Here is a 143,044-nt window from a genome sequence, read left to right as displayed (position 1 = left end):
CATTTCCTTGTCAAGGAGACTTCCAAATTTGGCAGTTCCAAAAACAAACCTTTGATTTACCCCAAACCAGCGCCGTCCACGCTCTGCCCATCTTGGTCACTGGCAACTTCATTCTTCCATGAGCTCAGGTCAAAAACTTTGGAGACAGCCTTAACTCCTCTCATTTTCTCATAGCATGTGTTTGATTCATCAGCAAATTAAGAAATAGGTCCATTTTTAAGCCAAAACAATTTTCAAAGTAGACCCACTTCTCATCACTTCCAAAACCAGATCTCTGGTCCAGGTGCCCTCAGAAGTTGCCTGCATTACCACGGCAGCCCCATGGCTGTTCTCCCCATTTCTGCGCTGCTCCTGTCTGCCACCAGAGGCTGAAGCTATCCTCCTAGGGTTGCCTGTTCACAGGACACGTCTTCAATGAGAAACTCAGTTTTTGCTTCCCTACACATTTTAAAAAATTTACTTTCGTTATTGAAAAATGTTTTCATGGGGCAAAGAACTCTAATTTCAGTCTTATTTCTTTAACCATTTTGAAGTCATATTCCATCTTTTGAATTTTGTTGTCTTTTGGGAAGTCAGCTTATTAACTTAGTGTTGTCCCTCTGAGGGTAACTGGTCTTTTTTTCTCTAGTTGCTTCAGATTTCTCTCTCTCTCTCTCTCTCTCTCTCTGTTTACAAGCAGTTTTTGTTACAATGTCTCTGTAGTTTTCTTCCTATTTACCTTGCTTATGATTTGTAGTTTTTTTCAAATCTGTGGCTTGTTGTCTTTCATTAGCCTTGGATGGTTGTGTTATCCTCCACTTTGATACTTTCACATGCAAAACATAGCTATTTTAACATCTGTGGCTAATACCTATATGGATTCTCTTGTGTTGCCTATTGTTTCTTTTGTATTTGTAAAATCGTGTTTTATTCCAGCATATGCCTGGTTATTTTTGATTGTCAGGCTCTGTGTATGAAAAATTTTAGAGATTATTTAAGTCAGTGTTACTTTCTTTTCAAGAGTGTTTACTTTGTTGTAGGTGGCTTGGAGGCCTAGGAATCTGAGAATACCTTAACCCAACCAGAGAGAGATGGCTTGAGAGGACCTGAAACTGGGCTTTAGACCCTGTGAGGACTGAAGTCTTCTTCTAAAGCTGTATTCTTTAGTAGTTTCAGGGCTTCCCTGCTGGCTCAAACAGTAAAGAATTGGCTTGCAATGCAGGAGACCCAGGTTCAATCCCTGGGTCAGGAAGATCCCCTGGAGGAGGGCATGGCAACCCACTCCAATGTTCTTGCCTGGAGAATTCCATGGACCGTGGAGCCTGGTGGGCTACAGACCATGGGGTTGAAAAGAGTCAGACATGACTGAGTGATTAACAGTTTCTTAGTAGTTTCAACTAAAAGTTTGGGGAAGTTCCAAGCCCCCTGAGCCCATATTACTTTTTGGGGTAATATACAAGAAAGCCTAGGAGTATACCAGATTCCTTCCTGGTATGCCCTCAACTTTAATATTTGTCCCATTATACCCATGAGTCTTTTAAAATCTCTGCTCACATTGTTAGCCTTTCAGCCTTCCATTTCAGAATCGGCAGGTAACCCTTTGGGGAAAAGAGGCACCCAAACCGTATTCTCATCCCTCAGGGTTTGCCTGTTGATCCCACAATTCCTTACTACCCTTTTAGTGCTTGAATGTCTTCAATCTGAAAAACTTAAAAATATTTTATCCAACTTTCCTAGTCCTCAGCAGTAGAGTGGTTCTGAATGATGTGGTCTGTCATACTGGAAAGGAGTTAGACTTTTAAAACCCTTCCATGGCACCCATCTCCTTCATAATAAAAGGCCAAGTCTTTACAAAGGCTACAAGACTTGACGTGACTTGTCTGGCTGATACATCTCTGACCACATCTTCTGCTCCTCTTCCCTTTCAATTATCTCTTCAAGACAAGGTGGCCTCATTGATCTTCCTCGCATACAGGAAGTTCACTCTTGCTTCAGGGACCCATTCTCTTCCTTCCACCAAACAGACCTCCCTTGAGATCCCTGCAAGGCTGGCTCCCTCTTTTCCTTCAGCTCACCTCTTTAATGGGCCATTTCCTGACCTCTGCTCCTTTTAAACTAGCAACCACCCTGCCCCACGGCCACCCCATGTACCTTTTTCTGTTTTGTTTCTCCATGCAGCACTTATTACCACCTAACACTGACTTCTTTGTGTATGTTCTATCTCCCTGCTAGAATGGAAAGCCTCGAGGGCAAGGATCTTGTCTGTCTTGTTCACTGTGGGGTCTTCTGCCATTACAACAGAGCCTGGCATGTAGTGGGCACTCAGTCAATACATGTGATGAATAAATGAAAGAACTTGGATGGCTCCAGACAACCCCTCTCCTTTCTGGGTGGGTCTTGGGCTCAAGCTAGGGGGAAGTGGTTCTTTTCTGCTCAACCGACTTCTTTCCCTTCCACATGAGGCAATTTCCCTTGGAGAATTTCCAGTAACACAACAGTGGTGTGCAACTGAAAAGCCTTATAAAAGCACTTGGTAATCAGGAAATAACATGAGGGTCCTGGCTCACCCCGGGGCTTCGTTCTCAGGATCGGGGCTGAGACTCTGGCAGGACAGCAGTGGGGAGAGCTGCTCAGGGATTCCATCCTGAGCCCCAGCCTCCCACACTTTCCCCACATTTCCTCCCTCCCATCCAAAGGAGAATTCCCCACGGTGGGTGCCTCTAATGCGGAGATGGGGCAGTGGGTGATTCATGGGGAAGTCTGTAGCACGGCCTGGGGGTTATGACTCACAGCTTCTCATCTAATAAGAGGATTAGATCTCCATACTGAGTCTTCTGGAAATGTCCCTTGTCAAGGTCTCAAGTGACTATTGGGGGTTCTCCCCCACAGAGCTCTCAGCAGCACCTTCCCGGCACACCTCCGTCTGTCCAGCTGTCTGTCTGTTGCTCAATAAGTGCATATGGAAGGAGCGAAGGCAGGGAGGCCGGCAGGGAGCGGAGGGGAGGAGGGGAGGCGGGGGAGAGGACATCCGACTCTCACCAGATCTCACGGAGGGCAGGATCGCGCCTTTCTCATTTCTCCGTCCCAACATGAGGCTGGGCTTATAATCGGGGAAAGCGGTGGTTGGGGAAATGAAGGCATGTTGGGGGATCTTGAGGGACCTCACTCTAGGATATTGCCGGCCTGATAAGAGTCCCATGCAGTGGCAGGTGGGGCATGTCAGTACCACTCAGACTTGGGTTTGGTATTTATGGCGGTGACACTGGAAAGTCTAAGGCAGATGGTCCTGGTTGAGACAGGTGCCTTAGCCCACAATCCAGGCATAAAGGCTAGAGTTCTGGCTGGTGCCACGCACAGGAATGCAGAGGACACGGTCCCTGACCTTGGCTTCTCCCAGCAAGTGGCAGAGACTGATGGGCTGACCCAGGATTTTAGTGTAATGGTCTGAGAGCTGGTGGTGAGGTGTGGAAAGGACAAGAAGGTGGGGAGGTGCAGGGAGGAGAGGGTGGAGGGCAGAAGAAGAAAAAAAGGCTTTCTGCAGGGGATGACCCTCGAGCCCTAGAAGTCTGGGGACATGGCACAGAAAGGATGCCTGTCCTCAGGGGTATAAGGTGTGGTTTGAAGCCAATTTATTGTTGTTTAATAGATTTTATAGAAGGAAGAAGGACCTAGGACTTGTCGCAGGCCGAAACTGCTCGTTCCAGAAGTGAATTCCCAGGAGCTGTCACAAGAGTCCCCGCACCTGTCCTGTTCTTGCACAAAACGGACCAGAGCCCTGTGCCCCACACAGTGGGCATCTCAAATTGTGGGCACTGCGGGGCCCTGAGTGAGGCCAAGGGCATGGCCCTCAGGGAAGGAAGACTGAAAGTCTCTAGCTGGGACCCCAGCCCCAGCTTCCTCTCCGTATTCTCATTGAATTCGTTAGGCTCTTCTCATTATGGACCTAAAAACTGTGGAGAGTACAGTATTTCATGAAGATGAGATAATAGGATTATGACTCCCTTGCCCTCATGGCCCAGAGTCAGCCCTTTGGGTTCCCATTCACATTGACTTTGAATGTGACAGGACACAGCATTCAACCCCAGTTATTGTACTATGAGCTGCTTCTCTGGTGTGAAGGGCCCTGCAGCCTTGAAGAGTCAAGACCTGGGTTCCACTCAGGCCATTGCTCATCCTGGGGACAACTTTATCTCTGATATCTCTGGCCAGAGCTAGTGTCCAGTATAGCCATGACAGCTCAGGGTCAGAGAAGAAAGATCAGGGAACTCTCATTTATTGAGCATCTCCTATGACTATTGCTTTCCATATATGATTTATTTAATGCTCCCATCTAGCCTCGTCATCAGGGTTTATGATTATTGCCATGTCACAAAGGGTAGTAAAAAGTAGAGGGGCCTGAAAAAGTAGAGGATTCGCTTAGAGTCACAAGTTGGGCTGAATTCAGTGTCTGGTCCAAGGCCTGAGTTTAGCAGGGTCTTTCCACTGCACCAAGCAAGACAAGGGTGAGGCCTGCCCTCACTCTGGGACCTGCCATCGCTCTTTAAGATTGGGGAAGGTGGGAAGTACTGATGAGGCTTCCCACACTCCCAGGGCTCCTGGGAAGTGGGTTGATGTATCCTTGTATCCTCAGCGTTTTCAGTAAATTCACAGACCATGATTAAACTGATGAGGGCAGAGATGGCTAATGGCCACTAGTATCTGTTGTTCCTTTTTTCTCTAGTGATAGATTTTTAGCCAGGCATACGTCTTACATTTGCCAGTCTCTCCTTAGCCAGGTGCAGCTGTTTGAATAAGTCAGGCCTAATGTGTGTGCAGCTTCCAGAGAGTATCCTTAGATTGTCCTCAAAGACTGCGTTTCTTCCCCTTTTACTTCTTCTTGTCTGGAATACTGATCTTAACAGCCAGTTAAAACCATGAAGCATACTGGGAATGAGCATGAATATCTTGCAGAGCAGCAAGATAGGAGTCTGGGTCCCTGAGGACTGTCAGGAGATAATTCTCCATGGCATTTTTATACCCTCTGTGACACCTTTTATACAGAGTCACATCCAATTGAGAATTTTTAAATGGCCAATAGCCTGAGGGAACTAAGATAGTGTCTTCTTCTGGAACAGAGAACAGATTTGTTCCCTGAACAGGATAATAGAGATGTTATTCTCCAGAACAAATGCTGGCTAGAGTTTTTAGCAGCCTCTTAGAAGATAATGATTTGCCTAAAGTCAGTGTGTCTCAGCTCTGATACAAACCCACAGCATCCATCTGGGCTTACTGCACTGGTCTTATGGAACTTGGGTGGTAAGAGGACCCAACACAAACAAGAACCTCATGCTGCCCACTGTGCTGTGAGAAATAAACTCCCTTGTCTCTGACCCAGGAGTCCTGTGTCTTCTGTAAGCATCTGTAAAACTTTGGTTGGCTCACTTGTTTGCAAGTAAGAAAGGATCTCACTGAGCAGAGCAAAATCATTAACCCTAGTGGGCTTTTTTTTTTCTTTTTTCTAATTTCATTGAGATAAATTTTACCTCAATAAACCTATTTTAATCTTACAGTATAGTGATTTTTTACAAATCTGTATAATTTTATGTATCTTTGAATTTTAACAAATGTATACAGAATACCCACGAACACATCCAAGATCTAAAGCATATCCATCATCAAAAATTCCCTCATGCCTCTGCCCAATCAATCCCTACTCCAGCCATCTGAGGATATATATTTTGTCACCATAGATTAAAATTGTAATCTTAGGGTTTCCTCTAAGTGGAATCACATAGTATTCTTTCTGTAGTGTCTGCATTTTTTCAATCAGCATGCTTTTTTTTTTCTTTTAGCATAGTCCATTTTGTCTGTATCAGTAGTTAAAAATTTTTTTAGAAGATTTTATTTTTTAGAGCAGTTTTAAATTCAGAGAAAATTGAGTGGGAAGCACAGAGAGTTCCCATGTACCTTCTTCCGCATACAGGCCCCAGGCTTCCTGCCTGTCAACATACAGCCCCAGAGTAGGACGTTGTTACAATGATGATACATCATTACCCAATGTCCACAGTTCACATTAGGGATCACTCTTGGCATTGTACATTCTACAGGTTTGGATAAATATATAATGACATGTGTCCACCATCATAGTATCTTACAGAGTAGTTTCAGTCCCTTAAAAATCCTGTGATCAGGACTTCCCTGGCAGTCCAGTGGTTAAGGCTCCAAGCTTCCACTGCAGGGGGCACTAGTTTGACCCCTGGTCAGGGAACTAAGACCCCCTCATGCCACATGCAACAGCAAAGAAAAAATCCTGCGCTCCACCTATGCAGTCCTTCCCCTACCTGGAACCCTTGGAAACCACCAATCCTTTTACTGTCTCTGTGTCTCTTCCAGAATGTCACTCCCCCTTCATGGATTACAACCTTGCTGTGGCAAAGGGGCTTGCATAACTCAATGAGCCATGCCCTGCAGGGCCACCCAAGACGGACGGATCATAGTGAAGGGTTCTGATGAAACGGGGTCCACTGAAGAAGAAAATGGCAACCCACTCCAGTATTCTTGCCTGGAGAATCCCATGGACTGAATGAAGGCAAAAGAAGAAGGGGACGGCAGAGGATGAGATGGATAGATAGCATCACCTACTCAGTGGACATGAATCTGAGCAAACTTCGGGAGATAGTATGGTGCTAGTGGTAAAGAACCCTCCTGCCAGTACAAGAGACGTCAGAGACACAGGTTTGATCCCTGGGTTGGGACGATTTCCTGGAGGAGGAAATGGCAGCCCACTCCAGTATTCTTGCCTAGAGAATCCCTTGAACAGAGGAACCTGGCAGGCTATGGGCCATAGGGCTGCAAAGAGTCGGACACAACTGAAGCAACCTACACACAGCACCAGGAGACAGTGGAGGACAGAGGAGCATGGTGTGTCACAATCCACGGATCTCAAAGAGTCAGACACAACTTAGCGACCGAACTGTAACAACAACGTCATTTATGATTATACAGTATGTAGCTCTTTCAAACTGACTTCTTTCACTTACCAACACACATTTAAATTTTCTGCATGTCTTTTCATGGTTTCATAGCTGAATCATATTCCATTGTCTGATGTATGACCATTTACTTATCCTTTCGTCTACTCAAGGACATTTTGGTTGCTTCCAAAGTTTGGGCATTATAAATACATACTTATAACTCATAAATAAATATTATAAATAATTATGAATAAAGCTGCTCTGGGTTCATGGATATAAGCATTCAGCTTCTTTAGGTAAGTAACAAGGAGAATGACTGCCGGACTGTGTCGTAAGAGCATGTTTAGTTTTGTAACAAACTGACAAACTGTCTTCCAAGCTGGCTGCACCCATTGCCGTCCCACCAGCAGTGAATGAGAGTTCCTGTTGCTTCACATCCTTGCCAGCATTTGGTATTGTTAGTGTTTTGGATTTTGGCCATTTTAATGGGTGTGTAGTGGTATTTTTGTTTTTGTTTTTAATTAAGTATGGTTCACATACAGTATTACATAAGTTACAGGTGTACAATACAGTGAATCACAATTTTCAAAGGTTATACTCCATTTATGGTTATTTTAAAATATTGACTATATTCCCTGTGTTGTACAATATATCCTTGTATCTTATTTTGATATCTTGTTTTAACTCGTGATTCCCTAGTGACATATGTTGGGTATCTTTCCATATGCTTATTTGCCATACTTATATCTTCTTTGGTAAGCTGTCTGTTCATATCTTTTGCCCATTAAAAAAAAAAAATGAGGTTGTGGGAGTTCCCTGGTGGTTCAGTGGTTAGGATTCTGCATCTCCACTGTGAGGGGGCCCAGGTTCTAACCCTGGTCAGGGAACTAAGATCCCACATGCCAGGCAGCATGATCAAAAAAGAAAAGAAAAGAAAAGAAAAAATCAGGTTGTTTCCTTACTGTTGAGTTTTAAGATGTTTGTATGTATATTTTGGATAACAGTCCTTTATCTCCCAGCCTGTGGTTTGTCTTCTCTTTCTCTGGAATCTGGTGGGGGGTTTTTGTGTGAGAAAACTCTATTCTATATTCCTGTTGTTTAAGCCACTATTATGCTGGACTTTTCTTGCACCTGAACCTAATTCTGACTAACGCCTGAAGTCATACTTCTGCTTAGAAACTTGCAGTGACTTCCAATCACACCCAGAATAAAAGCCCAGCTCTTTCCCTGGCTTCCATGGACTCAATTAGCCTGGTGCCTGGCAGAGCCGTTAAAAGAGAGCTCCCTAAAGCCAGGGTTCAAACTCTGTTATTTAACTTCTTGGTGCCTCAGTTTCTTCATCTGTATAATGGATTAATAACAGGAATAATCCTCAAGTTGTGGGGCTAAACGAGTCCCTGTGTAGCACGCTGTCTGGCCGGTGACAAGCGCCCCCTACAAATATGGTACTGGCATAGCACCTCTCCCCACACCACCTCATTTTTCTTACTGAATCTCCTCTACTTTCTCTCATTTACTTCAACAAACAGATGGTGTTCTCCCACTGCAGAACATTTGTACCCTCCCCTCCACCTGGAACTCGAGCCCCCACACCCAACACACACTCACACCCACACTCACACCCCCCCCACACTCACCTGCAGTCACACACCCACACAGACTCAAACACGCACCTATATTTGCACTCAGATACATATGCTCTCACACACAAACTCACACTCACATGCATTCACAAACACTCATACATTCACACGCACCACCACGCACTCTCCTTTGTGAGGCTGGCTTCTCCCTTTCTCAGAGAGGTCCTGCCTGAATACCTTCACTCCAGAGGCGCCCCCCTCCACTCCCACACCCCCGCACCTCGCTACCTGACTACAGACCACTCCTGGCAAGGGCTGTGCCCACTCAGCCAGCGAGAAGCCCCGGGCAGCCCTGGGCCTGGCTTCTGGTCTAGAGTCAGTGTTTATTTCTGCTCCCCCATCTGCACTGTAAGCCCCCGTCATTCGCTGGGCAGGGCCCTTCTCAATCTCTTTCACAGTTGCAGTCCCAGCCCTAGACCAGGTCTGGAATATAGCAGGTGCTCAAGAAACACTTGGGGAAGTGAAGGAATGCACGAATGGGAAGGACCACAGGTTGTCTGAAACCACGTGTCAATGGGAGCTGAGGTGGAGTGAGGGGCAAGGACCTGGCCCGGGCCAGCGCAGGAATGGGGTGGGGATGCCTGCATGGAATTCCACTTCCTTCCTCGGCCTTCACTTGGGGCTTGTCACACCCTAGCAGGCAGCTCTCTTTCCTCTGCTTTTCCACAGGACGAGGATGTGGCCTGCACTCCATGGAGGGCTGCTTCCGCTTTCTTCCCAGAAAGAAGGCAGACAGGCCAGGGTGGGGGCTGGGCAACAGCACAGACAGCGCCCAGAATAAAGCCCAACTCCTCCCGTGCCTTCCATGGACTCAGTCTGGTCTGAGGAGGTGCTGTGGAGGCCCGGCGTGCTGCTGTCCATGGGGTCAGGAAGGGTCGGACACGACTGGGCAACTGAACAGCAACAAACAGCAGGGAGCACAGAGACATCACTTTGCCGACAAAGGTCCGTCTCGTCAAAGTCATGGTTCTTCCAATGCTCATGTACGGACGTGAGAGTTGGACCGTAAAGAAGGCTGAGTGCTGAAGAACTGATGCTTTTGAACTGTGGTGTTGGAAAAGACTCTTGAGAGTCCCTTGGACTGCAAGGAGATCCAACCAGTCCATCCTAAAGGAAATCAATCCTGAATGTTCATTGGAAGGACTGTTGCTGAAGCTGAAGCTCCAATACTTTGGCCACCTGATGCGAAGAACTCACTAACTGGGAAGGACCCTGATGCCATGAAAGACTGAAGGCAGGAGGAGAAGGGGACGACAGAGGACGAGATGGTTGGATGGCATCACGGACCCAATGGACATGAGTTTGAGCAAACCCAGGGAGATAATGAAGGACAAGGAAGCCTGGTGTGCTGCAGTCCATGAGGTCGCAAAGAGTCGGACACGACACAGAGACTGAACAACACAGGCAGTGTGTCTGCTCCAGCAGGCGGCGATGCCCCAGGAGTACCGGCCTCCTGGCCTGGCCCCTCTCCTGGCAGAGCGCCTTTCTGCCCCCCACCCACCTCAGACCAGGACTGTGAGCCTCAGGCTGGGAGACTTGGCGGGAAACTGGAGCCCCCACAAGTGCCCCCAGCCATCCTCTCTGTCGGTCTTGGACTTCACTGATGTGAAGGGAGGGAGGGAGGGGGCAGATATGAAATCTTGGGAACCATAGGTATTGACTAGCTTGAAAATGCATAGTCATCCTTTTATTTATTTTTCTTTTTTTAACCCTGGGTACCAATAGCAAAAAGTGAATATCTTCTTAGCATTTGCAAGGTGGAGGGGTTGCAGAGAAATCGAGGCAAAGGTATTAAAGATTTGGAAACACTGCTGTAATTAAGAAGGTAGAGACAAAAAAAAAAAAAAAAAAGAAGGTAGAGATAACTGAGTAGGTGAAAACAGATACTAGAAAATAGAAAATAGATACTTGGTGTGTGCGTGCGTGTCACTGTTTTGCAGGTGCTGAACTATGCATGGGATAGGTGGTCAGGCAGGGGGCCTGTGTCCTTGCTGTGTCCTTGCTTGTGTGAGCATCGCGGAGGCCCTCGTGTGACGGTCTGGGTGTGAACTCGGGCAATGTGCTGTCTTGTCTGGACGGAGGGGAAGGACACGCCATGGGGTAGAGGAGGGACCATCTCTGGGTGGCAGGCCAGAGTGGTCCTGACCTGACAGCTGGCCTGAGGAAGCTGAGGGGGAGCCAGGCTTTTCTGGGTCTGCTGCCCTTGGTCGGCAGGACTAGCAGAGCTCATGGTCATTTAAGGTGCTGGCTGGGTCAGACAGCTGGCTGGGTGGCAGGCCACCCGGGGCCAAGATGGGGCAAGCCTTCCAGGGGGCCATGGGAGCTATTTTTAGTGGCCTGGGCTGATTCCCAAATCCTGCTGACTATTTCTGGCACCAGAAGATTGCCCTGAAGGATGTGGAAAATTTTTCTGTTGAGAATGTCTGGTTTCCCTTTGGCTATGCAAGGGCAGAGGATGGAGACCAGGACAAAGGGCTTGAGGCCTGAGGGCTTCTGGGAAAATTCACCAGCAGTGAGAGCATGGAAGGGCGGTTCTCCCACCTTCTGGAGACCAGCACGGACTGTTAAAAGATGCCAGCATCATGATGGGTGACCAGCCCTGCTAGCTTGCCTAGGGTATCCTGGTTTTAGCACTGGCAACTGGGACAGTCAGTCACCTGAGTTCCATTTCAGCCCCATTTAGCTCCAGAAATGAATTAATAAGAATAAGAAAGAACCACCTGCATCATCTTCCAGAATGTTCACCATCATCCTACATAGTAGGTACTGCTATTGTCTCCATTTTACATGGAGAAGGAAATGGCAACCCACTCCAGTATTCTTGCCTGGAAAATCCCATGGACAGAAGAGCCTGGAGGGCTACAGCTCATTGGGTGGCGAAGAGTGGGCCGCACCTGAGGGACGGAGAGCACCATTCTACAGAAGGAAGCTGAGGCTCTGAGGGGTGAAGCCAACTTGCCCACTGCAGAACAGCAGCTGAGTTCATGGCGCCAGGATCTGAAATCTGTTGTTCTGGGGCCAGGGTACCCCGGTTATGCCAGGAAAAAGGATGATTTTGGACTTAAGAAAACCCAGGTTCAGTCACTTCCTAGCCAAACACTCAACCTGGGGAAAGCAGTACCTATTTGGTAAGGTTGTCATGAGGCTCGAGGAGTGTCATCGCAGGAAGCCTGACCTTAGGTGGTGCTCAGGAAGTGACGGCTCCTTTCCCACTGCTCGTCCCTTATGAGGTGGCAAGACCTGGTCACATAAATCCGCTGTGCCAGTGGGCCCACGGACACCCCGCTGGCTGCACAGTGGGGCACCTGGGTACCGAAGCCTCTTGCCCGGCCGTCCTCTCTCCTGCTCCCTCCCCGGCAGTGAAGTGGGGAAAACACGCGGTGTAGGTTAAAAAAACACTGCCGCCAGCCGTGAGCCCCGGTTCTGCCCTTTTGCCCTGGGCATCCTAAGCTGCCTCTGGCCTCCACTTTGCTCAGCTGTTGAATGGGCGACTGAGCCCACCCCCGCGGGGGCGGGAAGTTTCAGAGAGATCGCGGGCATCTGGTCCCCGACCCCCAGACTCCCCAGAAGCCCCCTCCCGGGGCGGGTGGGGAGCAGGATCGCTGCCGAAGGGCGCTGGGACCGGCGCTGGGACGCCGCTGGAGGTGCGGACGTGCGTGCGGGGCCCGAAAGGAATGCAGGGGCCTGAGACGCGCTGTTCCTTCCGCAGGCCTCACGTCAGCGCCGGCAGGAAGGGCCCCCGCAGGCCACCCCCTCCGGGCTGGGGAAGTGGTTGAACAATAGGGCCTCCCGAAGGGATAGTGCTGGGAGTGTGTGTGTGTACACATTGGGGTGTATGTGTACACTGGGGTGTGTGTGTATGCGTGTGTATCCTGAAGGGGGAATGCTGGGAGAACAGGGCAGGGCCGTGTGTGTGTTTGTGTGTGTGTGTGTGTGTGTGTACACACTGGGCTGTGTGTGTACACTGGGGTGTGTACCTGTGTGTATCCTGAAGGGGGAATGCTGGGAGAAAGACCAGGGACCCATACTGGGTTTCTCTGGAGGTCAGGCCCCTGCTGTATTATCTCAGGGAATTCCCACGGCAGGCATGCAGAGGGTCATCCACCGCAAACCCGGTTTGTGCATCGCTAAAGGAAGGCCATGCACAAATTCCTTGCACATGCACATGGGCTTATCTGGTGGCTCAGACAGTAAAGAATCTGCCTGCAATGTGGGAGACCTGGGTTCGATCCCTGGGTTGGGAACATCCCCTGGAGAAGGAAATGGCAACCCACTCCAGTATTCTTGCCTGGAGAATTCCAAGGACACTACAGTCCATCAGGTCGCAAAGAGTTGGACAGGACTGAGTGACTAACATTTTCACTTTCAAGGGAAGGCCTGTTGGCTTCTGCCATCTTCCAGCAGTGGGGTTTGGGATGGAGGCTGGGTGAGAGGTTGGGAGGAGACTGAAAAACCCTGCTGCATGCCTGATTCTGCAGTTCAGAAAGTTCAGAAAGTCTGCCTGCACACAGCCTTAACGAGAGAACTGAGCGCACATACCAGAACAGGTCTGTAAGTAGACCAGCATCCCCATTTTACAGGTGGGCCATCAGAGGTTCGGAGAGATGTGTCTGCCAGCACACATTTATTGTACCGAAAGGGATTTAAGCTGCTGAAGAAAGAGAAAGCATCATGAGTAAGTCTACCTTTCTGTTTAGAGAAATAGAAACTTGCTTTAAGCTTTAAACTTGCTATGCCTGCTTTAAAATGTAGCAAAATGATCAAATTAGACACTCATCCTTGTGTCGCCCCAATGGATGAACTGGCAGTTACGGCTGCTCACAGCACAAAAAGACAGTGACCTCCTGATGCAAGAACACGCGGCACCCAAGAAGTAGTGTTGCCCTGAACCCAAACCTGAATTTGATCAAATCCCTAGATCTGAACAATTTACAGGAACTACAGGGGACAGAGAAACATGTTAAGTGGCACCTTGAAGATGCAGTCAGCCAACTTCAGATGTGGGCAGCTCTATAGATACACAGGTGCTTTCTTCTGTAGATAAATTGCAAGGAGAGAGACGTAGGGAGGGAGAGGAATAATAAGGATGAAAGTAGTAATAAATGGAGAGGAAATCAGTAGAGTACAGGAGATTTGGAACCACAGCAAGCAATTGCCAGGTGCACATATCATTTGGGATTCTGATCTGAACAAATTATGAAACAAACAAACAAAAACCCCAAACAAATGAAAGCCATTTGAGAAATAAGAAGTCCTAATAGATCACCTGACTGGAGGCTAGTGATCTGTTTTGAACAGATGGCCTCAGATGGGATCATTGAGATCAAGCAGCTTTGAGACTCAGGGTGAAATGGGGGCTGCCCTGGGTCACTGCTTCCCCACTGGGCACCCCTGGCAGATAGGCACTCACTGGAGTTTGCAAAGGAGAGAGAAGAAGGAGTAGGAAGGGATCATCTCCTCTCTCCTGTCCTCTGCATTCAGGGTCATCTTTTTAAAGGGCGTGCATCTTGGAGGTAGTCAGAATCTGACCTTTCTGTTCTGTCTGCCCAGAACCCAGGGTTTAAAATTAGACCCTTTGAGCCAGAGGCTACTGTGATCCTGCTCCCTGGGAACTGGTGTAAGCAACAAGCTCCAATTGCTAGGACCTAGAACTCGTGCCCAAATTAGGGGTGGCCCTCAATGGTGACATCCCACACCTCTGAGGACAGCCCTGCTGAAATCTGGCAGTGGGCCTCAGGCCTGGATCACAGCGGTGGGCCCTGGGACGTGAGAACAGCAATCCGGTCTCTTCTCCTGATCTTCCTTCAACTTTAAAGATGGGGAAATGGGGTCACTATGAGCCTTGCACAAGGTCGAAGAACATTACTATTATTATTAATTCACACATATGAGCCTCAAAATCTTATTTAAAATGGTTTGCTTTCTTTTCTTGGTTTGCTTTCATTTTAAAAGATCGTGTCCGTGGCAAAATATTATAAGTATCCACTGATCTGATTAGTAATAAGTGACTTTATACACCTACCCGTAGTCTCCTGATTCCCCATTTCAGGAATTGCATTATCAGTTTCTCAGAGACCATCTGGTTGGCCTTTCTCAGTGGGGTTTCCTTAATGGCTCACAGGATCATTGTGTGTAAGGAATTAGCTTCTTTCCTCTGCATCCTGAGTGGTACTAGTGATGAACAATCCTAGGGTGAACTGAGGATGTTTCCTTGTGTCATTTTCCATGTTCTGTGTCAGATCCTGACCCCCAGCTGAGTCATTAAACATACTGTTCCATACCTTTCTTTTTCCCCTACTTTATCTTGGAAATGGCATATTGTTACTATGCAGAGAGCTGCCTCTTCGCTATGGCTATGTGGTACCCATGGTACAGATGCATGTAACTCACTAATCTATCTCTTCTGATGGGCATGTAGTTCATTTCCAGCCTTTTGCTCCTATACATGGAGCTTTGGTATATATTCTCATGCACACATATGAGGGAATCTGCAAGGGAAATTCCCAGAGGAACAAGGCCTTACTGATTTGTATCAAACTGGTCCTAGTGACCAGGCTTCTGGAACAAAAAGGTTTTATATTCAGTCTGGGAGGAACTCAGCCTGGACGTGCAAACAGTCTGGAAGTTTGAGGAGCAGGGCAGGAATTCCAGATGTCCAAGGAAGGGAAGGGGTGGCAGTCCTGTGAAGTGGGTATTTCTGTTTCACTGCTGAAGCTCAGAGAGGTTGAATCATTTGCCCAAGGGCACACAGTGAATAAGTGGCAAAACTGGGATTTGAACTCAAGTGAGTCTGAATCCACAGCCTGTGTCCTTTCTGTCCCACTGTCTGATGGGCTGCTCCTGTTTCCTGGATGGCCAGGAGTCCGGCTGGCATGTTGCCCCCCTTGAAGGGTATCACTCATGTCACGTCTGTTTGCTTGACACCCCTGGCCTTGTGCAGTGCACAGTCTGTGAGACTGCCCATGGCAGCCCTCTGGGGTGTCCACGGTCTCTCTACTTTCAACAACATCACTAAACACGATTGCTGCCTTCAAGAACATGCAATGGCAAGCCAGCTGATTCATAAATTCTGTCATGTGTTCATTGAGTTATTGGTAGATACTAATGACATCAGAGTTGAGAGAGAGAGGCGGTTTTCTACCTTCCAGGAGCTCTCAGTCATTGTGATTTAGAAGCACCTCGTGATGAAAGAGGAGGATTGGACTGATTCTGTTGGGCTGAGGGTCAGGGAGGCTTTCTTGGAGGAGAAGGAGGCAGTTGGCTGGGCCCTGAAGTATGTGTAGAAGTTTGCTAGGTGGGAAAGGGGTGAAGGAGGCGTCAAGGGTAGAGGAAGGGGTTTCAGCAGAGGGAACAGCCAGCAGAAGACCCAGGCCAGTCAGGAACTGCACGTTCTTGGGTACAGACAGTGTCAGGGGAAGTGGGGAGCAGGCGGGGGGCCCTTGAAGGGGATTAAAACCCACAGACAAAAATTCACATGTTTGTGTAGTGGGCAAAGAAGGGACCCTGGAGTCCCTGACTTGGCTTTAAGTCCTGATCCTCACTGTATGACCTTAGGCAAAGCCCTCCCCAACTCTGGGCCCCTGGTCTGCTTGTTGAGGGAGTGGAAGGGTTGAGGGAAGGTTCATCAAGGGGGTCCTTGGTTAGGGCTGTGTGCTGAGTCCCGAGCACACGGGTCACTAAGCCATTCCTTTGCAATGTGTATGCATTTCATTTACCATGACCTTCCCTCCTGGGGTTAGTCCCGGCCAGTCAACCTGGGAACTCCTGGGGTGTGGATTGGGGCATGGTGGGGCAAGAGAAGGTTAGGCTGGCTCAGCTGGTCTGGGTACTGGCTGGGCTGGGCATGCAGACAGCTGGGAAACTCCTTCTGACCATCCTTGGGATGGTTCAGCTAGATACTGCTTGTTGAGCCTGTGCTGTGTGAAACAGTATTCTAAGTACCTCTTACATATGTAGTTCTTATAACAACCTCATGAGGTTGGGTTGTTATCCCTACTTCACTGAAGAGGAAGGTGAGGCTCAGAGAGGGTAAGTAACCAGCTCAAGACCACACACCCAATAAGTAAAATAGACAGGGCCTGTTGAATGCTTGAGTCTCCAGTCCTAACTTACATAACACTGTTTCTCAAACCAGCATGAGATGATTTGAGCTAGTACTTGGATTAGCTTTTTAATTCAATAGCCAAGTATTTATTTTAGAGTGTATTAGAAAAGAAATAACTAGTGTATCAAATTCATATGTTTCTGGTGAACTATTAGTCTTGTAATTTCAGTAATCATGTTTAGTCTTAAGACTATATTCACTTGTTCATTTAAAACCATTTAATGGCTGTGTATCTATGTTAATTATGTTAATGGGTATTAGAAAGAAAAATGGAAGTCATGTATTAAACTCGTGATTTTTGGCAGTGATATAATTTCCTTTTAAAAAACAAGTAAAAAATAGCAATAAATTTAAAGGAAAATTTTAAGTAAACACAGGAAAGGTATAGAAAAAAAACTACTGCAGTTGTACTAGAATAAGATGGGGATGGGCCCCTGGTGGCCTCCTGGAGATAGTGGAAGAAGTGGAGGGCAGAGGGAGCCTGACCCCTAAGGGACTGAAGCCTGGCCCCAGGTTTCCCCTCACCCACCACCTGTCTGGTCCTTTTTTCCCTTCTGCAGCCAGACCCACCTTTGAAAAATGTAAGACACATTCTGTTCCTCTCTTGTTTATCCCTCCAATGGCTTCCTGTTGCATTTAAAGACAACAGCCTCTTCCCCAAGGTGCAGAAGGCCCTATATAACCCAGCCTGCACCAGCCTACTTTCTGCCCTTCCCCACCGGCTGAGCGCTGTGATCGTGGCAGGCTCGTTGCCATCACTGCCTCAGGGCCTTTGCACCCGCTGTTTCCGCTGCTTGTTGTTGTCTTTGGTCACTCAGTCGTGCTCAACTCTTTGCAACCCCATGGACTGCAGGCCTCCCTGTCCTTGCTCAAAGTCATGTCATTGAGTCAGTGATACTATCTAACCATCTCATCCTCTGCTGCCCTCTGTCTTTGCCAGCATCAGGGTCTTTGCCAATGAGTTGACTCTTCGTAATACGTGGCCAGAGTATTGGAGCTTCAGGATCAGTCCTTCCAATTAATATTCTGGGTTGATTTCCTTTAGGATTGACTGGTTTGATCTCTGAGCAATCCAAGGGACTCTCAAGACTCTTCTCCAGCACCACAATTTGAAGGCATCAATTCTTCAGTGCTCAGCCTTCTTTATGGTCCAACTCTCACATCTGTACATGACTACTGGAAAACCATAGCTTTGACTACATAGATCTTTGTTGGCAAAGTGATGTTTCTGCTTTTTAATGTGCTGTCTAGGTCTGTCATGGCTTTTCTTCCAAGGAGCAAATGTCTTCTAATTTCATGGCTGCTTTCCTCTGCTTAGACCAGTCTTTTTCTGGATCTTCACATACACACTTCTTTCTCACGCTTCTTCTCCCCAGAGAAGCTGCTTGCTACCACTACCCCAGCTAGACGTAGTGACTTCTAAGTTCCACCATCACCTCATGCTGGCTCATTTATCTGAACAGCACTTCTAACACCATCTAGATTTTTTTTTTCTTTTAAAAAAACACTGTATTTTGTGTTGTTCCATTAGAGCGAGAATTCTGTCTTGTCCTTGACGTGTCCGCAGATTAGTATCTGGCACACAGTAGGTGCTCAGTAAATACTTGTTAGGCACATACATGTGTGAGTGGTAGCCGAGGGGGTTGGAGAATGGGTTTAATTAAGCTCATGCTGCCTCATCTGGGAGGCAAGCTTCTCCAGAAACAGCTGAGAGGTTTGAGGTCCTCCAGATGAGCAGTCCAGGCAGCTGAAACCAAAAATACAGATGGGATTAGTCACCCTCAGAGCCTGGTAACGCTGGCCCCAAACTCACTCCCCGTCCAAACACACCACAACACTGCGGGCCCCTGCGTCGTCAGGGCTCCAGGTGGCAGCTCTGGCATTTGAGAGCTGGTGGCAGCTGAGCGGTGTGGGCACGGGGGAGGGGAGGCTGGGGAGGGGCGCGGAGCAAACCAGGTCAAGGGCCACGGACAGGCTTGCCTGGCCTGGGGACAGAGTGGTGGTGGAAGGCGGAGAGCTTCTGAGCACAAACCTTGAGCAAAGACGCCTTGAAGAATGAACTCAAAGCTGTTGAAAAAGAAAAATTCCACTCCTAAACTGAAGCAGACCACTCGGCTGTGAAATCCATCCCCATGACACTTTGCCTGCTTGAAAGAGGAAATTCTCAGCTTTCTTTCATTTTTTGCTTTTATAACAGCTTTATTGAAATATAATTCACATGTATAGTTCGCCCACTTAAAATATACAATTCAGAGGATTTGGGTATATTCAGAATTTTTCCAGCATCACCACAATCTCTTTCAGAACATTTTCATCACTCCCAAAAAGAACCCCTTTTCATGGCCAGTACTAGGAACCGTGAATCTGCTTCACTAGGCAACCACAATTCTACTTCTGTTTCTATAGTTTTATCTCTCTGGACACTTAACATACATGGAATTATATGGGATCTTCTGTGACTGGCTTCTTTCGCGTAGCACAAGGCTCCCCAGTTTCCTCCATGTTATAGGATGTATTAGTCCTTCATTGCTTTTTATGGCCAAGTAGTGTTCCATGGGATGGATAAGCCACATTTACTTCATTTGCTCATTGGTTTATGGATGTCGGGCTGTTTCCATTTGGGAAGTATAATGAATGATGCTGTTCTGCACATTCAACAAGTTTTATGTAGACACATGTTTTTCATTTCCCTTGGGTATCTATCTAGGAGTGGAATCTACTTTTTTCTAAAAGGAAAAGATATCCCCCAAGCCAGCATTTGTATAGGAAGAGTGGATTTAAAATATCATTTGTAGCTGTGACAGAGCAAGTGAGCTTCATGAGTGTGGAGGACACAAGTGTGCCCGGCATGTACTAGAAGCTAGTGAATACTTTCGAATGCATGTTCGAAGACTTACTCATTCTGGCATCCTCAGGGAAATGGCCCAGGGGAGGAAATGCAGCAAATGTGGATCTCTATCCGTTCATTTATTCATTTGTTCTTTCAATAAATACAGTGGCGCAGAGCAGTTCGTTCAGTGTCATTTGAGTTTAATCAACGGTTGAGAGTCTCTTGCACAACGCTGGAGAAGTCCTTGCCCCTGTGTGTGAGGAACTCAGCCGCGGTGGGAAATGGACAAGTCACCCACACTGTGACGCAGGAAGGGGAACAGGACACTTTCTGGCCCCTCTCATTTTTTACGTTTCCTTTTTGAGCCAGCAGTGCTTCCCCTGAGTTCTTGGGTCAGGGTTCCTCTTGTCCCCAGGGCAGAAGCAGCAGTGAGGAAAGAAGCTGCATCTTGAGGGGGAACTGGGTCCGCCCTTAAGGACCCATCCTTGGTGCCCTTATACCTTTTTGTCTGAAATCAAGGACATACTGTAACTCGTTTACAGAGTCAACATCGTCTTGTCTGTTGCCTTTTTCTGACTGTTGACCTGTTTCCTCTTCCTGAGAGGAGCCTGAGCTGCGTGGGCGCCCTGGCTTCAGAGCTGTGCAGACAGTCCCCGTCTACCTGGATCTCCAAGGCTGATGGGCAAGGCACAGGGGCCACATGCAGCCCGGCAGGATGAGGGCACTCAGATGGGGGCACGGGTGTTGGAGCTGCCGCTGGGGGGCCTGTCTGTTTTTTATTGACTTGTCAGACACATTCTTACATCAGTTCCTGGTACGCTTAGGGCTTCCATGTGTATCTTTTTTTTAAAAGGAGATATTGATTTGTTCATTCGTGAACATTTATTGAGTACCTACTATATACCAAGTCCTCAGAGGGACAGAAAGATAAGTAAAACTCTACCTTGGATCTTGAATGCCTCATAGTCCAGCGACAGAAAAAGACAAGGAGACCACAGGGAGCCCTGAGAGTGTGCTGTACTGGGAGATGCAGAGGAGATACAGTATTTTTATTCTATCTCGCAGACAATCTTCTCATTTAGAATATCTTATTGCTACCACATGGGCTTCCCTGATGGCTTAAAGGGTAAAGCGTCTGCCCGCAATGCGGGAGACCCGGGTTCAATCCCTGGGTTGGGAAGATCCCCTAGAGAAGGACATGGCAACCCCACTCCAGTATTCCTGCCTGGAGAATCCCATGGGCAGAGGAGCCTGGTGGGCTATATATATAGTCCATGGGGTCGCAGAGTCGGACACGACTGAGTGACTTTGCTCACTCACTATTGCTACCACATATATCATATATTGTTTTAGTCACATATCTTAAATATATTCTGTTCTCATCTGGTTTATATGTAATTATTTATATTATTTTTGCTTTAAATGTTATATTTTTGCACCTCTTCTCAAAATATATTTTATAGCTTTTTACTGTATCTTTGGGTTTCACCTTTTTAACAATTTGATCTTTTTAAAAAGATGCTTTCTCCTTGTGATTTTAATAATGTATTTTCAATGGAAAAATTTTAGAAAATATAGAAGAAATAAATACATAAATAAAAATAGCTCAAAAAAAAAAATAGCTCAGAAAGGAGGGGATCTTGTATATGTATAGCTGATCAACTTTGCTGTGTGGCAGAAATTAACACAAATTTGTAAAGCCACTATACTCCAATAAAAATTAATTAAAAGAATAGCTCCTGATCTCTTACCATCCAAAGACAGAATTGTCTCCCTCTTCTGTCTTTCCTTCTAGTCTTCCTTCTAGGCGATATGCAATGTTACATATATTCTTATTAAGACTCATGGTACTTAATTTTAATGATACTGGTAGGGGTGCAGATGTCTCAGAGGATGAAGCATCTTTACTTCCATTCCCAAAGAAGGTCTCCCTTTTCTTCCTCTCTGGGTCACCAGTTACCCCATCCTGGCTACTAGATTGAGGCACCCCAGGCATAACCAGCCAACATCAGCAGTGAGGGTTTCTGGAAAGCCTGGGGCTAGAGTTCTGAGGCTGTGCTCACAGTTGGGGCGTCAGCCTGGCTCCAGAGCCCAAGCCCTTGTTTACCCTGGGGTGGGGGTGGAGGTGAGGGGAGAGCGGTGGGGGGAGTGTGTCAGCTCCCCCCACCAACAGCAAAGGTTCTAAATCAGGCCCTGGAATCTGCTGTGTCAGGAGACAGCTGGGAATCCGTGTGGCCCTATGTCCTCTGCACCAGCCCCAGCGGGACATGTGTGGGGCCGGGGCACTGGACAGCCAAGAGCCACCACCCAACATTCGGCCATAGTCTAGCCTCCCTGAGAAAGGAACTTCTCAGAGAACAGTGCATGACAGACATGGAATAGTAAACGCAGCCTGGGAAGTGGAAGTTCTGGTTCTCTTTGTCGAGTGTTGGTAGCCAGTTTGCACAGAGCTAGAAAAAGAACACCAGTGGCGGTTTGGGGCTGTGGACGGTCTCACGGGACCCTCATGATGGTGCTAGGAGGTGGAAACAGGCTGGGAGAGGGAGGGGGAGCTGTCTGAGGTCATCCTAAAACAGGCAGTGTCAACGCCTGTGCTCCCCTGCCCCTAACCCGGGCCATCTGGGGCCATGTCTGGGCTCTCTCCTCTCCAGGTGGTGAGCCCTCCGCAGGGCGGATTTCCCAGCCTGGGCCCCACCTCGCTCCCCTCCTCCCTCCATCCCCGTGCGGGCAGGAAATACAGGCTCCATGTCTCTGCTTCTCAGCAGCCCCCAGCCTTGGCCTTCGCATATAAATATTTATCTAGTGAGTTAAACACAGAGAGAGAAGCGTGCAGATAAACCAGAGGAGAATAATCCTCCACTCAGGTTCTCCCGGAGGTCTCTGCATGCAGAGCTGCACGGTGACATGTGTGTGTGGTGGGGAGTGGGGTGGGGAAGTGGTGAGAGAGGAGGCAGATAACGGAGGGCAGTGGGTTCACACCCAGACTGGAGCCCCGCTGCCCGAGTCTGAATCCCAGCGATGTGATCTCGGACGAGTGGCCAGCCTCTCGTTGCCTATTCCCTCCTCTGAGAAACCGTGCCGTGGTCAATGGTCTGCGCCTCCTAACTCATGCTATGGTGCTGGCGCTGGAGTCAGCACAGTGCCTAACACACAGTAAAAGCTTTTGTTTTAGTCTTTAAAATATTTATTTACGTATTTGGTTGCACCGAGGCTTAGCTGCGGTGTGTGAACTCTTAGTTTCAGCATGTGGGATCTAGTTCCCTGACCAGGGATGGAACTCGGGCCCCCTGCATTGGAACCGAGGAGTCTCAGCCACTGGACCACCAGGGAAGTCCCAGTAAAAGCTTTTAGAGTGAAGCAAAATACTAGAGAAACTGAGTCAAGATTCTGAAATGAAATAACAAGAGAGAGGCCACTTGTGCCAGGAAGCTCCCCAGAGGAGATAACATCTGGAATGTTCTGGAATTCTGCCTGAAACCCACCAGTGGCTCCTTTGCTGTCCTCAGGACCAACGCAGAGCGGGTTTGTTTACTGTTTCCATGGCTCCCAAGGCTCCACGCTGTCTGGAACCCAAACTAAACTCCTGATTTTGCCCCCACGAATACACTGCGCTTGCATCTTCCCCATCCCATTCCCCTCCCCTGAGCAGTGGCTCTGCCCACAGTCTCAGAGCTGTTTTTGATCTGGCTTCCCCTGTCTCATACCCTGTCCCTCCGACAGGTATTCCGAAGCTGTTGCAGGAAGGAGGACCCCTTCCAGGGCCTGAGAGTGGGCATTGTCCGAGGAGACACACACGCTGAAAAAGCAAGAGACTTTGTTGGGAAGGGGACCCTCTGGGAGGGGATAAGAAGGGTGAAAGGACCCAGGAGGACTGCCCGGCCACGTGGCTCTCTGTCTCGGGCTCTATGTGACGGGCTTAGTTTCTGAGTTGTCTCTGGCTGATCACTCTGACTTGGGGTCCTTCCAGTGGCATGAGCATCATTAAGCCAAGATGGGTCCCAGCGAGGTGGATTCTGGGAGGTTGGTAGAACACACGAGCTGGTGTCTCCTTCTGACCTTTGCTGATTTCTTCCGGTTGGTGGTAGCTTGTTAGTTCTGCCTTCCTTACCAAGACCTCCTGTCATTAAGATAGCTCATGCAAGTGGCTGCTATCTAGCCTGGCCAGGGCAGTTACAGTCAGTGATGCCCCTGAGAAAACCAACCACCTCTCCCGAGGGCCACCAGCACTAGCCCCTCAGGCCTGACCCATGTCCTGCCCAGATGCAGCAGGAGCCTGCTTCTGCCTGACATCTGCTTCCGCCCTTGACCCATGGGCAGCCAGAGAGCCTTGTAAAGCCTAGCCCCGATGCTGCTGCGTCTCTGTGCTCTACTCCCAGGAGCTTCTCGGCATGTGGAAGAAAACCCCAGATCCTCCTGCAGCTCAGCAACCCCGGACCCCACGGCCCAGCTCCCCACCTCTGCTTTCTCACCGCTGGTGTCTCCCCGCTGGAACCACACGGCCTCCTCGCTGTCTCCCTCACAGCCTGTGTGCTGCCCTTCCCTCCCCTGAGGTGTGTTTTCCTCACAGTCTCCTGTGTTCCCCTCCAGGTCTCCGCCCGAATACTACTTCCTTGGGGCCTCCCCCGACCCCCAGCTTCAGTACCCCCAACTCTCTCCCACACGTACACCCTGATCTCCTCTTCACCTCTTTCCTGCCTGCATTTTTCTTCAAAGTGCTCATCATCTCTACCTGAAGTTATATTACAGGGTAATTTTATTTATAAAATGTATAAATCAATTTTACAACTGTCTCTTGAACACCTAAAGCCCTGGGAGAGTATGAATGTTTCCTGAAGGAAAGAGGGCAGAGAGAAGGGATGCAGGCAGGCAGGAGAAAGGGAGGAATTGAGGGCTTGTCTGATCTGATCCCATCCAGCTGGGAGTACACAGGAAGGAAGGGAGAAGTGAAGCCCGGGTACAAAGATATTTGGGGGGCGGCCAGTCTGCCTCGCAAGGCACTGTGGAATATGAGGCTGGGGGAAGACTTTAGGACAGAATTTATGGAGTCTGAAATACCTGAAAAGGGAACCAAGAAGCAGAATTCAGTACTGACCCTAAATGTCTTCCTTTTCACTGGAAGGCAAGTTAGCATCTGGAAAGGACAGTGAGGATCGAATCGTGTAAACCATAGTCCAGCCTTGGTTTGAGCTGCTCTCCTGACGGTCCCTCCGCTCAGCAGTTGGGGAGGGTGTGGACACGGGGTCTGGGGCCAAGGAGGAACTCGGGGCAGCGTCACACCCTCTGGAATGCTGTGGCGGCTGTGAACTCGCTCCAGATTTGCACAGTTCCCGTCAGAACATGAAACCAGAGGAAAAAACCCCACGAAGTCCAGAGTGATCAGCACAGATCTTAGCAACAGCACAACAAGCTGGAGTCAGCCCACTTGTACAGCCGAGGTGCTTTCCGCCAGGCCCAGGCCTTGGGGACTCGCTGCCTCTGTGGGCCGGGGGGCCCAAGGCTGACTCCATGGCCATGGGAGGTGGGGGGGGGGTGTGTGTGGAGCTGGGCTAGAGCCGGAACCACGAGGGCTCCAGGAAAGGCTTCAAATCCCGGCATTCCCCGTGCGCTCTGGAGTCTGAGGATGGAATGCTGATGGGTGACCCCTCCGGCACCCTGGTTCATGCTGCTATTTGAGGGGCTCACCCCGTGCACACCCTTGCCAGAAGTTGGCAAGGGGAGAGGGGACTTCAGAGTTTCAGAAACATCCAGAATATCCCAGCATTTCTCAGTGAGTCACACCCTCCTTTCTCCACCATCACAGCTGGATGATGAGGAGTGTGGCCAGCTCCTGACCCAGTTCCTCAGACCTCCTCCTGCCTTCCAGGCTAGTGTGATTGTATCAGAAAATAGCTCAAGCAGACGGCAAAGTTCAGAAAACCATATTACAGTCAAGCACCCCCTCACTCCTATTTAACCCTTAACCATCTGCCTTATTTGCTTCATTTTCTCTCCTAAAAAATAAGGTACATAAGGGCTGTGTGAGCGTGGCCATGGTAGGCTAGGTGGTGGTGAGGTGCCCCCAGGTCTGTCTACATCCTGCTGATGAGAAGGTGCCAAGCTGATGCCTGGCGATAGGACTGGCACATAGTCCTCAGGGAATAGTGGTTTTCCTGGTAATATGGCATCTCACCCACCCACGGCCTCTGAGGTGGGCAGTCTGCAAATAGGGCTCAGGGTCACCCAGCCAGGAAGGGAGCAGGACTGTGGGCCTTGTTGGGAGCTGCGAGAGAACAGCCACTAGTCTCCCGGTGCCATCCCTTCCTGAGGGTGCAGGGTGGAGTCCCTCCGAGAGGTGCTGACGGCAAGAACCTGCCAGAGAACAGGGACATGAGGGAAGCAGTCATTTGGGGACTTCAAGGCAGGGTCAAGGGTTTCTCCAGGAAAGGGGGTCTCATCAGGAGATGCCCTCTGCAGCAGCTGCAACCCAGCCTGGTTGAACCTGCTCATGGCCTTGCTGCTGGGGCAGACTCATTGCAGCTGGGGGTCCACAGGTGGAGTGGGTGAGAGGGTCCAGAGCCCAGGGACGCAGCAACACCCACATCTGTTGGCTTGACTCATGGACTTGGTGACTGTGACGCTCGCTGGGGACGCTCGCTGCCCTCCAAGAGCCCCATCTTTGGCCCCGTCTCAGAGCCGAGAAGCAGGGGAGGTCACTCGGAAGCCCTAAGCCCCCAGGGTGGAGTTCCTGCCCCAGCACGGAATCGCTGTGTGGACCGTGCAGGCCGTCTCTGCCACTGAGTCTCAGGGCTTCGTCATCTGTGAGCTGGGAGGATCAAGAGACCGGCATGGCAGCCCTCCTTCCAGCAAATACTCAGGCACTCCACGCTGCTGCGCTGTTCTAAAGCAGCAGCTCTCAGCACGGGATCTCGGACCGCCAGCAGCACCTGGGAACCAGTTGGAAATGAAAATTCCCAGGCCCCGCCCCAGACCCAGGGAATCAGGAGCTCCCAGTTGTCTGGGGCCCAGTTGTCTAAGAAGCCCTCTGCTGCCCACGCATGCTCGGGTACCACTCTTTCAGGGCATCAGCCTGATTGCGTCACTCTCACGCTCCAGATCTTTCCATGGCCCCCCATGGCCTTCTGGATAAGGTTCAAGGGCTCTAACCAGCGTTTGAAGCCCTTCCCTGGTGGCCCTGACTGATGTGAGGTGCCAGACCTGTTTCCCTGGTCAGATGAGAGGCCCTGGCAGGGCCGTGCCCGTGACTCAGGCCTCCATCCGGCGTGCCCTGCCCCTGCTGGGCTGGCTGGCCTCGCAGAGGGCAGGGGAGGACAGTGGCCTGTGTGGACTGTGTGCGCGGCTCTGAGTGGCGGTCTGACGTTCGGAGGTGGGCTGCCACATGGGAACCTGGCCAGCTGCTGCAAATTTGGAGCCTCAGTGACCTCTTCTATCAAATGAACTTAATAATAAAGTGGCTGCTTAGGTTACTGTCAGGATCAAATATGGGCAGAGCGCTCAGTCTAGTGCCTGGAAAAATAGCAAGAGCCTTAGGGTATCAGGGATTCACAATCCCTTATCCCAAATTGCTGGGGTTAGAGGTGTCAGAAATCCGAGCTTTTTGGATTTTAAAAAGGGAAATATACCTTGTACACAACACACAACACAACACAACACATCCAGTGGGAGGGGTCTTCTAGAAACAAACACACTGATGTTTCTACACCAAAGTGTGTGGATACACAAAATGCGAATAGTGAAGACTATCTGTAAACAGCCTCCTATCAGTTCAGATCACTCCAAAGACGCTGGGCTTTCCCAGAAGACGATGGAGAGCCATGGAAGGATTTAGAGCCGGAGGTGGTACAGGTTGATGCCCTGAAACAGCAGCGCCCACACAGGAGCGAGCCTCAGAATCCCCTAGGCGGCTCGGTGAACGCGGATCCCTGGCTCCCCGCACACGGTCCCTCTGGCTTCGTGGCAGCCGGTGAGGAAGGCTCGGTTACTCGCCCACTGTTACAGAACACTGAGGCCAGGGAGAGGAAACCACGCGCCCCCGGCCTCACACGGCAGGCGCAGTGGGAGGCCTGTGACTGGGAGAAGACGCAGGCTTTGGGTTTCAGACTAGCTCTGCCGTTTCTTGGTTGTTTCACCTGGGCTCGCTGAGCCCAAGTTTTCCATCTGCAAATCAGGATGGGCAGTCAGTCCTTCTTTGTGGGGTTGAGGGAGGGCACGCTGAGATAAAGGGTTACCAGACTCCTGGTGGGTACTCAGGAGGAGCAGATCTGCTCTCTGCTGGGGTGTCGGGCTGAGCCCTAGAATCCCCCAGGCCCCAACCGTGGCCCATGCCCCAGCGCGCCTGGGCCTGAGCTCCACAACGAGGAGGAGCCCTTCCAGCCCGTGTTACCCAAACATTGCAGAGACCTGGTGGGGTGTCTCCATGGTGACGGCACCCTGAGTGGGATGGAGGTGAGGAAGCCGCCTATGTGCCTGGCATCCCCAGGTGCTACCCCTGTGCTTAGGGCACTGCAGGAAGCAGGCTGGTTCACACAGGCTGGCACGGCCAATGCCATCCCAGTGAAACTACAAGGGCAGCTATGCCTGGGCGATGAGCCTTCTGGGAAATTCAGCAATTTGGGAAGGCCACATCTGGTGCTCCAATGCTAGGAAGTGTTAGTCACTCAGTTGTGTCTGACTCTTTACAACCCTATAGACTATTGGCTCCTCTGTCCAACGAATTCTCCAGGCAAGAATACTGGAGTGGGTTGTTATTCCCATCTCCAGGGCCAATCCTAGAAGCAATCACATTTCCAACCCAGTCACTGACTATTGATCTCTTTCTTTCGAAAACACTTTCATCATAAAGTTCAATGTTTGCTGAACACCCCAGAGGGTTAGGGAGCGCAAAGTCTCCAAAGCCAGAGCCCAGGATTCAAATTCCAGCCCAGGCCAGGAGCTCAGGAAGATTACCTGCCTCACTGTACCTTCCTTTCCTCATTTTTAAAGGAATTGGCACTTCCATCCTTCCAGAGGCTCCAATCAGAGCTTCAGAGACAGACTTGACTCTTCTCTTCCCCTCATCCCCACATCTGACCGTCGGGGAGTCCAGTGGGCTCTACCTTCAGATTATTTGGAATCCAATTACGTCTTCCTCCCCACCCCCACTCTGCTCAGAGGCAACACTGTCCGTCACTTCCCTGCTCTTTCTGCTTCCACACGGGCTCCAGACAGCTTATTCTCAGTGCCCTTCGTGTGCCTCCCCGTCCCAATCAGTGGGAAAACTCAAGGCCTTGGTGGCCCACGGCCCTGCCATATGGCCTCCCCTCACCTCGAAGGCTCATCTCCTGTCACCCTCCCTTCTCTCAGTCTGTGGATACCAAGGAAAGACCTGCCCTGATGCATTCCCCCCCGCTGTTCTCTCCAGCTAGAATGTTCTTTCCCAGATACGAGCCTGCCTCGATTTCTGACCTTCCTCCGGTCTCTGCTTAAAGTCATCTTATCTGGCTCCAACATTTAAAGGACAGTCCCCATCCACCCAAGCCTTCTCTTTCCCCTTGCTTGCTTTATTTTCCCATGTGGCTTTAATCACTGTTCAATAATCCTGAGTTTTACTTTAATATATGTGTGTGTGTGCTCAGTCACTTCAGTTGTGTCTGATTCCGTGCGACCCTATGGACTGCAGCCTGCCGGGCTCCTCTGTCCATGCGGATTCTCCAGGCAAGAATACTGGAGTGGGTTTTCGTGCCTTCCTCCAGTATTTAATTAAATACTTATATATTTAATCATCTATTATATATAAAAGTGTACATTATGTTATATATAAAAATATTTATTTATTTGGCTGCACCAAGTCTCAGTTGTAGCCTGAGGCCTCTGATCTTCATCGTGGCACACAGGATCTTTAGTTGCAGTATGCGAACTCTCAGTTTTAGCATGTGGGATCTAGTTCCTTGACCAAGGATTGAATCTGGGCCCCCCGCATTGGGAGCATGGAGCTTTAGCCACTGGACCATCAGGGAAGTCCCATAATCCTATATTTTATTTTAGTTGCCCAGAATGTAACCTGCAGAGGGCAGGGAATTTTGTGAGATCTGTTCTTTGCTGTGTCCCCAGAACCTAGAACAGCATGGTCCACGGTGAACACATAACCATTTCACTTGATGCAGAGAGCTGACTCATTGGAAAAGATCCTGATCCTGGGAAAGATTGAAGGCAGGAGGAGAAGGGGATGACATAGGATGAGATGGTTGGATGGCATCACCGACTCAGTGGACATGAATTTGAGTAAACTCTGGGAGTTGGTGATGGACAGGGAGGCCTGGCGTGCTGCAGTCCACGGGGTCACAAAGAGTCGGACACGACTGAGCGACTGAGCAACAACGAATTCTCTGAATGAATGAATGAGTGACTAGGGCCTACTGTGAGCTTGTTGTGAGGATTAAACGAGTTAGTGTGAAGCACTCAGAACACGCAGAGCTCTTGGGAAGCGCAACGTAAGTTTGCTATTGCCGTCGGGCTTGGGTGTAAGAGGTGTGTGGAGCACAGAGACGACAGAGGCCGGTTCCGCCCCTGCCAGGAGGACGTCCTGGACGAGACTCAGCTCAGGCAGACTCCTGGGGCTGAGAAAGGCCGGGTACCCTGGGCTGCTGAGCAGCCAGGTGAGCAGGGCTGGGGTGGAGGATCAGGAAGCACCTGGAATGCCAGGGGAGGTGCTGCGCTCACTCTGGGGGCAGTGGGGGCCCCAGGATGGCTCTGCGTGGGTGTGAGGGTGGGGGCGGGGATTGGGGAAAAGGGTTGGTAACTCCGAGAATCAGGGCCTGTGCCTTCTGAGGTCTCAACAGGGAGGGTTATGACCTTGAACTGGAAGCTTTGTTGCAGCAGCAGGGGACTGAGGACCTGTCCTAAAGTGACAGTTTCCATTCCAGCCCTGCCATGGCTGAGAGGAGCCCATCTAGTGAGCAGGAGGGCCCCCTAGAGACCCCCCATCCTGTGCCATGCCCAGGGTTGGGGAAGGGAGCTGCCCATCTCTGGCAGTGTCCCAGCAGAATTCCCGGGACAGTGGGAAGAAAGAAAGGGGCAGCTGGACTGTGTGCCCCCTGATGGGTAACAGCGGCTCAGGTGGATCCTCGGTGAGGGGCAGGGAGGTGGGCTCTGCAGGCTGGAGGCTTCCGGGGAGGGTCTCTTCATTAACCCTCCAGCACGTGCTCAGTGAGCACCCACCGTGGGCCAGGACCGAGCCGGGTGCTGGCTTTGCAGTGGGACACAGCACAGACAGGGTCCCTGCCCTCCTGGGGCCGACAGTCCAGGGCGGGAGGCAGGACACCCACCGAGGGGCAGGCAAACAATTACAAACATGAGAAGTTCTGTGAACCAAATATGCCTTCTGTGGCAGAGACCATTGCGTCGTGGAGGGGCGGGGGAAGGCCTCTCACAGAGGATGACATTTGAGCCAATATCTGAAGGCTTAGCTGGGGGTCTTCATGCAAACAGTGAGGGGAAGAGCGTGACTGGCAGAGGGCACAGTGGGAGCCTGGCTCAGAGCCCGCTCCCCGTCTCGTGCTCTTCGGCATGATGCTGGGTTTGCCAGGGCTGGTCACAATCAGCATTCGGGAGACCCACTTTAAAAAAATACATTTGTTTTACTTTAAAATTTATTTATTTATTTGGCTATGCCGGGTTTTGTTGCAGCACATGGAATCTTAACTGTGGCATGTGGAGTCTAGTTCCCTGACCAGAGAGCGAACCTGAGCCCCCCGTGTTGGAATCACAGAGTCTTAACTGCTGGGCCACCAGGGAGATCCTGGGAATCCACCATTAAGAGCAAAATATTCTGGGAATTCCCTGGGGCTCCCGTGCTTAGGAATTGCCGTTTTCACTGCTGAGCACCTGGGTTTGAGAAGGTAAGGGAATTTCAGAAAAACGTGTATCTCTGTTTCATCGACTACGCTAAAGCCTTTGACTGTGTGGATCATGACAAACTGTGGAAAGCTCTTAGAGGGGAATACCAGACCATCTTACCTGTCGGCTGAGAAACCTATATGTGGGCCAAGAAGCAAGAGTTAGAACCGTGTATGAAACAACTGACTGGTTCAAGATCAAGAAAGGAGTACAACAGGACTGTCTGATGTCACCCTGTTTGTTTAATCTATACGCTGAGCACATCATGAGGAATGCCGGGCTGGATGAGTTACAAGCTGGAATCAAGACAGGCAGGAGATATATCAACAACCTCAGATACATGGATAAAACCACTCTAACGGCAGAAAGTGAAGAGGAACTATAGAACCTCTTGATGAGGGTAAAGGAGCAGAGTGAAAGAGCTGGTTTAAGACTAAGTATCAGAAAAACTAAGAACATGGCATCCGGTCCCACTACTCCATGGCAAATAGAAGAGGAAAAGGTGGAAGGAGTGGCAGATTTCCTCTTCTTGGGCTCCAAAATCACTGCGGACAGTGACTGCAGCCATGAAATCAGAAAACAATTGCTTCTTGGCAGGAAAGCGATGACAAACCTAGACAGTGTATTGAAAAGGAGACATTACTCTGCCGACAAAGGTCTGTACTGTCAAGGCTGTGGTCTTCCCAGTGGTCGCGTACGGTTGTGAGAGCTGGACCATAAAGAAGATAGAACGGCAAAGAGTTGATGCCTTCCAACTGGGGTGCTGGAGAAGACTCCTGAGAGTCCCTTGGACAGCAAAGAGATCAAACCAGTCAATCTTAAGGGAGATCAACCCTGACTATTCACTGGAAGAACTGATGCTGAAGCTGAAACTCCAGTATTTTGGTAATCTGATGCGAACAGATGACTCATTGGAAAAGTCCCTGATGCTGGGAAAGATTGAGGGCAGAAGGAGAAGAGGGCGTCAGAGGATGATATGGCTGGCCGGGATCATGGATTCAGTGAACATGAACTTGGGCAGACTCCGGGAGATGGTGAGGGACAGGGAGGCCTGGTGTGCTGCAGTCCATGGGGTTGCAGAGTCACGACCGGGTGACTGAACAGCAATAGCAGGGAACTGAAAAGTGAAAGCGAAAGTGTAAGTCGCTCAGTGGTATCCGACTCTATGCAACCCCATGGACTGTGGCCTGTCACGCTTCTCTGTCCATGGCATTTTCCAGGCAAGAATACTGGAGTAGGTCGCCATTTCCTCCTCCAGGGAGTCTTCCCGACCCAGGGATTGGACCCGAGTCTCCCGAATTGTAGGCAGGTTCTTTACCTTCTGAGCCACCAGGGTCAGGGAACTAAGATCTCACAAACCATGAAGCGTAGCCAAGAAAAAAAAAAAAGCAAAGCTATCCTAAGGGAAGTCAATATCAGGCTTACTATGATCTCCCCTGCTTTTCAAAAATAATTTTTTTAAACTCATCTTTCCCACTCTAGCATAAGAAAAAAGAGTTTGGTAAAGTTTGAAAGGAAGAGAAGTGGGGTCAGGACTTTTCCTTTTGGAGGCGGGAACAACCTTAACATGGAACAAAGGGTGATGAATTAAAGTATTTCATTCTCTCAAGTATTTATTGAGTACTTACTATGTGCCAGGCCTTGTTCTAGAGAGTGTATAGCTGTGAACAGGATGAAGTCCCCACCTTCACGAAGTTTTCTGTCTAGCAAGAGAAACAGTGAACAAGCAAGCAAGTAAAAGTCTCATTTCAGAAGTGAAACGATAACTGCTGTGAAGGAAATAAGGTCAGGGTAGAACAGTTTAGGGGCTTCCCTGGTGGCTCAGATGGCAAACAATCTGCCTGCAATGCAAGAGACCTGGGTTCGATCCCTGGGGGTGGGGAAGATCCCCTGAAGAAGGGAATGGCTTCCCACTCCCGTATTCTTGCCTGTAGAATTCCATGGACAGAGGAGCCTGGTAGGCTACAGTCCATGGACTTGCAAAGACTCAGACACAACTGAGTGACTAACACTTTCACTTTTGCTTTTTAGAATGGTTTAGGACTAGGGTTGGGGTTCAGGAAGGGCCTCCCTCAGAGGGTGCAATTGGAGCTGAATCAAGTGAGGAAGGAAGACTGAGAGGATATGAGGTAAAACATTCCAGACAGACAGATCAGCAAGTGCAAAGGTCCTGGGGCTGGGGGACTGTTTTAATTGGTTTGAGGAGCAGCAAGGAGGCCAGTGTGGCTGCAGTGATGTGAGGGAGCAGAGTGGTGAGGGGAGGGGGAAGGTAGAGAAGTGCTGAGAACTGGTGCGGGCAGGGCTGTCAGAGGCCTCGGAATTTGATAACCCTGTCTTCAGGTCTCCGGGACTGCCACAGATGGTCCGGAAAGGCTGGATTCAAGTCAACTGTCTCATGGACCACGTGAGATACCAGTTCTGTGCAGAGGCTGTGGTCCCACACCCCACCATCCCTTCCTTCTCTTTCTTGTCCAAGCCTCTCCTTCTGGAATGTTCCATTAGTCCAGTTTGAGGAGGCGATGGGAGCTGCAGGCGTGAAGGGCTGTAGCCAGGGAGCTTGCTGTCTTTAGCGGGTTGCAGCTGGAGGCCCGAGGTCCTCCCATCTCGGGCACGGCTCTTCTGGTCCCGATCAATGTACTGGCTGCATCAGCTTCCTTTCCCTGCTGCCCGCTCCAGATCCCTCCTCACCTGGCTCCATCAGAAGTCCCGACACTCCACGCTGGGCCCGCTGGGAACTCCAGGCCACGTGCTGGTCCCTGCCCAGCCTTGGCTCAGACACCTTCCTGCCTCTCTGTCAGCACCCCGCCTGCTGCCCAGCAGGGTCTGGGCGTCCATGCCCGGCTTCACCTCCGCTGCCTCTTGGCTCTGGCCTCCTTAGCTGGTGGCACGCACGCCCAATCTGATGGCCCATCAGTGGATTCCCAGACGCAGAAGATGGTGTGAATTTGCCCAGGTTGACACATAGTCCACTGTGGGGCAATGAAGATGAAAAAGATGCCTGCCATCAAGGAGCTCACAAGCAACAGGCACCACGGAGCTCTAACAACTCGGCCAGAGGAATAAATGCCCCTCCCTCTACATGCCCCACCCCGGCCCCCCGTGGCTCACCTGGTAAAAGAATCTGCCTGCCAGTGCAGGAGACACAGGAACGTGGGTTTGATCCCTGGGCCAGGAAGACAGCCAGGAGGAGGGAATGGCAACCCACTCCAGTATTCTTGCCTGGAGAATCCCATGGACAGAGGAGCCAGGCGGGTACAGTCCATGGGGTCACAAAGAGTCGGACACGACAGGGATTAAGCATCCACACGCACACTACACCGGCCCCAGCCCCCACGGCCACTTTCTTTCACCAGAGTGTTGTATGAGGCTCTACAAGAATTTAGTCATTCGTTCTTCACTTTCACCATGCCCTGAAAGGAGTTCTGGGCAGAGATCAGGAATGAGGCTCTCTGTACTCCAGAGAAGCTAGCAGAAGAGGCCTTTACCTAGTTAGATATTTTCAGGGGAAAATTTTATAAACCCAGTTTCTTGCATCTCTCCATACTTAGGAAAGCACTAAAATCATTAGCTGAGATATCTATTCCCTGAGGCTAGCAGCAGCCCTACTGAGAGATTTGCATGATGACAGGTACCCCTTCTCCAAAACCGCATATCTGCTCGCCTGCCTGCCTCCCCCACCCTGGAGCAGTTCCTCAGGACTGGCTGAAAGTTGGTCTCCTGGACTATGGTCCTCAGTGAGTCCCCAGATAAAACTGGAACTCACAGCTCTCACGTTGTTCATTTTTATTTCAGCCAACACTTTGATGTGTGGTCTGTTGGTTTAAAATTTTTTATTTGGGAAATGTTCAAATCCACAGAGTTGTAAGAAAGGCTCAATAAACGCCTCTTGGTCCCCAACCTGGAGCAGCGGTTCTCAGTCAGGGGTGGTTTTGCCTTTCAGGGGACAGGTCTAGAGGCAGTGTCTGGGGATATTTTTGGTTTTTGGTTTTTACTGGCACCCAGTGGGTAGAGGCCAAGGATGCTGCTCAACACTGCTACAATGCTACTACATACGTAGTATGTCGTCACCACCCCTCTCAACAAGGTTTTATCACAAGGAAAAAAAAATTTTAACTATGTGAGGTGACGGAGGGTAAGATGGTTGTCGGCTTCTCTAGTGTCCGTATACGTGGTCAAGAATCTGCATGCAATGCGGGAGACCCAGTTTTGTTCCCTGGGTCTGGAAGATCCCTTGGAGAAGGGAATGGCTATCCACTCCACTATTCTTACCTGGAAAATCCCATGGACTGAGGATTCTGGCAGGCTACAGTCCATGGGGTTGCAAGAGTCAGACAACTGAGCGAATGTTTCAGTTACACACACACACACCAGCAAGACTGAGGGGGTTCCCTCTAGGACTAAACACTAAATCTCATGGCATTTGGGTGGTTGACCTCTAATCAACTTAGAGATTACATCGCTAATGTCCAGCCCAACTCTTACAACCAAGTGATGAAATTGCCTTGAGCAACTCTTAAAAAAAAAAAAAGGAATTTTCTGGTTGATAGTGTCGATAAGGACAAGGTTAGGGGCTTCCGTGGTGGTCTGGCTGTTAAGAGTCCACCGGCCAGTGATCCCACACGCCACAGCTACTGATGCGTGCAGACCCTAGAGCTCACGCTCCACAAGAGGAACCCCCGCAGTGAGAAGCCAGCACACAGCAACCAAGACCCAGCACAGCCAGAAGTAAACATGTCCTTAAACAAGCGGTTAGGATGAGGGACTCCCCGTCCACAAAATAAGGTCAAGGTTGAGAAATCCTGCTCTACACTGACCAGTCCACGTGCTTTCATCTCTTTTGCTCTATGTATCTATATATCTTCTTCCCCTACCCCTCCTTCTTCTGCTTAACCCTTTCAAAGTATGTTGTAGCCATCATGACTTTTTGCCCCTACACGCTTCCTTACCCCCTGCATAATCACAACATTCATTTGATACACACAATTATCTTATATACAGTTTATATTCAGATGTTGCCGATTGTCCCAGGAATACCCTTGATAGCATTTCTTTTTCCCATCTGCAGTCCAGCCCAGGATGAGGTCTGTATTCAGTTGTCCTGTCTCTTTCCTCTCCTTCAATCTGAAACATTTAGTCCCTCCATCCTCTGTGCCTTTCATGATCTTGACATTTCTGCAAAATCCAGGGCCATTATTGTGTAGAATGTCCTTGTCCTTCGGTGTCGGTTGTCAGCTTGTTTGCTCAGGATCAGACCCGGGTCCCGCGTTTTGGCAGGGCTTCCCCAGCATCGCCACCCAGTCCTCTGCGCAGCACATCAGGAGGCACCTGAGGTCCAGTGGTCCCAAATGAGCTCTTGGTTGAGCTGGGCTCTGCCAGATTTCTCTGCAACAAAGGTCCACTTTTCTCTTGTAGGATTAGCAAGTAATACGGAGGCTGAGCTTTGAGACTGTGTATATACGCTGCCTACCCCGCACAGAGCTCCCCCACTGATGACTCTTACTGAAATCAATTTTTGGATCCAAATGGTTTCCTAATTCCATCATTCCTTGATGATTCTGCCCTGATGACTCTCCAGTATCCACTGATGACAAAGGAATTAGTTTTTTACTACAAATGGTTGTCAAATGATGTTATAAACCCATCATTTCCTCTTCATTCATTAGTTGGCATTCTTCTCCAAGGACGAGCTTCCCTCAACCCCCTCCCTCTGCCCCCATTTCCTTCCTCCCTCTTTCCTTTCCCCTTTCCTTCCTTTCTTTCTTCTTTATTTTATATTTATCAGGGGGAATTTGTGGGTTCTTTTTTTTTTATTCAGCATGGTACAATCCATTGCCATCATTATTCAATGCTCGATTGTCCCCTCCAAGTCAATACTTAAATTGTTCCAGAGTTGGCAACAGCGGTCTCCTGGAGCTGGCTCCTGTGTCCTTTTGATGTATCATTCTTTGGTCACTTCCTTATTTTCTGCCAAAACCTGCTGCTCCAGGCTCACCTTGTATTTTTCTTGTTCCTAAACTTGGGATTGTCCATTTTCCCAGATGGCCCTGGTTCCTTGTATTGGGAATGATAATAAAAACCAAGATCTGCTGGGCTCATTGTTTTTAGAGTGTCATTGATCCCAGTCCTTTGAGCAGACTGGAAATCAACATTCATTTGTGTTTAAATACATTTACAGGGGATCAAAGCAGTCAATCCTAAAGGAAATCAACCCTGAATATTCATTGGAAAGACTGATGCTGAAGCTGAAGCTCCAATACTTTGGTCACCTGATGCAAAGGGCCGACTCATGGGAAAAGACCCTGATGCTGGGAAAGACTGAAGGCAGGAGCAGAAGAGGGAGACAGAGGATGAGGTGGTTGGATGGCATCACCGACTCGATGGACTTGAGTTTGAGCAAACACTGGGAGACAGTTGAGGACAGGGAAGCCTGGCGTGCTGCGGTGCATGGGTTGCACAGATTTGGACACGACTGAGAGACAGAACGACAATGACAGCATTTACAGCAGGAATCATCCTTTCCCCTCAAAGTCTAGTTCAACACCGCAGGAATTTTCTCCCTCCCATCTTTGTGTGTCCCTTGCTGAAAACCCCGACTTCCAAAAACATCAATGTGTTTGCTCATTGGCTCGGTGCTGCAACAACTACAATGCAGCTTCAGCCCTGGTGAGCCACAGCCAACCTATTGTAGAAAGCCCGGACTTTCTTTCCACTTCTGTTGCCTTTAGCTCAAGGGCGGGACAGTGTTTTGGCTGTGTTAAGAGGTGTCTTGGATTTGTTCTTTTTTCCTTCTCTGTGGTCTCCTGATACCACAATGATAGATCAATTTGCTGTACAGTTGGATTAATTGATTTTATTTATTTAGTTTTAGAATTTCGCCCATTCTTCCGCTTCCTCTCTGGCGCTGCCTCCTACAGTTCCAGACAGTCTTCTGAGCTAAAAATGCCAGGGTGGTGCTGGTGATGCTGCTGGAGCTCCTTCTGCTCCAGGCTCCCAAAGTACGGGCTGCACCCCACCGGCTCAAGCAGAGACAGTTTTCCAGACTTGGCATGAAATAACAGTGGAGCATACCACGAGAAATCCGTTCTTTTTCCTATTTCCCTTCCGTCAGTGCATTATTTCAGAAAGCTTCAGGTTGGTGCTGCTGTGGCTTTAAATACGCTTTAGTGACTGCTGATCTCTGTTTGTAAGAAAGAAAGAGGCTTCTGGCACAGAACCTGAAGAAGGCGATACTGTCTAGACAGAAGACAAGATATTGCTTTATCTGTTTGTTTCTTACAGCCAGGCTGCCTGGCTTCCGGTGGTAACCTTGCTGCTTCCCCGCTGTGACACTGGGTGGGGTTCTGTGCCTCAGTTTCCCCATCTCTACACTTGAGACGTAATGGGACCTCCTCCTAAGGTTGCTCTGGGGCTGAATGAGTTAACGTGAGTTCACAGTGTTAGCGATGTGCCTGGCAGGGCACCTGGCACATGGTAAGCACCAGTTCTATTCATTTTTACGAAAACTTTTTGTTGATGGGAAGTGATTCTAGCTTCCGTTCAGGATAGTGATGCAGCATTTCCTTTTAAGATTCATTTGGTTCAGTGAGCTAATGAAAAACAAAGATTAAGGTTAAAAACAATGGTCTGCGGATTTAGCAAAAATCATCAAAGCCCTATGGTATGAGGTGTGGCCCCTTCTCTGAGTGTTTCCTCACTACCCAAACTTTTCAGTAAAATAAAGTAGAGGAAAGAACGCTTAACACTTCTTCCTCTTACCCTTCCTCGCCCTCCTTTCTCATTCTCCATCTTACCCTCCTCCCACCTCTCTCATCCTCCCTCCTACCCTTCCTCTCTCCTTCCCTCCCTCCTTCCGCAAATAATAAACATTCCGGCTAGGTGTTGTGCGAGGTACCGTAGCTCCAGAGATAAGTCGTGATGCCCATCCTCTTGGAATTCACAGTCTGGTTGGAGAGGCAGACTAGTCAGAGCTGATTGCTGCTCTGTGATAACCGCACTGGCCGTAGAGCTCAGCAGAGTGTGTGGTTGGAGCAGAGAGCAGTGGGCTTGCCTCACCCAGCCTAGGTGGGTGGGAGGGTCAGAGATGGGGGCTGCAGGCAGAGCTACACCTTAGAGACCACGTAGGAACTACTGGAGTGAAGAAGACCGGGAAGTTGACCCTGACACCGAGCTTTGCCTGTGGAAAGGTGTTCGGCCTTTGAGAGCATGCACCGTGTGTTTGTTTGGGAAAATATAAGCACTCAGGGTGACGGAGTGCAGGGAGCCGAAGCAGGAAGCTGGAGGGGTCACTGGGGTCAGCGAATGAAGGAGCGAGAAGGTCGAGTCCAGAGCTGGGGCTTCATCCTGCACCACTGGAGAGCTGAAGGTGTTCAGAGAAGAGCAGGACACGGGCACGCTGCATTTGGGAAGATTATTTGGGTGCTGGGCCAGCTTGGGGGACAGGCCTGGAGACTGCACGCGGGAACGGTCTTAAGCTTGGCCCCACGTCTGAGCTACCTGTGCGTCTGGCTCCCAAGAAGGAGATGCCAGATGCAATCTCAGCAAGGACCAGACCACCTTCATCTGGCATCCTAACCCAGCTCTGCCATCCTCTGACTGGGCGGTCTTGAACAAGTCACTTCCCCACCAGGAGCCTCAGTTTCTTCATCTGCATGATGGGCAGAATCTCACCTTCTCAGGGACCACAGTGAGGCTCAGTCACAGCACCACAAGCGAGAGTCCTTCATGCCTGTACAAGACTGTGTCCGTGCGTGGGGTGGGTGTTTGTACTCAGTTTTCAGACTCCCACAGCACCCGACTGAGTCAAAGCCTTGACATGCTGCGCTGCTGCCAGCTCCGGTACTCCACCCCCTCCTGTCCTTTCCAGGAGACGCGCCAGGTCACATCTTGGGGTTCACACGTCACTGCTCTGTGCACATAAGAGGTTGCCCGCACCTGGTGACGGCCTGCCCGAGCGTTGACACCTGCTCCTGAACTCAGATGGTCCCACCTGGGGGCCCACCCACTCAGCTCCCTGCTGCTTGCTGTCTGTGCTCGACCTCCTTCCTGGGAGTCAGGGGCACAGCACACGCTCAGATAGTTTTCCATCCATCCATCCATCCATGTGTCCTCCCATCCATCCATCCATCTGTTTATCCACCTTCATTCAGCCTCCATCCATCCATCCATTTGTCTACCTTCAGGCAGCCTCCATCCATCCATCCATTTGTCCACCCATCCATCCATCCATCCATTTATCCACCTTCATGCAGCCTCCATCCATCCATCCATTCACCTTCATGGAGCCTGTTCTCTGCGCCAGGTGCGTGCTAAGCTTTGAGGAAGGAGGGATGAATGAGCTGGACTCGTGTCTGCTTTCATGCACAGTGCGTTTGTTCAGGAAAATATGTGCGTCAGGGTGGTGGAGTCCAGAGCACAGGGTTTAGGGGGTTGAGAAATGAGGCTGGAGACGTCTGCAGGGTTTAGGGTATAGTCAGGGCATTTTAGACTCTCACAGTACTAGAGTATAGTCAGATGGGGGAGATGACCTACACAAGTGAACTAGGGCATTCTAGACTCTCACATACTAGAGTATAGTCAGATGGAGCAGATGATCATATACACGTGAACTAGGGCATTTCAGACTCTCACATACTAGAGTATAGTCAGATGGGTGAGATGACCATATACACGTGAACTAGGGCATTTCAGGCTCTCACATACTAGAGTATAGTCAGATGGGTGAGATGACCATATACACGTGAACTAGGGCATTTCAGGCTCTCACATACTAGAGTATAGTCAGATGGGGAAGATGACCTACATGTGAACTAGGTCATTCTAGACTCTCACATACTGGAGTATAGTCAGATGGAGCAGACGATCATATACACGTGAACTAGGGAATTCTAGACTCTAACAGTACTAGACTATAGTCAGATGGGGATGATGACCTACACAAGTGAACTAGGGCATCCTAGACTCTCACATACTAGAGCATAGTCAGATGGGGGAGATGACCTACACTAGTGAACTAGGGCATCCTCGACTCTCACATACTAGGAAGGAAGGAGACAGGGCCCAGCCACCCAGGGAGAGATGATGGGGTTGCTGGAGTACTGGCAGTGGGGGAGGGAGGGGACCTTGTGGTTACATGGACTGGACAACTGATGGGCAGGATCAAAGGATCCTGAGGGGCGGCAGCCAGGGTACTTGTAGAGTCTGAGGAAGGATGGCCTCCAGGGGGCTCTGAGACTTCAGAGACACAGGGAACCACCTGCCTCAATGAGGAAGACCTAGGTTCAAGTCTTGGGTCTGCTACTCCCTGACTATGGCCTCGAGGAAATTACCTCTCCTCTTGGATGCTCAGTTTCACGATCTCTAGGATGGGACTCACAATGGTACTGTCCTCTGGAGTAAGGATGACGATGGACTCAATATCAAACAGCCCAGCAGGGTGCCTGGTACCCAGAGGTGCTAAATGTGTGTTATATTTGCCCTCCTTTCCGTCTTCCTTCTCACCAGTGGCCCCTGAGGTTTCCAGGACCCCTGAAGACCCTGCCTTGGCTGTGGCTCCTCCTGCAGTTTCCCCATCTGTAAAGTTGGGTGTCTGGCACCTGGAGAGTGCTCAGTCAGTGTTAGAGGCAACTGTGGCTGCTGCAGCCTTGCAGACCCCCTTGCATGCCTGGCCAAGCCTGGCATTTTCGGGCCCTTGTCTGTTGCTGACCTCACAGTTACCTCTTGCCTCTTCCCCAGTACGTGATGGACTTGAGTGCTTCAGAGCCTTCCCACAAGCTGCTTGCTCTGTCGGGCTCACCCTTCCCCCAGCTGCCCACCGCCCTCCTTACCTCTCTGCTTGGGCACTGAATCCCATCACTCGGTTTTATTCTTTTGCTGGTGCTTGCCAGGATCTGGAAGACTCCTTGTTTCTTCAGTTTACCTGTTTATTTTGTGTCTCACTGTTAGTTTGCAGGTTCCAGAAGGCCCAGGCTTGGTCTGGCTCCCTGCTGCGTTCTCAGCTCATAGTCCAGAGCACATAGTAGGTACATGGTGCATATCTGTTGAGAGAAGGAAGAAAGGAAGGGAAGGGGGAAGGAATAGAAGAGATGAAGGAGAGGAGAAGAGGGCAGTGGAGGCTGGTGAGCCGCAAACCTCCTCTGCTTCTTCCCACCATCCTTCAGATTTCAGTGATGGCTTTCATTTCTTCTTTGTTTTTTTTTTTTTTTCTTCAAAGTATTTTCTTGTGGTATGAACACTTAAGATGACTCTTAAGTCAGACCAAGAAAGACAAATAACATATGATACCACTTATATGTGGAATCTAAAAAAGGATACAAATGAACATATTTACAAAACATAGACTTACAGATTTAGAAAGGGGAAGGGGTGGGGGATAAATTGGGAGTGTGGGACTAACACACACAAACTACACGTAAAGCAGAGAATCAGCAGGACGTCCTTTGTGGACAGGGAGCTCTGTCCAATAGCCTGTAATGACCCGGATGGGAAACAGCCTGAGGGGGTGGGATGGCATCACCAACTCAACGGACGTGAGTTTGAGCAAACCCCAGGAGAGAGTGGAGGGCAGTGGAGCTGCAGTCCATGGGGTCCCAAAGAGTCAAACGTCAATGAGCAACTGAACAATGATATGGGAAAAGAATCTGAAAAAGAATAGATATATGCATAAATAATCCATTTTGCCGTACACCTGAGAAGAATACGACATTGTAAATCAACTATACTCCAGTATAGAAAAAAATGTGAAAACAAACCACTTGAGATCTTCTGTCCTGACAGATTTTGAAGTGCACATGCAGTAAGTAGTGTCAGCTCCACACACAGGCTGCACAACAGATCCCGAGAACTCACTCATCTTGACACTTGGCATAAACATCTTGATTAGCAACTCTTCTCGCCCCAACCCTTGGACCCTGGCACCCACCATTCTACTCTCTGTTTCTATGAATCCGACTACTCTAAGGACCTCACATAAGTGGACTCCTGCAACATTTTTCCTTCTGTGGTTGGCTTATTTCACTTGGCACAGCGTCCTCCAGGTTCATCCATGTTGTTGCAAATTGCGAGATCTCCTTCTTTCCCAAGGCTGAGTGATCCCTCATTGTGTGTATGCACCACATTCTCTTTATCCTTTCTGTCCGAGGACATTTAGCTTGTCTCCACACCTCGGCTGTTGTGAGCAGTGCTACAGTGATCATCAGACTAAACATTTCTGCAAAGCAAAGGACACAACGAACTGACTGAGAAGGCATCCTGCAGAATGGGAGAGAATATTTACAAACCACTTATCTGATAAAGGATATATATCTGAAAGACATAAGAAACTTCTAGAACTCAAACTAGTAATCCAGTTTAAAAATGGGCTAAGGAATTGAATGCACATTTCTCCAAAGAAGACTTACAAATGGCCAACTCATATATGAAAAGATGCTCAATATCACTAAATCATCAAAACCTCACACCTGTCAGGATGGCTATTATTAACTCAACATTCAGAAAACTAAGATTATGGCATCCGGTCCCATCACTTCATGGCAAATAGATGGGGAAACAGTGGAAACAGTGACAGACTTTATTTTTGGGGGCTCCAAAATCACTGCAGATGGTGACTACAGCCATGAAATTAAAAGACGCTTGCTCCTTGGAAGAAAAGCTATGACCAAGCTAGACAGCATATTAAAAAGCAGAGACATTACTCTGTCAACAAAGGTCGGTCTGATCAACGTTATGGTTTTTCCAGTAGTCAGGTATGGATGTGAGAGTTGGACCATAAAGAAAGCTGAGCGTGAAAGAATTGGTACTTTTGAACTGGAGAAGACTCTTGAGAGCCCCTTGGACAGTAAGGAGATCCAACCAGTCCATCCTAAAGGAAATCAGCCCTGAATATTCATTTGAAGGACTGATGCTGAAGCTGAAACTCCACTATTTTGGTCACCTGATGTGAAGAGCTGACTCACTTGAAAAGACCCTGATGCTGGCAAAGATTGGAGGCGGGAGGAGAAGGGGACAACAGAGGATGAGATGGTTGGATGGCATCACTGACTCAATGGACATGAGTTTGAATAAACTCTGGGAGTTGGTGATGGACAGCGAGGCCTGGCGTGCTGCAGTCCTTGGGGTTGCAAAGAGTTGGACACGACTGAGTGACTGAACTGAATTGATCTGTTGAAAACAGTGTGGAGGGGCCTCAGGAAATTAAAAATAGGGACTTGTTTGGCAGTCCAGACTCCTTGCTTCCGCTGCAGGGGACATGGCTTCAATTTCTCGCCCAGGAACCAAGATCACACATGCCACAGGCATGGCAAAAAAATAGAGAGAGAGAAGAAATTAAAAATAGAATTACCATATGATCCTACCATCCCACTTTTGGGTATATGTGGAGAATCGAAACCAAACTTCCTTTCAAAGTGGTCAGCACTCTCCTCCTGACCTATCCATTGGCCAGAAGTCCCTGCCCTTCGCCTCTATTCCCACTGCCCCTGGGCCTGGGTGCTTGGCTGGGATGCTCAGGAATCAACTGCTGATGGTAACAGTCCGGAACGGTCAGGGAGCTGTCGTTCAGCAGGGATTTCAGTTAACAAGGCGTCTCTGCCTCCACCTACTGGGCTTCTGGGGAAAGGGCTTCACAGTCACCCAGGGAGCTCTCCTGCTGTCTGGACTCTTTAATGAAAAAATACCAAGAGCAGTATCAACAGCTATGATTTTATCAAATGACTACTCTATGTCAGACATTGTACCAGGTACTTTCAAAACATCATGTCTTAATATCCAACAATCTTGAAATGAGGCTGGTATTATGTTGATGTATTTATACGGAGAAAGAAAGAGACTCTTTCTTTCAGGAAAAATGGTCAGCTAGTGACAGCCAAGTCTGGATTCTCGCCCAGGTTCTCTGGCCCTAGAGTGGGGCTGAGCAGTGTCCTGGAGAAAGGCAGAGAGGCCGTGGGAGGGTGGGCAGGCAAGGCAGAAGAATAGCGTGGATGGTGGTAGACGGTTCTGGAAGCTGCTCCTGGTGCCCTTCCCAGGGACGTTAACTCCTGGTTTCTCCCTCCTGGGACTCCCATGCTGTCCCAAGACCTTGCTCTGAGCCCTCCTCAGACATCCTCCCGGTGCTCCTGGGCGTGCACTCTTTCACTCCCACCACACGGGGTGGAGAGCCTGAGCCCCTGTGCTCCTGGGAGTGTGGGGCGGGGGTGAGCCTGCTGCTCAGGGAGACACGGGGCATCACCCTGGAGAAGGGTGGGCAGACCTGCACACGGGTTTGGATGGTCTGGGCCACCTCCCCACATTCCGGGGGCCTGCAGCTCAGGCTGTCTGAGTGGGTGGGAGACCCTCTGTGGGGCAGATTGCCCAGCGTGCTCTGAGATGACGGCCGCGCCATGGTCAAGGGGGCATGCTGCTGATGTCGGGGATACACGGTGCTCTTTTTCTGGCTCTGCCACTTTCCAACGCTGCGAGCTTGGGCAGCTTCCTTCACCTCTCTGAGCCTCTCTTTGCTGTTGCTGTTGTTTAGTCACTAAGTCGTGTCTGACTCTTTGCAACCCCAGGGACTACAAGTGGCCCACCAGGCTCCTCTGTCCACGGGACTTCCCAGGCAAGAATACTGCAGTGGGCTGACATTTCCTTCTCCAGGAGATCTTCCTGACCTGGGATTGAACCCACATCTCCTGCATTGCAGGCAGGAGAAGGAATAGGCTACCCACTCCAGCATTCTTGGGCTTCTCTCGTGGCTCAGATAGTCTCCCACAGTGTGGGAGACCTGGGTTTGATCCCTGGTTTGGGGAGATCCCCTGGAGGAAGGCATGGCAGCCCACTCTAGTATTCTTGCCTGGAGAATCCCCATGGACAGAGAAGCCTGGTCATCTACAGTCCATGGAGTCGTAAAGAGTCGGACACGACTGAGCAACTAAGCACAGCTCAGCTCCTGCATTGGCAGGCAGGTTCTTTACCACTGAGCCACCAGGGAAGCCTCAGTTTACCCTTCTATAAAATGGAACCAATCCCAGTCTGTCTCTTAGGACTAAATTTGGAATCGATTGAAAACACATAAATCTCTGAGGGTATGGCAAGTGCTTGATAGATGGTATTATGAAGGACCCCCACAGATGGACACACATCAGCCAGGCCTCACTGCCTCTGCATGGCTGAGAAGAGGTGTATGATGCCTCTGCAGAGCTGGGGAAACTGAGTCACTGGGCCAGGAAGTGCCTGGGTCAGGCTTCAGCCTGAGTCACAGGCCTGATGCTGGGAAAACTCCTTGCAGCCACCTCCAGAAATGCTTTGGGCCACCGTCTGCTGGCTTCAGGGCCTCCTCTCCTGCCCCGCACCATCGACCAGGTCAGGCTGTTGTTCAGTCACCAAGCCATGTCCCACTCTTTGCGACCCCATGGACTGCAGCACGCCAGTCTTCCCTGGCCTTCACCATCTCCCGGAGCTTGCTCAAAATCATGTCCAGTGAGCCAACAATGCCCTTCAACCATCTCATCCTCTATCACCCCCTTCTTCTCCTGCCCTTAATATTTCCCAGCGTCACGGTCTTTTCCAATGAGTTGGTTCTTCCCATCAGGTGGCCAAAGTACTGGAGCTTCAACTTCAGCATCAGTCCTTCCAGGTCAGGCTGGGTCCCCCAATATGTGTCTGAGGAGTGAAGGAGGCTCTGGAATGGACACTTATAGACCCTTACAGCTAGGGAAGCTGAGCCCGGGAAGGGGGAGGTGATTTCCTTGGACCACGCAGCCGTGTTGGGGTAGGACCCTGGCTTCGCGTCCATCAGAAAAAAACCTGCTCCTGTGGCTGGACTCCCTCTGGGCTGGCTCACATCTCCAGCGCAGCCATGGGATCAAAGGCGAAGCTGCAGGAAGCCCTTCCCATCCCGACTTCCCTAGAACTAGGACACGCTTTGACGTCAGCACATCCACATTCCTGCCCTCCAGCCCCAGGGTGGGGGCACTGATTTCCTCCCACCAGCCTTGGCATCACAAACAGGAAGTTGGGTCATGTGGGTGGATCCGGCCAGGGCACAGGGAGAGGGGCGGGAGTCCAACCCAGGCATCAGCTCCCAGCCTGGCACCCACGGAGGGCCAGGGAGCCCTGTTACGCTGCATCCTCCGGGCCACACTGCTCCTCAGGCACTCACAAGGGGCCTTCAGTGACTCATCCTTTTTGGTCTTCACAAACTACTGCATTCGTTGATGACGACTCTTTGTTGCTGTTCAGATGCTAAGTCGTGTTGGATTCACGGCGACCCCATGACCTGCAGCACACCAGGCTTCCCTGTTCTTCACAATCTCCTGGAGCTTGCTCAAATTCATGTCCATTGAGTTGGTGATGTCACCCAACTATCCCATCCTCTGTCTTCCCATCCCTTCTCCTCCCACCTTCAGTCTTTCCAATGAGTCAGGTCTTTGCATCAGGTGGCCAAAGTATTTGAGCTTCAGTTTCAGCACCAATCTTTCCAGTGAATATCCAGGGTTGACTTCCTTTCGGGTGGACTGGGTGGGTCTTGCAGTCTAAGGGCCCAGTGGAGCCACTGACATAGGTGAGGGAGGGCTGTGGGGAGCACCTTTCAGCTTTGCATCCATCAGAAAAGTGGCCTTTCTGAACGAAAACATAAAAAGTCTTCTCTAGCACCACAATGTAAAAAAAGCATAAAATTTCCAGCACTGAGCCTTCTTTATGGTCCAACTCTCACGTCCATACATGACTACTGGAAAAACCATAGCTTTGATTAGATGGACATTTGCTGGTAAAGTGATGTCTGGTTTTTAATTTGCTGTCTAGGTTTGTGATAGTTTCTCTTGCAAGGAGCCAGTGTCTTTTAATTTCATGGCTGCAGTGATTTTGGAGCCCAAGAAAATAAAATCTATCACTGTTTCCATTTTCCCCCCATCTATTTGCCATGAAGTGATGGTATCAGATGCCATGATCTTAGTTTTTTGAATGTTGAGTTTTAAACAGCTTTTTCACTCTCCTCTTTCACCATTATCAAGAGGCTCTTTAGTTTTTCTTCACTTTCTGCCATTAGAGTGGTATCATCAGCATATCTGAGATTGTTGATATTTCTCCCAACAATCTTGATTCCAGCGTATGCTTCATCCAACCCGGAGTCTCACATGATGTGCTCTGCATAAAAAGACTGTTTTTACTGATGAACAGTAATGGCTACTCTGGGTTCAGCATTTTCTCTGGCCTCGTGCTTTATGTCTCTCACTTAATTCTCATAGTCCTCTTATTTTCATTTAACAGATGAGGAAACTAAAGCATTGGCAGGGTAAGTTAAGTAGGTCTGCAGCAGTGGGGAGTGGGCAGGGCAGGGATGTGGACTCTGGATGTCTGGTCTGGAGCTGGTACCAGGAGCCCCAGTGGATGTAGCCTCGTCCCCATCTCAGCCTCTGCCAGCACAACGTTGGAAAATGCAAATCTGATTGTGTGTCTCCTGGGCTAATCCCTTTCATGGCTCCCCTTTACCCCAGGGGCAAAAATCCATGCTGTGAGGATGACTGCTACACCCCCTTCTTCCTGCTGCCCCACCTCCCCAGCCGGCTTTCCTGCTTCAGATGTGTCGAGCCCCTCTTGGTACACGGAAACTGCTCTCACGTTTCCACCACGACTGCATTTTATACAGGCGGAATCCGCAGACGGAAGAGGGGACAGTGTGGATCATATCACAGCGCCAAAAAAGGGCAGAGGTCTGGCGGGTCTGAAACCCTGCACGGCCAGAGGTGTCCAAGGCCACAGGGCAGAGAAATGACCGGGGGCCTCTTCCCAAGGCAGCTTCCTGGGCCCAGGCTGGGAATGCAGGGGAGCGGCATGGCGGGCGCTGCTAGTGATTTCCCTGGGGCGTCTGAGCACCTCCTTCCCAGCCCTCCACAGCCCCCAGGGCTGTCCCGGTGGTCACAGAAGCTGCAAGACCTGCTGGGGGTTTTTCCAGCGGGTGGGTCCTGCCCCCCCAGGGCTCCTGGCAGCCAGGCATCGCTTGGACTTCCTGCTCCTCTCTCTTGGGGTCCCAAAGCCGCCCCTCCGCGCTTCCTTCCTCAGGGTCCTTCCCTCCCTTCCCAGTAGGTTTGTTGCCCATGCCTGAGGACAGGCTGCTGCAGCCTGGAGTTCTCACACTTGACTGTGCTGCAGAATGCCCCAGAGGGCATTCAGACCCTGATCCCCAGGCCCAGCCCCAGTCTCTGGTCTGGAGGGCCGTGTGAGACCTCAAAACATGCATTTTTGCTTGTTTGTTTTTGGCCTTTCTGTGTGTGTGTGAAGCCATCTCATGTCTCAATAATTCCTTCAACTCAAAGTACAAATTCTCCAGATTCCTAAAAGGGGGACTTTAGACTTATTGTGTACCTTTAGTGACACCTGGTCACTGATTTTATGGAGGATTTATTTCTGGGTCTTTTTTCTAGACTTTTCAGCATAGCTACTTCTTTCTTCAAGTTTAGATGCTTCACACACAGTCAACCCTTTTTAGAGCAATGTGTGCGGAGTCACGCTGCCCTGACAAAGGAAGAATATTATCCTTATGGCAAAAAGGGAAGTCATTGTGGGTCATTCAAGGTTAACCTTAATATAGGACTCTTTAGGCTAGTTTAAAAATCTCATTTGGGAAAGGGGACAGAGGATCTGAATAGAAATTTTTTTCCCAATAAAGACATACAGATGGCCAATAGGCACATGAAAAGATGTTCAACATTACTAATTAGTAGGAAAACGGTAATAAAAAGTACAATGAAGTACCATCTCATGACTATTAGAATGGTTGTCATCAAAAAGGCAAGCAACAGTAAGTGCTGGAGAGAATGCGAAGAAAAGGAAACCCTCCTATAAGTTGGTGGGAATGTAAACTGGTGCAGCCGCTATGGAAAACAGTGTGGAGATTCCTCATTAAGCTAAAAATAAAACTACCATATGATCTAGCAATTCCACTTCTGGGTACCCATCTGAATAGGAAAACACTACTTCAAAAAGATGCATGCATCTTCATGTTCTCAGTAGCAGTATTTCCAATAACCAAATATGGAAATAACCTAAATGCCCATTGATAGATGAATAGTTCAAGAAGTCTATATGTACACAACATAATATTATTTCATCATAAAAAGAGGAAATCTTGCTATTTGGTGTAACGTGGACGGACCATGTGGGTATGACGCTAAGTGATACGTCAGATGGAGAAACACAAACACAAATACAAATCAAAAGAGACAAAACAAGCCAAGCCAAACAAAGAGTGCCTTGGATGGCAAGGAGACCAAACCAGTCCACCCTAAAGGAAATCAATCCTAAAGGAAATCTAGACTCATTGGAAGGACTGATGCTGCAGCTGAAACTCCAATATTTTGGCCACCTGATGTGAAGAACTGACTCATTGGAAGAGACCCTGATGCTGGGAAAGGTTGAAGGCAGGAGGAGAAGGGGACGACAGACGATGAGATGGTTCGATGGCATCACCAACTCGATGGACATGGGTTTGGGTGGACTCTGGGAGTTGGTGATGGACAGGGAGCCCTGGTGTGCTACAGTCCATGGGGTCGCAAAGAGTTGGACAACTGAACTGAGCAACTGAACTGAAACCAAACAAAAACAAATACCTACAGAAAACAGAGCCGTAGTTACCAGAGGGGAGGTGGGTAGGGGCTGAGGGCAAAATGAGTGAATGCATTGGCACTTACCAAGAGCATCACCAATGACTGAACAACAAAGGTATTTATTATCTGCCTCTATGGAGATTGAACCCTTGCAGCTATAGCTGTTGACCTTCAACAGCCCCCGAGGGCGTTCAGGGTGGAGTGAGGCCCTCTGTGCTCCAGGGAATCTGGTGGGGCAGGTCTTTAGATGGTTGGACGTTTTTAGGAACAGATTTTATGATCTCCATCCAAAGATCATGGCATCTGGTTCCATCACTTCATGGCAAATAGATGGAGAAACCGTGGAAACAGTGGCAGACTTTATTTTTTTGGGCTCCAAAATCACTGCAGATGGTGACTGCAGCCATGAAATAAAAAGATGCTTACTTCTTGGAAGAAAAGTTATGACCAACCTAGACAGCATATCAAAAAGCAGAGACATTACTTTGCCAACAAAGGTCTGTCTAGTCAAGGCTATGGTTTTTCCAGTGGTCATGTATGATGTGATAGTTGGACTATAAAGAAAGCTGAGAGCTGAAGAATTGATGCTTTTGAACTGAGGTGTTGGAGAAGACTCTTGAGAGTCCCTTGGACTGCAAGGAGATCCAACCAGTCCATCCTAATGGAAATCAGTCCTGAATGTTCATCGGAAGGACTGATGTTGAAGCTGAAACTCCAATCCTTTGGCCACCTGATTCGAAGAGCTGACTCATTGGAAAAGACCCTGATGCTGGGAAAGATTGAAGGCAGGAGAAGGGGATGACAGAGGATGAGAGGGTTGGATGGCATCACCCAGTGACATGAGTTTGAGTAAACTCTGGGAGTTGGTGATGGACAGGGAGGCCTGGCATGCTGCAGTCCATGGGGTTGCAAAGAGTTGGCCATGACTGAGCGGCTGAACTGAACTGAACTGATCCTTGCATCTCATCATATCTAGAGAAGCACTAAATCCCTTCACAGTGACATCAGATTCTAACAAAAAAACCTTTTGTAAAATGTGTACTTCATGGTATTGAACTCCCTCTTCACCAAAACCTTATGTATTGACCTTCCCCCACTGCCACTTTGGAGCAGTCTCTCAGAGCTGAAATGGTGCCTCCCAGGCTGCAGTCCTCATTTTGTCCCAAATAAAACTTAACTTGCAACTCTTAAGTTATGCATCTTTTTTAGCTGGCAAATGTTATAAACCAATGTTATCTCAAAAAAAAAAAATTCACTTGGTATCATGCTGTATCTCAGAAGACCTGCATGATCACTGTTGACTTAAAAAAATATTCACAATCTACAAGTTGAGAGTTATGTTTTATCCAGTGTGAATTTCGAGGACTTCCAGTCCGGAGACAGCACCTCAAGCCACCCTGAGAGAACTGCTCTGGAGGAGGCGCGGGGAGGAGCCAAGTTATATAGAAGTTTTTTGCAACAAAGGGCAGGTAGTCTGAACATCAAAAGATTATTGTTAAAGAAAACCAGATATTCCAAGTTGAGTTTAGAGCTTTTCTCTGCATGGGAAAATGCAAGCATCTGGGCTCACTGAAATCATTCTTTCACCGCATCTCAGCTCCCCTGGGCCAGTATCCTGTTGTTCACTCCTGAGTGTCCCCGGGGAGTGGCTTGCAGGCCTGACGACTGTCAGACATTCTACACCCTCCTGGGTGTCCTTAGGGTTCAGGAGCTCATGTTGAGGCAAGTGCTCAGCCTTTGTGACCTCAGGGGCTGTAGCCTGCCGTCCCTCTGTCCGCGGAATTTTCCAGGCAAGAACAGGAGCTCGCATTGGAGGGCTGATGACTGTGACATCCTTACTTACCAATTTAGCAGGAAAACACTCCACTTTTCACTAGCAATCACTGAGCGTATCATGAAGACAGTTTGGGGAGATGGATGGTCCCGGGGCTGCTGCATGCCTGTGGTCGGAGGGCGTGGATTCCTAACGTGGGCCTGGGCCATGCTGCTGTCAGGGACCACGCTGAGAAGAGCTCTGTACAAGAGGCCCGCTGGAGGGGTGGTGGGCTGGCAGGCAGGGGGTGAGCAGGGATTCACCACGCCTCACCAGGTACAGCTGTGCCTGCTTCCTTTTCCATCAAGTTCAGGCAAGGACAACAGGTACGTCTTCCAGTCTGAATGACACATGAGAGGAAGGGACCAGAATTGTTCCCCAGGTGGTGAAGTGGTAAAGAATCCGCCTGCCACTCCAGGAGTCCCTGGAGATGAGAGTTCTGTCCCTGGGTCAGGAAGATCCCCTTGGAGTAGGAAATGGCTACCCACTCCACTATCCTTGCTTGGAAAACTTCTTGCCCAGAGGAGCCTGCTGGGCTACAGTCCATGCGGCTGCGAAGAAAGAGCTGGACACGACTGAGTGCGCACACATTTTTTTTCTCGTCCACTCAGGAGTCCTTTTTTGGGGCAAATACATCTGTCTCCCCCTTTGAGGCTCTCAGGCGCTGGTTTCCACAACGGCTCGAGGACTTTTGCCATCACCTTGAGGTCTGTGAGAGGGCAGTACCAGCTCCGTGGGGTAGGCGCGGCTGATTCTCCAACTCCACTTGACAGATCGGGACACCGGGGCCAACGCCCGCTGCTCACACCGCGGGGAAGCGAAGGAGAAGGGAGTCAAGCCGGATCTGAGTTTCCAGCTGCCCCGAGTGCTTCTGCAGGAGGCCACCGTTCTCCCAGCCGAAGAAGGTCCCCGGCTGCGGGGACCGGAGGCCGCTGGGCGGTTTCTCGGGGGACGGCGCCCTCTAGTGGTCCGCGTGCAAAAGCGAGAACGCCCGGCTGGCCCCTCTGGGCCCCGTGTTCTTTGCTTCCTTCTTCCCGGCACTCCGCAGACACTTTCCCAGCGCCTGCTGAGCGCTCGCCGGGACACGCTAGGACTAACAGAGACGCGGTGGCTGCTTTGGCCGCAGAACAGAAGTTACATACCCACGCGGATGCATTCGGTTGGCCAAAGAGGTCGGCTGGGTTTCACAGGGAATGGTACTGGAAACATCGAACCAACTTTTGGCCAACTCAGTTTGGGCTTCCCTGGTGGCTCAGCTGGTGAGGAATCCGCCTGCGATGCAGGAGACCTGGGTTCCATCCCTGGGCTGGGAAGATCCCCTGGAGAAGGGAAAGGCTACCCACTCCAGTATTCTGGCCTGGAGAATCCCATGGACTGTAGAGGCCATGGGGTCGCAAAGACGCGGACAGGACTGAGCGACTTTCACTTTCGTAGAAGTACAGCTTGTATTACAAATTCATGGAGGAACCATTCCGGGTGTGTGAGCCTGTGCCTGAGGCGCTGGCCTGTGGCTGAGTCAGCCAAGGCCTCTCCAGGATGAGCGGCTTGTTGTTCAGTCACTAAATTGTGTCCGACTCTCTGTGACACCATGGACTGCAGCACGCCAGACTTCCCTGACCTTCCCTATCTCCTGGAGCTTGCTCAAATTCACATCCATTGAACTGGTGATGTCATCCAACCATCTCATCTTCTGTGGTCCCCTTCTCCTCCTGCCCTCAAATCTTTTCCAGCGTCAGGGTCTTTCCCAGTGAGTCGGTTCTTTGCATCAGGTGGCCAGAGTTTTGAGAGGCTTGACTAGGAGTTGAATGGGAGAAGGGGCTGGAGGGGGAGCGGGCATCAGTGGGGAGATTTGGGCAGAAGACACAACACATGTGAAGGCTCTGAGCTGGGGATGCCTGGGGAGCCTGTGGGCTGGGGGAGTCCAGCCAAGCCAGGCAGCTGGGAGGGGGCATCTCCGTGGGAGGAGAGCTGGGGTGGTGGGCGGTGAGTCTCAGACCTTTCTGAGCCCCAGCAGGTCTCTGGGTGCTAGGTGCATTAGGATGGTGTTACGATTAAGGGTGTGTGGGTGGCTCCAAGTTGCCCGAGTCTGAATCCTTTCTCTGCTTTTGCCCGCCAGGTGACTTTGGCAGGTTGCTGACGCTCTCTGTGAATGCTTGGGGTGAGCACACAGCCCTCGCAGGGCTCCTGGGAGGGGCAAGAGAGTCTGCGCAGGGAACACGCCTGGAACAGTGCGGGGCCCGAGTGCTGGCGGATATTGTCACTGCTGTTGTCATGGGAGGATTCTGGGGTGGCATGCCAGGGTCAGAATTTCAGCGGCAGGAGGACTGCAGCCTCTGATGAAGATGGCCTGTAGGGGGTGGAAGCAGGGAGACGAGGGAGGGAGGGAGGGGGATGATGGCCACGTGAGCTGGGAGGCTCTGGACACACTGCCAGTGTACTTAGGCAGTGAGGTCTGCCCCGCTTGGTTGATGGATTGGATACGGGCGTGGAGGGTGTCGACTTGAAAAACAGAAACAACCTGAAAGTTGAGAGCTGTTTTACTCAGTGGGAACTTTTAGGACTGCAAGCCCAGGAGACGTCATCTCAGGCGACCCTGGGGAACTGTTCCCATAAGGTGGGGGGAGGAGTCAAGTTACATAGGAGCTTTGCAATGAGGGGCAGGTAGTCTGAGCGTCAGATTATTTGTTAGTTAAAGAAAACCAGATATCCCAAGTTAAGAAATTTAGCGCTCTTCTGTGTATGGGAAGATGCAAGCGTCTGGGCTCACTGAAATCATTCCTTTCATATGCATTTCAGCTATCTGGGGCCAGTATCCTGTGTTTTCTGCATCCTGAGTTCCTCAGGACTCGCTGTAGGGAGTGGATGCAGCCTGATGGCTACTAATCACAGGGCCTCTTCTCCTTCCTGAGTGCCTTGGAGGGCTGGAATCGCTGATGACTCTGACATCCTTGTTTATTGATCTGGCAGGAAATATTCCAACTCTCAAGGGTGAAAGAGAAAGGGTCCAACATGATTCCCATGATTCGGGGCTTCACAACTGGGTAGAACAGGAGATGAGGCCCAGGGGGTTGCTGTTTGATTGATTGATAGATTGAGTCATTGAGTAATGGGGAGGGTTCTGGACCATCCAGGGTCAGATTGCGGTTCCTGACCGTGGACTGGAGGAGCTGGCCAGGAGATGGTGTCTGCAGGGTCCAGAGCTCGCAGAGTGGCCCGGGTGAGAAAAGGATTCAGGATCACCCTCAGAAGGGCCCTTATTAAAGCTGGGGGTGAGGATGTGGAGGTGGGGTATCCGCCCCCACCCCCACAGTGGCTGGTCATACAGGGACAGATGGAAAGGACCCTGGGGCTAGAGTCTGGATCTGTCAGCACCTGGCCCGGAAAGGTGCCTCTGTCTGCTGGACTCAAGTGCTCCTCCCTCCGTGGTACTGTTTGGCCTCAGGCCACTGTGTGCTTTCCGCCTGTTTCTTGTAAAGGCTCCTCTCTGATGCCTTCTGCCATCGCATGGTCCTCCCGGTAACATCTGCTTCCTCGCCTGGCCGTCCAGTTCCAGGCCTGTCCTCTGCACGCCCTGCTCAGCTGACACCCTGGCAACTCCCCATGCTTTTCATCCTTCCAGCCCCCTCCCCCTCCCCCGGAGGAGGCCTCTCCCCTGAGGTCTCTCAGACGGGAGTGTTGCTTTTTTTTGGTTTGTTTTTGGCCGCTCTGGTCTTTGCTGCTGTGCCTGGGCTTTCTCTAGCTGCAGCGAGCAGGGGCTGCAGCTCGCGGTGCACAGGCTGCTCACTGCGGTGATTCTCTTGTTGTGGGGCTTGGGTGCCAAGCATGTGAGCTCAGTAGTTTCAGGCTTAGTTGCTCCATGGCAGGTGGAATCTTCTGGAGCAGGGGTTGAAGACCTGTCTCCTGAATTGGCAGGCTGAGTCTTAACCCCTGGACCAACAGGGAAGTCCAGTGGGCGTGGTTGGATTTTGTAAAACTCATGGATCCTGGGGTAAGTCGACGGAGTGGATGTCTTCCTTGAGTCCTCAAACCTCGTCAAGACCTTCTACTTCCTTGCAAAATACCTGGCCCGTTTGAGGGCAGGTGCTCAGCCACCTCCCCCTGCCCTTTGCGCCTCTTCGTCCTTGGCATCAGCTTCCTGGACCACCTTCCATCCCACCCCTTCTTTGAGACCTCGTGGAGAGCTTCAAGCCCCAGGGCCTTCCTTTTCACCATCTGCTGGCCGTCAGGCAGGCCCAGGGCCTTGGCCGTTCCTCCTCCTCCCTGTGTCCCTGGATTTGACATTTCTTTCAGTTCTGTCAACTTTTACCTTACGTATCATGGGGTCATATCATTAAGAACATGAAGATTTGGAACTATTGCAGCTAAACCTTTAATCATTATGAAATCACCCTCTCTCTAGTAATGTTGGTTTTAAAGTCTACTTTGGGGGGGATATTAGTACATCTACACCTTTGACTCTTGTTTGCATGATGCTTCTCTTTCCCTGTTTTTATTTTCTACATTTCTTAACCTTACATTTATTTATTTATTTTTTTGATGTGGACCATTTTAAAGTCTACTGAATTTCTTATGGTATTGCTTCTCTTTTTTTTACATTTTGATTTTTTGGCTGCAAAACACATGGGATCTTAGTTCCTCATCCAGGGATCAAACCTGCACCCCCTGCATTGGTAGGCAAAGTCTTAACCACTGGGCTGCCCGGGAAGTCTCATGTTAGCCTTACATTTAAATTATTTTTTAAAATATTTTTTTCTATCTGATATTCTTTATGTTGATTGTAATACTTGGTCTATTTTTATTAATGTGATTAAACACTCTGAGTGTATATCTACCACAATATTATGTGGTTTTCATTTCTTCTACATATTTTATCTTTCTTCTGTTTGTTGTTTTTGCCTTTGCACCAGTTTTCTAGGGCTGCCATGACTAAGTGCCACAGACTGATGGTTTAAAACAATAGAGATCTATTCTCTCAGAGTTCAGGAAGCTTTCTGAAAAAGCAGGGTGTCATCAGCAGCGTTGTTTCCTGTGGGAGGCGCTGAAGGAGGCCCCCCTTTCCCCATGCCTGTCTCCTGGCTTCCGGTATGGCCAGCAAGCCTTGGCACTCCTTGACTTGTAGGCGTCTTCCCAGTCTGCCTTCACACTTATCTGGTGCTTTTCTGGGTCTCTGCGTCTTCACGTTGCTGTCGTTGTGCAGCCGCTAAGTCGTGTCTGACTCTGAGACCCCATGGACTGCAGCACGCCGGCTCCTCTGTCCTTCAGCATCTCCTGGAGTTTGCTCAGGGTCGTGTCCATTGAACGGTGATGCCGTCTAACCACCTCATCCTCTGCCGCTCCCTTCTCCTTCTGCTTTCAGTCATTCCCAGCATCAGGGACTTTTCCAGTTTCTTGGTTCTTCGCATCAGGTGGCCAAGGCTTTGGAGCTTCAGCTTCAACAGCAGTCCTTCCAAAGACTTTTAAGGGTTGATTTCCTTTAGGATTGACTGGTTTGCTACACGGTCATCTTCTTATAAAGACACCAGTCTTATTGGATTAAGGGCCCATTCTACTCCAATCTGTTTTACCTACTAATTACATCAGCAAAGACTATTTTCAAACAAAGTCAAATTCTGAGGCACTGAGAGTTAGACTCAACATATTATTTCTGGAGGGCATAACAACTTTCTCTTGAATTAAGTATTTTGGGGGAGGGGGGTTGATGCAGTGTGTAGCATGTTGGATCTCAGTTCACTGACCAAGGGTCAAACCTGTACCCCCTGCACTGGAAGAGCATAATCTTAACCACTGTACCACCAGGAAAGTCCCCTGAATTAAGTACTTTTTATTACTCCATTGTGCATCTGATAATCTCTTAGTTACATATTTTATTACTGTGTTTTTGGTGATTATCATAATGATTGCAATACATACCATACTTAATCAAGTCTAACATTAGTGTTTTTGCCATCTTGGACAATGCAAAGACTTTGGAGCTCTGTAACTGCATTTTCTGTCATACTTTGTGTGCTATTGTTGTCAGATATATCTTAATTCTACATATATTAAAAATTCCATGAAATATTACTCTTGCTTTATATAATCAATCTTTATTTACATAAAGCCTATAATTACCTTTTCCATGTGTTTTTTTCTTCCTCTGATACTTCTATCTGAACTTATTTTCTTTCTGCCTGAAGAAATTCCTTTAATAATTCCTTCACTTGAGGTGGGGGGACTTGCCTGGCTGCCCAGTGGTTAAAACTCTGTGTTTCCACTGCAGGGGGAATGGGTTCAATCCTTGGACAGGGAACTAAGATCCCGCATGCTGCAAAGCATGGTAAAAAAAAAGATGGGGGTGGGAAATCTTTTACTGGGGGTCTACTGGTGACAAATTAGTAGTTTAGTCTCCTCTCCAAATTTTTGTCTTCATTTTGGAAGGCAATATCCACAGCATGTCAAATCCCAAGTTGCAGATTTTTAAAAACATTTCGCCTCTCTTAAGACATTTCACTGTCTTCTATTTCTGTCTTGACTCTTGAGAAGTTAGCTGTCAATTGAATATTCTTCTGAAACGAACATATCTTTCTTCCCTCTCATTACTTATAAGAGTTCCTCCTTGACTTTCAGTCATTTTTATGTGACTTGCTTAGGTGAGTTAGTATTTGCTTTTGTTTTGCTTGGAGGTTCTTGGCATTTCTTGAAACTTTGGCTTGAGGTCTTTCATAATGCCTGTAAAATTTCAGCTACTATTTCTCTGAAAATTGCTTCCACTAACCCCAGGTATTCAATATGAATGTGACTGAATTTGGAGGGAGGGCCTTTAAAGAAGACATTAAGGTAAAACAAAATCAATAAATGAAGACTCTGTCTTATAGGAGCTCCCAGGAAGCTTCCAAGACAACCTACTGTGCATAGGCAGGAATGAGGATGGCATATAGTAGTTGCTCAGTAAATGGTTATTGGACAAGTGATTGAAGGTAGTAAAGAAGCAGGGGAGGGAAAAGTGAAAAACCACTTTGAAGCGTAAAGTTACGGATTTCCCTGGTGGTCTAGTGGTTAAGAATCTGCCTTCCAGTGCAGGGGACACAGGTTCAATCCCTGGTCAGGGGACTAAGATCCCACACGCCATGGGGAAGCAACACCTGTGTGCCACAACCACCGAGCCCGTGTGGCCCAGCTCGAGAAGCCATGTGCCCCGTGGAAAGATCCCGCGTGCCGCGACCAAGACCCCCTGCATCCAAAACAGAGGAAGAAAGAGAAGAGCAATGAAGTCAGACTTGTACTTCAGGAGTCAAAGCAAAATAAATTCTAGATGATTCAACTATCTAAATGTTAAAACAGTATAAATGTACTAGAAGATAATGTAGGTGATATTTACGTAATTTTTTAGTTGGAAAGCTAAAGCTTCACACCAAAGGCAAAAAACATAAAGGAAACAATCGATAGCTTTGACTACATCAATTAGATTTTTTTCTTCTATTAAAAACCATCAAAAAGGTTTTTAATTCAAAGTCAAGTAATCATTGAGAAGCATTTCAACATATACAACCAGCAAAGGACTGGTGCTTTTACTAGCATTCTTATCTAACAAATAACACTTTGCCAAAAAATCCCCAAAGGATAAGGAAAAGCAATTCATGATAAGAGAGCCCATACTCAAATAATAAAATGTATATGCTTGCCAATAAGGAAATAACAGCATATTGCAACAGTAGTGAAATGCCATATATTTAAAGATCTAATTAATCAAAGATGAAAAATAAATACTCAGAGTTAGTGAGGTTACAAGGAAGTGGATATTCCCATAGTGTTGCTGAAGTTGTAAACTGTTTCAGTCTTTTCAGAAAGCATTTTGGCAGCACAGATCCAATGACTTAGATCTTTACATATTTTTTGACCAAACAATTCCTCTTCAAGGAACTTATCCTGTGGAAGCAGTTGTGAAATGAGAGAAAGGCTTCAAGGACCTACATGACAGTGCTGTTAATACCTGAAAAAATTTGCATAAAATAAAAATGCTCATTTATAGGGAATGATGAATAAATCATCCAATCAATGGAATCAAGTGAAATACTTAGACTTGATGATAAAGACATTCAGTAGCGATTTTGACAATGCAAATACAGGGCATGGGAGCCTGAGGAGCAGTTGCCATAGAAACCACCACTCACTTAGGGTCATAGGAGTTGAGCAGGGTGAGACATCCCCTCCGACCCAGACCCTCAGGAGGACCCCTCATACCTCAGCCATCTCCCAGACCTTCCCTCAGCCCTGTCCTGCCCAGTTCAGCCCCTCAGCTGACCTGACCCTGTCCATCTGCCCTCTGCCCCCTCCCGCCTCCCTCCCTCCTCCCCACCCCATACAGTAAACAAACCAACCCTCTCTCCCGGTTACTCACACACACCTACACATCCACACTCACAGACATTCCGATACACACACCTTCACCCCACACTCACCACCCCCCCACACACACTTTCACTACACCCCCTGCACTCACACTGGATACACCTACACTCACCCTCTCACACCCACATGTGTTCACTTTCACACTCATCCAGACTCCACACCCCTACCCCACACAAACACACACCCATGCTCACATGTACACACTCATCCATGAACATGCATTCACACACATTCACCCACGGATGCTCACACAAGCATCTGTCCTCACACACACACTCACACATGACACCATCCACCCTTGATACATTCACATGCATGCTTACCACCCACGATCACTCACTCACGTTCAGTTACACATGCACACACATGAACTCACCCACTCACCACACCCTGCCCCATCTCCTGTTCTCTCTGAGGTCCGCGAGCCTGCGTCTGCGCCCGGCTGGCTGGCAGCTGCTCTGAGCCGTCCCTTCCCTCCTGCCTACCGGGACGCGGTGCCCTCTGGGCACCTCAGGTGGAAGATGTTTCCACCGCATGCCGGTGCCCAGGAGCCTGGGGATGGATTTGTACACTCCTGACTCCTCTTCCTCCATGGAGACTGCCACCTGACTGTCATCCCCTCTTGCCTCAGGGTTGCCTTCGCCAGTCCCCTGGATGCCCCCTAATTCACAATGACTGAGGTCACTTGAAGGGACTCTGATGCTCATGGGAGTGGGTGACCCTTCCAGACCCCAGGCCCTGCAGCCTCACCCCCTCCAACTCTGCTGACCTTCCCATCCCTCCACCTCAGCCACCTACCCCACTGCAGCCCAGGACTCTGGTTTCAAAAACTTCATCTCCATTGATCCCTCAAGTCCAAATGCCCAGCTCCCGGACAACACCTCCCGTCCCATGAACTTACGCATCCAAGAACCTCTGTCTGTTCTCACTCTCACCCTCCCCATTGCCCCTCCCTCCTTCCCCAGCTTAGATTTCAGGGTCCATCATTCACTCCCTTATAAACTACCCCGTTCTCTCCAGCTTGCTTGCCTGGCAAAACCCTGACCCTGATGAACCCAACACTTTGGCTTCTGCAGACCCATCCCTGAGCAGCTGATCAGTCCCACTGCCCAGCTCACTGAGCTCATTTTCAATTCAGTTTTATGATCCAAGCAGTCAGGAGGTCCCTCCCTGCTACACCACCGTAGTTCTCTAGAAGGTTCCCTGTCTCCATCCCCAAAGCAGAGTTTTCCTGGGTCTCTTTCCTCAAAGCCCTGATATCTCCCACACTCTCAGCAGGTGACCTCAGCTCACTTCAGTAACAGATGCCTCTGGAGGCAGACTTCACACCTTCCCCCTTCTTGCAACTGACCCACAGTGGCAAAAGTTCTCCCCACCAGGCCCACCACACCTTTTGGGTTCTAGATCCCCTCCAGCTTTTTCAGGAGACTTATGTGGCTTTTTCTTTCCTCAGCATCACAGATGCCTTCTTTTTTAACTGGTCCCTACCAGCATGCAGCTATGCCAGGGCAGGGATCCACAAATCCCAGCTCAAGGGCCAAGCTTGGTCTGCTAACTGCACTTGTAAATAAAGTTTTATTGGCACAGCCAGACCTATCTGTTCAGGTACATCAATGGCTGCTCCTGGACTAGGGCAGCTGAGTTTAAAAGTTGTGACAGAGACCTGATGGCCTGTAATGCTGAAAAATTCTACTATCAGGCCCTTCATAGATCCAACTTGCCTACCTCTGTGCTATAGCACTGGCTCCTGTTTTGGTGTTACGCTTACACACGAGGGGCCTTTCGGAAATGAAAGGGTGTGGTTTTTGTTGTCACCTCGAGGGGCTCTACTGGCCCATACCGGGAGGAGCCAAAGACATTAACACTTGGCGATGCACGGACTAGTCCTGGTCACAGAAAACTCTCAACTGCCAGTCTCTCCTATGATTAAAAGAGATCGATCCGTCCCACAGCCAACAGTTCAGACACCGTGTGCTCCCCCCACTCCATTCTCTGCCCGCCCGCCTCTACAACCAGACTTGACAGAAAGGTTGGCCACACGGTCTCATCTTCCCTCCCCCGGTCACTTTTCATGACACTCTCATCAGGCATCTGTGTCTACCCGTCCATAGAAATGATTCTTCCCAAGTTCCCTAGTCCCCCTCCCCCGCCATTGCTAATCTACTGGCCCTCCCCTGTTCTCACCATGAGAACCTTCTAGCAGCGGCATGGCAGTTCACGTCTGTCCTTGAGAAGCTCCGCTCAGCTCAGGACAGCATGCCGGCCTGCTTCTCCTCTGGCTGCTGCTCCTCTACCAGCTCTCAGATCTTGGGGATCCCCAAGCGTGGTGCTGAGCCCCCTCTTTCTCTTCCACCGAGCCCATACAATCTCATGATTTTAAGCACCTTCTGTTTATATTTCAGATCTAGACTGTTCCCCCACCTCTGGCTGGATTCATACATCCATCTGCCTGGGCCACACATCCTCTTGAATGTGTCACAGACAGCTCATAATGTACACATCTCAAACATAAAGCGTAGGCTCCCGGCTAAAACTTGCCCTCTCAGCCCATATTTATCAGCGCCGCCATCAACACAACTGCTCCAGTTGGCAACTCAGGAGTCATCCTTGATCCTTCCTTTCCTTTTCCCGATCTATCAGCATATTCTGTTATCTCTGCCCCCAAAACACACCCTTCTCCTGTCCACTTGTGTCTACTGGCCCCAAATCCCCTGAGTGCAGACCACCTGCCTCCCTGCCCGGACCCCTGAGGGAGCCCCGCCTGTCTGTCTGCCTGGCTGTTCCACAGATCAGGTCATCGTCAAGAGCCCTCTTCCCAGACTGATTGAACACCTACCATGTGCCAAGTGCCAGGGGAACAAAGTGAATGAGATAGACTATCTCTGCCTTCCCTCACTTCCAATAGGGGTGAGGAAAAGAGGGTAAACGGACAAAACGTGATAAATGCTATGGAAATAGACAAAAATCCACATAGCGTGGTCATGAGAGTAGATGATGTTCATGCTTAAACTTTGAGTCGGCAAAGCCTTGTGGGCCCCCTCTAAGGGGATTTGGGCTTTCTAGGAGACTCTTTGAAGGATTTTAAGCAGAAGAATTATATAATCTGCTTTATGTTTTAAGAAAATCCCTCCAACTGCTGTATGGACAGTGAATCTGCTGGGGTGAGGTTAGAGCAGGTGGAAGGCACTTGTTGGCCAGGCCGTGTGCACGGCTCTCAGCCACGGCTTGGAGATCAGCCAGCTGGATCCACACAGACGGACGGGATGGGCTAGGGTGGGGTAGGGTGGAGTTGGGTGGGGTAGAGTGGAGTCAGGTGGGTGGCTCCCCTGGGGAAGACTGAGGCTGTTTCCAACGTAAATGGAAAGAAGCCTGGGCAGGGAAACAAAGTCAGAGCTGCCCTGACTGGGCACTGTTCTGAGCATCCTGGGGAAGAGATGAGCTAGAGGGGCTTCCCTGGTGGTCCAGTGGTTAAGAATATGCCTGCCAATGCAGGGGACACAGGTTCCATCCCTGGTCTGGGAGGATCCCACGTACCAAGGAGCAGCTAACCCCTGAGCTGCTCACCTGTGTACCTAGGGCCCGCGCGCGGCAGCAAGAGGAGCTGCGACGCGGAGCCGGCTCGCCACAACTGGGAAGAGTTACCCCGCTCGCCACAGCTAGAGCGCCCACCCACAGCCATGAAGGGTCAGGGCAGTCAAAAACATTATAAATGCTTAAAGAAATGAGCTAGATATCTCCCCTGCCCTTGAGAAGCGAAGGGTGTACTGAAGGTGACGGAGAAGTAAGCACATTAGCACAGATCAGCCCAGCCTGGTGCTGTGGGAGTGACGGCTGGGATCCGCCGGGAAAGGGTTTCTGGAGGAGGTCACATGGACACTGTGAGGTTTGAATGGAGAGCAGGTGAGTAGGCATGATCCAGGCAAAACCTGTGTGTGTGTGTGTGTGAGAGAGAGAGAGAGTGTGTGCGAGTGAGTGTGAGTGTATGCACTTGGTATGTGGGTGGGGGAACATTCCAGACAGAGCGAGAAGCTTGTGGACAATGGGAATGACTCTCACTCCATTAACCCAGGCATGCATGAACTTCATTTTTATTCCGAGACCCCTGGGCTTCTCCCTCCTCCCGCAGGGTCAAGGCCAAGCTGCAGCGGTGTGTGCCATGCCCAGATGTTGGTGGGGAGTCGGCGTCGGACACAGAGCCAGTTCTCAATCCCAGTGGTCCGCGTGGCAGCAGAGCAGTCCTAGGTCATCTGCGTGTCCTGAGTCCTTGCACCCTGGCAGCTCCCTGCCCTGTGGCATCTTTCCTTTGAGTGGGGAAGGAAGGAGAGACCCCAGGTAAGGGAGGGAAGTGCCGGGGGTCAGGGAGACTCAGGTAATAATTAACAAGTAGGAGTCCTCTGCATTTGTAAGGCAGTTTACTCTGGCTAGTGCATAGCAGAGTGGGGGCTGGCGGGGGTGGAGGAGCAAGGTGAGGGTGGTCCCCACACATCCCCTGTCCTTCATCCATGAAGAAGGGGGTGGCCAGGACTTGACAGGTGTCACTGCTCTCTCCAGAGGAGGTGGGCGGGCTTTTTAAGGCCACCTGGGGTCTCACACCTTCACTCTAACCAAATCATGCAATGAGACGTCTTCTAGGTTGTTTGGGGCTCTCATATATCTGTCCTGTCATCAGAGTAACTGAGGGTAACAGGTACCAATGACTAGTCCACATCTTACCCCCAGCCCGGGGCACCATGTCTTCCCTGGCAGACAAGGAGGGAATGATACACAGCCCTGGAGAAGGAGGCTCCCGCTTTTGATTTAATTGAACTTAACTCCTTAGCATTAGCTGGGCAATTTGCAATTTGACAAGGAAACCACAGCTCTGGGAAGAGGTTTAACAAGGGAATTAGAGCTTAAGTATTTGCTGTTCCATGTGAAGTAGAAAATAAAAGTGAAGGGAAAATAAAAGGGACTATTTAAAAAAAATATTCAAAAGCTATCCTCAAAGTGGAGTATATCACCCTCTCCAAACTGGTTCCTATGTTATATCTTTGATGGTTTTGTTTGTTTTTTGGCCATAGCACATGGCTTGTGGGAGTCTCTGAGCAGGGGTTGAACCTGGGCCACAGCAGTGAGAGCATCAAACCCTAACCAGTGGACCACCAGGGGACCCCAGTTTTGTTTGTTTGCTATTGGCCTGATGAGACACCAAGGCTGGAAGGAAGCTGCCTCGGGGCCTTTGCACGTACGTTTCTTCTGCCTGGAAGCCCTCCTCCCTCTTCTGTACCTGGAAACCATCTGTCCCCCTTGATGCTCCTCAGGAGTTCCCTCCTCCTGGAAGCCTCCCCTACCGTCTCAGCCTTGATCAGAGCTCCCACATTCTCCTGGGCTTACCCCAGTTGTAGCGCAGGCCGCCCTTGCACCATCTGCTTCCACGTCTGTCCCCGCCCTCTGACGGTGAGGCTGGTGCGGACAGAGACTGATGTATTAGACGAATCAGCCTGCTCACAGGGCCGCACTCTGCCCACTCGCTCATCCTGCCAGTTCTCTTTGTATGCCTTTCTTGCCTTAAATAACTGTAATAGTAGTTTTCTTGTCCTAAAGGTGATATATATTCCTGATAGAACATTTTTTTACATGCAGAGGAGCAAAAGAAATTCAAACCAGTCGCTTCACCACCATCACCTCTCCATCAAGATAATCACTGTTCCCATTTTGGCATATTTCTTCCAGCTTTTTTTCTGTGTCAATCATTCGTGTTTATTTTAATGTTATCAATTTGTTGATAGGGTCTGTGTTTTCTCCTTTTAATGACTCATCAATATTCTTCTCCTGTTAAATTTGCTCCAAGGAGGTGGGCTCGCAGGTCTTGAGCTGGGATGCCGGGTAGAGGAGCTCTGCCCGGAAGCTGGGATGGTGCGGCCCTGGGGGGTCAGGACTGCTGTGTGCAGAGGCGGTGACAGAGCCTGGTGCTGTCACAGATGCATCCTGTCCAGCCTCACCTGTGGGTTTTCCATGCCACACCTGGCCATCAGTACCATCCACTGCTTCCACGACGCAGGCTACTCATGCTGGGATTTCTCCACTTCCACCCAAAAGATGGTTGCAATTACTGTCTCACAGCTTGTCACAAACCTACATCAGACTTCCTGACTGGCTTATCTCACTTAGCATAAGGACTCGAGGGTTTCTCTTTGTTGTTTTCCTTGTTTTTCTTTAATGTGCCTGACACAGGGTTGTGTGGGTGGGTTAAGCTGAGCCGATCAGACCAGTGGCCCGAGGCGGGGACCAGAGCCAGGAGCCATGACCCACCCTCCCAGTCTGGGAGGGGTCCCGTCCTGGCCGCAGCCTGAGTCCACTGCCACCGTGTCTGCCACTTCAGTTCTGGCCCGACCCCAGACTCAAATGGAACCTCAGCACATCCTGTCACCCCAACATGCCCACCTCAAGCTCACCCAGATCCGCCACTCCATTTGCAGAAGCCTGGATTCCCGGGTCACCTGGGGACATCCGAAGACCTGCTGGGCGTGGAGTGGGGGGCAGTAGAGCCCACCCAGCACATGGACCTTGACTTTGGTTTTTGCCACCTTGCGCCAAAGCCACTAGAGGGCAACAGTGCTCCATCTTCTAGAAAGAAACCTCTGCTCCCTCTTGAGGAGGCGCCAAGAAAGCCCCCTTTACTGGAGCGTGGGACTTCTAGGTCACTGCCCAATGTGGGGATGGGGAAAGGTGATCCCAAGGGGAGCACGCAGCATCCATGGCCACCCTCCAAGGGCTACTCCCTTGCCCTTGGCCCATCCTTCTGTCTGTCCCTCCTGGAGCCCTGTCTTCAGGAGAAAGCCTGTCCAGGAGCCTCCGGGTAGCGGAGTCGTGGGAACCTTTTGGAGGAAGAGAGGCTAGCTGGAGCAGAAGGAAAATGTCTCTGGGGACCTTTGCCCGCCCTGGACAGCTCCTCAAACAGCTGCCCGCAGCCTCTGTGCTCACACCACTCTACTGCGGACCCCACTTGCTTGGTCCGATCCTCTCTGCTTGCCAACTGCTGTCCATCCTCCACAGCCCAGCTCTTGGGTGACCTCCCCAGGGAAGCCTCCCCCAGCACTGGCGCCTCTGAGAAGAGCCCTGGGGAGAGGGAGTAGGGCTGAGAGCAAGGCTGGGCTGGAAGAGATGGCCCTGCAGTTGGCTCCAGACAGCCTTGGGACCACCTGCTGGGGACAGAGGCTTGAGGGAGACCTGGATTGTTCAGAATTATAGAGAAGATTCCTTTTCTTGTGGAGGTGAGGATGACCCTGGCGAAGGGAGCAGCAAATCAGCTACGGCCAGGAGCTGAGGGTGGATGGGGACCGCCAGAGCATCTCCCGGGTACCTCCCTGCCTCCCTGCCTTGCGGTGGCATTGGGCATCTTCTCCCAGAACCCCGTCTCCATGGCTCCACCGTGGGGCAGGTCCCCCCAGGGGGTGCCAGAGGGGATGCAGGCCAGTGCCGATTTGAGGATGGCCAGGGGGCAGGCAGCTCCCCGCTCAGCTCACTCAGTCGGGGGAGGCCTGGCCCTTCCCACGCCCTTCCTGGAATGTAGGGTTGCTCCGGGGAATTGAACGAAAGTGTGACTTTCCCTCTGGAGTCTGAGGTCAGTCAGCCTCCCAGGCCGGCCAGCATTCTTGACAAGGAGCCAAAACAAGCCAGGGGCGAGGGGCTGGGGCCAGCTCAGAGGCCTGGGAGCCCCCGCCACCTGATCGCCCCTCACTTTCACTCCTTGTGGGTAGGAGATGTTGCTACTGCCAGAAATTCCATGCTGCGGGAGGGAGGTGTTGAAACCAAGGTTCTGCTGTTTGGGAGCCCCGGGCTGGTCACTCGCAGAGGCTGCCAGCCGTGTCCTGAGCCCACTCCTTGAGGTAGTACAGGCCCAGAGGGAGGTCCAGGGGACTGCAGGGGCAGAGGTGGCCCCGGCCAGGCTGGGATCGGGAGGACTGAGAGGGGAGTGGCATGGTGGGCCTACAGTACCGGCAGAGACAGTGACTGCCACGCTGGGCACCGCCGACGTGCCAGCCCCTTCCTGACACACAGCAGCCTGGTCACCCACGGGGGCTTGCACCCTTCCCTCAAGGATGCAGAGGCTCAGAGAAGGCCCGTAACTTGCTCCACAGCAGAGGCAGGACCTTCAGGCCTGTCTGCCTCCGGAGCCCGCGTTCTCATCCCCCGACCCTGCCCCATGCTGGGCTGCATCACACTGGGTCTGCCTGCTGGGAACTGAGAAGCCGGGATGTGGCCCCCTCACAGGGCTTCCCTGGTGACTCAGTCGGTAAAGAATCTACCTCCAACGCAGGAGACCGGGTTTGATCCCTGGGTCGGGAAGACCCCCTGGAGAAGGGAATGGCTGCCCACTCCGGTATTCTTGCCTGAAGAATCCCATGGACAGAGGAGCCTGGCAGGCTACAGTCCATGGGGTTGCAAAGAGTCGGACACGACCGAGCAACTAAGCTTTCACACCAGCTCGCTCAGGACCTGGGGAGCGAGTGCTTCTATAGCCCCACCTAGAGGCAGTGAAGAGGCGCAGAGACGCGCCTCCCGGTCTCATCCGCGCAGACGTCCGGATGAACGGTATCCCCTGGAGGCATCTTGGGGAGACCAAAGTGCCCCAGCTTGTTGTTCTGAGTGTGGCCATGACCTCCGGCCTGTCTGGCTGACTCCTGAGTAGTTCCCCCAGACTCCTCAAAGGATGGCCGAAGTCTTTCCCTCGCATGGGAGAGAGGCCAGAGGGGAGTCTGAGGCTCTGAATTCAGAGAGAAAGGTTTAGACCTGGGCATGTCATAGCCAGGAGGGGCAGGGGCTGAGGAAGTGGGACCAGCCTGCTCAGAGCACTCTGTGGCAGCTGCCCCAGGGGCTTCTGGAAGCTTCTCCTGGGTGCATTTAACAGCCAAGATTGGGGCTTGGTTCCCATAGCTGGATGCCTGGAAAGTTCATGTTTTCCACATCTCTGTGTGGGAGCCAAGATCAGCTTCCAAGAGCCAGGAGACTCGAGCCTGAAGGGAGAGGCAAAGATTTTCTGTCCCTGGAATTGGACTAATGGACATTATGTAAGTTAAGGACCCAGCCTGACACAGCTCTTCCCTCTCCTTGCCCTTCTAGGTGGTGAGTCTGGGTCCCTCCCCTCCTCTTCTCTTCTGTCCCCTCCTCTCTCACTTTTCCTTCTCTCTCTTCTCTTTCCCCTTCTTCTCTTCCTCCGCATCCACTCCCCCACCCCACACATAATTTACTCGCAGACAAGCTGTGATGCCGTGGAAGGAGCCAGACTTGATTCATATCCTGGGCTCCACAGCTCACAAGTTGTGTGATTCAGGCAGGGCATTGCACTCTCTGAACCTCTCTTTCCCTGTCTGTAAAATGGGACCATAATGCTTCCCTGAATGGCTGTAGGGCTTGAAAACACAGGTGCATGTGTTTTAGGCCCACTTGCCCTGGAAAAATCACTAAGTTTAGATTCTGGGAAATCATTACTAAAGTAAAGATAAGAGCCAGTCAGGATGGCTGCTATCCAAAAGTCTACAAGCAATAAACACTGGAGAGGGTGTGGAGAAAAGGGAACCCTCTTACACTGTTGGTGGGAATGCAAACTAGTACAGCTGCTATGGAGAACAGTGTGGAGATTCCTTAAAAAACTGGAAATAGAACTGCCATATGACCCAGCAATCCCACTCCTGGGCATACACACCGAGGAAACCAGATCTGAAAGAGACACGTGCACCCCAGTGTTCATCGCAGCACTGTTTATAATAGCCAGGACATGGAGGCAACCTAGATGCCCATCAGCAGATGAATGGGTAAGAAAGCTGTGGTACATATACACCATGGAATACTACTCAGCCATTAAAAAGAATTCATTTGAATCAGTTCTAATGAGGTAGATGAAACTGGAGCCCATTATACAGAGTGAAGTAAGCCAGAAAGAAAAACACCAATGCAGTATACTAACACATATATATATGGAATTTAGAAAGATGGTAACGATAACCTATATGCAAGACAGAAAAAGAGACACAGATGTATAGAACAGACTTTTAGACTCTGTGGGAGAAGGTGAGGGTGGGATGATCTGAGAGAATAGCATTGAAACATGTATATTATCAATTGTGAAACAGATCTCCAGCCCAGGTTGGATGCATGAGACAAGTGCTCGGGGCTGGTGCACTGGGATGACCCAGAGGGATGGGATGGGGAGGGAGGTGGGAGGGGGGTTCAGGATGGGGAACACATGTAAATCCATGGCTGATTCATGTCAATGTATGGCAAAAACCACTACAATTTTGTAAAGTAATTAGCCTCCTACTAATACAAATAAATGGAAAAAAAAAGATTTCATCTGCTGAAAAAAAAAATTAAAAAAAGAAAGAGAAGAAATTCTTTTGTTTTTGAGAGGCCATAGACTGGGGGGAAAAGTTACTCTGTCTGAGTCCTGGTTTTCTCTCCATTTGTTTTGGTTGCTAAGTCGTGTCCAACTCTTTTGTGACCCCATGGATTGTAGCCCACCAGGCTCCTCTGGCCATGGGGTTTCCCAGGCAGGATACCGGAGTGGGTTGCCATTTCCTTCTCCAGGGGACCTTCCCAATCCAAGGATCGAACCGCCGTCTCCTGCATCGGGAGGCAGGTTCTTTACCCCTAGCACCACTTGGGAAGCCCTACCACATAGTAAGTGATCATTAAACAGTTTGCTATTATCATTGATTGTTGTCATGCAGGAACCCAGGGAACGAGGGAAAGAGAAATCTCCATGTATATACTGTGGCAAAACTCCCCTAAGGCCAGCTGCATCAGGGATGCTGAGGGTCAGGGCGTGGGCTTTGTATTCTGAAGCATTAGACAAGAATATGATGTGACTGAGTTCATGGTCCAGCTTGAACTTCCAGGAAAAAGAAGGGTGCTTAATGTAATTATCACCAAATGGTTCAGAGCCTTTGTGACTTGGATTTGATCCAGGAGCCTCAGAACTGCACTGATCTGAACATGTCTGGTTTGGGGGCTTCCTTCCCTTTCCAGATTGGTTGATTCTTGAGGGAAAAGGCCATGTCATATCTAGTTTTGTATCAGGTGTGGGTATGTGACAGAGATTGGTTCAGGGGATTAAGCTTTTCACCGAAGTGGTCAATGGAAATAAAGACAGCCCTGAAACTTTTCAAAAGAGTTACTAAGCTGGCATGATATGAGTTAGGAGCTCCTGGAGGACTTCTTTGTTACCACAAAGGGAGAGCTTGCCCAATCATGATGTCAACCAAGAGGACAGTAGAACTGAGAGACAGGAGTAGATATCCAATAACCTCATGTGAACACCTGGATCCAGCCATTCCTGAAGCTAGAATGATTTGTTTAGCTGTGTGAGTTTTTTCTTAGGTTTTTTCTGGAGCTGGGTTTCAATCTCTTATAACCAAAAGAACTAAGATAAAGATGGTCTTTTATTCCCCCCCCCCGTCCCCCCCGCCCCCGACCAGTTTCCTTAAAAAAAATCTTGATTATTAGATGGCATCCAAGAAAATATCTCCTGGCTCAGTAGAAGTGGCTGATATCATGAAAAGGATACACAGAAGGAGAGAAAGAAGCCTATGTTCTGGGCAGACTCTGCCTTTGAGACCTAAGGGATAGGGTGCAAATTGTACCTCTGAACTGTTTCGCCTTTACTCTGGAGCAGGCATTTGTTGTCGTCACTAAATTGTGTCCAACTCTTTGCGACCTCGTGGACTGCATCATGCCAGTCTCCTCTGTCCTCTGAGGGAGCAGGCATACCTGGGATCTAATACTACTTATACATTGGAGGGAGTCTGGTTTCCTCCCTGTCAATTAAGGAGACAAATATTTTTGTGAAGATTCATTGAGAGAATGTGTGCAAATCATGATTTCTTCTGTTTAATAAATCCTGGTTCATTTCTCTTTTGCCCCTAAAATTCAATGTCACCAACTGGGCTGTTCTAACAAGTCAGGAGGAACATGCCTGGGCAGTAATTTCACTTCCCCCTTTGCCCCACGCCTGATACCACTGTAAAGTTCCACCCCAGAAATCTGGACGCTAAAGCCTGTCCTGGAGGAAGCCCAGCCAAACTGGTCAGCCTGGCCCGGCCTCGCCTAGAAACTTACAGGTCCTTATCTCTACCATGACTAAATTTGGATCTCAAATGCAGACAATCAGCCTGGGAATTTCTGATGAACTGCAGCAAGGGCCAGTTGTTCCTGTTGGTTTTTGCAGAGTAGAGAGATCATTTTTCCTAATAAGAAGTTTAAAAGTAATAACTGGTTATTAAAGAAAAATTGGAAAACATAATGGGAAAAAATTTACCAATAATGCCATCACCCAGATACATTCCCATGGGCATTTTGTTTCTTTTCTTTTGGTCATTCCAATGCTTGGTCAGATTTTGAGGCTATTGGTCATTAATTTTTAAAAACGTCCATGAGATCAGAGTGTATGTGGAACACAGTTTTTTTTTTTTTTTTTTTTTTTGGTTATTTGTTTTCGTTTTGTCTTTTGAGTTTTTATTGAGGTGTAGCTGATTTACAGTGTTGTATTAGTTTCAGGTATTAAGCAAAGTGAGTCAATTATATATACACATACATCCAGTCTTTTTGTTTTAATTCTTTTCCCACATAGGCCATTACAGAGTATTGAGTAGAGTTCGTTGTGCTACACAGCAGGTTATTATTAGTTACCTATTTTGCACATAGTAGTGTTTATATGGGGCTTTCTAGGTAGCTCAGCTGGTAAAGAACCTGCCTGCAATGCAGGAGACCCCAGCTCAATTCCTGGGTTAGGAAGATCCGCTGAGAAAGGCATGGCAACCCATTCCAGTATTCCTGCCTGGAAAATCCCCATGGACAGAGGAGCCTGGCGGGCTGCGGTCAGGTTGCAAAGTCAGAGCGGACTGAGTGACTAAGCGCAGCACATCAGTGTGTGTATGTCAGCCCCAATCTCCCAAATTATCCCACCCTCCTCTCCTTATCTCCTGGAAATCATAAGCTTGTTTTCTACACCCATGATTCTACTTCTGTTTTGTAAATAAGTTCATTTGTACCCCCGCTTTTTTAGATTCCACATATAAGCAATATCACATGATATTTGTCTTTCTGCATCTGACTTACTCAGCATGTTAATCTCTAGGTCTATCCATATTGTTGCAAATGGTTTATTTCATTCTTTCTAATGGCTGAGTAATATCCCATTGTATATATGTACCACATCTTTATCCATTCCTCTATTGATGGACATTTAGGTTGCTTCCATATCCTGGCTATTGTAAATAGTGCTGCAATTGGGATTCATGCTTGCTTTTGAATTATGGCTTTCTCTGGGTATATGCCCAGGATTGGGATTGCTGGGTCATACGGTAGTTCTATCTTTAGTTTTTTAAAGAACTTCCATACTTTTCTCCATAGTGGCTGTACCAATTTACATTCCTACCAACAGTGTAGGAGAATTCCCTTTTCTCTACACCATCTCCAGCATTTATTGCTTGTAGATCTTTTGATGATGGCCATTTTGACCAGTGTGAGGTGATATCTCACTGTAGTTTTGATTAGCATTTCTCTAATAATTAGTGATGCTGGGGATCTTTTCATGTGCTTTTGGGCCATCTGTATATCTTCTTTCAAGAAATGTCTATTTAGATATTCCACCATTATTTGTGGGTTGTTTTTGTATGTGCAGTTTCATATCTTGATTTCCCCAGTATATTTTAATATAAACATGTTCTTGTGTTATAAACTGTTTGCTGAGTTCCAAACGCTGTGCTTCGCATATCACTTGAATGAGCTCAGTAATACTCATGTTCATCCTAAACCAGGAGCTCTTATTATTCTTGCTTTGTAGGTGAGGAAACTGAGACACAAAAAGGTTAAGTGTCTGGCCCAATGTCGTGGTGAGGACCTGGCTGTCTGGCTTCACAGTCCATTAATACCTGGGGATGTATCTGTACCATGTTTTAGTCAACATTTTTTAGACATCTATTGTTCCTCCCTGCCCAGCTTTCCTTCTTCATTGCTCCAATTTTTCCCTCCAGTCGGTGATTCCCACCCTCAACTCTTAATTTAACAGGTGTGGCTATTGGGTGGAGGTGAGCACAGCCCTGGCTTCCATGATTGGCCAAGGAAGGGGCACATGATCGTTTGGTCCACTCGGGGATTGCTCAAAGGCAGGATGTAGCTTGGACCTGCTGTCAGCTGTCTCCTAGGGCTTCCTGGGAATGGGGGACAGACCACATCCTGTTGCAACTCTTCAGATTCCAGATCAAAATGCACCCCCAGTGAGTTCTTAGGTTTTGATATGGAACTTCTCAGTTACCTGAGCCTTTTAATCTCCTCAAAGCCAGTTCCAGCTGGGTTTCTCTTTTTTTTTTTTTTTAAGAATAGTAAAAGATGTTTATCGGTTTCCACAATCAACAGTCAGACAAAAAGTAAAAGATAATTACAATTGCAAGCCATAGTGGAAACATGATTAACCTAACAATATAAAATAATTACAATCTGGGGGGTTAAGTAGAGTGATGTGGTAAATGGAAGTGCATGTATGCACGTGTTTTCATCCACTCAGCCAGTCTATGTCTTTCGGTTGGTGCATTTAATCCATTTACATTTAAGGTAATTATTGATATGTATGATCCTGTTACCATTTTCTTAATTGTTTTGGGTTTCTTTTTTGTAGGTTTTTTCCTTCTGTTGCATTTCCTGCCTAGAGTGGTTCCTTTAGCATTTGTTGTGAAAATGGTTTGGTGGTGCTGAATTCTCTTAACTTTTGCTTACCTGCAAAGTTTTTGATTTCTCTGTCAAATCTGAACAAGAGTTTTGCTGGACAGAGTATTCTTGGTTGTAGGTTCTTCCCTTTTATCACTTTAAATATATCATGCCATTCCTTTCTGGCTTTTAGAGTTTCTGTTGAGAAATCAGCTGATCATCTTATGAGAGTTCCCTTGTATGTTATCTGTTGTTTTTCCCTTGTTGCTTTTGATACTTTGTCTTTAATTTTTGTCAGTTTGATAACTATGTTTCTCAGTGTGTTCTCCCTTAGGTTTATCCTGCCTGGCCCTCTGCACTTCCTGGACTTGGCTGGATATTTCCTTTCCCACGACAGGGAAGTTTTCAGCTACTATCTCTTCAAATATTCTCTCAGGCCCTTTCTCTCTCTCTCCTTCTGAGGCCTCTATAATGCAGCTGTTCGTGTTTAATGTTGTCCCAGAGGTCTCTTGGGCTGTCTTCATTTCTTTTCTCCCTATTCTGTTCTGCTGCAGTGATTTCCACCGTTCTGTCCTCCAAGTCATTTATTCGTGCTTCTGCCTCAGTTTTTCTGCTATGGATTCCTTCTAGTGTATTATCCATCTGTTTGTCCTTTAGTTCTTCTAGGTCTTTGGTAAACATTTCTTGCATCTTCTCCATTCTTTTTCCAAGATCCTGGATCATCTTTACAACCATTATTCTGAATTGTTTTTCTGAAGGTTGCCTATCTCCACTTCATTTAGTTGTTTTTCTGGGGTTTTATCTTGTCTCTTCCTCTGGGGACATAATCCTCTTCATTTTGATCAGCTTTCTGTGATATAGTTTTCATTCTGGCAGCTACAGGATTGAGGTTCTTGCTTCTTCTGTCTGCCCTCTGGTGGATGAAGCTTGTGTAAGCTTCCTGATGGGGAAGACTAGTGGTGGGAAAAACTGGGTCTTGCTCTGGTGGACAGGGCAGTCCTCAGTTAAACTGTAACACAATTGTCTGTTGATGAGTGGAGCTCTGCTCCCTCTGTTAGTTGTTTGGCATGAGGCAACCCAGCCCTGGAGTCTACAGGCTCTATGGCAGGGTTAATGGTGGCCTCCAAGAGGGCTCATGCCAAGGGGCACCTCCCAGGACTGCTGCTGCCAGTGTCCCAGTCCCCACAGCGAGCCACGGCCACTGCCACCCCCTGCCTCCACAGGAGAGCCTCCACACTAGCAGGTAGGTCTGGCTCGGCATCTTATGGGGTCACTGCTCCTCTCCCCTGGGTCCTGGTGTGCACAAGACTTTGTTGTGCCAAGACTGGAGTCTCTGTGTAAGTCCTATGGTCAAGTCCCACTGGCCTGCAAAGTCAGGCTCCCTGGGGATTCCTATTACCTTTGCTGGATCCCCAAGCTGGGAAGCCTGCTGTGGGGCTCAGAACCTTCATTACACTGGAAGGACTTTGGTAGAACTTGTAAGAACACCTCGGCAGGATGAAGAGAGCGCCTGAGTGTTAAGAGGCTTTATTGGGCAATCGCTCCCAGGCAGAGCTCCCAGGGATGAGCAGGGGGGACAGCGGGAGTCTGCAACTGGCAGGAAGGGGGGGCGACACTTATATACCCTGGCGGATGCGGAAGTGGCGGGACCTTTCCATATATGGTTAGAATCGGGCTCTAGGGTGCTGATTGGACTTTTCGGTCTCGTGTCAGTTTTTGATTGGCCGGAGTCTTGGCGCCTTTGCGTCCATCATTCTGGCTGGCAAGGGGCTGTTGATTGGTGGATGTCTTATCCGGGACTTTCTGGCGGGGGCTTCTCCGTCAGCATTTTCCAGCTGGCGCTTTCCCGCCTGTGGTCAGCGTGACCTTTCAGAACTGTTCTCCATTTTGTGGGTTGCCCACCTATTGGGTATGGAATTTGATTTTATCATGATTGTGTCCCTCCTACTGTCTCATTGCGACTTCTCCTTTGTCTTTGGATGTGGAGGTATCTTTTTCTGGTGGGTCCCAGCATCCTCCTGTCAATTATCCAACAGCTAGCTGTGATTTTGGTGCCCTCACAGAAGGAGATGAGTGCATGTCCTTCTATTCCACCATCTTGAACCAATCTTCATGCCAGCTGGGTTTCTGTCACTTGTAACCAAGAACTCTGACAAGTACAGTTGGTTTTCCACATTTGCAGGCTCTGCATTTGTGAATTCAACCAGCCTCAGATGGAAAATATTTGAAACAAAAATTCCATAAATTTACAAAAAGCAGAACTTGAATTTGTTGCACTGGCAGCATTTAAATAGCATTTGTGTTGTGTTAGGTACTCCAGTGTCATGCCACTCCAGTGGTCATGCATGGATGTGAGAGTTGGACTGTAAAGAAAGCTGAGCACCAAAAAATTGATGCTTTTGAACTGTGGTGTTGGAGAAGACTCTTGAGAGTCCCTTGGACTGCAAGGAGATCCAACCAGTCCATCCTAAAGGAGATCAGTCCTGGGTGTTCATTGGAAGGACTGATGCTGAAGTTGAAACTCCGATACTTTGGCCACCTGATGCGAAGAGTTGGCTCATTGGAAAAGACCCTGATGCTGGGAGGGATTGGGGGCAGGAGGAGAAGGGGACGACAGGGAATGAGATGGTTGGATGGCATCACTGACTCAATGGGCATGAGTTTGAGTAAACTCTGTGAGTTGGTGATGGACAGGGAGGCCTGGCGTGCTGTGATTCATGGGGTCGCAAAGAGTTGGACATGACTGGGCGACTGAACTGACTGACTGACTGAGGTACTCCAGAGATGACTTAAAGTATAGGGAGGATGTGCATAGGTCAAATGCAAATACTATTCTATAGAAGTGATTTGGGCACCTGTGGATATTCCAAGGTGGGGTGGTGGTGGTGGTGGTCCTGGAGCCAATCCTGTGAGCAAAGAATGATGAGGGACAACTATAAACCCTAGTTATTGGTCATTAGGGTTGTTTCTAGTTTTTCATTGTTATAAATAATGCTGTAATGACCATCTTTAAATATGGAGCTTATCCTCAATAAGAATTAGTTCCTGAGGATATTTTCTTAGGAGTTACTTGGCAAAAGGTTTGAATATTCTTAGGGTTCTGTAGACATTTTGCAAATTATTTTCTCAAGGCTGGCAATGATTTGTATCCCTCACCTCCACTCCCCAACAATGTAGGTAATTGTGATTTTTTAAAACAGTCCTGAAGAGACTTTCTTTTTTAACAAGCCAAAGTTGTATTTGTTTTCTTAAACAGGAAAATTATGTTAATATAAAACAAATAAAAACAGACAAAAATCAAAACACACAACACGCAAAAACACAACACACAGGACCAGTGCAAACCCTTCCCAACCCACTGCCCTCAGGTTTTGAAACCTTTATTACAGATCCCCAAAGATTAGTCTGTGCTGGAGGGTCACAATGTTGAATCAGAAAAATAAGAAACAAGACATTTCTAAAAAGGTCTGTACACAGGTAGTAGAGGGGCGGGATGGGGAACATACACTTCTTCACTCCAACATCAAATACACACGGCCGAAGTTTCAGTGATTACCACACATTTCTAGAACACTACCATGTATGCTAGTCCCTGGCCCACTTTTTAAAGTTGCTCTTAAAAAGGATTAAAAGTGCACGGACACTTTCATAAGGCACGGACAGATTGTTGTACAAGTCATCTCGTTAGAAAGACGGTGAGACAATTAGACACGGAGAGAGGCCGCGTGTTCCTGAGCCAGAGCCTCTCTGCCAGAACCAGGGCAGAGACCAGAGTGAGCGGCGGAAGGAGACTGCCTCTCATTTGCCAACTTTGTGCACTCATATTCTGGAAATGACGGGGTTCCCTGGCCACTTGGGGATTGATCTCTAGCCACCTGTCCCAAGGCCTGAAAGTAGCAGGTAGCTCTTTCCCCACATCTCCCTCCCTGGCAAGGCCTGAGGGCCATCATTAGTTGGTGGGGCCCTTAACGGTTCTGCCAAAGGCCATTTCAGCAGAAGTTTGCTGACTGTAAGGTGCCTGGCATTCCTAGTGCAGAGAAGGGTTTCTGAAGTGTGCGGGGGTCTCTGGGTCTGGAAAGCAGTTGTGTGCTAAGACAGACCCCCAAGGCAACAGAACGGCCAAGAGAACCCTCGAACTCTGCCCCAAATGTCTCATGATGTCCTTCCCTCTGACATCAGAGCTGGGGTCCTGTCCCTCAGTTGGTCCTCCTTGCACTCCACAGTTAGTAGATGCTCAGCACATGTTCATTGAATGACTCTGCGTGCACGTGTACATGATGTTTTACCAAATCCTTGAACACTCATAACCGGATCTCTGGACTGCTCAGGAAACCTTTAATGAGGACCTACTATGTGTCATCACAGGACCCAGCGCTGGACAGGTCAAATACAAGTCTGCAAATCTGTCCACCTCCTGCTCTGTGTCATGCGCTGCCTGCAGGCTCGTCTTTAGACCCAGTTCCCCGTCCCTGTCTCCAGAACACAGGCCCTGCTGACCAGGAGTTGTGGATGGCTGAAAAAGTCTTGTAACACTTCAGGGAGCAGCTGCCCCAGGTAGCTAAATCCCAGGAGACTCCCAGTTCCGAGAATGGGCTAGACAAAGGAGTTTATCTTGACTTGGAAACAGCCAGATTTCTCTGGTGTTCACAACAAAGGGGGCATCTTCCGGTCTCCCCCCCCCCCAAGGGGGCCCTGCTTAAGAGGGTGGTGGTCACAGGGCCCAGGAAGGTGAATGGGACAAGGCTCTCCCCCAGGTTGCCCCAGACGGGTGCCCACATGTACTAGGAAGAGGCCAGGAGAAGGTGGCAGTGGGCAGATGAGCCTGAAAGAAAGGACATGGATCTTCCCAGGCTTCGGGTGGCCAAGAGGCGTCAGTCTGGGGCTGGAACCCTCACACAGGAGCACGTGCCCGGCTCTCTCCAGGGGCTGCCCAGGCGAGCTTCAAGGAAGAAAACTCAAGCAATTTCTTGAGCTTTCTGGACCTGGGGAGAGGCAGTGGAGAGTGTGGGATTCGGCACCAGGCACCACCAGGCTTGAAGCCCAGTCCTGCCACCTCCTGCTTCACTTCGTGGACCTCAGTTTTCTCACCTGCCAAATGGGGTAATAGCAGATCCCACTGATTCTAAAGAACACAGCTTTTCTACATAACTTGTCTGAATAAAATGAATTGTATAGCTGTGGCACCTTAGAGTTAAAATTGGCAGTATTTTTCCCTTAGTGGCACACAGAATGGTGTATTTTATAATCGGTGGTGTCTTCAATGTGGTACGAAGACCTGCCTCGCAGGATTGGCGTGGGGACACACCTCTCCAGTGCCATGCAGGGAACACAGGGCTGCCAAACAAAGGACCATGGTTCCCGTCTCTTTACTCCTGTCCCTTCTCCAGACAGAACCTAGAGGGCAGTGTGGGCAGCTTCTCTGCAGTGCTGAATAAATCGGTTTAGAGGAAACGTCTAAACACCCCTTTAACGCCTCTTGGAAATGGGGATGCTACTAATAGCGGCTGCAGAGCGAGTTACACAGGCCATGAGCTCCCTCCTTCCCAGGTGACAAGTCACCAGGCACACGTCCTGGTCCGCCCTGGGTCCAGGCCCCAGGTCGCTGGTTTCCTGGCCACGGCTGCACTGAGCCAGGCTGGAACCCGAGGTGACAGGAGAGAGGCGCCGGCTGCAGAGACTTCCGGGGCTCGTGACTGTGGCTCAATCCAGGCGGGGGAGCTGCTGCCTGGAGAACACCAGCCCGGGGGGTGATGAGCCCTCTCCTGGGGCCTGTGCATGGCCGTGCCCACACCCAATACGAGGGGGAAAAATTCAGCTGACCAAATTCAGCTGGGCACTGAGCACTGCCTAGGTTTGCAAACTCTTAATTTGGCAAATGGTGGAGTCTCAGTTGCTCCCCTGAAGGTTCTGCTGTGAAATTAAAATCTGGGTGTAGTTCCCAAGTTCATGAGGGGAAAAAAAACCAAAAAACAATCAGGGATTCCTGCAGGGGCAAGAGGAGGGTTTCTGAAGCTGAGAGCAGGTCAGAATACCAAGCGAAGAAGCAGATAGTCCAAGACCCGGAGCACCACAAGGGCATGGACTGACTGGCCTTATGAGACTTGATCTACAGAAGGGGCCTCCAGACACCCAGCAAAATGTGTTGTATGAATGCATAAACTCTGAATGTCCTCCTTTCCTTGTCTTCCTCAATAGATGAGCAGATTAGGAACTGGAATAAAAATACCTGTTCTTCACAAGGTGCCTTGGACTTTGTAGAATGTTGTGCTGGTCCTCCCAAGAGCTCCGGCGTGGGCAGGTGCTAGGATTCTTCTTAGACAGATCGGGAAGTGAGAAACAGAGAGGCTCGGGGCCCTCCCTAAAGACACAGCACAAGACAGGGAAGAGGTGGGGCCCAGACGGGAACTGCAGGCCTGCCAACGGTCTGGGAGTCTGCAGAGACGGGCCGGGCAGGGGTGAGGGGGTAAGGGAGGGGAAGCAGGGCCAGGGGCCTAGAAAACGCCCAGCAAATTGCCCTGGGGAGGGGGAGAGTCACAAGGTCAGCATTTTCAGAGAGTGTCTCAGTTTCTAGCTAACATCCTAATGATCAGGTAACATCTCAGTAATCAGCAGGGGAAGATGAGCTGAGAATCAGAATAAAGATGGTGGCAAAGCCGCGCTTCCGCCCTCTACTTGGCAGCAGGTCACCTTGGTGATGCTCACAGCTGCTGGCGAATGCCAGGCCTAGCATTTCAGCAGGAAAACTGGAGAGCTGAGGAGTGGCCCTTTCCAACCCCAGGGGGCTCTCTGGCGTCTAGGATTCTTTCCCTCCCCCAGGAAAAGGGGACCTGTTGTTTTATTTTCTTGGAGATGGTGAGGGTGGTACAGACTGAAAGCATTTACGGATGGAGTCAAGGGGTGTAGCACTTATTATTAGGTGGTCTGGGGGCGAAGGGGTGACAAGGCTTCTAGGGACACCACCCAGAGCTCTGGCCCCAGCACCCATCAGAACTGCTCTCGGAGACTGAGAGACTGAGTTAGATACTAAAAAAGCAAATTGTTCTTTTAGGTTCTCCACCCACCTACCCCCCACCCCCACCCCCACCCCCGAGGAGTTGCCGCTTTGGAGCTGTAAACAATGAGCTATTTTTTCCTCGCCTTAGAAAATCTGAGTGTCCCTTTCCTATACCATCCGTGGGAGTTCTGTTTAGGTGCAGGTTCCGTATATTCAAAACCAGCTGACGTCATAGCCTCAGAAAGTGAACAGCTTCTTGTCCCGCTGCCGTCTGGGCTCCAGATTGCACATTCCTTAGTGTTAAATAACCTCCTAGAGCCCGGATCCCTGGATAAATACCAATGGGTTTCTCTCAGTCATTCTCAGCCCACCCCCTCTCGCACACACACTCAACCAACCCCAGCAGAAGGCATTGCACGCAGGACAGGCTCCCAGCTGAGATCACCGGGGGACGGCCTTTTGGGGGCACAGCACTTTCAGGCCAGAAGCAACCCTCACTTGGACTCGGGCCCCCGGGGGCCTCATCTCCACGACTGTCACGCCGTGCCCACCACTGCAGGGTGGCGGGCGAGATGGCAGGGCCCTTGGGCTCCCTGGCGGCCATGGTGGGTGCCTGGCCCAGGGGGGGTGGGCTTCAGAAAGCTGACCTTGCTCTGGTCAAGGCCCGTGGGCGGGCCAGGCTAGGGCCTGTAGATCTTAATGACGTCCTTGATGGGCCGCCGGCAGATGGGGCAGCAGGCCCGGGCCTGCCTCTTGAGCCGCAGGCCGCAGCCGTGGCACAGGCACATGTGTCCGCACGTGTAGATGACCGTGTCCACCTCGCCGTCGAAGCACACTGCGCACTCGCTGTTCTTGCTGCCCGCCAGCTCGGGCGGGGAGAACGCGGGCGACACGGGCGGGCTCAGCGGGGAGCTGGGTGCCGTCACTGCGGAAAGGGAGAGCAGGCAGACCTCAACTCTGGTTCCCAGAGGGGCTCTGCTGGGCAACCCCGAGGGCAGAGCCTCTGCGGCAGAACCCATGGGGGGACAACTCTGGGAGACACGGATTTCAGTTTTTCTTCCGGGTTTTGCCCCTTTTCCTATGCTCCTCCCCCGAGCAGCAAGCAGCGTTATCACCCTTTGGAATGCCACATCCAGATGTTCCTCCTCCCTCCAGGAGGGGGCGCGGGGGTGGGCGCAAGGTCAGGAAGGGCTGGCACTGCCCCCAGTGCAGCCCATCTCCCTGCACCCCCGAGGCTCCACACGTCCTTACCCAGGGATGACTCAGATGCTGAGGAGGACTGGTTGACACTGAAGGCCATGTCGGAGTCGCTGTCGTCCTGGGAGCCGCTGAGGGACCCTGACGGGGATGTGGTCGCAGGGCTGGACTGTAGGGTTCCTGAGACCAAAGAGACTCCATCAAGGACATGGGAGGTGGGCTCTGCTCTGCTAGTCCCTGGCTCTTCACTGCTTTGCACCTTCACTTCTCATGGATCTAATAGAGGACAAGAGCTACTGCGTGGGATTCTGCTAAGAACTGATGGCATCGTACAAGTGGGGTAGACATCTGGTCTGTGTCAGCCTGACCTCCATTCTTGTTTCAGAAACAGCACTGGAATTTTGTTGGAGGTACTACTTCACCCTCACGCACACGATCCAGGCCAAGCCAATAAGAAAGAACTTCTATCCTTGGTCTCAATGGTGGTTCAGGGAAAGTGAAAGAGAAAGTTGATCAGTCGTGTCCGACTCTTTGCGACCCCATGGACCATAGCCTGCCAGGTTTCTCTGTCCATGGAATTCTCCAGGCCAGATTACTGGAGTGAGTTGCCATTCCCTTCTCTAGGGAATCTTCTCAACCCAGGGATCGAACCAGATCTCCCGCATTACAGGTGGATTCTTTATCATCTGAGCCACCAGGGAAGCCCAGGAATACTAGAGTAGGTAGCCTCTCCCTTCTCCAGCAGATCTTCCCGACCTGGGAATTGAACCGGGGTCCCCTGGAGAAGGAAATGGCAACCCACTCTAGTATTCTTGCCTGAAGAATCCCATGGACAGAGGAGCCTGGTGGGCTACAGTCCATGAGGTCGCAAAGGGTCGGACACGACTGAGTGACTTCAGTTTCACTTTCACTTTCTCCAGCATTGCAGGTGGATTCTTTACCAGTGAAGGGCACATAACTCAAGCAAGGCCAACAAGCCCAAATTCTGTGATTTTCACTAGCACCACTAGGAAAGAAGAGACCCATTCCTTTAACAGAAAAGCCTGGTGCTGTAGGGTGTGCCTGAGAGTGAAGCCAACACCGAGGAAAGTAAAGCTGGAAAGAGAAGTAGATGGAGGATCCATCTGGATCCATTCTGGATCCATCCAGAATCTGGACTTTGAGATGGAATGAGAAGTAGAATCCTGATGACATACTTTCAACACCTAGATCCAGCTGTTCCTGAATCCATCCAATACACTCCCAGACTGCTACGGTATGTGGGTACTCCCCAAATTCCTTTTGCTTAGGGCACTGTGAGTGGGGTTTTGTTACTTGCAACTAGAAGACTCCTGACTAGTGTTCAACATGAATGGGTTTTCTTCCCTGAACTGTTGGTTCAGGAAATGATGGTTATTTCTGATGTGAAGAGACACACCCCGTCCTGTGCCCTACTAGAGGACTGATGGACAGATTACAGCACCAGGGCTGCTGTCAGATAGGGATGAGGAGGGCAAGTCTCTGGCCTCCAAATGCTGTTCTATCTTCTCCTCCTGCCTACTCAAAGGCTCATCCTGGTTCTCCTAGGGGTGCTGGGGAGGCGGAGAAGGACTCTAGGCTTAGTTCTTGCAAAGCCCCAGTGGGAACTCGGCAACTTAGTTCAGGCTGAAATGATGACTATGTCTGATGGTCCCTTAAACAAACCCCAAACCAACCAAATGACAACCACTGCCACCCTGTTCCTCCTCTGTCTTCAACTAAACAGTAAGTCACTGTCATTACTAATGCTACTTACTAAACATGCTGCATGTGGCAGGCGCCTGCTAAAAGCATTGTATGCACCTCATCATTTCATCCTCACAGCCGCACCATGCAGGTCATCGCTCCCTTTCTACACTGAATGCATCTTCATGGATAATGATACTGGTTTTACAGGGGTATCAGGAGGATAAAACTGAATGACGTGACATATGAAGCATTCATTGTTTCTGTCACTGTTTGGACTTCCTAAAACTCAAAAACAGAGCTATGCTCTCTGGAAGCCTTCCCTGACCACCAGCCCGGCTCCACCAAGCTGGAGAGAAGAGAAGCCCCTCTGCTGTAGCGAACATCACACTGTGCAAATCTCCATCTGGGTGCCCGAGAGGATGCGAGGAGGTCCAAGGGCTGTATCCAGTCCTCCGCCCTGCCCATCTTGGGAGCTCACGGATTGGCCCATAGCTGGAGGCGGAGTGCACTCCGTGTTTATGTGTGGCATGAATGAATGCAAAAATCAATCTCAAAATGTGGTGGTTCAAGCCTGCATCCTATTTTCTGTGGATGATGTTATTCTCATTTTCCTCTTTTAAATGTAGCTGTATTTTCTTTATCTCTGGCACGTAATATACTCTATATAATGTGAAAACATGCATATAATAAAGCATAATAATGGGGGGAAAAATTCCTAACACCAGCGGGTTACTTGGGTTGGTATGGACAGGGTGTGGTCCAGGGATGGGCATCCCCGGGGCCTTGGTTAGAAATGCATCTTCTGGGGGCCCACCTCTACTGAATCGGAAACTAAGTGGAGGCCAGACGGTTCTGCTGCGTGCTCAAGTCTGGAGGACTGCTGGCTGGGTTTCAGCGGCTGCTGGAGCTGACACCTATCCAGCGGCGCCGGGTTGCCCCGCGCACGCGCAGTCGGGGGACTCACCGAGGAGGCGCAGCTGGCCGGCGGCGCCGCCGCGCACGGCGAAGAAAGCCCAGAGCGCCTGCGTGGTGTCGACGCAGAGCAGGCGGCCGCGCGGGCGCCCGTTGACGCCCAGGAGCACGTCGCCGCCGGGTCGCAGCGTGAAGCTGAGCGCGTCGCCGCCGCTCGGCACCGGCCCGGCGCGCGCCACCACCCAGTACTCCTTGCGGTCGATGAGCGCGTCGGGGTCCGCGGGCAGCTCGGCAGGCCGGAGCCCGCCCGGGTCGCACGACGTGATGCCGAAGGCCAGCGCGCCGGGCGCCGCCAGCCCCGGGCGGCCCACTTCCACGAAGAGGCTCTCGCCGGGCCGCAGTGGGCGCTCGGAGAAGACGAGGGTGCGGCCGCCGTCGGGGCGCGGCGCGCAGGCCACCTTGCGGTCGAGCGACAGGCTCACGTCGGGCCCGCGCGTCGCGTGGAAGCGCAGGTCGGCCTCGAGCAGCGCCGGCGACGACGAGGGCCGCTGGCGCTCGCGGGGCCCGCACGGGATGGCGGCGGCCGCGTGGTCCGCGGGGGGCGGGCCTGGGGCGCGGCCCAGCGCCAGGTGGCCCAGCTTGGCCACCACCTGGTTGTTCTCGAGCTCGTTGTTGTCGAAGTTGGCCGCGTCGTGGCTGCTGGGCGGCAGGCAGGCGCTGAAGCGGGCCTGGCCTAGGCGCGCGGGCGTCAGCGTGTCGGCGAACCCGCTCTCTGCGCGAGGAGGGCAAAAGAAGGGCGGTGAGCGCGAGGGGAGCAAGGCAGGCCGTGACCTCCCCGCGCCCCACCCCACCCGGCCCGCCCTTTATTTTTCTGATTCCTTCCTGGGCTTATTTAAGATCTCCCGGTGCGCAGAATTGGATTAAGCATCGCTCCGAGCGCACTGGCATAATCGTATCTTTGGAATGTTCTGACTAGGCCCTTCCTCCCTTCCTCCTTTTCCTCGCATCCCTCCATCCTTTCCTCTCCCTCCTTTCTCTCTTCTACTTTCCCGCTTTGCAGTTTCTTCCTCCTCCCCCCATCCCCCCCCCACCCGAGGATTTTGAATATTTAAAAGGCGTTTCAAAATCTTTACTCTCTGCCTCCCCCAACGAGTACATAAGCTCCAAGGGAAGGAGCAAACCCTTGAGTTTGCGGCCTCACTCTGACAGGGTGTTACTTTAAGCTCCTTTTCACAGATTCTCATTTTGTCTCCTGCTACCTGTGAGGTGTGTACCGTTACCACCCACCATTCAGCAGAGAACCGAGCGGAGGCACACGGGCTAGGGAACGTGACCAAGGTCGCGTAGCAACTAGGTGACAAAGTCAGGCCTGGACCCCGGGGCTGCCAGGTTCCATGCTGCCTCTGAAAGAAGGCCTGCCCTCCTCACTGCTGTGTCTGCGGCAGGGAGCACGATACCTGGGTGCTATTCGAACTTTTAATGTGCAGGGTTTCTGCAAGAAAGGGACTCATTTTATAGAACAGGAAACCAAGGGGGAGTTTTTTGAAAGTCACAGTCATGAAAATATTTTTTGAGTAACTTAGTAATATGAAAAAATGCTCTTGATCTATATTAAGTAAAACAAATAAAAATAGTGTTTGTCATCCAGTTAATACAGGTCTTCATGTTTTGGTAGATTATTTGTTGATCATCTCCCCACCTACACTGTGGGTCCCTGGAGGGCAGTGTCTGTGACAGTCTATTTACCACCAAGTCTCAGGGCTTAGCAGAGTTGCTTGGCAGATGCCTTCATTATGATGTAGTATATTAGATGAGTAAGTGAATGAGGTCTCTGGAAGAGACTGACTGCCAGTCAATAACAGAGATATCAGGGAGAGAAAGAATTATTTTGAAATTGTTTTTGTGATAAAAAATATTCTTGTTAACAAGTAAATGAAGCAAGAAAAACTGTTTCTCAGACTTTTAAAACTGGACCACTCCAGCTAAGATTTTCTTAGCATTCTGTCATTTATATCACAGGAAAAAATATTTCTTTCTCTTTAGTATTTCAGATATTATAACAGTGAACATGATTTTCAAAAAGCATGCCCAAACCCCTGGTGAGAGCCTCATATGTTATTCCCTACCCCGACTCCCTCCATCACCAACTCAGTGGACATGAATTAGAGCAAACTCCGGGAGATGGTGACGGACAGGAAAGCCCAGTGTGCTGCAGTCCCTGGGGTCACAAGGAGTCAGACGTGACTGAGGGACTGAACAGCTCCCTCCATATACAGGGCAGAGACTGCAAACTGGCCATCCAAATTCTTGTGGTGGTTCACAGACCTGTCTGGCTGGCCTACTGGTGTTCTTTCTTGGTTTTGTTTTTTAAACTTGTTAATTTTGAAAAAATAAATGCATACAATTGATTATACAAAACATAGATAATCATTGCTTTTTACCCAGATTCAACAATTAGCATTCATGACCAATCTTGTTTCATTGATGCCCCCATCAGTTCTCCCTCCTATTATTATTTTGAAGCAAATCCTAGACAAGTCATTTTATCTTAAAAAATTTCAGTATGTCTATATCAAATTTAAAGACTTCTTGTCATATTGTGTGTGAGAATATGCTTTTTTCCCAGTTTGTTTGAAGATCCAAATAAAATCCACTCATTGTCATTCGTCTCTTTTCAGCTATGGATGTCTCTTCTTTTTTCCCCTTCTGTTGGTTTGTTAAATAAATCAACACTTGGTCTTTAAAAAAAAAAATTTTTTTTTTAAATTAGTGGGTAGGACTTGTGAGTCAAGATATTTTACTTTAAACTGGATTTGTAGCCACTTTTGGAAAATCAGTTCTGGTAATGCAAGGGTCTGAATTCCAGCATGTCACCAATGGGTGAAAGCTTGCTCCCTTTCCCCATGGCCCTGAGCTGGCCCCTTCACCCATCTCAGCTACTCGCTTGGGCTCTGTGAACATTTGAGTTTGTCTTGTGTTAGAGGATGCTTCCCCATAACATGAGGGAAGAAGAACGATTTCAGTTTGGTCCTTAGAAAAAGTATATATGTGTGCATGTGTCTCTGTCTGTCTGTCTGTACTACTATATGTGCAGAGGAAATCAAGGTATAGAAAACATAAAATGTTAATGGTTATTATTTCTCAGGTAGGTAAGGTTATGAGGAATTCAGATTTTTCTGTATTTTCCAGCTTTTCTACAGTAAACATGTATGCTACAAAGTTTTATCATCAAAACCCCCAATATTTTTAAAAATCAAGTTTTCAATTAATATTTAACAATGTGGGGAAATGCCTGTGATATTGGACAACAGAGAATACTAAACTGTATGATTTGGTTCTAATTATGTGGGAAATGTGTTCATGGGATGCATAGGAAGAAATGAAATACATAGAAATTTGAGGGTGATTGTCTCGGGTAGAAATTTGCTTCTTAAGTGTTTTTCAGATTTTCTCACTTTTCTTTAATGAACATATATTTATTTTCTGGGGCTTCCCTAGGGGCTGGTGGTAAGAAAATCCACCTGTTAATGTAGGAGACATGGGTTTGATCCCTGGGTTGGGGAGATCCCCTGGAAAAGGAATTGGCAACACACTCCAGTATTCTTGCCTGGGAAATCCCATGGACATCACAGTCACAGAAGAGTAGGACACGACTTAGTGACTAAAACAACAAAACAACTGATTTTGTAAAATCAGGGAAAAATGAGTTAAGAGCAGATGAACACAAGCAGTTGTTTTGAAAAGGCATTTAAGACACGGGGATGTTTTCGGGAGCCTCTTGGTGTAATGCATTTTCCTGGGGTTCCGAGCCCCACCACAGGCATCCTGTGAGGCCATGCCCAAAGCTCTTCCTCCTTGCCTCTAAGAGCGCCACAGAAGAGCCCGTTCTTCAGTACAGGGCCCTAATTAAGGTCACGGCCTGGAGGTAGGTACACTTAGGTTCAAGTCTTGGCTGCAGCCCTTCCTGACTACGTGACTTGAGGTAAGTCACTTCACCTCTTGGAATCTCAACTTTCTCAGCTTAAAATGGAATAATGGTGATACCTGCCCTCCACACTCCTACCCATGTTGTTACAGAGATTAAATTAGATGCTTTTGTAGAGTCCAGCAAAGCATGGCACAAAGTAAGTGCTCAAAACATGTTAATTATCATATTCCTTCAACATCTGTTAACAAAATGTATAGAGTGCTTGCCACGTGCCAAGCAGCGTGCTGGACCCTGGGCGAAGAGAACGAGCTGGCACGGAGCTCCCACTCCAGTGGGAGGGACAGACGGTAATGAAGCATCTGACAGAAAACTAACTCCTCTTCCAAACTGTGATGAGTGCCACCATCACAGGTGAGAGCTGCCATCACAATGCTCTGAAAAATGGGAACATGCCAGTAGGGGGTTTCGGAGACTCTAAGAGGCAAGGTGAATTACTCCAAGCCCCACAGCCAGGCAGTGACAGAACTGGTATTCTCTGAGTCTATCAAAGGTCAGAAGTGGGGCCTGAGAATGGGTCAGAACAGCCCTCTTGGAGCCAAGACACAAAGCCTGAGGGAATGGTGGCTGGGGTGTGGAGTGTGAGCATTCCAGAAGAAAACAGCATGTGTGAAGTCTGAGAGTGCAAGCTTGGTATTTTTCCAGGCTAGCATTACAGAGTGTGTGATAGCACTTAACCTCGGACCTGGCACACAGTGGTCCCTCAGAAACGCTGGGTCTCCTTGCTTTGTACAGGGAGCCAATTGTTGCTGAGTGAGACAGGCCCAAGATGGCAGAGTCCTGGCTTACGCCTGACGCTTGAGAATCTACCTATGAAAGATTCTCTGTAGAGAAGCAGACAGGTGTCTACAGGGAGAAATCCAGCCGCATCAAGAGGCCACCAAGGAAGCTTATCAAAACTGCCTGGCTCTAACCTGTGACTTGACTCCAAACCCACTCTCTCGACCTGGTGAAAGTATATACAGCCATTTACTTGAGCATCAGTCAGAAGCAACTCCATGCATTCATTCTTAGCAGTCCTTACCACTATCCCATGCAGGCACATTTCACAGTGGGAGAACACAGGCTTTTCGAGGTAGAGTGTTACTCAAGGTCACCTAGCCAAGGGTGACAGAAATGGGATTCCATCTCAGGCTATGTGACTCGTAAGCCAGGCTCCTTATGACTAGGAACACTGCCCCCCAAATGGAGCTATTCTTATTGTTCTTTGAGCTGCCCAGCACAGGGACTCAGTTCCAGGCCAAGTGGAGCTGTGGTCCCCAGGGGACCCGATTTCCCTGAGGAAGGGTCCAGCAAGCAGCCTCTCCCTCCACGGTCGTCCACCAAGCACCCCCACACAGCGGTCCCAGGTGGGGCAGATGGAGGCTGGATTAGCTGGGATGGTGCCCTGACTTCCCACTCTCTCTGGGCCGCCTCCAGGCCTGCTTCTGGTCTGCGATGGAGGTCAGTTCCTCCCCTTCTTCCTTGCTTTCTCAGGTCAACCATGTCTGGGCCTGGCAGTAAAGCAGAATTTATGCCACAAGAGAAACCATCTTTCTGTGAAGATGAAAAGGAGGACTGGAAGAAGCAGAGACAAGGGGCCATCCCTCAGCCACTTCAGCATCTCAGGACTGCCGTGGGGTGTGTCCTGGAGGCAGAAGTGACAGAATGTTCTGACAGAATGGATGCCGGGTGAGAAATCAAGCATGACTCTTGAATTTTGGACTAGCTCACCAAGTGGGTGGTGCCATCCACTGTGAGGGCTGTCTGAATGTGTTCCGTGTGGGAAGTCTCTTCGGACGCCACGAGGAGATGTGAGTGGGCAGGGCAAGTCTGGAGTTCAAGGGTGGTGTTAGGGCTGGCAATATGGATTTGGGAGCCAGCAGCTTAGACATGGGATTCAAGGGTCAGTGACAAGCTCAGATCATCTGGAGAAAGGGGAGATAAAAAGAAATACTTTGCTGACAAAGGTCTGTCTAGTCAAAACTATGGTTTTTCCAGTAGTCCTGTATGGATGTGAGAGTTGGACCATAAAGAGAGCTGAGCACCTAAGAATTGATGCTTTTGAACTGTGGTGTTGGAGAAGACTCATAGAGTCCCCTGGATTGCGAGGAGATCAAACCAGTCAATCCTAAAGGAAATCAGTCCTGAATGTTCATTGGAAGGACTGATGCTAAAGCTGAAACCAATACTTTAGCCACGTGATGCAAAGAACTGACTCATTGGAAAAGACCCCGATGCTGGGAAAGATTGAAGGCGGGAGAAGGGGACAACAGAGGTTGAGATGGTTGGATAGCATCACCAACTCAATGGACATGAGTTTGGGGGAACTCCAGCAGTTGGTGATGGAAGGGAAGCCTGGTGTGCTGCAGCCCATGGGGTTGCAAAGAGTTGGACACAACTAAGACTAAACTGAACTGAAAAAGAAATGGCCTTGCCTCAACTGTTAAATTCCACAGTTGTCTATGCACTTCTCTCCACGCACATTTAAGTAAGGTGGTGACTTAATAGTAAGAAGGAAAGAGAATGAGAGGGCCTAGGACAGAATCCTGGGGCTTTCAGCATGTGGGGCCAGGCAGGGAGGTGGAAGGAGAACCGGGAGCTTTGGAGGCCTGGGGCCAGACGCAGGCTGGCGAGGCGGGAGAGGTCACCTGGAGCAGGAGCGAGGCCTGGCGAGAGAATGGGGACGACTGCTCTGGGCTCGGCAGCATGAGGCCGAGGCCCGCTGAGCCGCGGGGACGGCTCTGCTGCAGCCGGATTTTGGTGCACGAGGGAGAGATTGCATAAGATGGGAGCGAGAAGGGTTTCTGGTGGTCCGCGAGCACTGGCTGCCCGTGTGTGACTGAGGCGGCTGGGACCACCTTTCTTCATAGCACCTGAAGGTGCCGTAAGCCAGGAGACGAAGCTGAAGGGCTCACATTGACCGAGATGGGGCGTGGGGTGAGTCAGGCCAGACTGGATCCGTGATGACTACGTGGGTAACCAGTAGAGATCAAGTGCTGAACCTCCTCAGGATCCATCCATTGCTGCACATACGACAGGGCCTCGGGAATCCAGGCAGGTGTCTTTGGTTTAACTTCAAGAGAAAGTCTTGTTGGCAGAACCTAAAAATTACAGGCTGCTACCTGCCCCATTGTTTGAATGGACGACACACCAGGCTACAGACCCACCATTTCTTGTCTCCCTCAGCTCCTAAGCAGGTTCAGTTTTACCTACAACTGCAGTCCTGGGCCAGTGCAGAAACAGCAGAAACTGTCTGGAAGCACAGCAGTGCAGAACAAACACGGTAGAAAAGGGGTTTGGGGCTTACCTCTTCCCCAGTTCTTAAATTGCCAGCTATACTTTCTATTGTTTGAATAGTAATCAGAAATCAGAGGGTGGTGTAAAGGTGATAATGTTTCCTTTCCTTTGGGATCTACTCATACTGTTTTGTACAATGTTAAAGAAAGTTGCTTTCTATTTGTGTCTTTTTAATTTCACATTCAACATTTTTTTTTTTTTTAATTAAATTTCACTAGGCTGAGCTGAAGCAGGGATTGGGAGGGGGTGGTATAGACAACACCTTTAAGAAAGTTTTGCTCTGAAGGAGGGCAGAGAAATGGTAGTAGCCAGTGGAAGAGATTGTCAAGGGCATTTTCTTTAAAGATGGGAGCTACCAGAACCCTGCGTGTGCTCACGGGGATGGTTCTGTGGAGAGGGAGCGGGAGGCTGAAGAAAGGGACAGATGGCCAGAGAATGTCCCTGAATGGGCAGAGGGGACAGGAGCAGAGCTCCTTCCACCAGGGGCACGGGAGGGCAGGCAGCAGGCAGGGTCTGGGCACTGAGCCTGGGCCTTTCTGGATGCCACCTTGCTGCCAACCAACGAAGGCTGGACAGGTCGACAGACAGACCCCGGCTGGTCCCTGGCCAGTGCTGGCTGCAGCCTCAGCTTCCCCTTGCAGTGTGGGGAGCCCTACCGCTGCCTCACAGGCCCGCGGGGAGGAGGGACGGCAGAGCTGTGGAAGGAGTAACCATGTGCCTCGTGCTGCACCCGGCACACAGTGGGCCTTCAGGGACCCCTAGTAGGACATGGCCACAGAGTGGCGATCCCACTCCTGACGCGGAAAGGAGAAGCCTTCAGGCCAGCCTGCCAAGCAGAGGCCTGACTGTGGGGGCGGGGCTGGGCGCTGGGCTGGGCTGTTTGTAAAGGGAACAGTAACTACCCAAGCCCATTGCTGTGAGCGGGTCCCCCTCAGGCTCTGGAGGAAGCCAGCAGCAGCCGCTCCTGCCAGCCTGATGCGGGTGCTCGCAGGTCCCACGCCAAGGCACCTCTCTGCGTCCCGGGCCACGCCCTATTATGCACCACAGCCACTGATGAGCTGGCAGGTCCCTGCCACTCTCTGGCCTCAGTTTCCTCATCTGCAGCATGGAGTGATGCACTCAGACCAGCAGGCCATGATTTAGATCGACAGGTTCATCTTTATCACATAATTTGTTCATTTGATAAAATCCTAGTGAACAGATACTGGCTGGAGAACCACCAACCATTAGGTGACCTTGGCCAAGTTATCCATCCATGCGGGGTCTGCGGATGGGGACAACACTGTGTCCTGTCTCACAGGGTTCTTGTGGGGTCTGGGAGACATCACCCAGCAAAGCCCTCAGCGTGGTGCCCGGCACAGGGGAAGTCCAGTAAGCTCACAGAAGGGCTCAAGGCTCTCAAGGTCGGTTCACGACTCCCACATAAAGCCGTTGGGCAGCTGCTGTTCCTGGCTTCTGGCATCCAGTCCCTGCTTCTTCTGGTCTCAGCACCAGCTTTTCTTTGGAGGGAACTTCTCCCCACCCCATTTCCACTCATTACCTTGAGCAGGGAGCCTTAACTTGGCCAGTCCCTCTATCTCATCCCTCTGGCCATGGAGATCAGCGAGGCCAGATCTTGAGATCGCAGCAGCTTTCCTGCTAGATTTGTTAAGTTCATGAGACATGGAACTGGAGATACTGGTGGCCTTGCCCCCTCCCCAAAGGGAAAGCCTGCTGGGGGATGACATAAAGACAGGGCAAGAGGGAAAGGCAGGTCAATATTCTGGGTGCTACTCCTCGGGCCCCTGCATTGAGCCAGGCTAACAAGCAGCTGCCTCCTGGAATTTGCAGTCCATGAGACATTAACTCCCTTTATTTTTGCTTGAGTGAGATTGAACCAGTTTTCATCTCTTGAAAGCAAAGGTTTCTGACAGCACAGTCTGCAATGCTGTGGCCTTGGGCTGGTGTCACATGTTCAGTCTGACCAGCATTCTGCCTCTGGGCAGAGGCCCTGACGTGGACCACTCCCAAGCTGCCCGGAAGAGGGACAGGGCCACCTCAGGACGGCATGAGGCCTATACTCCAGAGCCCGGGGAAGGGGCTTCTTCAGAGAAAAAGGGGCCAGGAGAGGGGGGACAGGTGTGCATGACTTGGCTGAACCTCCCTCTCCTGGGTCCCAGAACCGCTTGATTCAGTAGAAAGTAATTTGCTCCTTCTCTTTGGTCCAGAGGAGCATCCAGAGAAATCACAGGCTCTTGGGATGGACCACTCTGGGCCCCAGTAAGCCCATCCTGATCAGTGCCCCAGAGAATGTAACCCCAGCAGCCACAGGGCAGCCCTGGGGAAGAATGTATCCAGCAGTGCTGTCTGCATGGGGGTGACCCAGGTATCCATCAGTTAGGAAACATGGAACCAGACAGACGGACACTGATAAATCTTAAAATGGGGCACGTGAAAAAAGGAGAACAGTGTAAGACCCTTAGCATGATACCATCCACCTATGCATGCCAAACATACAAAATACCTCTATGTATTTTTTAAAAATACATGCTCAAGGACTTATGCCAGACATCAAGAGTGTTGCTTATCTGGGCAGGGGAAAGCGTGAGTGGGAGTCAGGATTGGAGATGAAGCAGAAAAGACAAAACAAGAGAAGGGGCTTCTGTGATGCTGCGGTGCCCTGAACTAGAGGTCTGAGGAACTCAGCCCAGCACCAGAAAGGGAGGAGGAACAGGGGCCCGTGCAGAGAGGGTCGCTGTGATCAGTCCTGGCTGCACCCGGGGATCACCCCAGGAGCCTTAGGAAACCTGGATGCCTGGAGCCAACCCCCAGGTTCTGATCTAATTGGTCTGGGTGCAGCCTGGGAAGTGGAGTTTTGAGAGCCATGACCCCCCGCCCCAAGGGGACCTCAATATGCAGCCAAGGCTGAGAACCACCAAACTAAAGGGAGATGCATCTGGGCTCTAGTCCTGGTTCTGTCACTCTCAAACCAAGATACTTCCCTTCTCCAAGCCCTCGATTGTTTATCTAGAAGGGCCTCAGTTATTTCCTCCGCCAGGGGATCTTCCTGACCCAGGGATCGAACCCGTGTCTCCTGTGTTTCCTGCATTGCAGGTGGATTCTTTACCCACTGAGCCATCAAGGAAGTCTTTCTAACATAAATCCACAGTGATGAGAGAACAGACTGTATGATTTCAGTACTTTTAGACCATGAAATTATTGTACTTTGTTTTATGTCCAGCGTCTCCTAGTATACAGTCTATGGGAACCTGAATAGAATTTGTATCCTGCTGTTGTGTGAAAGCTGTATAAATCTTAATTATGTTGAATCGGTTCATGGTGCTTTTCAAGTCTACTATTTCCTTCTACTTTTCTGTATATTCATTCTACTAATTTTTGAGAGCTTGATACTGAAACTCCAACTAAAAATCTTAATTTAGCTACTTAAAAATTAATTGTAATACATAGTGGAACTATAAAAATAAATAAAAAGGGGCTAAGTCACCCTATCTTGAGGAAAGACTGAACCTCACAAGAGGGGGTACCCCAGGGTCCGGCCACAGAGAGGCAGTGCTCTCTGCTGCAGCTGGACCCCTTTGCAGGATGCTGGGCTGAAAGCGCAATTACAGCATGTAAAAGAAACAGGCAAGGACTATGAATCCCTTTTTATTTCTGAGAATTAATTTTGGCTCAAGATTCAGGGTGAATACAGTGCACCCCATCCCTCAGATGGGGAGGACGCTTCCCAGATGAGGGCTGCCAGATAAAGTATAGGAAGCAAAGTTACATTTGAATTTCAGATAAACAACGAATTCTTCTCTCCCCAGTTTTCTATAATAAACTATATGGGAAAAGAATCTGAAAAAGGACGGATATATGTATAACTGAATCACTCCTGTACACTTGTTGTAAATCAACTATACTCCAAAATAAAAATTAAAAAACCAAATTCTAAGTATGCCCCAAATATTGCATGGGATATACTTAAGGAAATTATTCATCGTTTTTGTGAAATTCAAGTGTAACTGGGCATCCTAAACCTGACAGCCTTACCCAGATGCTGCTGTAGCTTGTTGGTGTTGAGGCTCTATCCAGTGGGACCTGAGAGAGGGAGGGAGGGACAGATGGATGGTCCTACACTTGAGTCGTGTCTGACTCTTTGTGACTCCATGGACCATAGCCTGCCAGGCTCCTCTGTCTGGGATCGTCCCTGCAAGAATACTGAAGTGGGTTGCCACTTCCCTCACCAGGGGATCTCTGGACCTGGGGTTTGAACCTGTGTCTCCTGCATTGCAGGCAGGTTCTTTACTACTAGCGCCACCTGAAGGAGGGATGCGGGGTCCCTATTCTGGAGTTTTACAGCTAAGACCCTAAAGGAACTGTGTTAACCTTCTTGTTCCTCATGAGGAAAAGGAGGCCAGAGGAATTTGCTTGATACGAACATCAGCCACCTCTTATTTATCCAGGTGGTACAGTGGACACCACTCTCAGAAGCCCAGTTCTTCCAGGAATTGGGAGGGAGGGACCCCACTTATGGTGGGATTTCTGTGGTTCTCATGCTTTGCTGGCAACAGCAGAGCACCTACTGCCTGGACTCAAACCATAGAAAATCATGACTACTTTGCTTCCTTATTTTTATTATAATTTTTTTTTCTGATTATAAATCATTGTTGATAACTTGGGAGAGGAGAAAAAAACCCCATAACCCCTTCACCCTGATATAACCAATGTCAATTTTCTCTTTCCCTGGGAAGGAAACATTTATTGAGCCTTGATCACATGTCAGTAAGTTCTCCATTATCTTATATAACCTTCAGAAAGGAAAATAACTTTATTGCCCTTTCTGCTTGTAAAAGCAATATCAGCCCTTTCTGTATATATTAAAAAGATAACTCAGAGAGCTATAAAGAAGGAAGTGAGATTCACCTATGCTCCCTTCACCCGTGGATGGCATTCTTTCCGATCTCATCTTTCCTCCCGCGTGTCATTGTGAACATCGTCCCACACCAGTGCTAGGTGTTCCACACCAACCACCCACCGCGGGCGCTACTGGCAGATCAGAAAATGGAGGCTCCTGTCTGCCCCCGACACTGACGCTCCACGGCCCTTTCCTTTCCTCCAAGGGGAGTGGGGTGCTGGAGAGGTTCAGCAAAGGCTTGTTAAATGAACAAACGAACGAGGCAGGGAGGCAAGAGTCCATGACTCCTCACAGGTCTGTTCAGTTCATAAAGTCATCAGTAGAGGCTGCTTCCAATTTGTATTTTTTAAAAAAAATCCTAATCCACTTGTGCTGATTATGGAGTGGCTGTGATGTCTCGGCTGGTACTGAGACTTGGGCTGTCTGAAGGAGCAGGTGAATGAGGCCCGATTGTTTCCCCGCTCTATAGGAATAAAGAGCTTCAAAAAACAGTGACAGGGGGTCTAGAGGACCCCCTGCTTTTAGAAACCTGCATTTCTTGCGGGTAAAATACCAGAAACTTCCATGGAAAAGAGCATGGGGGAATACGGTTAAAATGCATGAGTAAGACCCCAGCTTGGAGGATGGGTAGCTATTTATAATTTGGTCTGCCTAAGCCTGGATTTCAGACACATGCCTCAGCCACCGTGCAGACGGGCAGATTCCCATTTCTTAGCTATTATTTCTTGAGGGCCTTCCACGTGCCAGGCGTCATGCGGTATCCCTTTCATACACCATCTCATGTTCCCCTGCCAACACTCCCATGAGGTAGGTACTATCGTGAACTCATTTTACAGATGAAGAAACTGAGGTACAGAGAGGTTTGGTCACCTGGCCAAGGCCACAGAGCTGGCAAGTGGAGAGCCAGGTGTGGAGCAGAGATCCATGTGACTCCCATCCCTCTGCTCCTAGCACTCAGTTCTGCTGCCTTTCTTCTGGGGAGTTGGGGGCCCGAATGCATGCATCTCCCCTCCCTGCCCAATGGTGGTGTGGGCAGTGGCGGTGGCAGCAAGGAGCCCAGGGCCAGGGTTTTCCCTCAAGATGCAGGGCGGAAAGACCAGAAACCGCCCAGACATGCAGATATACAAACTGTACTCCATTCAAATCAAGGAATACTCCTGGGCAATGAAAAAGGAACACATTTCTGATATAGTAACAACATGGACGAATCTCAAAGATCTTGTGCTGAGATTAAGGAGCCAGACACAAATGCATATACTGCATGATTCCATTTATGTGATGGTCAAGTAGTGGTGCAATAATCTATGGTGAAAAACCGAACAGTGGCTGCCCTGGGGACAGCCAGGGGAGCTGAACAGGGGAGCGGGGGGCTGCCTTAAAGGGGCAGGCAGCAACTTGGCTTATGGTGTACGGTGTATAACTCCATCAAAACTCATACTTCAGATCTGTGCATTCATTGTAGGTAAATACATACAGGGCTGTGTCCCCTGAGAAACCTGCTCTTCTTTTTCTCCCCCAGAAGTGGAGGCTGGGCTGCTCACGTGCAACCTGAGTTCAAGAGCTAATGCCACAAACAGAAAGCAGGCCAGGGGCTGCCAGGGGCTGCCAGGGGCTGGGGGGAAGTGAGGATGGGAATGGCAGCTTAACGGGTATGGATTTCTCTTTGCAGTGATGAAAATGTTTTGGAACTAAACAGAGGTGATGGTTGCCAACAGAATGCCACAAAACTGTACACTTTACTTTTGTGTTATGGGAATTTTACCTCAATTTTTAAAAAGTTTAAAGAGAGAAATAGGGTCTTAAGAGCAACAGACTTGTATCCCACGAGTTCTCACCATCAGGATCTCAGAATTAGTCATTCCTCCTTTGTGAGAGACAGGGCCACACTTACCTGCCTGCATCCCCAGTGGACCCTGACCCCCTTAGCCATGGACCTTGATATGATACCTACTGTCCATGGCCTGGGCAGTGTAGCTACTAGAAGATTAGGTCATGGGTTTGAGTGCTGAGTGAGGAAGTGGATTGTGAGTGAATGAATGAGCAAATGCATAAACAGATATGTGAATGAGTGAATGTATGAATGAGTGAGCAGAAGAATAAATGCTTGCATGAATGAATGAACAAACAAGTGAGCAAAGGAGTGAAGGGACTCAAACAGGGACGGATGAAAGGATGAGTGAGTGAGTGAGCACACAACTGCGTGAAGGAGCAGGTGAGGGGACCTGGACGGACTGTGGACTCTGGACCACACCCGTGTGCATGCCCATCCAGGTTCTGCAGGGCAAATCATTTACTCACTCCGGGCCTCAGTCTCCCCATCGGTAATACGGGGGTGGTGGGTTGTTGCCAAAGATAAACGAGTGGAAATGTGTCAACTGCTTAGAAGACGCCTGGCAAAGGGAGCCCTGGGTATTCGTGAATGTTAAAGAAACACACCCTCATGCGCACCAGGACCCACTCCCTGGTCCCGGCAGGGCCACCCTATCTCCCTTCCGGTGGGGACCGCGACCTACCGAGGAGCTGCACCTCGTCGGTGATGCCGTAGACGTCGATGAGCGCCCAGAGCGGGCCGCCCACCGCCACGCCGCAATGGAAGAGCACCGGCTCGCCGTCGTTGACGCTGTAGAAGACGCGGCCGTGGCGGTCCGCCCAATAGGCCAGCACCGTGTCGCGCAGCGCCAGGTTCTCGGGCAGCGCCTTGGCCCAGTAGCCGGGCCGCGTGACCAGGTCGGGACAGGCGTACTTGGGGATGTCCTGGGCACTCATGAGCGACGGGTCGTGCGCCGTGAAGCCGAAGCGCAGCGCCCCGCTCCAGCCCGGGCGCACGGCCACCAGGCGCAGCCGCACCTGCTCGTACAGTCGGATGGGCCGCTGCGTGAACGTGACCCCGTTGCAGAAGCTGTTGCGCCGCGTGGCTCGGCGCGAGTGGCCGTCTAGCCGCACGTTCTTGCCCTTGGCCTGCGCGTGGAAGCGCGGCGCCTCGCCCAGCACCGGGCGCCGCTCCGGGCCGGGGCCGCAGCAAGGCCGGGTGGCCAGGAGGCGCGCCGGCGGGCTGGACTCTGCGGGAAGAGACAGACAGGAGGGTTAGGCCCCCTGGCGACATTGAGGCCCCGATTTGTCTTTTAATAGTCACGTCCGTTTTTAAGTTCCATCTTAATTTGACCTGTAATCGCAAGTTTCAGTCACTCCAAACTGCCCAAGACTGCTACAGCAAACTCACTCTGCCCGCTTCACAGATGAGCGGAGAGCAAGGTTTAGTGTCTTTATGTCCGACCAGTGAAGCACTGTTCAGAGCCGTTTCACTCGCAGACAGGCCAACACCAGTGAGCTTGTCAGGACAGCCAGGGTGGGGCCAACTGACTGTTCTGTCCCCATCAAAACCCTCCACATCTAGAAAGTGTGTGAAAGTCGCTCAGTCGTGTCCGACTCTTTGCGACCCCATGGACTATACAGTCCATGGAATTCTCCAGGCCAGAACATGGAGTGAGTAACTGTTCCCTTCTCCAGGGAATTTTCCCAACCCAGGGATTGAACCCAGGTCTCCCATATTGCAGGTGGATTCTTTACCAGCGGAGCCACTAGGGAAAGCCACTTCTAGAGGCTTCCTCCAAAAGCCACTTCTGGACTGCAAAGTCCCTCTAAAAGGCGACAGCAACCTTGGATTCTTGAGGAGTAGTGGAAGGTCTTTGGCTGCTTTTCTCTGTATAATTTTTATTAAAAAGGCAATTTGGGTGCCCTCTTGGGATCCCCAGTACAGCCTGGAATCTCAGTTCTCTGGCACTTCCTGGTTGTGTGACACACAGCAGCCCCAAATCACTTCTCTAGCCTGTTTCCTTGCCTGTAAAATGGGAACATCGGCTTAACTCACACAGCTGAAAGATCATGTGGGTGAGTTCCGAGAAGACTGCCTGGCACAGAGCATGTGTTCAATAGACAGCTAATAACACGATGATAATACTGAGTTCCAAAGGACACCCGAGCCGGAATTCCGACTTCTCCTCCCCCTCACCCACAAAAGAGGAAGGCATTCTTTATTAGCAAGGCTGGCTTTTCTAGAACATACACCTTTCATAATACATTTCTATGGGGATTGTGCCCTGAAGGCCCTGGAGAAACTTGGGACAGTCTCCTTACAAAGGATCTGGTTGGTGGCCACAGCCTGGGGTGACCCGGTCTGGAGGTGGGTGCATTGTCCTTCCCAGCTTTCCTCCTCCACCAGGGGGGCAATTCCTGGGAGGCTCCTGGGAAGTAGCCAGGTGGGTAATTACTGCACAAGTCCCTGGCGCTCGCTCACAACAGCAGCTGAGGACAATTTTCATGGCAAAGGCCCACAACTCACAGGCAGCCCCTGGCACACAACGGTCTGTAGAATGGCGACCCCGGGAAATGAGCCCACTGCAGGATCACTCCTCCCACACCAGCCCTGGGGTTCACTGTGCTCTGGGGACATCATGGGGTTCAATTAACACTGAGGCTATGGGGAGTGAGGACAGGAGAAAATGAAGAGGGAAAGGCAATGACAATGCAGGCACACCATGGCCCGAGGGACCGAGGGACCGAGGCCCCAGTCACCGAGGTAGGAGTTCCTGCTGGAGACCCTTCTCCAGATACAAGCCACTGACCCATGGAAGGCAAGTAGCAAGCAGTTAAGCCAAGAGCAAATAAGAAAAAATAACCCTCATGGGACTTCAGTCATTCATCCATTCAGCAGATGTTTAGCGGGCACCAAGAAAGTGCCAGGTGCCACGTTAGGCCCTGGAAATACAGCTGTCACCAAGACTGATAATGTTCCCACTCGGGCAGTGCTGTCATTCCAGTGGGCAAAGTAAGACGATAAACAAAACACACCTGGTGGGATGCAGTCAAAGGAGGGGCAGAAAGGAGTGTTGTCTAGACAGGAGTTTTCAGGGAGGGCCTCTCTGATGAGTGACTTTTTTTTCTAATTTTTTGGTCATACCTTGCAGCATGTGCGATCCTAGTTTTCTGACCTGGGATGGGACCCGCACCCCTTCCGTGTGGAGTCTTAACCACTGGATCAGCGTGGGGTCACTCTGAGGAGTGACTTGCGCAGACCCGAAGGTGAAGGTATTTTGGGGAAAAGCATTCCAGGCAGGGTAACTCCCAGTGCACAGGCCCTGAGGTGGGAATGTGCTCGTGTGGGTGGGACAGTGTCAGCAGGTTAGGTGTGGAAGGAAATGACGGCAGAGCTGGAATGGTGGGGACGGGGGGTGGGTGGGGTGGGAAGGAGCCTACGGTTGTGGTTTGCTTTTTCTTTCACCATTTCACCCTGAGTGAGATGGGACATTTTTGGAGATTTAGAGCAATGGCACCCGACTCCAGGGCTCTTGCCTGGAAAATCCCGTGGACGGAGGAGCCTGGTGGGCTGTGGTCCATGGGGTTGCTAGGAGTCGGACACGACTGAGCGACTTCACTTTCACTTTTGACTTTCACGCATTGGAGAAGGAAATGGCAACCCACTCCAGTGTTCTTGCCTGGAGAACCCCAGGGACGGGGGAGCCTGGTGGGCTGCTGTCTATGGGGTTTCACAGAGTTGGACACGACTGAAGTGACTCAGCAGCAGCAGCAGAGCAAAGACATGGTAGGAAAGTTCAGGCCACAGGGTGGAGAGTAGACTGTTAATGGGGGGTGGGAGGGTGGGCTGGGGTCTGGGCAAGGAAGCTAGGGGCTAGGACAAGGCTGTGGGATTCCTCCAGGGTAGAGATGGTGGTGCCTCAAATTTGGGGCGGGGAGCTGTGAGTAAAGGTGGGGAGAAGAGGTCTGATTCTGGATATGTTTTGAAGGTAGTAGAGATTTGGAGGTTTTAGTTTTTCATGAGAGAAATAAAAAACATTCAACACACAGTCGGCCCTCTGTGTCTTCCGGCTCTGTGTCACTGAATTCACCCAACCGTGGATTGAAAATATTCAGGGGAAACAGATTCCAGAAAATTCCAAAAACCGAAACTTGAATTTGCTGTGAACCGGGAACTACTTACATAGCATTTGCATTGTATTTACAACTATTTACATAGCATTTACATTGTATTAGGTATTATAAGTAATCTAGAGATGATTTAAAGGATAAGGAACTAAGCGTGTAGGTTATATGCAAATACTACACCATTTTATATAAATGACTTGGGCATCGGAGTTGGGGTATCTGTGGGGGGTCCTGGAACTAATCCTCCTGCCCCCAGGATACTGAGGAATGACCGTATTTGCTTTGGATGTTTAAGCTGTATACAATAAATACAGCTTAAACTATATTTTAAAAGTATACAAAATTTTTAAAAAGGCGTCTTGGTTCTATGACAGATACTGGAAGTGGCAAGGAAAGGTTGGGTGATACCAGGCGTGGACCCTGGAAAGCAGGGGCTTGTCTATTTCATCTGTGATTCCAGTGCCCAGCCAAGGCCTGGCACACATCAGGTACTTGATAAATGCCAGCTGCTGCCTTTATTATAGTTGGAGCAGACTTTGGAGAGCATCTCCTCGAATAAGTCCATTTTGCAGATGAAAAAATGGGTCCACAGAGGGAGAAGGAACCCGCCCAATCTCAAGGTCACTAAGGGCCTGGGCAGGAACCCCTTCCTTGGGTTCTTCTAGCCGACTACCCCTGACACAGGGAGGCAGAATGTCAGCGGTCACTTCCACCCAAGGAGGGTAAGGAGAGCCCTGGGCAGGGGTGGGGAGGTGCTGGCCAGGCACCACCTCCCACAGGCCCCGGGCCATCGTGAAGGAGGTCCAGGTTTCGCAGCTCCCACAGCAGGGTAGCCCTGTGGGCACAGGCTGCTCCTCCCTCCTCCTCCAGAGGGAGGAGAGATCTAGCTTCTCTCCAACTAGTGGGTTGATCCCACCCCAACTCAGAAACTGGGGTGTGCCTCAAGTCTGGCCAATCAGATCACTGTAAACTTCTCAGGTCGGGGTGCCCTCTTTTGCTTATAAGCCAGGTTGAGCTAGGTTTTTGATACTTGCAAACAAAACTGTCCTGACTGATAGTTACCATGTATTCAATAACCTTGTATGGAATACCAACTTTGGCCTGGCTACTTGCCATGCATTTCCTCATTTAATCTTTATAATAACCCTTTGAGGTAAGGACGACCATCAACCCCATTATGCAGATGAAGACATGGAGTTTCAGAGAGGTTGAGTTATTTGCCTAAAGCCACACAGCTGGCTTAGCTAAAGGCAGAGCTGCGACTGAAGCTACGTTTGTGTGACCTCCATCGGCCTTTTTAGCTATTTTTACCATATTCTCTCTGCCCTTTAGGAATCAACACAGGATAGACAGAATGACTGAGCTGTAGATCCCTGATGTAGAGAGGGAAGCAAGAAACCACCTATTGATTCCTTGTACCCTTAGGTGGCTCTGCTAAGCATTGGACAGGTATATGAGGGCAGCAGGCAAGATGCTCACTCCATTATTCATGCACCCATCCATCCACCTATCCATCCATCCATCCGTCCGTCCATCCAGTCATCCTTCCATCTACCTATCCATCCATCCTTCCATACATACATCGTTCACCTTCTTATCCATCCATCCAAAAATCCTTCCACCCATCTATCCAACCATCCACCCATCCATCAATGCATTCATCTATCCATTCATTCATCCATCTGTCCATCATCCATCCATCATCCACCCATCTATCCATCTTTTCTGAAGATATATCTGCTGCTGTGAAGACTGAGGGAGCTCAGTTGAGGATACAATCCTGCCCTTGTGGAGGTCTGAGTCTTTCCATGGAAGAGAAGACATACAGGTGAATAGACATGAACATTCGGAACCAATAATAACAATAGAGACCATGTTAGGCATTGGCACTGAGGGGCTATCAGGCCCAGAGGAGATCCCAGATTTAGCCAGGGGCTGGGGGGCAGGGGGTGATGCCCACGGAGCCAGGTGTTAAGGGAGGGCAGGCAGTAGGGGCAGAGGTCGGGCAAGCTGGACCCGGAAGGAAGGTTTAGTCCTATGGAAGATGTGGCAGACAGCGTCTGAGGGTGGGCAGCCACTGCTTTGCAGGGGTGAGGGCTGAGGAGTGAGGGCGCGGTCAACGTCACGGGGACCAGATGGGAAGGCCCTGAACGCCCGCCAGGGAGGCTCAGAGTACACAGCATGGGCAGAGGGAGCCACAGGCTTCCGGCAGAGCAGGCCAGCCCTGTCTGATAGGGAGGGTCCCTGAGGCGGCAAGGAGGGTGCACACAGGGCCAGGCTGCGGGCCATCTGCAGAAACACAAGGGTGAGTGCAAGGGCCTGCTGGAGAGCAATACTGCGGGACAAAGATCAAGCGACTGGGAGAAATACTGCCAGTGTGAACCGACATGAGAGGCTGCCCAGGACGGCAGAGCCTGTGTTCTCCACGCTCACCGCGGCCTTGTGCCAGCCACCTGACTCTGGATGGCAGCGTCCTCCAGTGTCCGAGAGACCGGACTCTCTCCAAGGTCCCTGCGGTGGGCAGACTCTCCAGGAAGCGTTACATAGGACCACAGATCAAAAGCACCAAAGACCACAGGCCCCCCTGATTTGATTATTTTTATCTCGGCTCCCATCATCGTTGTTTTTCTGACTTTATCTCTTCATCAGAGAGTTTCTTTCCGAAACTGGCTTGGGAACCCTGAGTAGATGTTCCTTCAGAGAGGCCTGGCGACTTCATTGGATGCTGGAGTTGGGAGAAATACTGCTTTGTTACGATAAGGGGAAGTTTCCTGCTAAACCAGCTATATGTTAGGATAAAAGGCAGACAAGTAACCAGGGAAGTTTACATATTTGTTTAATTTTGATTATATGATCCAGCTTCCTTCAGGGAATGAGGAATAAACACTATTTTAATCCACCCCGCCTCCTCTGAGGCCAGAGTCCTGATGGGAGATAAAGAAAACCAGAGTGAAAAAGTCTGTAAGAGGATGTGTTATTTACACAAATTTAAAATGCTTAAAATAAAAGAACAACATGAAGCAATCTTTAAATTGTATACCCGTGTCAGCTTAGGGGAAGCAGCTTCTCCATGAAACAGAAAACTGTGGCATGGACCCCAGGGGCCTCGGAGAACATCCCAGTCTGGGGATGTCAACAGAAAACCTGAACTTTATTATTTAAATTACAGCAGTAAACATTGCAGCCATACTAGAGAAAGCTTGGGAAGAAGGAGAAAACTCCCCCATCTCCCCACACTCACCCCTTAACTCATTACACATTTTTCGTCGTCCCTGGCTGGCCCTCATCCACAGGAGCACGGCTGGCTCTGCTGTCTCTTTGTGACATGTCTGCAGCCGGATGTTTTTGCTATCACGGTGGTGGTTGAGTGGCTAAGTCCTATCCTATCTTTGCGACCCCATAGAAGGTAGCCTGTCAGGCTCCTCTGAACATGGGATTTTCCAGGCAAGAACACTGGAGTGGGTTTCCATTTTTTTTCTCCAGGGGATCTCCCAGACCCAAAGATTGGACCCATATCTCCTGCATTGGCTGGTGGATTCTTTACCACTGAGTCACCAGGGAAGCGTTTTGATAACATGGTGGTGGTTTAGTTAGCTCAGTCGTGTCTGACTCTTGCAACCCCATGGACTGTAGCCCACCAGGCTCCTCTGTCCGTGGGATTCTCCAGGCAAGAATACTGGAATGGGTTGCCATGCCCTCCTCCACGGGATCTTCCTGACCCAGGGATGGAATCTGGGTCTCCTGCATTGCAGGAAAATTCTTTACCAACTGAGCTACAAGGGAAGCCTTTTGATAACATGGTTGTAGTTAATTCTCAAGACAAATCTTCACCTACAGGATTCTCATCTGCATTTTCCAGGAGAAAAACACTTCCTACAGATCCAAGGAGCAGCATTGAGATGTGAACCCAGCTCAGTCTGACCCCAAACCAGTGCTCTTTCCTCTTGCCTGACTTTCTTCCATGTGTAGTGTGGAAGTACTAAGCATGAAGTAGTACTGAGTACCCTTTCTAATTTCCTTGCAATCAGAGAACACATTTAATTCTGCTTCCTGCCTTTTCTAACTCAACACTACATAAAAAGCATTTCCCCACGTGGCTCCCAAGCATTCACCGTGCTGTTTCACGGCTGCAGAATATTCCACCGAGAGCCAAAAGGTCCCCCACTGTTCCCCTCCTGGGGTCACTTCAGCTGTTCCCCCAAATGGTTGAGTCTGTGAGCAGAGTTTCCCGGCTGCTGGCACCAGGACCAGATTCAGACGGACCCCCTTCTCACTGGTGAGAAAACCTTCTGCTAGGAAGGGGCCCCAGCCCACACCAGGGACCAGACCTTTACCCCCAACCAAGGCCAAGTCCCAGCTGGCCTCATGGGGGTGCTGCCTCTGGCCGGTGAGCCCCCTTGCTCTCTGGCCAAGAACTGGGTCCTGGGACTCCAAGAACAAGACAGGGGGAGGAGACTTCTCTGTGGTGGGAACCAAGGGGAGATCTCTGCACTCAGTCCCTTCCTGTGTGAGGGAGGGAACCGTCCTGGCCCACCCCTCAGAATTAACCAAAGGCGGCTCCAGCCTGCCAAGAACAGAGGGCGGGGCTTTCCAGCATCTAGTCACGGAAGCAAAGCCTCAGCTCAGAAATGTGTGAGCAGAGGTCTCCCCTGGCGGTCTAGTGGTTGAGACGCTGCACTTCACAGCGGGGCTCGCAGCTTCGATGCCCGGTTGGGGGAAGTTCTGCACGCCATGGGGTATGGCCAATAAAAAAACCCAAAAGTGTATGAGCAGAGATGTGGGGGGTGGAGATGAGCGGCTGTGGGCAGTTAGGGAGAAAGGGGCTCTGTTTGGGAAAAACAAGTGTTGGCACTACCAGCCTTGGGCTAGCTGTTCCGGGAGGCAGGGGGACAGCAGAGCTGTTCCTTGGGCCGGTCGTTCAGGGCTGGCTCTGCGGTTTACTCGCATGTGCTAGAATAGCCTTCATGGGCTGTGGGTGTGAGCCCCTGCTTTGCCGCTTGCTAGCCTGAGGGGCCTTTGGGCAAGTCACCACCTGTTGATGGTGCGTGAACACAGACCCCCCAGGCTGCAGGGAGGGGTGGTGAAAGCAGGGAAGCCCCCAGCGGGAGTCCCAGCACACTCATTCCCTCCCTCATGGGGAACATCGGGGTCCGACCCTTAGGTAAGTCCCTCACACCATCTCTCCCACACGTTTATCTCCTAAATCTCAATTTGAGAGGCGGTTAAAAAGAGCACAGGCTTAGAGTCAGACAGACAAGGGTTCAAATTCTGATTTTTGTCATTTTGCAGCTGTGTGATCTTGAGGTACATGCTTAACTTCTCTGGGCCCCCCGACCAGACCTAGAAAACTGGTTAAGAGTCACCTCCACCCTGCATGATTGCTGTGAGGACAAATGAAGCCAGCTAGTCAGACACGGCGTGTGGCACATAGTAGGTGTTCAGTTAACACTGGCTCCCTCCCTTTACTACCTTTTCTTGCTCCTTTATTGAGAAAAGGTTTACTCCTGGGTGGGAGATGGCTGTCTGTGTGTCTGGAGAATACATCCTGCAACGTTGCTCTCATGGCGGGCTGGTAACCTTGGCGAGGAAAGGCCTCTTGAAAACCCCAGGGTCACTTTCCCTGTGTCCAAGGACAGAGGCCTATTTTTAAGCCACCCCAGCAGCATCCCAAATGCGCACTGTGCCACCCTCTGAACGATGCCGCTCATCGCCCAACCCAGCCTTTCCTTTGATCTAAAAAGAGTCCAAGGAGATGGCATTTACCGCCAGGAGGATGGCAGGAAGCACAGCTCTGGCTTCTCTGGACGCCGAGCTGAAGGCCCCCAGCATGCTGGCATTCAGCAGATGGCATTCTGGCTGAGATTTTCAGCAGCTTCCACTCCACCGGGAAAGGAGATTGCCAACCCTGAGAACTATGCTGCCCCCTCCCTCTCACAGAGGCTCTAACTAGCCTTTTACCGAGCCCTGGGCACACGCCCGCACGGCCCTTTTTGTGCAGAGCTGGCAGCCTCACAACCCTTCAGGGGGACTGTTCTGCCTTCACTTTGCCGGTGAGGAAACCCGGGCAGCAGAACCGGGCAGGGGCAGGGGGCCCTTCCTCCACCCTGCCCCACCAAGGTGGCCGGGCCTTGCTAAGGGTGATGAACGCGGTACCAGCCTCTCTTCCCGGGAACACACCCACACTCCACACACACAGTTTGATGGACAGTGTCTGGGGCTTCCCGAACCCACACACACCTGCCCTCAGACGGTGGCCCTTCCGTAAGAAGTCTCTGATTCAAGTGACAGTGGGAGGAAGCAGCATGGTGCACGTGTGTGTCTGTGTGTGCGCGCGCACACACGCGTGCACACACGCTAACGAGGCAAAGGCAAGGCTGGTATTGGCAGGCTTTCCATCACCCAAAGCAGGGCAGGGATGTCGGTCTCCTCCGGCAACAGAGTACCTTTTCTATTGGTGGGTTTGAAAGTGGATTAGAAAGAAAACAACCACGCCTCCCTCACCTCTGCCAAAAAGAGCAGTGACATGCACCCAGGAGACAGACGCCAGCCTGATGGGACTTTGTTCTGTGTCAGAGGCCTGGTCGGCCAGCACTCAGGGTGGAAAGGGGCCAGCCCACACTGGGAACCACCACGCAGCTCCTCCCCGCTCCTGTTCTTTGCAAACAGAACCCGGTCAGTGCAGCGCCGCGGCCTGACACTCCTGTCAACAGCTGCGGGGAGGCCCGGGAGGGGGGCTGGAGGTCACGCGACACGGCTCGTTGGGAGAAAAGGCCGCTCCTTCCAGGTCTAAGCGGCAGCCCTCTTGGCTCAAGTGGGCTCCGATGCACTGAGTTCCCAGGGGGTGAGGTCATCCCCCGCCTCAAGTCTGTTCAGCAGAGTCGGGATTCCCAAGCTGGCTCTGACCCTCTTCTGGACCCCTCGGTTGAGGTCTCGTCTTGATAAAGGGGCCCGGGAAACTCCAACTTCAGAAGCACCGGCTCTCAGGGTCAGGGCCCCCTGCTGTGGGGGAGGGTGGGGGGATGCACCCTCATTCTTTCTCGAGGACATCACTTCCTCCTGCATCTGACATTCACAAAGCATCTGCTCCAGGCCAGGGCTGCAGGCGCACACGCACACGCACTGACAGCTCACGCAGAGCTGAGACCAGCCGGGGGATGGACACAGACACCATGATGTCCTGAGGGATTCAGCACCGCGGGCTGGAGCCAAGCTTCTCAGAGGGGCCGCTCCGGGGGGTGAAAAAGGATGGGGAACTGTGTTTCAGGCTGAGGGAACAGCACAGACAAGGGCCTGGAGGAGAGAACAAGCTGAGTGCACTTGGGGAAGGACAGGGAACAGAGTGTAGAAGGCAGAGGAGAGGAAGTCAAGGGCTCCATCACAAAGTGTCTTAAAGGCTGAGCAGGGGAGGTTAGGTCCTCAAGAAGACTCTGGGGGCCACTGAAGGGTTGGAAGCAAGGAAGGAATCCCTGAGGATCCATCTCTCTGAAGAATGAGATTCAAGTCCTGGGCCCTCCCATAGAAACTGTCCTTTCCTCTCTTCCCTGCCTATCAGAATGACCTGGGACGGCGGGAATGGGGAATCCAGGCCAGTTTTCAAACACTGCTTCCAACGGCTGGCACAGTCCTGCCCTCGGCACCTGCTTCTCCTCCAGGCAGCTTCTGGCAGCCACCTGCTGATAAGCCAGCTGATTGGCCAGCATGCTCCTTCTCTTTCCCAAGGGCAGCCACTCCCCCAGCCTGGGTGGGGCCCAGAAGCCTGACTGTTCACTCCTCGCCTTAGCCCTAGGCTGGAACCTGCAGGAACCAGGTCCCAACTTTGAAACAACAGATCCACTGGCCCTACATTTCAGGATCAAATGCAGCTGGAAGCTCTCCTAGAACTTCACTGTTCTGGCTCCTGGAGCTGAGCAAACGCTCTTCATGAGCCTGAGGGCTGGGTAGCATTTGCTGGCCCTGAGTGGTGGTAGCCTACCCCTGCGGCACTCCCAGTGTATGCCAGGGGCGAACCATGCAGCCCATTCATTCACGGCCTCACCCTGCCAGGCAGCTTCCTCAAGAGGAAACTGAGGCCCAGAGAGGCAGACATCCTGGCCAGAGGCCACCCAGACTGTGAGGGTAGTGCCTGTTTTTGAATCTGGTCCTGTCTGACCCTGGAGGTTGCATCCTTCCTGTTTTAATGCCTCATTTCTCCCCCAAGGTTTCTCACTTATCCCCTGAACTGCAAGAAAAAAAAATTGGCTATGTATAAGAGACAAAGGTGGAGTGAGGCCCGGCTTGGTCTCGGGCAGCGGGGGGTGGGTGGGGGGCAGGGGTGGTGTTGCTTGTCATCAATCAGCCTGTTTTGAGCAACTCAAAGGTCAGGGGATGGCAGAACTTGGGATGAACAATCAGCAGCATCTAAAAAAAGAAAGCAGATTATAGCAGTGGGATGGAGCCCCAGTGCCTAATGGCCCCAAGGTCAGAAAAGAGGACTGGAGGTGGGCATGACCAGAGAGGGAAACCTCCCTGGGCCATGTGGAGCCCGGGCTGGTCCTCTGCCCACCAGATTTCCTGTGATCCTCCTGACAGCGCTGAAGGAGGTGACCGCTACCAGACCTACTGCCGCTGAGGAAGGACGGCTCAGAGAGGCTGGGAGAGTGGCCCAAGGCCACACGGCCAGGAAGTGGTGCAGTTAGCGTCAGAACACATACCAGCCTTCTCCCGCGGCTACGAAGAAGATGCTATGCGTGCTCCAGGCAAAGGGTAGATGTTATCCCCACAGGGAAGGAACAGCACAATGCCTGGGTCCTCAGCTTTCGAGTCCTTCCCTGCCATGATGGCTCTGAGGCCCACAGAGAAGTGCCTCAAAGGTGCCCCTTCCACTCTCCTTCTTTCTCCAAAGATCCAGGTTTCTCTTTCATCTCCCCCCAGATCTGTGAGTGTAGACTGAGGACGCCTGCAGGAAGTCTGCATGGGCTTCTGCCCTCTGACCCAATGGGTAAAGGATAAATGTTGGAAACGCACACTCAGGAGTCCTGATAAGAATCTCCATTTCATACATCCTCAGCTCTGATGATCCTAGAGTTGTTGGCTCACTGGGGCCTCTCTACATCCCTATGGACCTATTTCTTAGATGAGAACATTAGGTCTGGATGGGGAGGGGTTGGCCCAGGGTCATGGTACAGGCAAACAGCTGGGTCAGGATTTGACAGATCTGGATCCAAAGCCATGCACACTCTTGACACTATGTGGACTTGCTTCCCCAGCCAGCCAGGGAGTACTCTTGGACTCATCACAGGGCCTTGGGAGTGCGACCCACCACTGTTGGGTCCTATTGCTCCTCTCTGCTTCATCAGCTTCAGGAGCACAGATTCCTTGCCTTCAAAGAATTTGAAGTCCACTTATGGAGTCCCCATCTTATATCGGCTCAGACTTCTCATGGAGCCTCCTATTTATTCCTCATCAAAATCCCATAAGGGAGGCATCATCATTCTCCCCATCTTAGAGATGGGAAAGCAAGGTTCAGAGAGGGGGAGTGACTTGCCCAGGATCACACAGCTTAGATATAGAACTGAGATTTGAACACAAGACTGCCTCCAAAACCAGTGTTCTTTCTACCCCCTCTCTTAGGGATTCCAGCCAAAGACCCCATCTGCAATCTCTCTGTGACCCTTTGTAAGGCTCTGGGCCTCAGTGTTCTGATCTGTCAGATGGGAGGTGGGACATGGTGATTCCGAGCATTCTCTAGTCCTGGGAACAGAGTCCTTGAGAGACCTGTCTGCAGGGATGAGGGACCGCACCATCCACAGAGACGGGAAATTCTGCTGTCCCGTGTCCTGCCCTTGAAGTACCCAGAGTCTTAAGGGGGAAGGGAATGTCTTCTGAGGGTAAGGATCTGCCCCTGTGGGGTGGAAAGTTACCAAGCAAACCCGGCTTGGAGACCCAGGGCACGCGGGTGCCCACCCAGCTCATAAATCCATTGTCCTTGGAGAAAAGGAAAGAAAACCTGTGTCTGTGGGACATAATTATGATATAAACAATGTGTAGTGTTGAGGATGTAAACAGAACACATGTTTTAATAGCTGTGGGCATTCTGCCAACTGCCCGTGCTGACCCGACTCTCCTACCCCACCCACACCCCCGAACAGCTTACTCATTAAAGAATTTTCTCCCCGCTGTCCAGCATGAGACGAGAGGCTGCCCTGAGTCCCAGTAAAAAGGAGAATGAAGGGGAAGGGACTGACATCCAAGAATGGCCAGTACTCAGAAGTACCTGCTGCTAAGTGTGGGAAAGTGCCGAGGCTGGCAGGTCGTGGGGGAAGGTACAGACCCAGAAGGGGGCAGGTTGCCTCAGCTTCCTGATCTATAAAATGGGCCTAAAACCTCCCAATGTGCAGAACTGGCAGGGGGATTACATAAGCGAGAGGTTGTGAAGGGCCCTCCATGCGTTCAGCAGATGAGCACTGGAGACCCCAGGGTCAAAAGGCGCCTTTGCAGACAGTTTATCCCAGACCCGTGTGATGCTCCAGTTGTATCTGCCACGTCCATGTCAAGTCCCAGTTGGGCTAAACACCAGTGCCACTCCAGCAAAGGATACTGCCTCCCCTGCCCTCCCTCGACTTCCAGACAGCCTCCCCAGTTAGGAAGTACTTCCTTTGACCGAGCTGAAATCTCACTGATGTCCACACAGGTCTGGCCATGTCTATGTTTGGTCCACAGGGCCCTTCCCTATCAAGTCTACTCCCCTGCCTCATGGATCTGAGACATGTAGGATGTGAGACAAACAACTACAGAAGTTGATGAGCAACTAAAAAGAAAACTGCCAGACAAATATAAACGCTCACAGTTTTAACACTATGAAGGTTTCCAGGGCACATGTGAAATGCCCCCCACCTGACCCCCTGTCCCGACGTGGCAGTCATCCATCCAACATCAACATCCCTTCCTTCTAGTCGGAATCACGTTGGACTGCTTGAGCTGTGAGCCCTTAGGCAAGTCACTTTCCCTCTCTGTTCTCTCAACAGTTATATGGGAGTAAAAATAGTAGCTGTCTCACAGGGCTTGTCCTGAGGGCTAAATGCAGGCGCCTGCTGAGAACAGTGTCTGGCACAGACCGACTGAGTGATACAAGCTAGTGGTTATTATTATTCTTTTGTGTCTGTCTCCCTTGGGAGCGTCGGGCTCAGCGGGGAGCAGGGGCTTGCTTGCCTAGTGACTACACAATCATAACAGGTGCCCCCCTGAGCACTCACTCTCTGTCAGACACTTTGCAGGCCTGAGACGTAACATCATTATCTCCTTTCTGCAGAAAAGGGAATCGAGGCAAAGAGAGGCCAAGGCATCTGTCTGGATAATAAGGCCCAGACCCAGGGATGGAGGCACCGGCCCATGCTGTCACCAGCTCTGCTAATAATGACAGCGCAGCATGGGGACAGGATTTCCTGGCCTGCAGGAAAACCTGGGTGCAGGCTGACGAAGTGCTCTCGCTCGGGCCCCATGCCCTTGCTGAGGGACCGGTCGGGGCTGCCTGTGGCTTGAGTGAGATGCGGCTGCGAGCCCCATCAGTGGGAAGCATGTGGGCAGCAGTGACGCCTGTCAGTGGGGCTGGGGGTGACCGAGCACAGGCCAGCTTTTATCAGGCAGACGGGACCGGGAAGGGGTGCAGAGCTCCAGTTCACCCCTTCTCCTCCAGAGCAAGACTCCCAGAGCCCACCTCCACCTTAAGAGTTAGAGTCTCCAGGCCCTGGGTGAGGCGGGTGGGGCTGGGGGATGGAGCTTTTCTATAGGCAGTTTCACTCTGGCTGCTGGGGACAGAGGTGCTTCACCTCCCCAGGACAGAGAAAGTAAGAAGGCGTGCCTGCGGGAAGGACAGCCTGTGGGGAGGGGGGTTCAGGAGCTCAGGGTGAGGACAAGGGCCCCCGGGGGCAGTGTCCCACAGTGGTGGGGAAGGGGCTTTGGGGTCAGGCAGGCTTGGGATCAAATTCTGCTCTGCTTCTTCCTTGCCACCTAGGCCACGACAGTTCTCAGGATCCTTCTGAGCTCAGTGTCCTCATCTGTGACGTGGGAGCCAACTTCTGGAAGACGCGTCCTGACGGTTTAAAGGGATGGAACAGAGCAAGGGCCTGGCACGGGGCAGGCGTGCTACGGTGCTGACCATTTGGCTTCACCCCCCAGGCGGGTGCTCACAACGGACGGACGGCACGTTGGCCCCCTTCCTCTTCTCTCTCTGCTTTAAGCTCCTGCCACACACCTGGCCTCTGGGCTATTTTCAGCCCTGATAGAGCACCACCAAGTACAGAGAGCCCTTTGGTCCAAAAGAGGAGAGAGCTGACTCTTTTTGTCCACGGAGAAGATTAAACAGCCTATCCTGAGCAGCCTTTGTGGCCCAGCCCAGCAGACACAGCGCTTCATCCCAGTGGGCAGTGTGGCATCTGAGAAGCTGAGTCTCCTGACTGCAGGCCAGAAACCCCTCTTCCTCTGACCTGATCTCCACCCACCACTCTGACTTCATATTGTCACCCCCACTTGCACTGGGACCCCCAGAACTCTGCATCTCCCCATCTACACGCCCAGTTCTCCCTCCCCTTGGGCCTTTGCACATCTAATCCTCTGCCTTGAACAGCCTTTCCCATTCCCTTGTGGCTAACTTCTTTGCTTTCTGGTCTCAGCTGGACAGCACCTCCTCCAGGAAGCCTTCCCTGCTTCTCTTCCCAGCCCCTGGGCTCCCCTCCCCAACTTATCATAACTGCCCTGTTCTTGTTAGTCTCTCCCACTAGACCTGGTGCTCTGGGGGGCCAATGCAAACTGCAAAATGCAACCTGCCATGCAGATTCTTCTCATCAGAAATGAGATGTCTTGGACAGGGCTCAAGGAACCGTGGGGAGCTGCTGTCCATGCTATGAAAGGGAGGCCTCCCAGTCCAGCCCTTTGGCTTGAGGCTTGTGGTCACCTGGGGCAGGTTTTTCAAGGCAGGAAGTGAAGGGCACTTGTCAGTCACCCCCTCTAGGGGCCCCAGGAGCAGGCCTGAGGGCTCGCCTTTCCATGGGGGCAACAGTAACCGCGACAGCGGCCGCCCTGGGCATCGTGCTAAAGCCTCTGCCTGCTCTATGCTGTTCCCCCGCCCACCGTGAGGGAGCTGTGCACCCCCACTTCACCTGAGGAAACCGAGGCACAGAGGGGAGTCCTTGCCCACCATCACTGCCCTAGGAAATGGTCACGCTGAGATGGACCCAGGCAGTCTGACGACGAGATGTGTCTAGACCGGGACACCAGACCTCCCGCTGCTGTCGGCCACAGAGCAAGCTCATCACAGCCCTTAACCGCTGCCACCCCCAGACAGAAATGCATTTGACACTGTAACACGCAACACAAGACACACACACTGGAAGCAAAAGTTTCTGAGAAAAGAATACTTCCTACCTGAACACACTCGATATTTTACTTTTTATCCTAGTCTATGTCATTAAAGGGCTTCCCTGGTGGCTCAGCGGTAATCTGCTGTCAAATGCAGGAGACCCTGGGTTCGATCCCTGGGTTAGGAAGATCCCCTGGAGAAGGGAATGGCAGCCCACTCCAGTATTCTTGCCTGGAGGATCCCATGGACAGAGGAGCCTGGTGGGCTACAGTCGCTGGGGTCGCAAAGAGTGGGGCATGACTGAGCGACTAAACCTGTCACTTTCGTGTCATTAAAGGTTTTTTTAAAAGCTGGTCTCACACGATCCACGGTAGATAGGCCACTTGATCTGGTGGCCAGGCCTTGTTTAGGTGCCAGCCCCTCCCTCTCTGAGGCACAGGGTAACAGAACCTCATGCTCTGCAGTGACATAACCAACCACGTGACTGTTGTGGAATACTAGAGCATTCCATCCTTCTTCCACCAGTGGCCGGTTCTCGGGGCGGGGGGAGGGGCGTGCCAGTGGCTGTCCATTCATTCATGACTGAACCCCAGGGCTAGTACACAAGATGTGCCCAGCAGATGTCAGATAAATGAACGAAGATGCACACTCAGGCAAGTGCAGAGCAGAGCACACCCCAGGGTCACCCCAGCCTGGGTGCACGGCACTTAAGCAGAGATCAGGGTGGCTTTAGGGCAACCGAGCCATGGAAGACCCTGAAGGCAGACAGAAAAAGAAGACATTTGAGTGGCGGGAGGCAGATGTTCAGTGGGACTTTCCTTCAGATGCCGCCTCCTCCAGGAAGCCTTCCCTGCCCCCATCACCCCAGGGCGCCCTCCTTTCCTGCCAGGGGAGACAGAGAGGAAAGGAGAAGAAGCGGGATCAGAAAGAGGGTACAAACAGAGGGAGGCCTTTTGAATCTGTTGGCTCCAGATTCTCCCCGGCAACTTCTGCACGTCTCCTATGCACTGGGCAGACCCGTCCCTCTTTCTCACTTCCAGGGATGGGCAAGACTGCTCTCCACTCTACCCTGCCCCGGCCCCTGCATCCCCGTGGGCCAGCACCAAGGAGCCTCGACTGGTCAGGGTCCCTGTGGCGTGCTGACAGCCTGGCAGGGTGCAGGGCTGTCGGAGGGAGCACTGTCACTTGGAGAGGCTCAGGGTCAGGCCTCAGATGGGGGGCCACAAAAGTGATTCAAGACCTGTGGGAGGGAGGCAGACGGGGCCAGACGAGGCAGGCAGGCCCAACTGGACTTCATGCTGTGACTGGGTGAGGCAGGGGGAGAGGTGCAGAGAGAGGGACGGCACTGGTTGGGTCATGCGTGCAGCCACCGTGATGGCAGTAAGGAGAACGACAAAGGCTGCTGTCCTCCCGGAGCTGACACAGTCCAGGTCTAGGGAGAAGAGCGGCTGCTGGGTCCTCGGAGCAATGGCCCCCTCTGCCAGAGGGCAGAAGACCTGACCCACGTCGGCCCAGTAGGCCTAACACCCACATGGCTCTGGATCCAGGTCAAATAGAGAAAGAGGCTGGGCAGGGAGGGCCCCAGAGTAGCCCTGGAGCAGCAGGTGCTTCTGGTCTGGATGCAGCATCTGCAGATTGACATCCGGGCTAGGAAGACTGGGTCTCCCCCTTAACACTGGCGTGCCTTTATCCTTTATGTCTCCAAGCCTCCATCTGCCTCCCTGTAAGATGGGGATAAATATAGACCCTCTAAAGGGTGTTAGGAGGATCTGAAATAGGTGATGTGGGTAAAGCCCCTGACTCAGGGCACAGAGCAGGTTCAGCACACTTCCCGTACCCGGGAGCTTCAGGACACTGCTCACTGACGTGACACTAGAGAGGGCTGTGGACTCGGTCAAGCATGGACCGGCTTAATGATTAAACCCAACCAGCAGCTTGAATTCAGCCTCTTCTCCAACCAGAACTACCAGCGAATCCCAGAGTGAGCCCCAGGGGTGCATGGAGGGAAGGGACGGGAAGGTGCTGGCGGAGAAGGTGGCGGGTGCCTCCCCTCCCTCCCTCCCTGTGGAATTCTGCTCTCCCCTCCCCCGCCCTGCGTACACGTTTCATTTTTTTCCTTTGCAAAACCCAGATTAAGGCTAAAGGAGTGCAGGGGGAAAAAAAAAAAAGCCATGTGGTGGTACTAAAAGAGAGCCCTGGGTCTGCTAAGCCCAGCTTTGCCACTGCCTGACTGTGTGAGTTGGGGCAGGTGTCGCAACCTCTCTGGGCCTCAGTCTCCTCGTCTGTGAAATGGAAGAGAACGACAACTTATTTTGCAGGGCTGAAGTGAAACCAGAAAGGGAATGGGTACTGCAGTAAGAGAATAGCAAACACGAGTTCCCACGCCGACCCTTAATGCTTATTTACAGGGCATTGCAAGGGGCCACCACGGTGCTGCCCCTCAGTCGGTGACAAAAGACATTCCTTTTGGGGGGGCATTCCTTATCATATGCAATAGCACAGCAGGTGTATTCAATAAATGGTATCTGAACCATCAGTTGGGAGGCTACTGCATGTCATGGGAAGACTGCAGGACTTTGGAGCTAAATAAACCTGGATTTCAATCCTGATTCTGCCAATTGGATAAGCCATGTGAAGGGGAATGAGTCATTTTACCTCTCTGAGCCTTGGTTTCCTTATCTGTAAGATGGAGATGATAATGCCCACTTTACAGGGTTGTTGTGAGAACTCAGTTCATTCATTCATTCAACAAATATTTACCGAACATCCATTATGTCCTACCCACTGCTGCAGATGCTGAATATATGGCAGTGAACAAAATGGGCAAAATCCTCCTGGGGGAGACAGACAATAAACAGCTAACTACACAGACCATGCAGCACGTGGTGATCCACGCTAAGAAGAAACCCACAGCAGGGGGAGGGAGTGGGGAGTGCTGGGGGCAGGGGCAACGACAAGAGCTTCCTGGAGCAGACACCATGTGGAGGTCTGGGGGAAGAATGTTCCAGGCAGAGGGATCGGCAAGTGCAGGAGCCTTAAGGAGAAGCGTGCTTGGCATGTAAATAAAGCCACATATGCAGGAAGCCTGGCATGGAATCCAGGTGCTCGGCAAATGCCAGCTCTCTATTTCAAGTCCCATAGAAAGAACCCCACGCATGTGTCCTTTTCTTGAGAATGAAAGCACAAGGATTTCTACAGGGCAATGCTGAGCCAAGGGCTCTTTCTGGCTAAGATGCAGGCAACATGTGAGCTCCACCACCAGCTTTGGGGCCCCACCGAGCCCGGTTCTGCCCTGGGCAACCAGGGATATAAGATGATCAAGACATGGGCTCTGTCCTCAGGTAGCCCCAAGGAGAGTCATGGAGGTGGGTGATGACAAAGCAAAGTGGTCCAATGAACATGCAGAGACAAGAAGGTATTGAGGTGGCAGAGTAAAGGATGGGATTGGGCGAGGGTGGTCAGGGAAGGCTTCCTGGAGGAGGTGAGCTGGGTTTTGAAAGATAGACTAGACAATGAAAGGATATTCTGGGTGTGGAGCGTATCAGGTACTGAGCACAGAGGTGTAAAAAACGGCACAGAGTGTGTGAGAAACTAATTACGGGCAGGTCAGAAAACAATAAATGATTCTTCATGTTCTTGGCACCTGCAGCCTGATGTGGCGCAGGAATTCCAGTTTTAAACCCAGTGCAGGCTTCAGTCCCAGTGGAGTCTGAATTTTTCACGCTTAGCTACTGCTGCGAGTAACCAACCTTAACCCCAGGTTCCCAACCCCGGGGTGGCCCAGTCCACAGAGAGAGGGCTGAGTGGGATGGAGACTTCATAAATATCCAGCTATATTTAGCCTGCCCAGCAGGCTACTGTCCCTTCATCTACCCCAAAGCCGACCCACAGGTGGCAGAATGGCTTTTTTACCAGAAGAGCATAAATGTTTCTTAATTAAGAAATCCCACAAAGGGGGCTCCTATCTTTGTTGCTGGGAGGACATCTGCTGTTCTACTTGCCAACATTCCTGGACACCTCCAAACTGGGTGGGTGGGTCCTCTCCATCCCCATTAGTGCCATAGCCCTGGCCATAGGGGGCGTGGCCACACTCAGGTAAGAAGACCTGGATTCCAATCCCACCTCTGTCACTGACTAGCTGGTGACCCTCTGCTGGCAACTTCACCTCCCTGAGAATCGGTGAATTCTGTGTGCATTGGCCTGAAAGCTACCCAGGCAGGGACTTATAAGCAGAAGGAGAGGCTCCTCTTCTATAAGCCAGCTTCGGGAATGCAGGAGTCAGCACCATGCATTTCAGTCCCTCCCAGAGGAAAAAACAAAGAGCAGAAATGGGGTGATACCTTCCTTTCCTCCTAAAACCTCACATGTGTGACCCTCACCTTCTTCCCAGGATGCTACAAACGCCCAGCCTTAAGGCAGAATAAAGACTTATTCTAAAGATTTGGGGGCGGGGAGGAGGGTAGGCAGACAGACACAGATCCCAATCTCAACGCGTCCCCCCCCCCAACACTAGCAACATGACCTTGGGTGTGTCATTTCCCCTCCACAGAGCCTCAATTTCTTCAATATGGATATACACACCTTTACCGCGAAGCTTCTTTGCATACTGGGCACTGAGCCTCCAAGCCTCTGAGCAGCGCTGATCTATCCCTACAGTTACCAGGTATTTTCTAGCAAAGCCTTCGCCAGCCCACGCCCACCTTTTCCCAGCTCTGAATCCCCCTACTCTGGCCCTGAAAATTCTGGGGTTGTATTAATTACGAGGCGATGCGCTCAGCAGCGGCGGCTGCGAGGGGTCTAGAGAGCCCCCAGCTGAGCGGACACCAGAGGGGGGCGCAGCCGGGGTGCGCGTGGGAACGTGGCCAAACCAAGCAGCATGTGCCGCGGGGGCGTTGAGCGGCTGCTAACTGAGGTACCCCTGCGAGCACCCCCCGCCCCCACTCAGCCGCTGCAGTCTCGGCACAACCGGCGGCTTCTGGCCGTCGGAAGCTCTGAGAAGCCTGGCTCCATTCACGCCCCGGAGCGCCCCGGGCTCCTTCATCAGCGCCCCCCGGCTGGAACAAAGGCAACGCGGGGCGCGCAGCATCGCCGCAACGGCCCCTTCGCGCATCTAGCCAAAGCCGGGAGAAGGAGCACGGGGGTCCCCAAGGTAACCAGGACGCTGTACCCGCCCTCCCGGAGCGCAAAGCCCAGCCGCTCCGCGCGCGCTGAGCCGGGAGTCGGGAGGCACTGGAGACTCTAGCCCACGGCGCCCGCCGAGAGCACTAAGGGAAGTGGGGGTGGGGTGGCTCTCCGGAAGTCACCCAGAGGGTCCCCCGAGGAGAGGAGAACCCCAGCGCCTGCCTCCCGGGCAGGGCTTCCCAGCGTACCTGGAAGGGTCCTGTGCACCGTGTTGCCCATCGCTGCGTCGGGGCGCGGCGTTGGCGGTGGCGCCGGCGCCCTCGGGACGCAGGGAGGCTAATTACGTGCTGGGCCGGGGACCCGGGCCGGGGTCTGGCTCCGGGGCATCGCGGCTGCACCGGCGAGCCGGCGGGCTGCAGCTGGGGCGGGTGCCGAGAGGGAAGCGGCAGCAGCAGGAGGAGGCGGAGCCACCGGCCCGGGCCCGCCGGCTCCGCCCCCGCCTCCCGCCGCCTCCAACCACGCCGGGAGGGGCGGGGCCGCGGCTGCCGCATCTTTTGAAAGTTTGCTCCGGGAGGCGGGAGGGGAACCGCCGAGCATCCCGCTCTCGCCGCTCCCGCGCCCGGGTCAGGAAGGCGCGATGGGCGGTTGGGTGCCCTTGAGGGTGTCAGGCTCGTCAGCCTGCTGGCCTTTCAGTCATTAACGCCAACATTTTGAGAAGGCCTAATGCGTGCCAGGCTCTGGGCCACAGGGGGCCAGCCTCTCGCCCGCAGAGCTTCTGTGAGAGGGTGCGGGCGTGCGAAGGGTCCGGAACGCAAACACGGAGCACAAGGTCACCTTGGACAGTGTAAAGAGCTTAAACAGTCCAACCAGGGTGACAGGTGGGGGTGAAATCTTGCACCTACAAGTGGGAGAAACCTAGGCAGTGTCCAAAGATTGGGAGGAGGGAACCTATAAATCATTAATTAAAATATTTATTGAGCACATCCTAGGTGCCATGCGCTGCGCTGGGCACTGTAGATACAGACAATGCATGCTAGTAGTGAAGACAGCAATAACAAGCAATTAGGATCAGATAATACAAGGATCAAAGCCAGGACGGAAATAAAACAAGACTGATGGGGTGACTCTGTGGGGCTTAGGGAGAACCTGGGAGCAGGCCAACTCCATCTGAGGAACAGCAAAGAATCAGCATGGGAAGAGTGGGGGACAGCGTCTCTGGCAGAAGGAGTAACAGGCATTCCTCATTCATTCATTCACCCCACCTCTCCAGTAGGGGAACCCAGATCACACTCAGTAGGGCATGAAGCCTGCTAACCCCTGTCCTCACAGGACAGGGCTCCATTTTTCAGATCAAAACACGGAGGCTTAGGAGGTGCAATGATTTGCCAAAGAAAACCTAATTTCAACCCAGTTTTTTTTCCGACACTATTTTCCATGCTCTTGTTTCCCTTGTGACTTTATGAAATATGTTATTACCCCCACTTCTCAGACAGGCAGATTGAGCCTCAGAGAGTGGAGAATAGGTGCCTCAAACTTCCGAGTAAAGCTGGCTGGAGCTGTGTGAATGAAAGGTGGGTATCTGGGAGAGACACCTCCCCACACCAAGTTCAGCTGTGGTGCCTTCTGCCTGGAGTGCCTGGTCCATCCCAAAGGGTTCTTGTACTTCAAGGTCAGGTTAAAGTCTCCACCTCTGGGAAGACTGTTCCCCAGCACCCCTGATTTGTCACATATGCTTGAACATAAGGTGGCCTTGTGTTTGAGTCGCTGATTTCTCATATTATGGCTGCTCTCTCAGTCAGCTATTTTTTTTTTTTTAAACTTGAGGTCCTGTTTAATGTACCCTTAGGAAGGGTACATTAGTTTCATATACCCCCAGTCCATGTGAGTTTGGGATGTATATAGAGGTCAGTATTATTATAAAAGGAGTCTAGAAAAGTTTACTCATATAAAACAGTGCAATGCAAACAGTATTTTGTGACTGCAAGTGTCCCAAAGGGAAGGTCACAAAGAGAGGGTGTTGCCAACAGGCCTTTTAAAGGTCACTTTCAGAGTGCTCAAATAAGTGGCAGTGCTGTGCAAATAAAAAATGCACGCCTGCAAATGAAACCCCAACTGTCCAAATGCTCTGCAGATGGTACCTGCGGAGGGAACAGTGGCCCGTGGTCACCTGACATGTGGATCCAACAGAGCTGTGTTTAACATCTTGGTCCCTGTGGTTAAGGTGTGCTCTGGAAAACCAAAAAGTCTTCCCCCTGCCGTCCCACCAGATGATGGTGACACTGATGTCAAAGTCATGTGCAAAGAATTTGAACCAAGTAGTTTCTTGAAATTTAGACTGAACAAAAGCATTCTTTCCAAATTAATATTTTATATAAAGAAGATTTAAAATATTTATCTCTCAATAAGGTCTTCCCTGGTGGCTCAGTGGCAAAGAATTCGCCTGCCAGACAGGAGACATGGGTTTGATCCCTGGGTCAGGAAGATCCCCTGGAAGAGGAAATGGCAACCCATTTCAGTATTCTTGCCTGGAGAATCCCACGGACAGAGGAGCCTGGTGAGCTACAGTCCATGGGGTTGCAAAAGAGTCAGACATGACTGAGCGACTAAACAACAACACCAATCTCTCAAAAAAGAAATAAATATTATAAATAGACTTCTCTCTATCTCATCTCCACCCCTTAAAGTTTATATTGTTCACCTTTACTGTGCGTCTTTTATTGGGAGAATAGACATTGCCCTTAACCTTTACTTGGGTTACCAAGCAGTCACACGTATATGGTAGTTGCTCACCTCCTCTGAGGTCCCTCTGCACTTCGTCTTTTCTGTTACTTACATCTTCAGGGCAAGTGGTTGTACCTGTTACCCTTCCATCCTCTCTAGTGGCAGATGAGAAGCGTCCTGTGGGCAGGACCCGGGACATATTCACTTTGAATCCCCAGTGCCCGCAGTAAGAGTCACATACACATTTGAACAAACTGATTGCACAGAGGCATTGCTGTGACTTGGGAGAGGAAAGGAGAGAAAGATGGAAGAAGGGCGGGAGGAAGGGATGGAAGAAGGAAGCGTAGAAAAGAGTTGTGAAGAAATGAGTTTTGGTTGCTAGTAGCCCTGGACTTGGGTGTGATCAACAGTGATGTGTGCAGGGAGAAACAAAACAGGGAGGCATCAGTAGAGGTATAGTCTGTAGAACAGAGGAGGAGTCTGTTGTTCCAGCGCATGATTAGACCTTTCTGGGAGAAGTTGCTTTGGTTATAGGCACCACGCTTGAGAAGGAAGACAAAACTGCTCCACAAAGGTGGGTCAGGTGGCTTTGGGGGAGAGGGCGATCCCAGTCAGCCAGGAGGTGTGTAAACAGGAGCAGAGGGTGCGGAGCATCCCTGGGCTAAGACAGCAGCCTCTAGTCATGACCTCTCCTGGCTCTGACTTTCACACAGCCCCCTCCCCCTTAGCCACATCCAGAATCCAAGAGACAATCCTAGCCTCCCTTGGCACCAGGACCCACGCTTGGGCTGCAGGGGCCCCTGGGTGGGGCTGCTTCCCCTGACTGTGCGGTGTTGGCACAGCCTCCCATGGCAGTGGGCAGACGGAGGGCCTTGGCTGTGCTCCCTGGCATTGCTCCCTCTGGGCATGCCCTAGCAGATCCTGCCCCAGGCATAGCAGGCAGTCGGGTGCACCGAGTTGGTGGGAGTTGTGTCCTCTGTAGACTCCTGGGTAAAAGACCCCTTCTTTCAGGGAACCCAAGGGCCTTTGCACAGGCTCCTCCTTGCAGCTCAAGAACACTCAAACCACAAAGCTTTGTTTTCAAACTGTTGCAGGAAACCTCTACTTTTCAGCAAACCCTGATCATCAAACCCTCGATTTCCAAACCCAGTGGTCTTCACCCACAAAAGCAAAGTTTTTTTCAGCTCCTGGTTACTAAGTGCCAACCATGCAGTGGGTATCAGGCTGGACCCTTTGAGTGCTCCTCCTCACAGCCTAGCATAAATGCAATTCCTGTCTGACAGGAGAGGAAACTGAAGCGCAGTGCAAAGAAGGAACTGCCGAGTTCACCCCGCCTGGAGGGGCAGAACGCAGAGGCTTCTAGCTCTCTGCTTACTATACAGAGGAGGAAACTGGCCTCGGGACGAAAAGGCCACTCGTCCAGTGGGGCACAGTGGTGAGCAGAGGTGCCACGTGTCTCGAGTTCTAGCTCCCATCCCTTCATCCCTTCATTCACACCATGCTGCCCTCAAAGAGCGAACCATGTTTGTGAGCCACTGACTCTGGCCACAGTTTATGCAGCAGCCAGGACCAAAAGGGAAAGAAGCCTGGGCATGTGGCTTTTTCTCGTCCTGTTCTCTTGCTGGGGAGTACTTGGTGCCAGCATCTTTTCCAAAGGGGAGCTCATCAGTGATACACAGGAGGGCTGAATGGACAGAACCTTCCTCCAGAGTCTCCCTGAAGACACACCGACAGCATTCAGATGGATGAGTCCCATACTGGCCATCTGAAAAGGCCACGCACTGACATTTTCCTGAAATTCAATGGAGGCAGCTCTGCCACAGACTGGGGCCATGCATGTCCTGGACTCAGCTTTCTCATAACATACAGACAGAGCTTAGATGCTCTGAGACACACCGTCATGATGGCCATGGAATGGAAGCCTGAGGCAGGGGCTGAATTTAAATCAATTTATAATCCCGGTAACTTGCATTCACTGTGTAATTACAATGCTAATCACGACGCAGTAATAGCTAATAACATTTATTGAGTGTGGTATGCTGTTTTAAGTCCTCTAGATGATTTAAACTCACAATGACCCTAGGAGGTAGTATTATTAGTGTGCCCATTTTATGGATGGAGAAACCAAATCCTAGAGAGTGCAGGTGGCTTGCTCTAGCCACACAGGCAGAGAACAATCTGACTGAACATGTTAGGTTCTGATTTATTTAATCCTCACAATACCACTACAAGTAAGAAAAGGAGTTAAAGGATAAGGAGCTGTTTTGTATTTGCTGCCTTTTAAAATCTTCCTCTCCTCCAGCAGTGTTAGGGGCCCTTATCATATCTATTCTATAAGGTATTCTGGGAGGCTCAGAGAAGTGCAGAAACTTGTCCAAGCCACACAGCCAAGACGGGAGGACCTTGACAGGAAGCCAGCCTGCTCTGATCTCAGAGTCTGTGTGTTTCTCCTGTTGAGCCCTCAGGTGGCTGAGAGTTTGCAAAGAGCCCAGCCTGGAGTAACCTGGGGGCTGGCCTGCGCTGACCCACCCCTGGCCCAGTGCACAGCTTGTCCCGGCCTGTGAGAGCCCACTCTCTGCGGCTACCCTCCCAGAGCTGTAGAGACCCCACCAGGGGGACCTGGATTTTTAAAGAAAAGTGGGAATAATGAATGTGGAAAGGGCCAAATCCTAGCTACGCTACTTTCTTATTTACCTTGAATCTTGTTGGCTGTGTGTCTCTGTACAGTTACTTAACCTCTCTGAACATCGGTTGCCTCATCTGTAAAATGGGATGATAATTAATAATGCCTACCTGATAGCTGCTATAAACTTCCAAAGAGATTATGATTGCAAAGTGTCTGGTACAGAATAGGTGCTCAAGTGCTTATGAATGAATGAATTGATGAATCAGTAGATAAACCCCAGGGATAGGGGTTGCATCTCATCCAGAGAGGTTGAGGTGCTGGCTGATGGCTCAGGCTCTGGAACCAGACAATCTGGGTTCATAGCCTGGCTTCCCTCCTATCTAGCTGTGTGGCTTTGAGCGTGTTACTTAACTTCTCTGTGCCTTAGTCCCCTCATATAAAACGGGCTAGTAAAAGTACGTCAAGTAAAAAGCCTCACAGGATTGTTTTGAGGATTAAATGAGATAATACATGTCAAGTGCTCAGAACAGTGCCTGGCACATGGCGAATGTGCAATGAAACTCAGTCACTATAGGGAATGTGGGGGAGAATGGCTATATGTACATGTATGACTGAGTCCCTTTGCCGCTCACCTGAAACTGTCACGACGTTGTTAATCGGCTGTACCCCAAAACAAAATAAAAAGTGTTTTAAAAAGACTAAGCAAGGAGATCCAACCAGTCCGTCCTAAAGGAGATCAGTCCTGGGGGTTCATTGGAAGGACTGACGCTGAAGCTGAAACTCCAATACTTTGGCCACCTCATGCGAAGAGTTGGCTCATTGGAAAAGACGCTGATGCTGGGAGGGATTGGGGGCAGGAGGAGAAGGGGATGACAGAGGATGAGATGGCTGGATGGCATCACCAACTCGATGGACATGAGTTTGAGTAAACTCCGGGAGTTGGTGATGGACAGGGAGGCCTGGCGTGCTGAGATTCATGGGGTCGCAAGGAGTTGGACACGACTGAGCGACTGAACTGAACTGAACTGAACTGAAGCCACTGTTATCATTAATTAGTAGTGTAACTACTGCTATTCCTGGAGTCAGTTGCTTGGGGAAGAGGACATTTCTTCCAGAGGGAGGGGACAGAGGAGGGTCATGACGGGAGTCCAGTGGAGGAAGTCTTGAACCCTGTGGTGTCTCCTGTCTTGCCAGGGCTCCTCAGAGCTGGGTCAGAGCTGCCAGTTTTGTGGCTCCTGAGCAGGAGGTTGGAGGGCTTGTGCCAACCTGGGGCCCCGTAGTGCCACTTCAGACCATGTGAGGTGTGGGTTATGCCTGGAAGGCCTGGGACCCTTGGCTTCCTGCCACCCTCAGCTGGCCCTGCCCTGGCCAGAGCATCACGGAGATCACAGAGACTCTGGGGCCGTGTGGGCTGCAGCAGGAAGCTGAGTGGAGACCCCAGGTTGGCAGGGGTCTGGGGCAGATTGGGGTCCAGGGCAGCTGGTGGGGTGCGTCTCCATGTGCAAGGTCCTGTTGTCCAGAGGGCCAGGCCAGGCCCCATGGACGGGTTCCAGTGCGCTCTGGGGTGTGGGGACAACCACCGTCTTCCTCCAGCTCTGACGGGGGATGCTGACGGGAGAAAAAGTCCAGCTCTGGGTCCCCGGCTGGGTGCACACCAGCCCGCTACTGCCCAGCCAAGGGTCCTGGAGCTTGTCACATGCCGGCTCTGAGCTTCAAGTTCCTTATCTGTAGACTGGGGACAATAGTTCCAAGCACGAGAATGAAATGAGAAGCAGCTTGGGAAGGAGTTGGCTCAGAGTGGATGCTCAGTCCAGACGACCTGAGGCTGGAATTACCGCAAGTTTGAAGTAAGATCCAGTGAGGAGCACACTTTTGCTCCAAACCACAATCTGTAGTATACAGTGCAATTGGGCTGTGTTTCTTGCCAGGAGCCCTGTGAAGCTAGTAACGTCCAGAGACCAGAGGCGGATCTTCGTGGGACAAGTTGGGGGGTGGGGGTGGGAGGTGAGACCAGGAAGCACAGCAGCACAGTGGGACCGGCGTGTTCAGGACACCCGCATTGCCCTTGCTTGGCTGTGTGATCTCCGGCAAACAACTTCCTTTCCTAAGCCTCAGATTTTTCCTCTGAAAAGTGAGGCAGGCCAGGGTCTGTTGCTGCTGCTGTTCCGTTGCTAAGTCATGCCCAACTCTTTGTGACCCCATAGGCTGCAGTATGCCAGGCTCCTCTGTCCTTCACTCTCTCCCGGAGTTTGCTCAAATTCACGTCCATTGAGTCGATGATGCTATTGAACCATCTCATCCTCTGGTACCCTCTTCTTTTTCCTTCGACCTTTCCCAGAATCAGGGTCTTTTCCAGTGCATCAGCTCTTCACATCAGGTGACCAAAGTATTGGAGCTTCAGCTTCAGCATCAGTCCTTCCGATTGGGAAGGGCACGTGAGGTCAGTGTTCCTGCTGTGGCTCCATGACCTGGTGTGGAGGCTGGTTCAGAGCAGTCTCCTCATCTCTGGCAGCCATTGTAAAACAGGAGAAAGGAGGAGAAAGGCTGGGGCCTCAGCCTGCTCTCCAGGCTGATGGACTAGACTCTTTATTTATTTAGGGATCCAAGAAGCCACCCCAACCCATGCTGGAGGCTCCTCCCCATGGTCTGGTTCACACTCAGAGGTTTCTTCCTCATCATCTGCTCAGCTTCAAATGAGGTGTCTGTGCTGCTGGCTAGAGAAGCTCAGACACCGATTGGGACTTAGAAAGCCCAAATCAGCTTGGGGCTGAAGCACTCACCCATTCAAGACCTCAGATGGGCCTCAGTGTCCTCATTTGCAAAATGGCCATGAAAAATCGGTTTCTGGGTTTTGGGAGCTCAGATGAGTGGGGCTGTGACACTCAGGCCGTGGGTACTACAACCTTGTAGTCGGATGCACAGGGCCAGGTTGGAGCCCAGGATTTAGTCCCACAGACCTGGGTTCAAATCTCGATTCACTTTCTTACTTGCCCTGGTGTCTCAGAGTAATGGGGACTCAATATCAGGCCGAACTCTTGGGGAACAAGGACACTCTATAAACAAGGGACATTAATGCTCTCAGAGAAGTAGATACAGGAAGGTAAATACAGTCTTCTCTCTCCCACTCTGCACCCACCAACAATTTCTGGTTCCTACTTGCTCTGCCCCTACTGGTCCCATAACTGGGGGAAATCTCGAGAGGACTCTTTAAAACTCCGTCCCACAGCCATTGTTGGGGTGGTGTCACCCCCTTGCTGGCTGGGGAGAGTCAGCCAGTGCAGGCGGGACTGGAGGGGCTGGGACTGAGGCAGCGGGGCGGGGGGTGCACAGGGAGGCGGCCCCAGGGCGGGTGCGATGGATGGACGGGCAGGCTGCAGAACCCCAGCACCTGAAAGCAGGTTCCCGCTCATCCAGACGTTTCCCTCACGGCCTCTTTGCCCGTTTCCCTGATGAAGAAACTGAAGCTGGGAGAAGGCAAGGATGTGCCTGCGTCACCCAGCTGAACGCAGTGGACTCACGCCTGTCGTGGGGTCCCTACATGCGACTCACCTCTCACCTGCAGAAGAGATTCCTCAGGCCGAGAGGAAGGAGGCCAGGAGAGGAGGTGTGGGTGTCTCGAAGAGCCCACTTTATCTCCCATCCTCCTGGAGTGGTTAAGAGTGGGAGCCCAGGGCGCAGCGGGCTGGGGTTTGAACCCCAGCTTGGGCGCTCACTGCCTGCGGCCTTGGTCTAGCCACGCAAGCTCTTTGTGCCCCGGTTCCATATCTATGTGTGTGCGCTAAGTCGCTTCAGTCGTGTCTGATTCTTTGTGACCCTATGGACTGTAGCCCACCAGGCTCCTCTGTCCATGGGACTCTCCAGGCAAGAATATTGAAGTGGTTGCCATGCCCTTCTCCAGGCGATCTTCCTGACCCAGGGATCGAAACTGTGGTCCTTACATCTTGTGCATTGGCAAGTGGGCTGTTTATCACTAGTGCCACATGGGAAGCCCCTACTGTAGCTATGAAACGAGACAAATGATAGAAGCTCCTTAAGAGGGTTGTGAGGAGAGAAGGAGCTGATAGACCTGAAGCATTTACATGGGCATCTGGAAATAATTCTTAAGAAACGCGTGACCCACAGACAGCCATGGTTACAGGTTCTAACTTCTGCTTTGATAGGCCTCATAAGCTTCTTTTTAAAATTTTACCTTATTTATTTATTTTGGTTGTGCGGGCCTTCATTGTGGCACACAGATTTTTAGTTGCAGCATGAGAACTCTTAGTTGCAGCATGTGGAATCTAGTTCCCCAACCAGGAATCAAACTTGGATCCCCCGCATTGGGAACATGGAGTCTTAGCCACTAGACCACCAGGCAAGCCCTGCCTCATAAGCTTCTGTTTGCAGTTTTTTGGTCTGAAATCCACATCTAAGGGCCTTTCTTGAGGAGGTAATGCCAACTGGATGGGGACCAAGCTAAGAAATGCCCAGAGATCCTCAGCACACACTGTGCACACAGTGTGAATTCACTAACACCTCCTACCACAGGTGATGGTTAGCAAACAGGTGTCACTCACAGAACCTTACAGAGCTCCTGGCCATGATGTTTCCAAAGAGTTTGGAGTCAAAGGAGAGAAAACTTCTGTTTTAATGTCAAGTGAGAAAGGCTGAACACAGAACTGTTAACTCAGAATGATGACAAGTTTATAAAAGCAAAATAAGCAAATACACAATGTGTATAAAAACAAGGTGAAAGGAAATGCATCAAAATATGACAAGTCATTTTCGCTGAGTGATAAGGCATATGGGCTTATTTTCACTCTCTATCTGTTGGCAATTTAAAAAATTTTTCTATTTATTTATTCATTTTTTGGCTGGGTGGCACATGGGATCTTAGATTCCCCAACCAAGGATCAAACCCAGGTCCCCCGTATTTGGAGTATGGAGCCTTAACCACTGGGCCACGAGGGACGCCCTGTTGGCAAGTTTTAAATGTTCTGTATTGAGCATGCATAAAATTTTTCTAATGGGAAAGAACTCAATAGACTACTTTTCAAAGATAGCATTTTATCTGGAAGCTGAACCACTGCCTGACCCATCCTTAGCATGTTGGGATGGGTTATCAATTCTTGCAAGCAATGGGACAGGAGTATGGCAGATAGTGCTTAGTTCACACGTGTTCACTACGTCCCAGGTCTGGGTCAGCTTCCAGGTGTATAGGTGTGCGGGGGGTGGGTCTGGGGAGGGGTTAGGCACAGCTCAAAACGCCTTGGTACCAAGCTGGCAGGAGATACAAACGGAACATTCTGGAGATGTTGCTGTCTTCACGATTTTGCCATAGCCAAATGTTGCCTGTGTTATCACTCACTTTAGAGATTTGTTTTGTTTTTAAATTGGTTCACCTGAAATATATTCAGAAAACTGTAAACATTATTGAGAGGAATCCAAAAACTAAATGGAAGGATATATCATATTCAGGAATTGAAAGATACAATATTTTAAAGAAATCAATTCTCTGCAAACTGACTTATACATACATGCATACAACCTAATCAAAATCCTAACAAGGATATGTGTGTGTATGTAACTTAAAAAACAGGTTGCAAAAATCTATGTGGAAATACAAAGGGTAAATGATAGCCATTTTTAAAAAATAGAGAACAAAATAAAAGGATTCACTCTACTGGATACCAGTACCTATTATGAAGCAAAGTAAGACATGTGGTATTTGTACAAGGATAGACAAATAGACCAATGGAATTGAGACAGATGCCAGGCATAAATCGACTCATGTTCTGTGACAAGTGTGACATTACCAAGCAGTAGGGAAAAGGGACAATATTTTCATGACTTGTGCTGGGCCACTTGGATACCTGTATAAGAAAAAAAACTTCATCCCTACCATAATCACTATTACACAACATCAATTTCAGAGGACTTGTAGATCTGAATGTTAAAGGTGAAACAGAAAACTTCTAAGAAGCAAATATCTTTATAACCTCAAAGTGGTTCGAAATATATTTTAATAAGGCATAGAAAGTGCTAACCATTAAAATGGATTGATAAAATTGACTGAATTAAAAGTTAATATTCTTTTTATCAAAAGATATTAGTGAGAAGATTAAAAGGCAAGTTACAGAGTGAGAAAAAATACATCATACACCACAATCAACAAAGGACTCGCTTGTTTCCAGAATAAACACAACTACAAATTGATATGAAAAAGACCAATAACTCAATACAACCAGTTTGTTTCATTGAGCTTTGCTTTTTTCTTCTTCATAGATTCTAACTATTTTACAACTTGAATGTTTATGGCACCCTTGTGTTAAGAAAATCTATCGACACCATTTTTCCAGCAACACGTTTTCACTGATGTCTCTGTGTCACAGGTAATTCTCACAATATTTCAGACTTTTTCTTTATGGTGACCTGTGATCAGGGGTCTTTCTTGTTACCCTTGTAATTGTTTTGGAGAGCCATGAACTGCTGCTACCACTAAAGACAGAGAACTGTTGTGTGTTCTGACGCTCCACTGACTGACTGGTCCCATCTCTCTTCCTCTCCTCGGGTCTCTCTATTCCCTGAGACACAATCATATTGAAATTAGGCCAGTTTAATGACCCTACAACAACCTCTAAGCATTCAAGTGAAAGGAATAGTCACATGTCTCTCACTTAAAATCAAAAGCTAAAAATGATTACGATTAGTGAGAAAGGCATGCAAAAAGCTAAGACAGACCAAAAGCTAGGCCTCCAGTGCCAGTTAGCCAAGCTGTGAATGCAAAGGAAAAGTTCTTGAAGGAAGTTAAAAGTGCTCCTCCAGTGAACACATGAATGATTAGAAAGCTGAATAGCCTTGCTGCCAATAAGGAGAATGTCTAGATAGAAGACGAAACCAGCCACAACCTTCCCTTAAGGCAAAGCATAATCCAGAACAAGACCTAACTCTCTGCAGTTCTCTGAAAGCTGAGAGAGGGGAGGAAGCTGCAGAAGAAAAGTTTGAGAAGCAGAGTTTGGCTCATGAGGTTTAAGGAAAGAAACTGTCTCTATAACATAAAAGTGCAAGGCGAAGGAGCAAATGCTGATGTAGAAGCTGCAGCAAGTTATCTAGAAGATTTAACTAAGAGAATTCATAAGGTGTCTACACCAAACAACAGATTTTCAGGGTGGACAAAACAGCATTTGACTGGAGGAAGAGGCCATCTAAGACTTTCATAGCTACAGAGGAGAAGTCAAGACCTGGCTTTGAAAACTTCAAAGGACAGGCTGACTCTCTTCTTAATGAGCTAATGCGAGTGGTGGCTTTAAGTTGAAGCCAAAGCTAATTTACCATTCTGAAAACCTTGCATCCCTTAAGAACTGTGCCAAATCTACTCTGTCTGTGCTCTGTGACTATAACAATAAAGCCTGGATGACAGCACGTCTGTCTACAACATGGTTTACTGAATATTTTAAGCCCACTGCTGAGATCTACTGCTCAAAAAAAAAGATTTGTTTAAAAATATTACTGCTCATTGACAATGCATGCACCTGGTCACCCAAAATCTCTGATGAGATGAACAACAAGATTAATGTTTTCCTGCCTGCTAATGTAGCGTCCATTCTGCAGCCCATGCAATCAAGGAAGGCTTTGGATATTCATGTCTTCTTATTTAAGGCTATAGCTACCATAGATAGTGATTCTTTTGATGCATCTGGGCAAGGTCAGTTGAAAACATTCTGGAAAGGGTTCTCCATTCTAGATGTCATTAAGAACATTCATGATTCATGGAAAAGGTAAAAATTTTATCATTAATAGGAGTTTTGAAGAAGTTGATTCCAACCCTCATGGATAACTTTGAGGGGTTCAAGACTTCAGTGGAAGAAGTAACTGCAGATATGGTGGAAACAGCGAGAGAACTAGAATTATTAATAGAAGTGGAGCTGAAAACGTGGCTGAACTGGTGCAATCTCATGATAAAATCTGAATGGGTGAGGAGTTGCTTCTTCTAGATGATGAAAGAAAGTGGTTTCCTGAGATGGACTCTTCTCCTGGTGAAGATGCTGTGAAGATGGTTGAAATGACAATGAATGATTTAGACTACAACATAAGCTTAGTCGCTAAAGCAGCAACAGGGTTTGAGAAGATTGATTCTAATTTTGAAAGGTGTTATACTGTGGGTAAAATGCTATCAAACAGCATTGCTTGCTACAGAGAAATCATTTATGAAAGGAAGAGTCAACTGAAGTGGCAAACTTCATTGCTCTCTTATTTTAAGGACTTGCCACAGCACCCTAACCTTCAGCAAACACCGCCCTGCTCAGTTGGCAGCCAGCAACACGGATTCAAGACTCTCCACCAACAAAAGGGTTATGTCTCCCTGAAGGCTCGGGTGTTCTTAGCATTTTTTATCATAAAGTATTTTTTAATTAAGTTTTACCATCTTTAGACATAATGCTATTGCATACTTAATAGACTACAGTATAGTGTAAATATAACTTTTGTATGCACTGGGAAACCCCAAAATTCATATGACTTGCTTTATTGCAATATTCTCTTTTTTAAAAGATTTTTTTGATGTGGATCATTTTTACAGTCTTTATTGAATTTGTTACAATATTGCTCTTGTTTTATGTTTTGGTTTTTTGGTCACGAGGCATGTGGGATCTTAGTTCCCCAACCAGGGATCGAACCCACACCCCCTGCTTTGGAAGGTGAAGTCTTAACCACTGAACCGCCAGGCAAGTCCCTGCAACCTTCTCTTTATTACAATGATCTGGAACCAGACTTTCAACATCTCTGAGATATGCCTTTATAAAAACAGGAGAAAACCAAGGACTTCACAAGAATATTCCAATTGCCAATGAATATATAGAATAGTACTGAATCTCATCAATAATCAGGGAAATGAAAAAAATCAAAGTCACAGTGATATAACCATGGCACCCCAGCCAGGCTGGCTAAAATGTAAATTTTTGACAACCAAGAACTGGCAAGGATGTGGAGCAACAGGAACTCTCACACACTGTTGATGAGACTGTAAAGTGGTGCAGTCAGTATCCGGAAAACAGTGTTAAATACTGTTAGAGTTATACACACATGTGCCCCATGATCCAGCAAAACTCTCCTGCCTATTGACTCAACATAAATGTCTGTTTATATGAACCTAGAGACCTGTTCCTGAGTGTTCCTAGCCAAACAGCCCCAAACTGAGAACAACCCAAACGTCCATCAACAGCAGAATGGTCAATGTACTGGGGTGTGCTCAGACAACGGAATGTCATTCAGTGATGAGGATGAAGTATAATCCACATACCAGTCTGGTGACTCAGCCACATAATGTCCTGTGAAAGAAGCCGGGTACTCGTGAGCAGATATGACATGACTTTATATGATGTAGAAAAACAGGTATGTGTAGGTTATAAAAGTGGGCGGAAAAGTTAAGACGTGACTATCATAAAACTCAGAGTAGTGGGCACCTTTGAACAGGAGGGAGGGGTACCAATTGGGAGGGACCCAAGGGAGGGGCTTTTGAGGAGCTAGAAATGTCCTATTTCTAGACCTGGATGTTTGTTTTATGATAAATTATTGAGCTGCACATTTCAGTTCTGATGTGAGCTTTAGTCACACACAATATGGTTTCTTAGTGCCTGTTATGTTTCACAACAAAAAATTTAAAAGAAAAAATGCTTCCACGACACCAGAGGGAAGGCCATTTGAAACAATCTAGCCCTGGAGGGAGGATCCCTGAGGCAAAAAAACAAGGTAGTGTCAGGAAGAAGCACAGATGGCATCACTGAAGTCTTATTTCATCTAGGATGGCTCAGTTGTAAAGACTCCTCTTGCCAATGCAGAAGACGCAGGTTCAATTCCTGGATTGGGAAGATCCCCTGGAAGGGGAAATGGAAACCCACTCCAGTACTCTTGCCTGGGAAATCCCAGGGACAGAGGAGCCTGGCAGGCTCCAATCCTTGGGGTCGCAAAGAGTCGGACATCACTGAGCACACGTGTCATATGCCTTACCAGTCTTAGAATTAGAAGCAGAATTCAAGAGAGAGAGGGGTGATGCAGAGATGTACATCAGCATGTTTACGAATTGGAAAATAAATGCATATAGTTTTCCAACTGAAAGTCAGCCACCCTGGCTGCGCTGTTTGGTAGAGATGGTCAGCTGTCCAATTTTCGAGATGGAGTTTTGGGAAAGATGTATGAGTGGGATCTACAGCTCCAAGGTCAGGATGAGATTTTACTTAAAGCATTTGTGGGGTATACAGCATGCTGAAAGTTTTGTAACTATTTACTTTTGTAATAAAAAACATTTAGGTGCCGACTAAAAATACTTGTGTGTCGTAGGTAGCTTTCAAAATTCTTTCAGGGGCGATGCGAGCTCCCAGTGTGAAGTGTCTTGACAGGTGTATGAATAAACAGAGAGGCAAGCCAGGCCCTCCAGGGGAGGAAGAGCATGGGCAGAGGCCAGGGAGGGCAGCTGAGCTGGGAAGGAGCTGGGGGAGGAAGGAAAGTGGGGGTCTGGTCTCCGGGGGAGCCCCAAAGGGTCAATCCTGGGGACCTGCAGGAGGTGAGCAGGGAGAGGCTGAGGGACGGGGAGGCAGAGCCCCCTGGGGCCAGCAGGAAGAAAAGGCGAGGGGCTAGGGGCCTCTAAGGGAACAGGTGGTAAGCAGGTGTAGGAGAAAAAAGCAAAGGAAGGGGCCTCCCAGGTCCCCGGCTGTGTGTGGCCTCAGCTCTTGAAAAGATCCAACAAAATAGCCCCCCTCCCCTTTTCTACCTTTCAAGCAGCTGCCTTGAAAAGGCCTTGTGCCCACCCCTCTGCCCCCAGCTCCCATGCCCCACTACCAGGGGCTCTCAGCAATGCTGGCCTTTCCTGGCCAGATGTGGGGGGCGGTGGGGGAGCACAGGGGAGGGAAGTGGAGGCCATCCACCACCTAGCCCTGTGCCTGGGGACAGAAACCGCTGGGGGTGACTCTATCCTTCACATCTCTTTTTGGAAAATTGTTCACACAAAAGACAGTGGCTATAATTAAAAATTAAAATTTCAAATAATGCCGACATTGGCAGAAAGATCAAAGAGACACTGTGAGTCTCCACTGCAGCCAATCTGCTAGGTATTCTTGCTACCGCTGGTCAAGTTCTCCCCAAGAGAAAACAGCCAGGTCTTTGGAATCAGTCAGGATGTGCATCCTAGCTCGGCGACTGCCGTGTGACCTCGGACAAGCTCTTTACCTCTCTGAGTCGTATTTCCTCATCTGCTAAATGGAGCTAGGTTGAGTACCAATTTCAGAATACTGATGCAATGCTCTGGGTCCTCCACAGCTTGAATCTCCACCCCTATCCCTCCTCCCCACCCCTATCTCCACCCCACTCCAGCCAAAGTTGAAAGAGGTGGCTATATCACCATGGGGAAGAGAGTGGAACACTCTGGATACTGTTCCTGGCCCACCCACATTCTCAGAGGGAGCTGAGGCCCCTGCACTAAGGAACATGCATTCTAGTGAACAAGACAGACAAGAAACTAGTGGGCATGGTAAGAGGGAAAATAAATCAACAGGAAGTATGGGTGGCCTCTCCAGCCAGGCAGTCAGGGAAGGCTTCTCAGAGGAGGGGACCTTCGAGGGAAGCAGGAAGGAAGCCAGGTGGACATCTAAGGGAAGATGCGCCAGGCAGAGGGCCTGCAAGGGAGGAGCTAGAAGGCAGCCTTGTGCAAATGCTACCCCTGACATAGGTATCACCTGAGGAAGGGAAGGCGCAGAAGAACAGAGAACCTCGCTCAAGGCCACCTAGGAGCTGAGTGGCTGAGATAAGAGTTTTCAACCCAGGTATTTCTGACCCCAGGATCCTTGACCTTGAAGCCTCCCCAGCTGAATGCTGGCTGCCTAGCACCCCTCACCTTATCAAAAGGTCATGGTGCTCCTCTCTTCCCTGGAAGAGTAGGGGTGCAGGTGGGGGTGCAGGAGGGGTCCTGCTTAGTCAGCCCTGTGGTCCCCTCCTTCCTGGCCAGTCCCTGCAGAACCCTGTCCCTCCGGTCTCTGCAGCCCCTGAGCTGGACGCTGGGTGAGCGTTCCAGAGCCACACATCCCTCTGAACGGTCCAGCCCCTCTTGGCCACCCTGGCAGAGACCGGGATTCCTGCATGGCCAGGGATGTTTTGCTACCTCCTAGGACTCGAATAGCTGAGTGCGCAGAGCCATCTTTGACTCGGGCTTCCTGGAGTTGCAGGCCACTCTCTGGCCTCAGGTGCCCCAGTTGAGGACTAGGGTCATTGCTCAATATTAATGAGCAAATTAATGAGTGAAGAGGGAGTGACCTAATGAATGAAAGGGATGCGCAAGCAAAGGAGAGTGCTGGCAGGCAGGAGGCTCCGGAGAGGTCAGAGAGGGAAGCTGGTGGGTGGGTGGGGCATGCCACAAATGTCCTGAATCAGCTGGGCCTCCTGTAACCTTACCCGAGTCTCCTGTGCCCAACTGTGAAATGGACCCATTATGGACTCTGCGAGCAGCACATGCCTCTCCCTCCTCCTGGCTTAGTTCTGGCCACTGGCCAGAGGCCGTTTAGGCTCTGAAGGCCCCTGGCCACACTTGAACTCACAAACGCAGGAGGGGAGCCGCAGGGATGAACAGCTCCTGTTTGCAATGCACACCGGCGAGCTTGAGGGTTGGCACTTCCGGCCTCTCAGCAGCCCTCACGGTGGGTGCTGGACCGAGCATCCCAGCACAAGGATACACGGGGGCGTCAGAGTCACTCCTGGGAGTCCTACTGCGGGGGCCCGGGGTGCACCCCGCGCCCCCAGCCCCGAGGGCACAGCCTCCGTGGCCACAGATCTTTCCCTAGGAGAAGCTCATCCTGACCGGTCTCTATGAATCTCTTCCGACCTTCAGCCTGACTGTGGGGGTGGGAAAGGCGGGGCGATATTTCAGGACCCATCACATTGCTATTTTTAGGAACCAAGCTGCATGTACCTGTCCCCCACCCCCGCCTCCGCCACCGGGAACAGAAGCTCAGATAAACATCCGCTCACCCCAAATAATTCCTTAAATAAAGCAGCTACATTTCGGCATCCCCTGTACTGGAAATATATGGTCCTTAGATTTTTAATATCACATGCAGTCTGCATAATTTTAGCCCAAGTGCATCGGCTGTTGACTGTTTTATTATGTGAGTCACTGTTTGGGGCGTGAGGATAATGGGAGAGACTAGCGGGCTCAGTGGGTGTGGGGCCCGGCTCAGTCCTGGTGGTCTCTAGGAGGGGTCTGGGTTCTCGTCCTCCAGGGAAGGGGCAGCAATCATGGTGAGGCCAAGGAACTCCTGAGCTGGGCTTCCTCCGTCCGTTCTGCTCCCAGTAGGCCGAGTCCTCCCGCTGCTGCATGCCCTGGTTGAACCCCTCCTGTGGGGTCCCCGCAGTGGATAAAAGCTCACCTCCTGACCTGCCCACAAGGCCCTCTCTGCTCTGGCTCCTGTGGACCTTGCCCAACCACCTGGCATCAGGCTGGCCTGTATTCTCCATGCTCTTTAAGTACTCTGAGCATCACCTAGCTTCAGGGCCTTTGCACCTGTGGTTCATCCTCCCTGGAACTTTTTTCCACCAGACTCCTGAGTGGCTTCATCTCATCATGCAGGTCTCAGTTCCTGTCCTGTCCTCAGGAAAGTCCCTGAGACCTTGACCGTCTTGACTAGTGGGGCTTAATCTTCCTGCCCCTCTTCTCTCAGGATCAGGTTATCTCAGCCTTCTATTTTTTTCAAATCTATGCACTTAAAATATTTTTTAATTAATTTATTCTTAATTGAAAGATAATTGCTTTACAATATTGTGTTGGTCTCTGCCATACATCAGCATGAATCAGTCACGGGTACACGTATGCCCCCTCCCCCTTGACCCTCCCTCCCACCTCCCACCCCGTCCCGCCCCTCGAGGCTGTCACAGACCCCGCTTTGAGCTCCGTGAGTCACTCAGAGAATCCCCACTGGCTGTCTGTTTTACACGTGGTATTGTATATGTTTCCGTGCTGTCAGCCTTATGCTTTATTGTCTTCAAAGACTTTATGTAATTCAGATAGGGTTACTTGTTTATCGTCTTCTTTTCCCTCTGAAAGGCCAGCAATACAGGAGCAAGAATCTCATCTGATTTGTTCACCCCTGTACCTTCAGATGTGAAATATAGAAGGTACTCAATAAATCGCCGTTGAACCAATGAATGAACCCTCAGCAACGCTATTGCCATTTCTCCCATGTTATATTTAATAGATGACAAGAGGTTAAGTGACTTGTCCAAGGTCACACAGCCTGTACATGGGCATCCCCCTGGGCCCATGAGCCCCACAGGAGGTCTGGAGCTGAGAATCCCCCACAGAGCCCAGACCCGCCTTCCCTCCTCAGTGAACAGACCTTGAGGGACATTCAGTGAAGGGCTGAGGAAAGTCTGCCTAATTAACCAGTGCGGGGGCTGCCAAGCAGAGAGGGTGGGCCTTTGACCACAGCCCATAGGACAGGAACTCTACACGCAAGGATGACTGTGTCCTTTGGGCT

General features: G+C 50.4%; 1 protein-coding gene and 2 long non-coding RNA genes across 3 annotated transcripts; 1 reads left to right on the top strand and 2 right to left on the bottom strand.

Annotated features, from left to right (window-relative positions):
* Window positions 1-79,179: 79,179 nt before the first annotated feature.
* NEURL1B (neuralized E3 ubiquitin protein ligase 1B) lies at window positions 79,180-123,639 on the bottom strand. Its single transcript, XM_043488662.1, has 5 exons — window positions 123,451-123,639; window positions 101,322-101,867; window positions 86,700-87,419; window positions 84,083-84,208; window positions 79,180-83,756 (listed from the first exon to the last, which is right to left on the bottom strand). Exons 1-5 carry the CDS (start codon window positions 123,479-123,481, stop codon window positions 83,512-83,514), a joined length of 1,668 nt encoding a protein of 555 aa, XP_043344597.1. The 5' UTR covers window positions 123,482-123,639; the 3' UTR covers window positions 79,180-83,511.
* LOC122454280 lies at window positions 108,468-122,003 on the bottom strand. Its single transcript, XR_006273359.1, has 3 exons — window positions 121,994-122,003; window positions 113,938-113,941; window positions 108,468-112,518 (listed from the first exon to the last, which is right to left on the bottom strand). It is a non-coding gene; the product is annotated as an uncharacterized LOC122454280 (long non-coding RNA).
* Window positions 123,097-125,637, top strand: LOC122454281. The gene is made up of 3 exons (XR_006273360.1): window positions 123,097-123,230; window positions 124,692-124,773; window positions 125,609-125,637. It is a non-coding gene; the product is annotated as an uncharacterized LOC122454281 (long non-coding RNA).
* The last annotated feature ends 17,407 nt before the right edge of the window (window positions 125,638-143,044 follow it).

Source organism: Cervus canadensis, chromosome 16 (assembly GCF_019320065.1).
Source record: "Cervus canadensis isolate Bull #8, Minnesota chromosome 16, ASM1932006v1, whole genome shotgun sequence".
Lineage (NCBI taxonomy): Eukaryota > Metazoa > Chordata > Mammalia > Artiodactyla > Cervidae > Cervus > Cervus canadensis.
Note: the sequence above shows the minus strand (reverse complement) of the source record. Positions and strands in the feature narration are given on the sequence as shown.

Excerpts from the sequence above, each read along its gene's own strand:
- NEURL1B (XM_043488662.1), bottom strand. The coding sequence starts at position 123,481 with ATGGGCAACACGGTGCACAGGACCCTTCCAG. Across the intron at positions 87,420-101,321 it reads CGACGAGGTGCAGCTCCTCG|AGAGCGGGTTCGCCGACACG; the intron begins GTAGGTCGCGGT and ends CTCCTCGCGCAG. Across the intron at positions 84,209-86,699 it reads CGGCCAGCTGCGCCTCCTCG|GAACCCTACAGTCCAGCCCT; the intron begins GTGAGTCCCCCG and ends CTTTGGTCTCAG.